General features: G+C 49.1%; 1 protein-coding gene across 1 annotated transcript; it reads right to left on the bottom strand.

Moving 5' to 3' along the window:
• Positions 1 to 31,644: 31,644 nt before the first annotated feature.
• HSPA12A (heat shock protein family A (Hsp70) member 12A) lies at positions 31,645 to 124,183 on the bottom strand. Its single transcript, XM_077257908.1, has 12 exons — positions 124,066 to 124,183; positions 104,022 to 104,110; positions 94,461 to 94,594; positions 82,847 to 83,033; positions 82,355 to 82,459; positions 82,135 to 82,251; positions 50,956 to 51,106; positions 49,653 to 49,739; positions 48,851 to 48,955; positions 46,985 to 47,243; positions 45,929 to 46,032; positions 31,645 to 33,315 (listed from the first exon to the last, which is right to left on the bottom strand). The coding sequence occupies exons 1-12, from the start codon at positions 124,091 to 124,093 to the stop codon at positions 32,681 to 32,683; spliced, it is 2,001 nt and encodes a 666-aa protein (XP_077114023.1). The 5' UTR covers positions 124,094 to 124,183; the 3' UTR covers positions 31,645 to 32,680.
• Between the last annotated feature and the right edge of the window lie 19,996 nt (positions 124,184 to 144,179).

Below are 144,179 nucleotides of genomic sequence, written 5' to 3'. Positions count from 1 at the left end.
GCGTTTATAAAGATCCCATAGTCTGTTCCAGTAGCTCCACGATCATGGGGAAGACTGCTGACCTGACAGATGTCCAGAAGGCATCACTGACACACTCCACAAGGAGGGGAAGCCACAAAAGGTCATTGCTAAAGAAGCCGGCTGTTCACACAGTGCTGTATCCAAGAATATTAATGGAAAGTGGAGTGGAAGAAAAAAGTGTGGTAGAAAAAGGTGCACAAGCAACCGGGATAACCGCAGCCTGGAAAGGATTGTTAAGAAAAGGCCATTCAATAATGGGGAGATTCACAAGGAGCGGACTGCTGCTGGCGTCATTGCTTCACCACACACAGACGTGTCCAGGACATGAGCTACAAGTGTCACATTCCTTGTGTCAGCCACTCATCATGACCAATAGACAACGCCAGAAGCGTCTTACCTGGGCCAAGGAGAAAAAGAACTGGACTGTTGCTCAGTGGTCCAGGGTGTTGTGTTCAGTTGAAAATAAATTCTGCATTTCATTTGGAAATCAAGGTCCCAGAGTCTGGAGGAAGAGTGGAGGCCACAATCCAAGCTGCTGGAGGTCTGGTGTGAAGTTTCTACAATCAGTGATGGTTTGGGGAGCCATGTCATCTGCTGGTGTAGGTCCACTGGGTTTTATCAAGACCAAAGTCAGCGCAGCCGTCTACCAGGAAATGTTAGAGCACTTCATGCTTCCCTCTGCCGACAAGCTTTTTGGAGATGGAAATGTCATTCTCCAGCAGGACTTGACCCCCTGTCCACACTTCCAAAAGTACCAATACCATTATACTGGAAGGAGAAATAAATTGAATGGAGCATTATATGGGGCCCATCATACTGCATGGAGGACTATGTGAGGCCCATAATACTGTATGCAGGCCTATGGGAGGCCCATAATACTGTATGAACAACCATATGCTGCCCATTATACTGTAAGGAGAATTATATCGTATGGAGCATTATATGGGGCCCATCATACTGTATCGAGGACTATGTAAAGCCCATAATACTGTATGGAGGACCATGGGAGGCCCATAATGTATGAACAACTATATGGGGCCCATTATACTGTAAATATCATCAGTCCCAGGCCGGGGATACACATATAAACCACCTTCCATCACTGCCAGGATTCCCCAATAACACCAGAACGCTATGCTGCCACCAGTTCCTTGTTAGATAGGAGACTGGTCCATTACCCAGCCTATATCGGGTTAGAAACCAACCCCAAGTAGTGTGAATTGGCATGGAGTATGTTTTGGTTCGATCACAGAGCAACTGAACGAAGCTAGCAAATTTATAAGTTTACTACAGAAAAATTGGCAGTGTTTACAAAAATACAAAAGATATTACAAAAGAGACAAAATACAAATATGCACAAACAGTTATAAAATGAAAGGGATAAAGGTACAAAACTTACTAAATATCAGTCACAGGCATGACGTGTCGATAAAGGGGAGGAGAGTTCCCAAAAGGATGATTCAGCACCCCAGCATGGTGTTAGCTGTTGTCTCTCCGGCTCTGAATGCCTCACAAAATGGGCACTCCTGTTTTATGGTTTGGCCATGAACTTAGGGACTCCCACTTTGGCTGGACTCACATGTAGGCTGTTTTCTGAGAGGTATACCTATTTTGGAAAGTTATCAAAAACTCCTTTTTTCAATATCTCTGGCCTGGAAGCTCACAGGCCAATGATATTGGCATTATTTTCCCCCTGTAATTTTACCATTCCTTAGAGTCCAAACACGGTATGTCTATGATTTGCTGGTGGGTAGAAATTCATTTCCCAGGTTTCTGATGGCCCTAAATGCCGCAAAACGCTGCCATGCGTAACCCCAAGTGCCCAGATCCTGGAAATCCAATTTTCATGTTTCTGGGGTTAATGTGTATTACTAAATTAGACTTTGAGTGTTTGGCTTATAAGACAAATAGGTTTTTGGAGGGAAAGAACATTCAGCTCTGTTAGTATTAGAAGGTAATAAAACTCACATTCCAGAGCTGACCATCTGCCTGAATTGAGGAGGGTTGGAAATTCACGGGCAGGGGGGTTTGGGGGGAGGGATTGCATGAAGGATTTGGTCTTAAGGCCCCGTCTCACATAGCGATTTACCAACGATCACGACCAGCGATACGACCTGGCCGCGATCGTTGGTAAGTCGTTGTGTGGTCGCTGGGGAGCTGTCACACAGACAGCTCTCTCCAGCGACCAACGATCAGGGGAACGACTTCGGCATCGTTGAAACTGTCTTCAACGATGCCGAAGTCCCCCTGCAGCACCCGGGTAACCAGGGTAAACATCGGGTTACTAAGTGCAGGGCCGCGCTTAGTAACCCGATGTTTACCCTGGTTACCAAAAAAAACAAACAGTACATACTCGCCTTTCGGTGTCCCTTGCCGTCTGCTTCCTGCTCTGACTGAGCCGCCGTACAGTGAGAGCAGAGCGCAGCGGTGACGTCACTGCTGTGATCTGCTCTCACTTTCCGGCCGGCAGTCAGGCAGAGCAGGAAGCAGACGCCGGGGGACCTGACGGACATCAGATGGTAAGTATGTACTGTTTGTTTTTTTTTACATTTACGCTGGTAACCAGGGTGTAAACATCGGGTTACTAAGCGCGGCCCTGCGCTCAGTAACCCGATGTTTACCCTGGTTACCAGTGAAGACATCGCTGGATCGGTGTCACAAACACACACACCGATTCAGCGATGTCAGCGGGACCTCAACGACCAAAAAAAGGTCCAGGCCATTCCGACACGACCAGCGATCTCACAGCAGGGGCCTGATCGCTGGTACGTGTCACACATAGCGAGATCGCTACTGAGGTCGCTGTTGCGTCACAAAACTAGTGACTCAGCAGCGATCTCGCTAGCGATCTCGCTATGTGAGACGGGGCCTTTAGAGAAACCAGTGGTGGGAGGAGTAGTTGGCCAGCTCTGCTTGTTTCACCAGAACAATGGAAAATAATTCATTTCTTCCTGACAGAGGACTATGTGAGGCCCATAATACAGTATGAACGACTACATGGGGCCCATTATATTGAAAGGGGCATTATATTGCATGGAGCATTATATGGAGGATATTATACTGTATGGAGGACTTTGTGGTGCCTATTATTGTCATGAGGATGTCACATCCTCCTGGAAGACATGGAGTTAGACGGTCAAGTCGGGTAATGAATTGCAGGTCTTCTTTAGAGATAAAGTGCTTTGTGTCCCATATTAGTTGGATTTAGTTTCTTCTGGTGCTGAAGAGGTTAACAACCCATTGTATGCTGGTCAGAAACATGCAGTTCCATTTCAGATGCTTCTGATCTAGTCATTGCCTCTTCTTATAGAAACTGATCAAACCTTCTTCTACCTGCCTGTGAAAGATTCGTATTACTGTGCTGAGTGCTAAAGCTAAGTAGTTGGAGTAGAGTTGTTGCAGTAGTGATCTGTAAGTTGCTGTTGTACGTGTGTGTTTATCTCCTGGTCTCTGTCCCCATTTAGTTTATTCCTCCCTGTCCCTATCCTCCTCCCTATGGTTGGATACTGCTTTTGTATGATACAGGTTTTCTGTTATCCCTGTTTTGTCTTTGTGTTTTGTTTACCTTTCATTTCTGTCCCCAGCCTCATGGGGTGAGAGATAGGACAGATTAGGGTTTAACAAGAGCATAGTAAAGTTGGAGGCTCGAGCCTCTCTACCTTCAAGAGTACCCCTGGGACAGTTAGGGTCCCAGTTACAGGGACAGTCTGAGGCCCTCCTTCCTTATTGAAGCCCGTCACAGCGTGACATTTTCACTGGCCTCACATTTTGGATCTTGCTATGGATCCCGTTGCAGTCCTTGCCAAAGAATTGCAGGGTCCGTTGCTTGATCTGTCAGATCTGCAATGTATGGTTTCATAGCAGCAGGCTGTTGGTCTGGTGGGCTGTCAGACTGAATGGGAACCTAAAGTGGTCCTCTCAGAGGTTTTTGGAGGATGGGATAAATTTGTTGTGCTCCGTGAAGCCTGCAGGATTTATTTTAGGTTTCGTCCTTGTTCATCTGGGAGTGAGGAGCCATGGGTTGAGATAGTTATTTTTCTCCTTTAAGGAGATTCTCAATCCTAGGCCTTTTAACTTCCGCCAGACTCATTGTCTCTCTGGTTGGTTGATATTTTTTTTGAGGCTCTAAAGGTACCGTCACACTCAGCAACTTTGCAAAGAGAACGACAACAATCCGTGACGTTGCAGCGTCCTGGATAGCGATCTCGTTGTGTTTGACACGCAGCAGCGATCTGGATCCCGCTGTGCCATCGCTGGTCGGAGCTAGAAGTCCAGAACTTTATTTCGTCGCCAGGTCGGCGTGTATCGTCATGTTTGACATCAAAAGCAACGACGCCAGCAACGAGCATAGGGGGCGTCGCAGCGTCTCCATCTAGCCAGGTAGGCGTGTTACATTACAAAAGGAGACGCCCTCAACCACGACGACCTGAGAGGGAATTTGCAGCAGGAACAATGGCGTTTCTGGACAGGACGCTCTCGGGAGAAGAGGATCGTAGCTGGCGGAGGGTCGTTCCGGACAGGACGCTGGAAAGGCAGAACGTGAAGACGCAGCTCGCAAAAAATATGGAAAGACTGAATCGCTGTAGAGTCGTGGTTTATATTCCGGGACGTCACATCCTGGGTGTCTCCCTGTGGAGAAACAAGCCTATCTGGCTACGCTGCAACGCCCCTAGATGTGTGTCGGGTCGGTACACTCCGGCTGTTTGACATGGAGCTATCAACCAGCGAGAATGAGAAGTGAGTCGCCGTTACGTCACTGGATCGCTCCTGCATCGTTCTGGAGTTGCTGTGTTTGACGTCTCTGACGACCTAAACAGCGACGCTCGAGCGATCAAGTTTAGGTCGGCTTGTTGTCTATATTGCCGCAGCGTCGCTGAGTGTGACGGTACCTTAAGCCTCGTGTATAATGATCCAAGCCATGTCTTCCTTGCTGAGTTTAAACTACATAAGCTCCAGCAGGGAGACCGGCCAACATGTAAGCTCCAGTGGGGAGATGGGCCAACACATAAGCTCCAGCAGGGAGATGGGCCGAAACGTAAGCTCCAGTGGGGAGATGGGCCAACACATAAGCTCCAGCAGGGAGATGGGCCGAAACGTAAGCTCCAGCAGGGAGACCGGCCAACATGTAAGCTCCAGCAGGGAGACCGGCCAACAAGTAAGCTCCAGCAGGGAGACCGGCCAACAAGTAAGCTCCAGCAGGGAGACCGGCCAACACATAAGCTCCAGCAGGGAGACGGGCCGACACATAAGCTCCAGAAGGGAGACCGGCCAACACTTAAGCTCCAGCAGGGAGACCGGCCAACACGTAAGCTCCAGCAGGGAGACCGGCCAACACATAAGCTCCAGCAGGGAGACAGGCACCGGTATGTAAGCTCCAGCAGGGTGGTGGGCTGACACATAAGCTCCAGCGGGGAGACCAGCCAGCACGCAAGCTCCAGCAGGGAGACCGGTTGACACGTATGCTCCAGTGGAGAGGCTAGCTGGCATATAAGCTCCAGCAGGGAGGCTGGCTGGCAGGGGAATTTTACGTAAGTTCCGTAGATGGGCCATTGACACCCTGTGGAACAATCCTGCTCTTAGGAGTCAGTTTTGTCAGGGCCTGTCTGAAATATTAAAAGCGCTTTACGAGACTTCTGCTTCGTTGGAGGTGGCCATAACTCTGGTCCATACACATTGATAGATGCCTCGGGGTAAGACCTATTGTGAGTCCGCCCCCATGGTGCTCCTTAAAACTGAGGTTCAACCTGTGTGCCCTGAAGAACCAATGTAGTTGGAGGGGCCTCCCCTCGGCATGAGTCTGTTGGATTGTGTTTTTTCTGTGGTCAAAAGGGCATTTCATTGGGGTTGGCATTCTTTATTAAGGCACAAAAAGCCATCAGAAAACTTCTCACCTCAGGTTGTGTGGAGCATAACCACCTGGGTGTATATGTCTCCTCCACATGTGTGGCTCAGTTTTTCTTACCCACAGAAGTGGTTATTGGTAGGGTTGAGCGACTTTCATTTTTTTAAGATCGAGTCGGGTTTTGTGAACCCCGACTTTGTCCAGAGTCGAGTCGAGTGCAGTCGGCCGATTATCGCTAAAAGTCGGGGATCGACCGAAACACGAAACCCAATGCAAGTCAATGGGGAAGCATAGTCGGCAGTGAGTGGAGGCCAGGAAAACACCTACAGTGCCCATTTTAATGCCAAAAACATCCATTCTTGTTTCTGAAGCTTGTCAATCTTAATTAACTTTATAATAATAGTTGTTCAATGGAACTTGGGGGTCATTTGGCAAATTTGTGGGGGGTAGGGCTGGTTCAAGGCTTTAGTGGGCCTAGGAATCGTGGACTACGTCACGGCGGTGGAGCAGGGAGAGGAAAGTATTTCAACGTTGCAAGTGCTGTGATCCTGAGCAAGCAGGGGGGCACACTTGTTCGCATTGGCACTGGCACAGGGCCCCTCAAAGTACAGCGGTGTGTTTGCACGGCGGGGGCGCCTCCCACCAGCAGCGACACTTTTGCGTACTCTGAGGGGCCCTGTGCCAGTGACGTCGCCAACGACTATGCCCCCCCCCCACCTGATGAAGGAACCTGCACTTTCATCTGCACCTTCCTCTTTGTCCCTGTGTAAGGTGGTATAACATGCGGGAAGGGGAACCTTACTTTCAGCAGGGTCAGATTCTGGCTGTGTAGAGTGCAAGGGGAATGTAGTGGTCTAGGTCAATGTACCTGCAGACTCATCTAGCAGTGGCTGGGCAATGGGCAGGATGAGGAGGAAACAGATATAGGGCCAAAGAATAAAGTAGGCTAAATGCAGTTCAAAATTGGTAACAGGACTAAACAGGCGGCATTGCTTTGTTTAGTGGAGTAGCAAACCCAGGAGCAGCAGACACGGTTTTAAGGGCCCAACCATACTAGTAGGCCAAATGCAGTTTAATATCTGATACTATAGGCCCAAAGCCAGAAGGTTGAAGCTCAGCTTTATTCAGTTGAGGGCAAACACCAGGGAGGGGCAGACACCGTTAGTAGGCCGTAACCAAAGTTGAAGGCCAAATGCAGTTTAATATCTGATACTATAGGCCCAAAGCCAGAAGGTTGAAGCTCAGCTTTATTCAGTTGAGGACAAACACCAGGGAGGGGCAGACTGTTGTGAATTTGCTTTTTGCTCCCTCTAGTGGTTACTAGTTTTTTGACTCTGGTTTTTCTGTCATTCCTTTTATCCGCACCTGGGTCGTTAGTTAGGGGTGTTGCTATATAAGCTCCCTGGACCTTCAGTTCAATGCCTGGCAACGTAGTTATCAGAGCTAGTCTGCTGTGCTCTTGTCTACTGATCCTGGTTCCAGTTATATCAGCTAAGTCTGCCTTTTGCTTTTTGCTATTTGTTTTGGTTTTGTATTTTTGTCCAGCTTGTTCCAAATCTATATCCTGACCTTTGCTGGAAGCTCTAGGGGGCTGGTGTTCTCCCCCCGGACCGTTAGACGGTTCGGGGGTTCTTGAATTTCCAGTGTGGATTTTGATAGGGTTTTTGTTGACCATATAAGTTACCTTTCTTTATTCTGCTATCAGTAAGCGGGCCTCTCTGTGCTAAACCTGGTTCATTTCTGTGTTTGTCATTTCCTCTTACCTCACCGTCATTATTTGTGGGGGGCTTCTATCCAGCTTTGGGGTCCCCTTCTCTGGAGGCAAGAAAGGTCTTTGTTTTCCTCTACTAGGGGTAGCTAGATTCTCCGGCTGGCGCGTGTCATCTAGAATCAACGTAGGAATGATCCCCGGCTACTTCTAGTGTTGGCGTTAGGAGTAGATATATGGTCAACCCAGTTACCACTGCCCTATGAGCTGGATTTTTGTATTCTGCAGACTTCCACGTTCCTCTGAGACCCTCGCCATTGGGGTCATAACAGTTTGCCAGGCCAGTATTAAATGTTTAATGCATTGCAGAAGAGGGATTATAAGAAAGAAGATTCTGAGTTTTTTTTTTTCTCTCCTTCCCCTTTACCTCAGAGTGGCTATGCTTGCTGCAGACATGAATGTCCAGACCTTGATTACAAGTGTGGACCAGCTGGCTACTCGTGTGCAGGGCATACAAGACTATGTTATCAGAAATCCTAGGTCAGAACCTAAAATACCGATTCCTGAACTGTTTTCCGGAGACAGGTTTAAGTTTAGGAATTTCGTGAATAATTGTAAATTGTTTTTGTCCCTGAGACCCTGTTCATCAGGAGATTCTGCTCAGCAAGTAAAAATTGTTATTTCGTTCTTACGGGGCGACCCTCAGGATTGGGCTTTTTCGCTGGCGCCAGGAGATCCGGCATTGGCTGATCTTGATGCGTTTTTTCTGGCGCTCGGTTTACTTTATGAGGAACCCAATCTTGAGATTCAGGCAGAAAAGGCCTTGCTGGCTATGTCTCAGGGGCAGGACGAGGCTGAAGTGTATTGCCAAAAATTTCGGAAATGGTCCGTGCTGACACATTGGAACGAGTGTGCACTGGCCGCTAATTTTAGAAATGGCCTTTCTGAAGCCATTAAGAATGTTATGGTGGGTTTTCCCATTCCCACAGGTCTGAATGATACTATGGCACTGGCTATTCAAATTGACCGGCGGTTGCGGGAGCGCAAAACCGCAAATTCCCTCATGGTGTTGTCTGAACAGACACCTGATTTAATGCAATGTGATAGAATCCTGACTAGAAATGAGCGGAAAATTCATAGACGCCGGAATGGCTTGTGCTACTACTGTGGTGATTCTACACATGTTATCTCAGCATGCTCTAAACGTATAGCTAAGGTTGTTAGTCCTGTCACCGTTGGTAATTTGCAACCTAAATTTATTCTGTCTGTAACTTTGATTTGCTCACTGTCATCATATCCTGTCATGGCGTTTGTAGATTCAGGTGCTGCCCTGAGTCTCATGGATCTCTCATTTGCTAAGCGCTGTGGATTTACTCTTGAACCATTAGAAAATCCTATTCCTCTTAGGGGTATTGATGCTACACCATTGGCAGCAAATAAACCGCAGTATTGGACTCAGGTTACCATGTGCATGACTCCTGAACACCGCGAGGTGATACGCTTCCTGGTTTTACATAAAATGCATGATTTGGTCGTTTTAGGGCTGCCATGGTTACAGACCCATAATCCAGTCCTGGACTGGAAGGCTATGTCAGTCTCAAGTTGGGGCTGTCGTGGTATTCATGAGGATTCCCTGCCTGTGTCTATTGCTTCTTCTACGCCTTCGGAAGTTCCGGAGTATTTGTCTGATTATCAGGATGTCTTCAGTGAGTCTGAGTCCAGTGCACTGCCTCCTCATAGGGACTGTGACTGCGCTATAGATTTGATCCCAGGCAGTAAATTTCCTAAGGGAAGACTGTTTAATCTGTCGGTACCTGAACATACCGCTATGCGTTCATATATCAAGGAGTCTCTGGAGAAAGGACATATTCGTCCGTCTTCTTCCCCTCTTGGTGCGGGATTCTTTTTTGTGGCAAAAAAGGACGGATCTTTGAGACCTTGTATTGATTATCGGCTTTTAAATAAGATCACTGTCAAATTTCAGTATCCTTTACCGCTGTTGTCTGACTTGTTTGCCCGGATTAAGGGTGCCAAGTGGTTCACCAAGATAGACCTTCGTGGTGCGTACAACCTTGTGCGCATTAAGCAAGGTGATGAATGGAAAACCGCATTCAATACGCCCGAAGGTCATTTTGAGTACTTGGTGATGCCTTTTGGGCTCTCCAATGCGCCTTCAGTTTTTCAGTCCTTTATGCATGACATTTTCCGGAAGTATCTGGATAAATTTTTGATTGTTTATCTGGATGATATTTTGGTTTTTTCTGATGATTGGGATTCGCATGTGGAGCAGGTCAGGTTGGTCTTTAAAATTTTGCGTGAAAATTCTTTGTTTGTCAAGGGCTCAAAGTGTCTCTTTGGTGTACAGAAGGTTCCCTTTTTGGGGTTCATTTTTCCCCTTCTGCTGTGGAGATGGACCCAGTCAAGGTCCGAGCTATTCTTGATTGGACTCAGCCCTCGTCAGTTAAGAGTCTTCAGAAGTTCTTGGGCTTCGCTAACTTCTACCGTCGTTTTATCGCTAATTTTTCTAGCATTGTGAAACCTTTGACGGATATGACCAAGAAGGGCTCCGATGTAGCTAACTGGGCTCCTGCTGCCGTGGAGGCTTTCCAGGAGTTGAAACGCCGGTTTACTTCGGCGCCTGTTTTGTGCCAGCCTGACGTCTCACTTCCCTTTCAGGTTGAGGTGGATGCTTCGGAGATTGGGGCAGGGGCCGTTTTGTCGCAGAGAGGCCCTGGTTGCTCTGTTATGAAACCTTGTGCCTTTTTCTCTAGGAAGTTTTCGCCTGCCGAGCGAAATTATGATGTGGGCAATCGGGAGTTGTTGGCCATGAAATGGGCATTTGAGGAGTGGCGTCATTGGCTCGAGGGTGCTAAGCATCGTGTGGTGGTCTTGACTGATCACAAAAATCTGATGTATCTCGAGTCTGCTAAACGCCTTAATCCGAGACAGGCCCGCTGGTCATTGTTTTTCTCCCGCTTTGATTTTGTTGTCTCGTATTTACCAGGTTCAAAGAATGTGAAGGCCGATGCTCTTTCTAGGAGCTTTGTGCCTGATGCTCCTGGAGTCGCTGATCCTGTTGGTATTCTTAAAGATGGAGTTATCTTGTCAGCTATTTCTCCAGATCTGCGACGTGTGTTGCAGAGATTTCAGGCTGATAGGCCTGAGTCTTGTCCACCTGACAGACTGTTTGTCCCGGATAAGTGGACCAGCAGAGTCATTTCCGAGGTTCATTCCTCGGTGTTGGCAGGTCACCCGGGAATTTTTGGCACCAGAGATCTGGTGGCCAGGTCCTTTTGGTGGCCTTCCTTGTCAAGGGATGTGCGGTCATTTGTGCAGTCCTGTGGGACTTGTGCTCGAGCTAAGCCTTGCTGTTCTCGTGCCAGCGGTTTGCTCTCGCCCTTGCCTGTCCCGAAGAGACCTTGGACACATATCTCCATGGATTTCATTTCTGATCTTCCGCTATCTCAGGGCATGTCCGTTATCTGGGTGATATGTGATCGCTTCTCCAAGATGGTCCATTTGGTTCCTTTGCCTAAGCTGCCTTCCTCTTCCGATCTGGTTCCTGTGTTTTTCCAGAACGTGGTTCGTTTGCACGGCATCCCTGAGAATATTGTGTCAGACAGAGGATCCCAGTTCGTTTCCAGGTTCTGGCGATCCTTTTGTAGTAGGATGGGCATTGATTTGTCGTTTTCGTCTGCTTTCCATCCTCAGACTAATGGACAGACGGAGCGAACCAATCAGACTTTGGAGGCTTATTTGAGGTGTTTTGTCTCTGCTGATCAGGACGATTGGGTGACATTCTTGCCGTTGGCTGAGTTTGCCCTTAATAATCGGGCTAGTTCCGCCACCTTGGTTTCGCCTTTTTTCTGCAACTCTGGTTTCCATCCTCGCTTTTCTTCGGGTCATGTGGAGCCTTCTGACTGTCCTGGGGTGGATTCTGTGGTGGATAGGTTGCAGCGGATCTGGAATCATGTGGTGGACAACTTGAAGTTGTCACAGGAGAAGGCTCAGCGCTTTGCCAACCGCCGCCGCGGTGTGGGTCCCCGACTACGCGTTGGGGATTTGGTGTGGCTTTCTTCCCGCTTTGTTCCTATGAAGGTCTCCTCTCCCAAATTTAAACCTCGTTTTATTGGGCCTTACAAGATATTGGAAATCCTTAATCCTGTATCTTTTCGTCTGGATCTTCCTGTGTCGTTTGCTATTCACAATGTATTTCATAGGTCCTTGTTGCGGCGGTACATTGTGCCTGTAGTTCCTTCTGCTGAGCCTCCTGCTCCGGTGTTGGTTGAGGGCGAGTTGGAGTACGTGGTGGAGAAGATCTTGGATTCTCGCCTCTCCAGGCGGAGGCTTCAGTACCTGGTCAAGTGGAAGGGCTATGGTCAGGAGGATAATTCCTGGGTGGTCGCCTCTGATGTTCATGCGGCCGATTTAGTTCGTGCCTTTCATGCCGCTCATCCTGATCGCCCTGGTGGTCGTGGTGAGGGTTCGGTGACCCCTCACTAAGGGGGGGGTACTGTTGTGAATTTGCTTTTTGCTCCCTCTAGTGGTTACTAGTTTTTTGACTCTGGTTTTTCTGTCATTCCTTTTATCCGCACCTGGGTCGTTAGTTAGGGGTGTTGCTATATAAGCTCCCTGGACCTTCAGTTCAATGCCTGGCAACGTAGTTATCAGAGCTAGTCTGCTGTGCTCTTGTCTACTGATCCTGGTTCCAGTTATATCAGCTAAGTCTGCCTTTTGCTTTTTGCTATTTGTTTTGGTTTTGTATTTTTGTCCAGCTTGTTCCAAATCTATATCCTGACCTTTGCTGGAAGCTCTAGGGGGCTGGTGTTCTCCCCCCGGACCGTTAGACGGTTCGGGGGTTCTTGAATTTCCAGTGTGGATTTTGATAGGGTTTTTGTTGACCATATAAGTTACCTTTCTTTATTCTTCTATCAGTAAGCGGGCCTCTCTGTGCTAAACCTGGTTCATTTCTGTGTTTGTCATTTCCTCTTACCTCACCGTCATTATTTGTGGGGGGCTTCTATCCAGCTTTGGGGTCCCCTTCTCTGGAGGCAAGAAAGGTCTTTGTTTTCCTCTACTAGGGGTAGCTAGATTCTCCGGCTGGCGCGTGTCATCTAGAATCAACGTAGGAATGATCCCCGGCTACTTCTAGTGTTGGCGTTAGGAGTAGATATATGGTCAACCCAGTTACCACTGCCCTATGAGCTGGATTTTTGTATTCTGCAGACTTCCATGTTCCTCTGAGACCCTCGCCATTGGGGTCATAACAGCAGACACCGTTAGTAGGCCGTAACATAAGTTGAAGGCCAAATGCAGTTTAATATCTGATACTATAGGTCGAAAGCCAGAAGGTTCAAGCTCAGCTTTATTCAGTTGAGGGCAAACACCAGGGAGGGGCAGACACTGTTAGTAGGCAGTAACCAAAGTTGAAGGCCAAATGCAGTTTAATATCTGATACTATAGGCCGAAAGCCAGAAGGTTGAAGCTCAGCTTTATTCAGTTGAGGGCAAACACCAGGGAGGGGCAGACACCCCTTCAGATGGATTTACCTCGTGGGACGTGACAGTTCATCAGAGGGTATGTATATTGTTGGTTTATTATTTTTCCAAGCGAGGGTCTTCAGGTGGATTGAGAGAGCAATAAAATATGAAAACAACCTGTGTGTTTATTTCATTAAAATACTTTGCAATATTGTGTGTGTTTTTTTTAACCCTTTCATACAATTGGATTAATAATGGATAGGTGTCATAATTGACGCCTCTCCATTATTAATCTGGCTTAATGTCACCTTACAATAGCAAGGTGGCATTAACCCTTCATTACCCCATATCCCACCACTACAGGGAGTGGGAAGAGAGTGGCCAAGTGCCAGAATAGGCGCATCTTCCAGATGTGCCTTTTCTGGGGTGGCTGGGGGCAGATGTTTGTAGCCAGGGGGGGCCAATAACCATGGACCCTCTCCTGGCTATTAATATCTGCCCTCAGTCACTGGCTTTACCACTCTGGCGGAGAAAATTGCGCGGGAGCCCACGCCAATTTTTTCCGTGATTTAACCCTTAAATTTAATAGCTACAGCATCGAAATTTTGCACCTACTAACATTAGTAGTGTGGAATATGCAAAAAAAATGGGGATATGAGATGGTTTACTGTATGTAATCATGTCTCATATCATGTCGGGTTTAGGCAGGAGAAATGAAAAGCCGGCAATTGAATTACCAGCTTTTCAACATTATCGCGCTGAAGCAAATATTAAAAAAGTATGCTTCCCCATTGAATTGCATTGGGTTTCGTGTTTTGGCCGATCCCCGACCACGACTTTTCAATAAGATCGGCCGATTTCACTCGGCCCGACTTTTGAGAAAGTCGGGTTTCGTGAAACCCGACTCGATCTCAAAAAATGAAAAGTCGCTCAACCCTAGTTCTTAGATTTGGGGGCTGCCTAAAACACAGTAGTGGGGGGTCTGGAGGATTGTAATCGGGCATCTTTTTGCAGTAAAGGTTGCAATTTCCGTGCAGCTCCCCTTAGCACCTCCAGATTTGGATTGTAGGTGACTACTAGAGTTACACGGTTATTTTCTTCTTTAGTTTTGTAATGTAGCAGGTGATTCCTTGATATTCTGGTGGCTCTTGTGATCTGGTTTTCAATTGTTCTTGGATGATAGCCCTGATTCGAAAAGGTCTTTCTGAGGCGACCAAGGTGTTCATCCCTGTCCATTGGGTTGGAACATATACGATTGTATCTGATGGCTTGGCTGTAGACAATGGAGTTTTTTATGTGTTTTGGATGGGAACTGTCCCATTTAAGGTATGTTGGACGGTCGATTGGCTTCTGATACAGGGATGTCTCTATTTTATTGTTCTGCAGCTTAATGATGGTGTCCAGAAAGTTAATTTCAGTGCAGGAGTAGTTGAGTGTTAAGTTGATGGTGGGATGAAATTGATTAAACTGTTCATGGAACGTCTTTAGCTGTGGCTCAGACTCCGTCCAGATGATTAAAATGTCATCAATGTAGCGGTAGTACGCCAGAGGCCTGGTGGGACATAAGGACAAAAAGTCGCTCTCAAGCTTGGCCATGAAGAGATTTGCATACTGTGGGGCCATTTTACTTCCCATTGCTGTGCCAGTCTCCTGTAGATAGATCTTCTTGTCAAATTCAAAGTAATTGCAGGTGAGGATGAATTTTATAAGTTTCACCACAGAATCCGCATCAGTCCCTGTGTTTTCCATGAAGAATTTGCAGGCATTTAATCCATCCTGGTGTGGGATATTGGAGTACAAAGATTCCACATCCATGGTGGCCAGGATGGTTCCTTCTGGTAGAGGACCTATTGCTGATAGTTTATTCAATAGGTCAGTTGTGTCCTGAATGAAGCTGGGTGTGTCCTTTACCAGGGGTTTAAGAATACCCTCTATCCATCCAGATACCTGCTCAGTAAGGGTGCCCACACATGAAATAATTGGTCTTCCTGGGTTTCCAGATTTGTGGATTTTGGGAGCATGTAGAATGTCCCTGTTCTTGGACTTTCTGGTATCAGGTTATTGGCTCTTATGGATACGTCGGGCAGACAAGATACCAACTTGTTTAGTTCCTTGTAATAGTCCTGTGTAGGATCCGACTCCGATTTTTTTGTAGTAGCGTGTGTCCATAAGTTGTCTGTTTGCTTCCTTCATGTAGTCTGATGTGTTCATCATGACTATTGCACCTCCCTTGTCAGCAGGTTTGATGATCATTTCTTTGTTGGTTTTCAGAGACTGTGTGACCTTTCTCTCCTGGGCACTGATGTTGGACGCTTGTCTCCTGTTAATTTCTATGATGGTGGATTTTGTCACATGTCTGAAGGAGTCTATATATTTATCCAAATGAGGGTTGCGTCCCGGTGGAGGTGTCCAGTCTGACCTCTTCTTGGTTGTTAGGATCCCTTTTCCTTCAGTCCAGGTGGGTTCTGAATCTTCTGTATCATTGAAATATTCCCTCAGGCGCAGTCTCCTGAAATAATGCTCCATATCCCTGCAGAGTTCAGTTTTATCCAGGGCCTTAGTAGGACAAAATGAGAGTCCTCTGGAAAGCACGGCCAGCTCCACTTTGTTGGGTTTATAATCTTGGGAGAGGCCAAGACATTTTTTCTACTTATGTTTTTATTTCACTCATTGTGCCCTCCATAAAGTCATGAATGACCTCTGAGGGGACACTTAAACATTTTTAAATACTTTATTTTGTTATTGCCACCTTTCTCTGTAACGGGTTGGTAAATTAACTCAAGTTACAGTGGAAATTCCACCTCTTGGCTGCACAGCTTAGCTGACTGCATCTCCTGAGTCAAAGCTGCTCCTGCTGTCTCAATCACTGACTGCTGGGGCTGAGGGGGCTTCTTGTTCTGTGTACTCTATGATTGTTTAGTTTGGATATGTAGCGATAAGGCAGAGACGGTGATGAACAGTCTGTACCTTCTCTACGGAGAACCAATACCAAAAACTTGAGATGAATAAACAAAGGATTGAGCGAAGAAGAGATCCATGAGAAAAAAAGATTTTTATTAAATCACAAATGATTAAAACCAGTAACAGAACAAGCAAAATGTCATATAGGAGACGCTGAAGTTATCAACCCAATCCTGGACCCTAATCATATTTTCTCCATAAGGTAAAACTGCACACAGCACATTCTTACAATAAATACAAGTGCTTCTCACTAAATTAGAATATCATCAAAAAGTGAATTTATTTCAGTTCTTCAATACAAAAAATGAATCTCCTATATTCTATAGAGTCATTACCCACAGAGGGATCTATTTCACATGTTTATATCTGTTAATATTGTTGATTATGGCTTACAGCCAATGAAAACCCAAACGTCATTATCTCAGTAAATTAGAATAATTAACAATAATCACCTGTAAAGGCTCCTAAGCGTTTATAAAGATCCCATAGTCTGTTCCAGTAGCTCCACGATCATGGGGAAGACTGCTGACCTGACAGATGTCCAGAAGGCATCACTGACACACTCCACAAGGAGGGGAAGCCACAAAAGGTCATTGCTAAAGAAGCCGGCTGTTCACACAGTGCTGTATCCAAGAATATTAATGGAAAGTGGAGTGGAAGAAAAAAGTGTGGTAGAAAAAGGTGCACAAGCAACCGGGATAACCGCAGCCTGGAAAGGATTGTTAAGAAAAGGCCATTCAATAATGGGGAGATTCACAAGGAGCGGACTGCTGCTGGCGTCATTGCTTCACCACACACAGACGTGTCCAGGACATGAGCTACAAGTGTCACATTCCTTGTGTCAGCCACTCATCATGACCAATAGACAACGCCAGAAGCGTCTTACCTGGGCCAAGGAGAAAAAGAACTGGACTGTTGCTCAGTGGTCCAGGGTGTTGTGTTCAGTTGAAAATAAATTCTGCATTTCATTTGGAAATCAAGGTCCCAGAGTCTGGAGGAAGAGTGGAGGCCACAATCCAAGCTGCTGGAGGTCTGGTGTGAAGTTTCTACAATCAGTGATGGTTTGGGGAGCCATGTCATCTGCTGGTGTAGGTCCACTGGGTTTTATCAAGACCAAAGTCAGCGCAGCCGTCTACCAGGAAATGTTAGAGCACTTCATGCTTCCCTCTGCAGACAAGCTTTTTGGAGATGGAAATGTCATTCTCCAGCAGGACTTGACCCCCTGTCCACACTTCCAAAAGTACCAATACCATTATACTGGAAGGAGAAATAAATTGAATGGAGCATTATATGGGGCCCATCATACTGCATGGAGGACTATGTGAGACCCATAATACTGTATGCAGGCCTATGGGAGGCCCATAATACTGTATGAACAACCATATGCTGCCCATTATACTGTAAGGAGAATTATATCGTATGGAGCATTATATGGGGCCCATCATACTGTATCGAGGACTATGCAAAGCCCATAATACTGTATGGAGGACCATGGGAGGCCCATAATGTATGAACAACTATATGGGGCCCATTATTCTGTAAATATCATCAGTCCCAGGCCAGGGATACACATATAAACCACCTTCCATCACTGCCAGGATTCCCCAATAACACCAGAACGCTATGCTGCCACCAGTTCCTTGTTAGATAGGAGCCTGGTCCATTACTCAGCCTATATCGGGTCAGAAACCAACCCCAAGTAGTGTGAATTGGCATGGAGTATGTTTTGGTTCGATCACAGAGCAACTGAACGAAGCTAGCAAATTTATAAGTTTACTACAGAAAAATTGGCAGTGTTTACAAAAATACAAAATATATTACAAAAGAGACAAAATACAAATATGCACAAACAGTTATAAAATGAAAGGGATAAAGGTACAAAACTTACTAAATATCAGTCACAGGCATGACGTGTCGATAAAGGGGAGGAGAGTTCCCAAAAGGATGATTCAGCACCCCAGCATGGTGTTAGCTGTTGTCTCTCCGGCTCTGAATGCCTCACAAAATGGGCACTCCTGTTTTATGGTTTGGCCATGAACTTAGGGACTCCCACTTTGGCTGGACTCACATGTAGGCTGTTTTCTGAGAGGTATACCTATTTTGGAAAGTTATCAAAAACTCCTTTTTTCAATATCTCTGGCCTGGAAGCTCACAGGCCAACGATATTGGCATTATTTTCCCCCTGTAATTTTACCATTCCTTAGAGTCCAAACACGGTATGTCTATGATTTGCTGGTGGGTAGAAATTCATTTCCCAGGTTTCTGATGGCCCTAAATGCCGCAAAACGCTGCCATGCGTAACCCCAAGTGCCCAGATCCTGGAAATCCAATTTTTATGTTTCTGGGGTTAATGTGTATTACTAAATTAGACTTTGAGTGTTTGGCTTATAAGACAAATAGGTTTTTGGAGGGAAAGAACATTCAGCTCTGTTAGTATTAGAAGGTAATAAAACTCACATTCCAGAGCTGACCATCTGCCTGAATTGAGGAGGGTTGGAAATTCACGGGCAGGGGGGTTTGGGGGAAGGGATTGCATGAAGGATTTGGTCTTAGGGTACAGTGCAATTTTGATCGCTACGACGGCACGATCCGTGACGTCGCAGCGTCGTATGATTATCGCTCCAGCGTCGTAGACTGCGGTCACACGTTGCAATCACGGCGCTGGAGCGATGCCGAAGTCCACGGGTAACCAGGGTAAACATCGGGTTACTAAGCGCAGGGCCGCGCTTAGTAACCCGATGTTTACCCTGGTTACCAGCGTAAACGTAAAAAAAACAAACAGTACATACTTACATTCCGGTGTCTGTCCTCCGGCGTCTCAGCTTCTCTCCACTGTGTAAGCCATAGCCGGAAAGCACAGCGGTGACGTCACCGCGTCACCGCTGTGCTCGCTTTCCTGCCGGCAGGCGCTCACAGTGCAGAGAAGCTGAGACGCCGGAGGACAGACACCGGAATGTGAGTATGTACTGTTTGTTTTTTTTACGTTTACGCTGGTAACCAGGGTAAACATCGGGTTACTAAGCGCGGCCCTGCGCTTAGTTACCCGATGTTTACCCTGGTTACAAGCGAACACATCGCTGGATCGGTGTCACACACAACGATCCAGCGATGTCAGCGGGTGATCAAGCGACGAAAGAAAGTTCCATACGATCTGCTACGACGTACGATTCTCAGCAGGGTCCCTGATCGCTGCTGCGTGTCAGACACTGCGATATCGTAACGATATCGCTAGAACGTCACGAATCGTATGGTCGTAGCGATCACAATTGCACTGTGTGACAGTACCCTTAGAGAAACCAGTGGTGGGAGGAGTAGTTGGCCAGCTCTGCTTGTTTCACCAGAACAATGGAAAATAATTCATTTCTTCCTGACAGAGGACTATGTGAGGCCCATAATACAGTATGAACGACTACATGGGGCCCATTATATTGAAAGGGTCATTATATTGCATGGAGCATTATATGGAGGATATTATACTGTATGGAGGACTTTGTGCTGCCTATTATGGTCGTGAGGATGTCACATTCTCCTGGAAGACATGGAGTTAGACGGTCAAGTCAGGTAATGAATTGCAGGTCTTCTTTAGAGATGAAGTGCTTTGTGTCCCATATTAGTTGGATTTAGTTTCTTCTGGTGCTGAAGAGGTTAACAACCCATTGTATGCTGGTCAGAAACATGCAGTTCCATTTCAGATGCTTCTGATCTAGTCATTGCCTCTTCTTATAGAAACTGATCAAACCTTCTTCTACCTGCCTGTGAAAGATTCGTATTACTGTGCTGAGTGCTAAAGCTAAGTAGTTGGAGTAGAGTTGTTGCAGTAGTGATCTGTAAGTTGCTGTTGTACGTGTGTGTTTATCTCCTGGTCTCTGTCCCCATTTAGTTTATTCCTCCCTGTCCCTATCCTCCTCCCTATGGTTGGATACTGCTTTTGTATGATACAGGTTTTCTGTTATCCCTGTTTTGTCTTTGTGTTTTGTTTACCTTTCATTTCTGTCCCCAGCCTCATGGGGTGAGAGATAGGACAGATTAGGGTTTAACAAGAGCATAGTAAAGTTGGAGGCTCGAGCCTCTCTACCTTCAAGAGTACCCCTGGGACAGTTAGGGTCCCAGTTACAGGGACAGTCTGAGGCCCTCCTTCCTTATTGAAGCCCGTCACAGCGTGACATTTTCACTGGCCCCACATTTTGGATCTTGCTATGGATCCCGTTGCAGTCCTTGCCAAAGAATTGCAGGGTCCGTTGCTTGATCTGTCAGATCTGCAATGTATGGTTTCATAGCAGCAGGCTGTTGGTCTGGTGGGCTGTCAGACTGAACGGGAACCTAAAGTGGTCCTCTCAGAGGTTTTTGGAGGATGGGATAAATTTGTTGTGCTCCGTGAAGCCTGCAGGATTTATTTTAGGTTTCGTCCTTGTTCATCTGGGAGTGAGGAGCCATGGGTTGAGATAGTTATTTTTCTCCTTTAAGGAGATTCTCAATCCTAGGCCTTTTAACTTCCGCCAGACTCATTGTCTCTCTGGTTGGTTGATATTTTTTTTGAGGCTCTAAAGGTACCGTCACACTCAGCAACTTTGCAAAGAGAACGACAACAATCCGTGACGTTGCAGCGTCCTGGATAGCGATCTCGTTGTGTTTGACACGCAGCAGCGATCTGGATCCCGCTGTGCCATCGCTGGTCGGAGCTAGAAGTCCAGAACTTTATTTCGTCGCCAGGTCGGCGTGTATCGTCATGTTTGACATCAAAAGCAACGACGCCAGCAACGAGCATAGGGGGCGTCGCAGCGTCTCCATCTAGCCAGGTAGGCGTGTTACATTACAAAAGGAGACGCCCTCAACCACGACGACCTGAGAGGGAATTTGCAGCAGGAACAATGGCGTTTCTGGACAGGACGCTCTCGGGAGAAGAGGATCGTAGCTGGCGGAGGGTCGTTCCGGACAGGACGCTGGAAAGGCAGAACGTGAAGACGCAGCTCGCAAAAAATATGGAAAGACTGAATCGCTGTAGAGTCGCGGTTTATATTCCGGGACGCCACATCCTGGGTGTCTCCCTGTGGAGAAACACGCCTATCTGGCTACGCTGCAACGCCCCTAGATGTGTGTCGGGTCGGTACACTCCGGCTGTTTGACATGGAGCTATCAACCAGCGAGAATGAGAAGTGAGTTGCCGTTACGTCACTGGATCGCTCCTGCATCGTTCTGGAGTTGCTGTGTTTGACGTCTCTGACGACCTAAACAGCGACGCTCCAGCGATCAAGTTTAGGTCGGCTTGTTGTCTATATTGCTGCAGCGTCGCTGAGTGTGACGGTACCTTAAGCCTCGTGTATAATGATCCAAGCCGTGTCTTCCTTGCTGAGTTTAAACTACATAAGCTCCAGCAGGGAGACCGGCCAACATGTAAGCTCCAGTGGGGAGATGGGCCAACACATAAGCTCCAGCAGGGAGATGGGCCAAAACGTAAGCTCCAATGGGGAGATGGGCCAACACATAAGCTCCAGCAGGGAGATGGGCCGAAATGTAAGCTCCAGCAGGGAGACCGGCCAACATGTAAGCTCCAGCAGGGAGACCGGCCAACAAGTAAGCTCCAGCAGGGAGACCGGCCAACAAGTAAGCTCCAGCAGGGAGACCGGCCAATACATAAGCTCCAGCAGGGAGACGGGCCGACACATAAGCTCCAGAAGGGAGACCAGCCAACACGTAAGCTCCAGCAGGGAGACCGGCCAACACGTAAGCTCCAGCAGGGAGACCGGCCAACACATAAGCTCCAGCAGGGAGACAGGCACCGGTATGTAAGCTCCAGAAGGGAGGTGGGCTGACACATAAGCTCCAGCGGGCAGACCAGCCAGCACGCAAGCTGACACGTATGCTCCAGTGGGGAGGCTAGCTGGCATATAAGCTCCAGCAGGGAGGCTGGCTGGCAGGGGAATTTTACGTAAGTTCCGTAGATGGGTCATTGACACCCTGTGGAACAATCCTGCTCTTAGGAGTCAGTTTTGTCAGGGCCTGTCTGAAGTATTAAAAGCGCTTTACGAGACTTCTGATTCGTTGGAGGTGGCCATAACTCTGGTCCATACACATTGATAGATGCCTCGGGGTAAGACCTATTGTGAGTCCGCCCCCATGGTGCTCCTTAAAACAGGTTCAACCTGTGTGCCCTGAAGAACCAATGTAGTTGGAGGGGCCTCCCCTCGGCATGAGTCTGTTGGATGGTGTTTTTTCTGTGGTCAACAGGGCATTTCATTGGGGTTGGCATTCTTTATTAAGGCACAAAAAGCCATCAGAACACTTCTCACCTCAGGTTGTGTGGAGGATAACCACCTGGGTGTATAAGTCTCCTCCACATGTGTGGCTCAGTTTTTCTTACCCACAGAAGTGGTTATTGGTACTAAAACTGAGAAAATATCCATGTTCTTGGATAGCGGGGCGGGAGCCAATATGGTGGATGCTCAGGACCTTGGGATTCTCTGTAGTATTCTGGCGAAGTCCATCCCCATATTTGTGATTGACTCTTGGTCAGAGAAATTTTACTCCAGTGGTGCATAATGTGAACCTGCACATAGGGTTCTTCACAGGGAGCTCTTCTCTTGTTATATCTTGGAAGTATCTCTTCTTCTATTGTGCTGGGTCTTCCCTAACGGAGAATAATTCGGTTATTGACTGGCCGGCCAAAGAAATAGTAAAATATCTGCAAAATAATTGCCTGGGTGCTATCATTTCTACTGTTTCCACTAAACCATACCCTTTTTCTGCCTGATTTTGTGCATGTGTTCTCAGAAAAGGGGGAACTGCCTCCCCACTGTGTAGGATTGCCCTGCAATCCTGCACCCTGGAGCGACACTACCCAAGACCAGATTATACAATCTGTCTGGTCCTGATGAGGTCCGTGCAATTCTGGAATGGATTCTGCCAGAAAATCTGAAAGCATTACAATGCTTTTTTGGGGTTTGCTAACTGCTATCATGTTTATCAGAAACTTCTCGTCTATTGTCAAACCCCTTCACTGACATGACAAAGCTACGGACTTCTCGAGGTGGTCCGACCGTGGCTGCCAGGTATTTTCTTTATGAAGAAATATTTTCCACTGCTCCTGAACTCATTCAACCGATGTTTCCCAACCTTATATTGTTGAAGTTGATGCCTCTGAGGTGAGGTCGGGGTTGTGTTGTCTCTCGTCCCCTGGTCAGTGCCATCCATGTCGCCTTTTCTAAAAAATTATCATTGGCCGAAAGGAACTATGTTGTGGCCAATAGGGAACTTTTGGCCATCATGTTGGCTTTTGAGGAGCAGCGTCACTTTTTGGAGGGGACAGTCCACCATGTCACTGTCATTACTGATCATCTGTTGTACCTCTTTATGTTAGGTTGAACAATAAGAAATGTTCACTCTAGTTGCCTACTCCTGGCCTAATGGATATTGATCAGGTGCGCACTAAAGAAATACACCAGACACACACAGTCGGATGTAAACTCTCCTTGATCAATCTATGGCTCAGCTCCAAGGACCTTTATTTAATTAGAACACAGGTTTATATATCCCCTGTAAGGGGGCTCGTTAACTCTGAGATGGGAGTGATCTTATGTATTCCATTGGTTAGTGGGTTGGGCAATGATCAAGTCCGTGGTCGTATCCATGAGGTCATCAAGGTGGGCGTCACTGTGGGTGGATCCATGAGGTTATCAGGGTGGGCGTTATCTTGGATATCAGCACATGGTCTGCTGATACAGGAAATGGCAGCCATCTTTAGGGTCTCATTGATCATCTTGGATATCAGCACATGGTGTACTGATAGAGGAAATTGCAGCCATCTTTAGTGTCTAACTTTGATCTGAGAAAGCTTAAGTAAGGTTAAACAATACATGTTATGGGTCACTTCTCTCAATCTCTTATGTCTTGAGGTTAATTATTTGATCTTATGGCTCTCCTCAACATTAACCCCAGACAAGATAGATGATCTTTGTTTTTCACCAGACCAGAATTTTATTGTCACTTACCGTCCTGAGACTAAGAACATGAAAGCTGATGCTTTGTCTCGGAGTCTCCCTGGTCTGGCTGTTCAGATGACTGTCCCTATTTTAGAGGACGGGGTGATTATCTCCACCAGGGGATTGAAGCTGGAGGGAGAGGTATTGAAGGCTCAGGGGGATGCCCTGCTTGTCCTTCAGGGAAATTATTTGTACTATTGCATCTGTGTCTCAAAGTTTTAGGACCAATCATAGCTCGGCCCTTGCTGGTCATCCAGGAAGGTGACCTTGGACCTCCTTTCATGTAATTTTTGGTGACCAAGGTTGCATCGAGATGTAGTCAACTGTCTTCCTGTAATGTCTGTGCGCATTCTATGTGCGTATTCTATAAGCATACTCATCCGTCTGGGGCTCTTCTACCATTATACATACCTAGGGCCGGTTTTAGATAAAGTGGGGCCCTGAGCAAAATTTTAAATTGGGGCCCCAAATGCTGACATGTTGCACCATCACACAGAAACATTTCAGTTGTATTTACATGCGCTGAGTTCAGGCCCTTAAATGAGCAATCGACAATATTGAAGTTGTTCAGTTCTTGTTTCCCGGCCTCTTTACACCGACTGAGGAACAATGACGGGGACAGAATGGTCATTAGGAGATAAATCTGTCCACATACAGTATTTTTTCAGCAGCACATCTGCAGCTTACACTGGAGATGTGCTGCCGAGAACAATGATTTATGTTCCAGCATAAAGAATCCAATCACTCGATGAATTGGCAACATTTTGCTTGTTTAGTATAATACACCCCATAGCCCTTCACATAGTATAATACAGCGCCCATAGTCCTACATATGGTACAATGCATTCCCCATGGTCCTTGATATAGTATCATGCAAACCTCATAGTCCTCAATAGAGTATAATGCGTCCATTTGGAGTTTCAGGTCCAGGAATTATGGATTCTCGTATACAGTACCTGGTACATGGGAAGGGGTAGGGTTAGGAGAGGATGTGGGTGCCGGCATCTGAGATTAATGCCAGTGAACTAATTCAGTCCTTTCATGTGGCCCATCCGGATAAGCCCAGCCCCGAGGGCCTGGAAGACCTGGAGATAGATGGTCACGTTGGTTAATGGCCCATTGTATCCTGGTCAGAAACATGCAGCTTTATTCCAGCTCTTACCTCTTCTTAGTCTAGTCAGACCTTCTTGTCCCTGCCCGTGGGAGATTCGTCTTCCTGTGCAGTGTACTAAAGTTAAGTGGTTGGAGTTGTGGTATTCTGTGGTTTTCTATGTTATGGGTGTTTTTCTCCTGGTCCCTGTTCCCATTTAGTTTATTCCTCTCTGTCCCTATCCTCCTCCCTATTGTTGGTTACTGCTTTTGTATGATAGAGGTTTTCTGTTATCACTGTTTTGTCTTTGTGTTTGGTTTACCTTTAGTTTATGTCCCAGCCTCATGGGGTAGGGACAAATAAGGGTTTAACAGGAGCATAGTGAGGTCAAAGACAGGGATAGTCAGGGTCACTTCCTTACAAAAGACCGTCACAGTGTGACAACTATACTGTATTGAGGATTATGTGGTGCCCAGAGGCGTAGCTAGGGTGAAGGGGGGGGGGGGCGAAACTTCTGAGTGGGCCCCTAACCAGGTAACATTGATTACAACTTGGTGACGCACCCTAATAGTGCAAGAGAACCTCAGCAGATGACTGCGCTATTACTGAAAATAATCTCTATATAAAGAGCAGCATGGATACTACCGCCATATGGTCAGTGGTAGATACCAGTCCTACAGAACATGTAAGAGATCACAGCAGTTACAGATGGTGACTTACCGCTGACGTTCTTTCTGATGGAGTCGTCACTTTTCACGTCTTTTCCATCTGGCCCAGACCGACACAACAACTTCTCCAGCCAGGACTCAGTTGCAGAGATTACAACAAAGACACGTTTCATATTCCAGCCCCTTCACCATCTATTCCCAACCTGCACAACCTCCTCATCCTGCTTATACCACAATACTGAGCTGCTGCTGCCGTATGTGACCCTGTTACTGCTCCTGCTGTGAGGTTCTGTGTGCCTCTAGATGGTAAAACAAACCTCTACAATATAGTAATGCCGGGTGCAAGTGCCCTAGAAAACAGTGCCCAGAAAGTAATATTGTGCTTTGTGTGCCCCTTTGACAGTCACAGCAACCAGAGTTCCCCTATAACAATAAGTGCCCACTTTACATTGAATAATGTCCCCAGTCTTCCCTCCTGTACAGCTCCCCTATGCACAGTATAATGACCCCTTACTGTATTGTACCACCCACACAGTATACTGACCACTTAGTAGCCACCAAACTGTTTGATGGCTCCAACACGGTATGATGGCTGCCTCACTGTAATCTCCACACTATATGATATCTGCCTAGATAGCCTCTACATAGTAAAATACACCATAGTCCTCAATATAGTATAATGCACTCCCCATATGCCTCCATATAGTATAATGCACTCCCATAGGCAAACTTTATATAGTATAATGGACCCCCATAGGCTGACTCTATATAGCATAATGCACCCCCAATAGATAGACTCGATAAAGTATAATGCATTCTCCATATAGTATAATGCACTCCCCCATAAGCAGACTTTATATAGTATAATGCACCCCCCTTAGGCAGACTATATATAGTATAATGGCCCCCATAGGCAGACTCTAAATAGTATAATGCACACTCCATATGCCTCCATAAAGTATCATGCACCCTCATAGGCAAACTTTATATAGTATGATGCAGCCCAATAGGCAGACTCTATAGAGTATAAGGCACCGCCATAGGCAGAATCTCTATAGTATAATACACCCTCCATATAGTCTAATGCACCCCCATTGGCAGACTCTATACACTAGTATAATGCACCCTCCATAAGCAGATTCTATATAATAAAAGCATCTCCAATAGGCAGACTCTATATAGTATAATGGCCCCCCATAGGCAGACTCTTTATAGTATAATGCACCCCCCATAAGCAGACTCTATAGTATAATGCACCGCTATAGGCAGACACTATATATTATAATGTACCCCATAGGCAGACTTTATATAGTATAATGGCCCCCCATAGGCAGACTATATATAGTATAATGCACCCCACAGGCAGACTCTATATACACTGCTCAAAAAAATAAAGGGAACACTTAAACAACAGAATATAACTTCAAGTAAATCAAACTTCTGTGACATCAAACTGTCCACTTAGGAAGCAACACTGATTAACAATCAATTTCACATGCTGTTGTACAAATGGACTAGACAACAGATGGAAATTATTGGAAATTATCAAGACCCCCTCAATAAAGGAGAGGTTCTGCAGGTGGGGACCACAGACCACATCTCTGTTCCAATGTTTTGGTCACTTTTGAATGTTGGTTGTGCTTTCACACTCAGGTAGGATGAGATGGACTCTACAACCCACACAAGTGGCTCAGGTAGTGCAGCTCATCCAGGATGGCACAGCAATGCGAGCTGTAGCAAGAAGGCTTGCTGTCTGTCAGCGTAGTGTCCAGAGGCTGGAGGCGCTACCAGGAGACAGGCCAGTACATTAGGAGACGTGGAGTGGGCCGTAGGAGGACAACAACCCAGCAGCAGGACCGCTACCTCAGCCTTTGTGCAAGGAGGAACAGGAGGAGCACTGCCAGAGCCCTGCAAAATGACCTCCAGCAGGCCACAAATATGCATGTGTCTGCACAGTTAGAAACTGACTCCATGTGGATGGTCTGAGGGCCCAACGTCCACAGATGGGGGTTGTGCTCACAGCCCAACACCATGCAGGACGCTTGGCATTTGTCACAGAACACCAGGATTGGCAAATTCGCCACTCGCGCCCTGTGCTCTTCACAGATGAAAGCAGGTTCACACTGAGCACATGTGACAGACGTGACAGAGTCTGGAGATGCCGTGGAGAGCGATCTGCTGCCTGGAACATCATTCAGCATGACCGGTTTGGCAGTGTGTCAGTAATGGTGTGGGGTGGCATTTCTTTGGAGGGCCGCACAGCCCCCCATGTGCTCGCCAGAGGTAGCCTGACTGCCATTAGGTATCGAGATGAGATCCTCAGACCCCTTGTGAGACCATATGCTGGTGCGGTTGGCCCTGGGTTCATCCTAATGCAGGACAGAAGGCATTGAAGCTGTGGACTGGCCTGCCGGTTCCCCAGACCTGAATCCAATTGAGCACATCTGGGACATCATGTCTCGCACCATCCACCAACGTCACGTTGCACCACAGACTGTCCAGGAGTTGGTGGATGCTTTAGTCCAGGTCTGGGAGGAGATCCCTCAGGAGATCGTCAGCCGCCTCATCAGGAGCATGCCCAGGCATGGAGGCCACACACACTACTGAGCATCATTTCCTTGTCTTAAGGCATTTCCACTGAAGTTGGATCAGCCTGTAACTTCATTTTCCACTTTGATTTTGAGCATCATTCCAACTCCAGACCTCCGTGGGATATTAGTTCTAATTTACATTGATCATTTTTAGGTTTTATTGTTCTCAATACATTCCACTATGCAATGAATAAAGATTTACAACTGGAATATTTCATTCAGTGATATCTAGGATGTGGGATTTTAGTGTTGTAGTATAATGCACCCCCCATAGGCAGACTCTATATAATATAATGCACCCCCTACACTACTGGTGGTGCCCATTATACTGTATGGAGGACCATGTGGTGGCCATAATAATCTATGGAGGACTATGAGGTGCCTACAATGCAGTATGGACACGCACTGTGTGGGCCGGTGGTCAGTGTCGTGGTTGACTCTCACTGGGTGTGTTGCCGCCATTACAGAGCACAGACACCAGGTTTCGTTCTGCGGGTTTATTGTTGCGGCTGGCGGAGTATAAACCTTCGGGGTTTCGCGCAGGAGGATTTTCCACTGCTTCGTTATCTGACGCTTCAATCGTCTCCGGAAACAAAAGGATTCAGTGGAAGTTTCTAAGCAAGAGAGAGAATATTGTGGCCTTGACACCCGAGAGGGCGAGTCAGGGGCGACAGCAGAACAACTAGGGCGACGGCCCCACAATCGGCCGCCCAGGAAACACTACAGGAGGGATTTTTCTTGCATAATTCTACAATTTTGTATCAGAATTAAAAAAACATCAGCAAAATATAAATTACAGCAAAATCCAGAGCAAAGTACAGAAAGCGCGATCTGTACAATATGTATAAATATACAAAACCATAGAGCGCCCGCGCCAGGACACAGCCAGAACTGAGAAGGGTACAAGACCCAGGGAGCAAATCACCGTCCAGAAGCCGAGACGTCTGGGAGAATGTGCAAATCTCCAGGCAACGCAAAGAAGCGCGGAAATCCTCTACTGGTCCTGTACTGCTCAGACACTTTAATCAACTTATCCTCCAGAGCTGCACTCACTATTCTGCTGTTACATCGCATCTTATCCTCCAGAGCTGCACTCACTATTCTGCTGTTACATCGCATCTTATCTTCCGGAGCTGCACTCACTATTCTGCTATTACATCGCATCTTATCCTCCAGAGCTGCACTCACTATTCTGCTATTACATCGCATCTTATCCTCCAGAGCTGCACTCACTATTCTGCTGTTACATCGCATCTTATCCTCCAGAGCTGCACTCACTATTCTGCTATTACATCGCATCTTATCCTCCAGAGCTGCACTCACTATTCTGCCATTTCATTGTGTCTTATCCTCCAGTCACCTCCAGAGCTGCAGTCACTATTCGGCTGTTACATCGTGTCTTATCCTCCAGTCACCTCCAGAGCAGCAGTCACTACTCTGCTGTTACATCAAGTCTTATCCTCCAGAGCTGCACTCACTATTCTGATGTTTCATTGTCTTATCCTCCAGTCACCTCCAGAGCTGCACTCAATATTCTGCTGTTCCATTGTGTCTTATCCTCCAGAGCTGCCGTTATTATTGCTTCTTATAGTAGACACCGCTATTACAGGTCACCTGAGCTCCCACAATGACTTGCACTGCATTTCGGCCTATAGTAACATATCTGGTACAAACACTCCGTCTCCCACAATGCACTATGGCAGAGCAGGCATTTTCCGTGTGATGTTCTGCAGACCAGAGCTGTCAGGATAATTGTTGCAGCTTTGGATGGGACTGGAGTACAAGAGGATGTGATTTAGGATCAGTACAGGAGAAGTAAAGGATTTACAAAAAAAACAAAAAGATAAAAACAAAACCTGTCACATTAAGGCAGGACGACGAGACAATGAGACCGGGGATGGGATGAGACCGGGGATGAGATGAGACTGGGGATGGGACCGGTGGGCGTGCTGATTGGACTGGGGACGACACCAGGCGAAAGGATGAGACCGGGGGACGGGACAGGGCCCGAGGATGGAACCGGGCGAGGGATGGTGCCGGGATGAGACCAGGGGATGGGACAAGGACCAGGGATGGGACTGGGTGCGGAGAATGGGAACAGGAATGGGACGGGGGCGGGGATGGAAACGGGAATGGGACAGGGGGCAGGAATGGGACAGGGAGCGGGGATGGGACGGGGAATGGGACAGGGAGCGGGGATGGGACGGGGAATGGGACAGGGAGCGGGGATGGAAATGGGGAATGGGGTGGGAATGGGACAGGGATGGAAATGGGACAGGGGGCGGGAATGGGACAGGGGGCGGGGATGGGACAGGGGACGGAAACGGGGAATGGGACAGGGAGCGGGGATGGGAACGGGGAATGGGACAGGGAGCGGGGATGGGAACGGGGAATGGGACAGGGGGTGGGGATGGGAACGGGAAATGGGACAGGGAGCGGGGATGGAAATGGGGAATGGGGTGGGAATGGGACAGGGGGCGGGCATGGGAATGGGACAGGGGGCGGGAATGGGACAGGGGGCGGGGATGGGACAGGGGACGGAAACGGGGAATGGGACAGGGAGCGGGGATGGAAACGGGGAATGGGACAGGGAGCGGGGATGGGAACGGGGAATGGGACAGGGAGCGGGGATGGAAATGGGGAATGGGGTGGGAATGGGACAGGGGGCGGGCATGGGAATGGGACAGGGATGGGACAGGGGGCGGGGATGGGACAGGGGATGGAAACGGGGAATGGGACAGGGAGCGGGGATGGAAACGGGGAATGGGACAGGGAGCGGGGATGGGAACGGGGAATGGGACAGGGGGCGGGCATGGGACAGGGGGCGGGAATGGGACAGGGGGCGGGGATGGGACAGGGGGCGGAAACGGGGAATGGGACAGGGAGCGGGGATGGAAACGGGGAATGGGACAGGGGGTGGGGATGGAAATGGGGAGGGAATGGGACAGGGGGCGGGGATGGAAACGGGGAATGGGACAGGGAGCGGGGATGGAAACGGGGAATGGGACAGGGGGTGGGGATGGGAACGGGGAATGGGACAGGGGGCGGGAATGGGACAGGGGGCGGAAACGGGGAATGGGACAGGGAGCGGGGATGGAAACGGGGAATGGGACAGGGAGCGGGGATGGAAACGGGGAATGGGACAGGGAGCGGGGATGGAAATGGGGAATGGGGTGGGAATGGGACAGGGGGCGGGAATGGGACAGGGGGCGGGGATGGGACAGGGGACGGAAACGGGGAATGGGACAGGGAGCGGGGATGGGAACGGGGAATGGGACAGGGAGCGGGGATGGAAATGGGACAGGGGGCGGGAATGGGACAGGGGGCGGGGATGGGACAGGGGGCGGGGATGGGACAGGGGACGGAAACGGGGAATGGGACAGGGAGCGGGGATGGAAACGGGGAATGGGACAGGGGGAGGATGGGACGGGGGCGGAGATGGGAAAGGGGTATGGGGCGGGGATGGGAATGGGGTATGGGACAGGGGGCGGGGATGGAAACGGGGAATGGTACAGGAATGGAAACAGGGAATGGGACAGGGTGTGGGGATGGGAACAGGGAATGGGACAGGGGGCGGGGATGAGACAGGGCCCAAGGATTGGACAAGTCATGGTGATGGGACTGGGATGGCATCAGGAGAGGGATGGTGCCAGGCACGGGGATGCGAACAGATGCGGGGATGAGGCCGGGGTATGTGACTGGGCTTGGGTTGTTAGGGTGACCGGGTCCCTTTAATTTACTTTTCCGATCCTATCAGTGGCCAGAACATGTTCTCTCGGTGGCCGGGGCGCAGGGAAGGAGCTGCGGCTTTGGGGAGGCTGCGCAGTGAGAAGCAGGAGTCCATACACAATGAGGAGCTAGGCCGCAGCGTGGGAGGAGGCACCATGCTACATCACCACGGCTGGAGCCAGGACATGCTCGGAGCCGGCACACACCAGATCCACTCTATCTGCCGAGGTGTCAGCGTGTACATGGGCCGCTCGGATTCTGGTGTGATGGCGGTGCCGGTGGGTCGCTGGCAGCAGCCGGAATTCTAGGAATGTGGTTTTGTCCTTGACAGGGCGGATTCGGCCCCATACAAGCTGATGGCTGAGCGATGTCGGTGTGGACCTGGCGGTGACGTCTTCACTGCTGGCGCTTTTGGCCACATTCCAGTAAAGATGGCGTCTCCGTTGGACGGCGCAGTAGATAAGGCAGGTGGTACGGTAAGACCACCACGTCCGGAGCAGGTCCCATCGCTCACCTCGAGCAGAGGCGCTGGTAGTGAAGAGCTCCTCTAAGGACAGAGCCGGACTCCGTGCTGGAGGACAGGGGCAGGAAGGCGGAGGACAAGGGGGTGGAGTCTAATTTAAGAAATCAATGTTGACTTTGACACTTTTAGTGGTGGCAACGTCAATGGCGGTGGCCTTGATCTCAGTGTCCCCAAACTGCAGGATGGTCTGAATCTCCCTGCGGTTCAGGACGGGTGACCCCTCCACCCCTGTCAGGTCGAGCCTCAGCGTGCCGCACTTGCGCACCCCGGGGTCACTGATGAAGCTGGCGCCTTCCATCTCGGAGCTGTAGATGTTGATGATGATCAGGAGCTGGGTGGGCTTGGCCGGGGTGTAGCTCCGCTTCACCGTCTCCCCCAGAGCTACAGACTGGTCGACGAGGATGAACTTATCGAAGATGTCGGTGCACCACCGCGTGCCGTCCTTCACCAGGAGCTTCTCTGCCGGATGCTTACCCTCCACGTACCGGTTCAACACCCCAACACCGTACGTCATTGGAGAGCGGCGAACTTTAATGACCGCCGGATCCAGACCGAACAAGACGGCCCCCTTTAGGATGGTTAATCCCACATCATGGGGGATGATGACACGACACTTGTCTCCAAAGGCTTTCTGTACGGCCTGCTGCAACAAGGGGGACTCGGCGAAGCCCCCGACCAAGAAGAGGAACTTCACTCCACTCAACTCCGGCTTCTGAAAGAGGTCCGCTGCAGGCGAGACACGGAGAGGGACGATCAGAGGGACGGTGACTCACGGGAACAGAGTCAAAACAAAAGAAAGTCAAAGCCGCACCATTTTATATAACGACTGAAGGTCTCAGCGGACACAAGGGCGCACGTCCAAAACCAGGGAGCCCATCCCGGACAGTACCAAGACCACAAAAAACAAAGAGACAGCGCCACAATGGATGGTGAAAAAATAGGAGCTTCCATTCATTCTGCCTCCTGTAGCGACGTTTCGGCCAACAGACCTTTATCCAGCTCAGTATACAGCGTTCTAACCACCATTATATACACATCACCCCACCCACTAATTAGCCCAGCACCAATAGGGGGTCAATACAAAAGTGAAAACAACATTACAACCTTAACACACATACAAAAACATTAAAACCAGTCCCATAGAGTCATTCCCACAGAGGCCCTTCATATACTCGGCAGTTACATAGCTCTGACCCAGCGCACAGCACCCACCAGTGTGAACCCGCCATGTCCAGACCCTAGCAATCACACACTGATAGGTGAGATCCATGTAGCTGTGGATCATGAGTTCCTCCATGTGTGTAGTTGGATCAATCCTCTGGTGAACACACAGCGGCCAAACTGCGCACGTCCAAGATAACCCCGGCTCGCGGCTCTCCGGTGCAGATATTGTGCAAGTCATCCGGAGTCCTTCTCAGTCCGTGATGTCCAAGTACCGAACCCATCTTCTCCACATCACCCCCGCAGCGGTGCAGCTACAGGACCGAGCATGTGCTCAGGGTGCATAAATAATAATATTATACATATTCCCAAAAGGGGGGAGCCATATATGCCGCCATAAATGTGGATCAATTGTTAGCACACTTCCATCTCCATACAGAAGACTGAGCATTGTGCCGGTGCCGGATGGTGAGTGCTGAGGCAGGGAGCAGTCAGGGAGACGGGTGTGTGGTCAGTCTGTTATCCTCCACTTGGGTCTGATGTTGAATTTACATTTATTGTGTAGAATGAACTGATATAAAACCCAAAATATATTTATTATAAATGTCTAAAAATGCCACCAACCTGTGGCTACACCAAAAATAAACAACAAAACACACCGTGAAAAAACTGGTGTCGGGGGGAAGAATAGTCCCTAGATAGGCAGCCATCAGTATAGATACTATCAGTGGGGGTTGGCGCCCTAGGGGGAACGTTGCGGCGCCCCCACTCTACGACGGCTTGCCCTGGGGTCCCTGTAGAGCCCTATTACCGCCAATGGGTCCCTCTACCCACACATTTGATACACTGAAGGTACCCCTGATGTACTAAACAGAGATAATCCTAAACATAGGGAATCCTAAACCCCCTCACCGTGAATATAAAAACACATGAGAACACGTGGTGGGCTTATGACGGACATGAATATTGTCTGGTCACTCTAGTTTGGACCAGGAACTGATCACTGTGATCCAGAAGCACCTAGACAGTGGGTCACAAACAGCACAATATCCTATGGATTGATGGATAAGTCCAGACCCGGGCAACCTGCCCAATAAATAATATCTTGTAGTACATAGATAAATACCACTGCTGTGAGCAAAGAAAGGGAACCCCCTCTCAAGCTTCCGTAATTATATACGTCTGTATGATTGATACTCATCGTTAGGTGCCACTCCGTCAGCCCACTATCATAAATCGCGTTTCGCCCCTCTGGCTCAACAGGAGGCCCGATAATCCTTATCATGTGTCTCGATGGTAAAAGATGGAGGTGAATTATGATATCCATTACCTCAATTTAAATCAAATCCCGCCGGAAATACCGTACGTGTAAGTACTTCCTATTCACAGCCCAGAAGTAGTCATCATGACGGGCTGGTGGAGTATGGTCCACTGCGTCTGCGCATGGTGGCACGCATAGGAATGCCCTGCTGTCGCACATTGCGTGTCACCTATAAGCTCTGCAACTGGGCCTCCCCTGCGCCTGCGCACAGCGGTACGCAGAGGCCCCTCCTCCTAACGCCAACTCCGTGTCACATATACTCGCTGTATCTAGGTAGCTATGGTTGCCCAGTGGGTCACAGCGCATGCGCTAAGCGCATCACCGATTTCCCATGCACCCATAGGTTATAGCGCAGTCCAAGCAGCGGCGCATGCGTGTGATGAAGCGCATAGAATTTCGTTCCTGCCTCAGATTGCGTGTCACAGATGCTCACCATGACTAGGTAACACTGACTGCAGCGCTCGCGAGGCACCTCACCAATTCTAATATTCAGTATATCACCAGACAAGTAAGATATATGTCTGTAAATTATATGCAGTGACTAATTCAGATCTTCCCCTACTTCCACCATCTCTACAACACACAAGCAACTCACATGGCTGGGTAGACCACGTGATGCCTTCGCTTGCCATCGCCATGCAGCAGCATTACCTGCTACCTTTAGAGCTGACGCTCGCGCAGAACTCAAGTTATTATCAGTATAACAGATCTATGTTCTGCATATATTGCATATACATCTGATAATGGACACACTATTCGAGCATTGTTATGTGTCATATTGATATGTGCATTGCATGCGTCCCTTTTATCCCAGTTCATTTATATCACTTTCTCAATATTTACTATGTTAGACCCCTATAAGACCTTGCTCCATCTGGAGCCTGATAATCCACTAGAATGTATATAGAGGGTCACAAAATACGCATACTTGCTGGTCTTATGCGAGCAGACCTTTTACTCAGCGGGTTCTTTGAATTGAGGAATTTTTATTCTTCAAGATTTCAAACACACAGATCTGTGTAGATTCCCCCTAACCAAGAAGGGATAAACAAAACCGAAGCAGCAAGCCAGCTATCTTGTTTTATGGTCACATATAAATTATGAATCGAACCTGATTTCCCACATGGAAATAGTTCACCTGGGCAGAGTACTTTTGGGGGTACTTCAACTAAAGAAAACACGTGAATGATTGTTGCTCATTTAAGCCCTTTGGGGTCATTGAGTCCATTCTAAAAGTCCACTCGCATTGTCTTTGAAGGATGGCTTTATCAACGTTGCCTCCCCTTGGGTTGGGTTTCACAACTTCAATCACTGTGAAGCTTAAATCTGTTGGATTATCGGGGTGTTGTGATCTCATATGTCTGGCCAGTGTGGTGTCTCTATTATGTCTGTCCCCTAAATGTTCCCCAACTCGCCTACGAACCTCTCTTATTGTTTTCCCAATGTACAGTTAGGTCCATATATATTTGGACAGAGACAACATTTTTCTCATTTTGGTTACAGACATTACCACAATAAATTTTAAACAAAACGATTCAGATGCAGTTGAAGTTCAGACTTTCAGCTTTCATTTGAGGGGATCCGCATTAAAATTGGATGAAGGGTTTAGGAGTTTCAGCTCCTTAACATGTGCCACCCTGTTTTTAAAGGGACCAAAAGTAATTGGACAGATTCAATAATTTTAAATAAAATGTTCATTTTTAGTACTTGGTTGAAAACCCTTTGTTGGCAATGACTGCCTGAAGTCTTAAACTCATGGACATCACCAGACGCTGTGTTTCCCCCTTTTTGATGCTCTGCCAGGCCTTCACTGCGGTGGTTTTCAGTTGCTGGTTGTTTGTGGCCTTTCTGTCTGAAGTTTAGTCTTTAACAAGTGAAATGCTGCTCAATTGGGTTGAGATCAGGTGACTGACTTGGCCATTCAGGAATATTCCACTTCTTTGCTTTAATAAACTCCTGGTTGCTTTGGCTTCATGTTTTGGGTCATTGTCCATCTGTAGTATGAAACGACGACCAATCAGTTTGCTGCATTTGGCTGGATCTGAGCACACAGTATGGCGGCTCTGAAGACCTCAGAATTCATTCCTGTGTCACATCATCCATAAACACTAGTGACCCAGTGCTACTGGCAGCCATACATGCCCAAGCCATCACACTGCCTCCGCCGTGTTTTACAGATGATGTGGTATGCTTTGGGTCATGAGCTGTACCAAGCCTTCGCCATACTTTTCTCTTTCCATCATTCTGGTAGAGGATGATCTTGGGTTCATCTGTCCATAGAATGTTCTTCCAGAACTGTGCTGGCTTTTTTAGATGTTTTTAGCCTTTTTCTTCTTGATGCTTATGAGTGACTGCACCGTGCAGTGAACCCTCTGTAGTTACTCTCATGCAGTCTTCTCTTTATGGTAGATTTGGATATTGATACGCCGACCTCCTGGAGAGTGCTGGTCACTTGGTGGCTGTTGTGAAGGGGTTTCTCTTCACCATGGAGATTATTCTGCGATCATCCACCACTGTTGTCTTCCGTGGGCCCAGGTCTTTTTGCATTGATGAGTTCACCAGTGCTTTCTTTCCTTCTCAGGATCTACCAAACTGTAGATTTTGCCACTCCTAATATTGTAGCAATTTCTCGGATGGGTTTTTTCTCTGTTTTCGCAGCTTAAGGATGGCTTGTTTCACCTTCATGGAGAGCTCCTTTACCGCATGTTTACTTCATAGGAAAACCTTCCAAATGCAAGCACCACACCTCAAATCAACTCCAGGCCTTTTATCTGCTTAGTTGAGAATGACATAATGAAGGGATTGCCCACACCTGTCCATGAAATAGCCTTGGAGTCAATTGTCCAATTACTTTTGGTCCCTTTAAAAAACAGGGTGGCACATGTTAAGGAGCTGAAACTCCTAAACCCTTCATCCAATTTTAATATGGATACCCTCAAATGAAAGCTGAAAGTCTGAACTTCAACTGCATCTGAATTATTTTGTTTAAAATTAAATTGTGGTAATGTCTGTAACCAAAATGAGAAAAATGTTGTCTCTGTCCAAATATATATGGACCTAACTGTAATCTTTGGGACAGGGGCAAGACGCCAGATACACAACCCCTGTTGATTTACAATTAGAAAACTCACGTTGAAAAAATATCTTCCCAGTGGAAGAACTAGTGAAGGATTTATTGGGTTTCATCCATCTACACAGTTGGCAGCCACCACATCTGAAAAATCCACACGGCCTCCTTTCAAGCCACGTACCGCTTGCTTTCGGTTTCATATAGTGGCTATGCACTAAAGAATCCTTAAGAGACCTTCCTTTTCTAAATGTAATATCGGGACGTGCCCCAAGCAAATCCCAAAGATCTGGGTCCATCTTGAGTACATCCCAGTGTTTATTTATTACTTCCCTGACTCTATGATGTTGAGAGTCGAAGGTCCCAATGATCCTAATTGTCTCATCCTCTGTTTTGATCTTATTCTTGTGCAGTAGCTGTTGTCCATCTGCATTCGCCGCAGTATTGTAGGCTGAGTTCAGAATGTGGGGCGGATAATTTTTTTCCCTGAATCTATTAAACATGTCCCCTGCCTGGCTGAGGAACATCCTTATGTCAGAGCAATTTCGCCTAAGTCTTAAGAACTGGCCTTTTGGGATTCCCTTCTTGAGAGGGGTAGGGTGATGGCTGTTATGACCTGGTGGTTAAGAGGCCACACTGATATGACCTGGTGGCTAAAACGCAACATGGAGCGAGCTCTGAGAAGGTGGTATCTCTACTGACCGCAGTCCCTAATCCTAACAACAACACTAGTAATAGCCGTGGGATGTTCCTGACTCTCCCTAGACACCTCTTCACAGCCTAAGAACTAACTACCCCTAAAGAAGGAAATAGAAAGCTATCTTGCCTCAGAGAAAACCCCAAAAGGAAAGACAGCCCCCCACAAATATTGACTGTGAGTGGAGAGGGAAATGACGTACACAGAAATGAAATCAGATTTCAGCAAAGGAGGCCAATACTAAACTTGATAGACAGAGAGAAAAGGATACTGTGCGGTCAGTATTAAAAACTACAAAATCCACGCAGAGTTTACAAAAAATGAACTCCACACCGACTCACGGTGTGGAGGGGCAAATCTGCTTTCCCAGAGCTTCCAGCTAGCCTGGATATGACATAGTGACAAGCTGGACAAAAAGAGACATATTTGCAGAGCAATAGAGTCCAAGCAAATGGACAAACAAAAACTAGCAAAAACTTATCTTTTGCTGACAAGGACAGGCCATGTGAGAAATCCAAGGAGAGAACCAAATCCAACCAAGAACATTGACAGCTGGCATGAACTAAAGCCCAGAGCAGGTTTAAATAACAAACCCAGGCAAGGCGATTAGTGAAGGCAGCTGCTACAGCTACCTAAAGGAGCAGCAGTTCCACTCGAAACCACCAGAGGGAGCCCAAGGGCAGAACTCACAAAAATACCATTAGCAACCACAGGAGGGAGCTCCAGAACGGAATTCACAACAGATGGCTATGCCAATTAAGTAGGCTATTTGTACTTGTGGGTTTCCGGTAGATGCTTGTGGTGAGACCCCCATTAGATGTCTTTCTTACCATCACGTCCAAAAAAGCCAGTTCTTCTGCCTGAATTTCTGAGGTGAATTTTAGGCTAATGTCATTAATATTGAGCTCTGCAATAAAGATTTTGAACTGTTCCATAGTACCCGTCCAGATGACAAAGACGTCATCAATAAATCTGAGCCATATGGCTACAAATTCATTCCACCAGCTGGTGTCTCTCCCAAACACTACTGTCTCCTCCCACCAGCCCAGGAACAAGTTTGCATACGATGGGGCACAGGGACACCCCATCGCAGTGCTCCTGAGCTGGTGCTAGTGCCTACCGTTGAATTTGAACGAATTGTGGGTAAGTATGAAATCCAGTAGAGATACAATGAAAGTTATGGTCTCTGCAGGCGACTGATCTTTGTTTAAGATAGTGGTGTATACCCTTAATCCCCGCCTCATGCGGTATACTGCTATAGAGGGCCTCAACGTCAATCGATGCTAACAAGGAACCATTGTCCAGTTGTAGGCCCTCTATTTTCTGCAATAAATCTGTAGTATCCCTTAGATATGACGGGATGGAGACCACAAATGGCCGGAGGATTTCCTCAACATACAGACCGCAGTTTTGTGTAAGGGAATCCACCCCAGATACAATGGGTCGTCCCTTTAAAGGGTTTAGACCGTTATGTATCTTGGGTAGCGTATAGAAGGTGGCCTGCAAGGGAAAATTAGGGAGCAAGAAATCATATTCAGATTTAGATAGAAGCCCCCTAGAGAAGGCCTCATCCAAGATTACTTTGAGTTGAGTTTTGTACATTTCTGAGGGGTCGGAGCTCAGGATTTCATAGGTGTTCTTATCCTGCAATATGTTAGTACACATATCACAGTATGTCTTGTGATCCATAATGACCAGATTTCCACCCTTGTCGGATGCCTTGATGATTAACTGGTCATTTCTTTTCAATGTCTCTAATGCCTCTCTCTCCTTATCACTGAGATTATAGCTCGTACTATCATCCACATGTTTGATCTTTCTAAGATCTTTCTACAAGTTGTAGAAAGATGACGATGTTTTCCGTATCTCCCTGAGGTGGCATTTTGACGCTTTTGTTTTTGAGACTCGTAAACGGACCCCTACCTACCTCCATCCTCTGCTCATTCTCCCCTAAAAGTCCAACCAAGGCTTCAAAGCAGTTGCAGAGCTTATAGGTGACACGCAATGCGCGACAGCAGGGCATTCCTATGCGTGCCACCATGCGCAGACGCAGTGGACCATACTCCACCAGCCCGTCATGATGACTACTTCCGGGCTGTGAATAGGAAGTACTTACACGTACGGTATTTCCGGTGGGATTTGATTTAAATTGAGGTAATGGATATCATAATTCACCTCCATCTTTTACCATCGAGACACATGATAAGGATTATCGGGCCTCCTGATGAGCCAGAGGGGCGAAACGCGATTTATGATAGTGGGCTGACGGAGTGGCACCTAACGATGAGTATCAATCATACAGACGTATATAATTACGGAAGCTTGGGAGGGGGTTCCCTTTCTTTGCTCACAGCAGTGGTGTTTATCTATGTACTGCAAGATATTATTTATTGGGCAGGTTGCCGGGGTCTGGACTTATCCATCAATCCATAGGATATTGTGCTGTTTGTGACCCACTGTCTAGGTGCTTCTGGATCACAGTGATCAGTTCCTGGTCCAAACTAGAGTGACCAGACAATATTCATGTCCGTCATAAGCCCACCACGTGTTCTCATGTGTTTTTATATTCACGGTGAGGGGGTTTAGGATTCCCTATGTTTAGGATTATCTCTGTTTAGTACCTCAGGGGTACCTTCAGTGTATCAAATGTGTGGGTAGAGGGACCCATTGGCGGTAATAGGGCTCTACAGGGACCCCAGGGCAAGCCGTCGTAGAGTGGGGGCGCCGCAACGTTCCCCCTAGGGCGCCAACCCCCACTGATAGTATCTATACTGATGGCTGCCTATCTAGGGACTATTCTTCCCCCCGACACCAGTTTTTTCACGGTGTGTTTTGTTGTTTATTTTTGGTGTAGCCACAGGTTGGTGGCATTTTTAGACATTTATAATAAATATATTCTGAGAAGGACTCCGGATGACAGGCACAATATCTGCACCGGAGAGCCGCGAGCCGGGGTTATCTTGGACGTGCGCAGTTTGGCCGCTGTGTGTTCACCAGAGGACGGATCCAACTACACACATGGAGGAACTCATGATCCACAGCTCCATGGATCTCACCTATCAGTGTGTGATTGCTAGGGTCTGGACATTGCGGGTTCACACTGGTGGGTGCTGTGCGCTGGGTCAGAGCTATGTAACTGCCGAGTATATGAAGGGCCTCTGTGGGAATGACTATGGGACTGGTTTTAATGTTTTTGTATGTGTGTTAAGGTTGTAATGTTGTTTTCACTTTTGTATTGACCCCCTATTGGTGCTGGGCTAATTAGTGGGAGGGGTGATTGTATATAATGGTGGTTAGAACGCTGTGTACTGGGCTGGATAAAGGTCGCTACAGGAGGCAGAATGAATGGAAGCTCCTATTTGTTCACCATCCATTGTGGCACTGTCTCTGTGGTCACAGGAACAGAGGTCTACACAGATTACAGAGCAGGGGGCTCACCAGCAAAGGCCAGCGGTGCCCCCGACAGCCCCCGACACAGGACTGCGCCAAACGCTCAGCTGTTCTCAGTGGCGTAAGGGGAATGAGTCACTAATGGACATTCCCTCCCTCCTCTGTCCTCCTCCCTCCAGACCTCCAGACTCCTCTGTCCTCCTCCCTCCAGACTCCTCTGTCCTCCTCCTCCTCCTCCCTCCAGACTCCTCTGTCCTCCTCCTCCTCCTCCCTCCAGACTCCTGTCCTCCTCCTCCTCCCCCCTCCAGACTCCTCTGTCCTCCTCCTCCCCCCTCCAGACTCCTCTGTCCTCCTCCTCCCCCCTCCAGACTCCTCTGTCCTCCTCCTCCCCCCTCCAGACTCCTCTGTCCTCCTCCTCCCTCCAGACTCCTCTGTCCTCCTCCCTCCAGACTCCTCTGTCCTCCTCCTCCCTCCAGACTCCTGTCCTCCTCCTCCTCCTCCCTCCAGACTCCTCTGTCCTCCTCCTCCTCCTCCAGACTCCTCTGTCCTCCTCCTCCCCCCTCCAGACTCCTCTGTCCTCCTCCTCCCCCCTCCAGACTCCTCTGTCCTCCTCCTCCCTCCAGACTCCTCTGTCCTCCTCCTCCCTCCAGACTCCTGTCCTCCTCCTCCTCCCTCCAGACTCCTCTCCTCCTCCTCCTCCCCCCTCCAGACTCCTCTGTCCTCCTCCTCCCTCCAGACTCCTCTGTCCTCCTCCCCCCTCCAGACTCCTCTGTCCTCCTCCCTCCAGACTCCTCTGTCCTCCTCCTCCTCCTCCCTCCAGACTCCTGTCATCCTCCTCCTTCTCCTCTCTACAGACTCCTCTGTCCTCCTCACTCCAGACTCCCCTGTCCTCCTCCTCCCTCCTCTATCCTCCTCCCTCCAGACTCCTCTGTCCTCCTCCTCCAGACTCCTCTGTCCTCCTCCTCCTCCTCCAGACTCCTCTGTCCTCCTCCTCCCCCCTCCAGACTCCTCTGTCCTCCTCCTCCCCCCTCCAGACTCCTCTGTCCTCCTCCTCCCTCCAGACTCCTCTGTCCTCCTCCTCCCTCCAGACTCCTGTCCTCCTCCTCCTCCCTCCAGACTCCTCTCCTCCTCCTCCTCCCCCCTCCAGACTCCTCTGTCCTCCTCCTCCCTCCAGACTCCTCTGTCCTCCTCCCCCCTCCAGACTCCTCTGTCCTCCTCCCTCCAGACTCCTCTGTCCTCCTCCTCCTCCTCCCTCCAGACTCCTGTCATCCTCCTCCTTCTCCTCTCTACAGACTCCTCTGTCCTCCTCACTCCAGACTCCCCTGTCCTCCTCCTCCCTCCTCTATCCTCCTCCCTCCAGACTCCTCTGTCCTCCTCCTCCAGACTCCTCTGTCCTCCTCCTCCTCCCTCCAGACTCCTCTGTCCTCCTCCTCCAGACTCCTCTGTCCTCCTCCTCCTCCCTCCAGACTCCTGTCCTCCTCCTCCTCCCTCCAGACTCCTCTGTCCTCCTCCCTCCAGACTCCTGTCCTCCTCCTCCCTCCTCTATCCTCCTCCCTCCAGACTCCTCTGTCCTCCTCCTCCCTCCAGACTCCTCTGTCCTCCTCCTCCTCCCTCCAGACTCCTCTGTCCTCCTCCCTCCAGACTCCTCTATCCTCCTCCTCCCTCCAGACTCCTCTGTCCTCCTCCTCCTCTCTACAGACTCCTCTGTCCTCCTCCCTCCAGACTCCTGTCCTCCTCCCTCCAGACTCCTCTATCCTCCTCCTCCCTCCAGACTCCTCTATCCTCCTCCTCCCTCCAGACTCCTCTATCCTCCTCCTCCCTCCAGACTCCTCTGTCCTCCTCCTCCCTCCAGACTCCTCTATCCTCCTCCTCCCTCCAGACTCCTCTGTCCTCCTCCTCCCTCCAGACTCCTCTGTCCTCCTTCTCCCTCCAGACTCCTGACTCCTCCTCCCTCCAGACTCCTCTATCCTCCTCCTCCCTCCAGACTCCTCTGTCCTCCTCCTCCCTCCAGACTCCTCTATCCTCCTCCTCCCTCCAGACTCCTCTGTCCTCCTCCTCCCTCCAGACTCCTCTGTCCTCCTCCTCCAGACTCCTCTGTCCTCCTCCTCCTCCCTCCAGACTCCTCTGTCCTCCTCCTCCAGACTCCTCTGTCCTCCTCCTCCAGACTCCTCTGTCCTCCTCCTCCTCCCTCCAGACTCCTGTCCTCCTCCTCCTCCCTCCAGACTCCTCTGTCCTCCTCCCTCCAGACTCCTGTCCTCCTCCTCCCTCCTCTATCCTCCTCCCTCCAGACTCCTCTGTCCTCCTCCTCCCTCCAGACTCCTCTGTCCTCCTCCTCCTCCCTCCAGACTCCTCTGTCCTCCTCCCTCCAGACTCCTCTATCCTCCTCCTCCCTCCAGACTCCTCTGTCCTCCTCCTCCTCTCTACAGACTCCTCTGTCCTCCTCCCTCCAGACTCCTGTCCTCCTCCCTCCAGACTCCTCTATCCTCCTCCTCCCTCCAGACTCCTCTATCCTCCTCCTCCCTCCAGACTCCTCTATCCTCCTCCTCCCTCCAGACTCCTCTATCCTCCTCCTCCCTCCAGACTCCTCTATCCTCCTCCTCCCTCCAGACTCCTCTGTCCTCCTCCTCCCTCCAGACTCCTCTATCCTCCTACTCCCTCCATACTCCTCTGTCCTCCTCCTCCCTCCAGACTCCTCTGTCCTCCTTCTCCCTCCAGACTCCTGACTCCTCCTCCCTCCAGACTCCTCTATCCTCCTCCTCCCTCCAGACTCCTCTGTCCTCCTCCTCCCTCCAGACTCCTCTGTCCTCCTCCTCCCTCCAGACTCCTCTGTCCTCCTCCTCCCTCCAGACTCCTCTGTCCTCCTCCTCCCTCCAGACTCCTGACTCCTCCTCCCTCCAGACTCCTCTATCCTCCTCCTCCCTCCAGACTCCTCTGTCCTCCTCCTCCCTCCAGACTCCTCTATCCTCCTCCTCCCTCCAGACTCCTCTATCCTCCTCCTCCCTCCAGACTCCTCTATCCTCCTCCTCCCTCCAGACTCCTCTATCCTCCTCCTCCCTCCAGACTCCTCTGTCCTCCTTCTCCCTCCAGACTCCTGACTCCTCCTCCCTCCAGACTCCTCTATCCTCCTCCTCCCTCCAGACTCCTCTGTCCTCCTCCTCCCTCCAGACTCCTCTGTCCTCCTTCTCCCTCCAGACTCCTGACTCCTCCTCCCTCCAGACTCCTCTATCCTCCTCCTCCCTCCAGACTCCTCTGTCCTCCTCCTCCCTCCAGACTCCTCTATCCTCCTCCTCCCTCCAGACTCCTCTATCCTCCTCCTCCCTCCAGACTCCTCTATCCTCCTCCTCCCTCCAGACTCCTCTATCCTCCTCCTCCCTCCAGACTCCTGTCCTCCTCCCTCCAGACTCCTCTATCCTCCTCCTCCCTCCAGACTCCTCTATCCTCCTCCTCCCTCCAGACTCCTCTGTCCTCCTCCTCCCTCCAGACTCCTCTGTCCTCCTTCTCCCTCCAGACTCCTGACTCCTCCTCCCTCCAGACTCCTCTATCCTCCTCCCTGTGCGGTCATATAATCAGTGCAGTGGATACTGCTGTGTGACTGATATCAGCCGCGCTCTTATTACGCTCCAGCGATGGCCGCCGTGCTCTGGAGCGGACGCTGGATTCGTGATGAGACCGATCGCTGGATCTCTGTTCCTCTCGGACTTACACAAGTGCTGGATTATGTGGTCCACGGTGGGCTTGAAGAGAGCGTTCATGGCGTCAGGGTTCATCCGGAGCATCCCCTGAGAAGACCACTTCACAAAGTCCACACTGCAGAGGAAGAGACGAGGGTGAGAGACTGCAGACACAGTGTACTACTACTCCCATCATCCCCGACCCCAGAGCTCACAATCTAATCTCCTATCACACAGTGTACTACTACTCCCATCATCCCCGACCCCAGAGCTCACAATCTAATCTCCTATCACACAGTGTACTACTACTCCCATCATCCCTGACCCCAGAGCTCACAATCTAATCTCCTATCACACAGTGTATCACTACTCCCATCATCCCTGACCCCAGAGCTCACAATCTAATCTCCTATCACACAGTGTATCACTACTCCCATCATCCCTGACCTCAGAGCTCACAATCTAATCTCCTATCACACAGTGTATCACTACTCCCATCATCCCTGACCCCAGAGCTCACAATCTAATCTCCTATCACACAGTGTATCACTACTCCCATCATCCCTGACCCCAGAGCTCACAATCTAATCTCCTATCACACAGTGTATCACTACTCCCATCATCCCTGACCTCAGAGCTCACAATCTAATCTCCTATCACACAGTGTATCACTACTCCCATCATCCCCGACCCCAGAGCTCACAATCTAATCTCCTATCACACAATGTATCACTACTCCCATCATCCCTGACCCCGGAGCTCACAATCTAATCTCCTATCACACAGTGTATCACTACTCCCATCATCCCTGACCCCGGAGCTCACAGTCTAATCTCCTATCACACAATGTATCACTACTCCCATCATCCCCGACCCCAGAGCTCACAATCTAATCTCCTATCACACAATGTATCACTACTCCCATCATCCCTGACCCCAGAGCTCACAATCTAATCTCCTATCACACAATGTATCACTACTCCCATCATCCCTGACCCCAGAGCTCACAATCTAATCTCCTATCACACAATGTATCACTACTCCCATCATCCCTCCGGTGCCGGATTAGCGGACGCTGGCGGACTCACTTGCTCTTGCGCAGGGCGTGCTCCACGCTGTGACCTCTGAACTTCTTGTAGTAGTCGATGAAGGAGAAGGGCAGGGTGATGTTCAGGGGGTTGGTCCTGTCAGGCGCCGCTGCTCTTTTCCGCGACTCGAAGGCGATCATGAGGTCGACCCAGGCGGCCGGACGCTTCACCTTAAACTGCTCGATGAAATCATCTCCAAAGATTTTACACAGAAGTTTCTCAAATTCAAAGTCCACCCCGAGAGAACCGTAGGGGCCGCCTGTGAACGGACAGAGGAGAGTCCGATCATCCGGAACAATCTAGAGAGCGGAATCAGACATGGAGCGGCCCAGACACGGCTACAATGTGTCACACGGGAGCTCGGAGGCAGCACAGCCCCATTATAGTCTACGGTGCTGCTGACAGAGGACGAGGGACAACACACGTGTGTGGGGGTCCGGGAAAGACACGGGCAGCGCACGGAGAGCAGCAGTACAGGGTATGTGCCGTCCGTGTAATGTCCGTGTAATGCCGTCCGTGTAATGTCCGTGTAATGCCGTCCGTGTAATGTCTGTGTAATGCCGTCCGTGTAATGTCCGTGTAATGCCGTCCGTGTAATGTCCATGTAATGTCCGTGTGCCGTCCGTGTAATGTCCGTGTGCCGTCCATGTAATGCCCGTGTAATGTCCGTGTAATGCCGTCCATGTAATGTCCGTGTGCCGTCCATGTAATGCCCGTGTAATGTCCGTGTGCCGTCCGTGTAATGCCGTCCGTGTAATATCCGTGTAATGCCATCCGTGTAATGTCCGTGTAATGCCGTCCGTGTAATGTCTGTGTAATGCCATCCGTGTAATGCCGTCCGTGTAATGTCCGTGTAATGCCGTCCGTGTAATGCCCATGTAATGTCCGTGTGCCGTCCGTGTAATGTCCGTGTAATGTCCGTGTGCCGTCCATGTAATGCCCGTGTAATGTCCGTGTGCCGTCCGTGTAATGTCCGTGTAATGCCGTCCGTGTAATGTCTGTGTAATGCCGTCCGTGTAATGCCGTCCGTGTAATGTCCATGTAATGTCCGTGTGCCGTCCGTGTAATGTCCGTGTGCCGTCCATGTAATGCCCGTGTAATGTCCGTGTAATGCCGTCCGTGTAATGTCCGTGTAATGCCGTCCGTGTAATGTCCGTGTAATGCCGTCCGTGTAATGCCATCCGTGTAATGTCCGTGTAATGCCGTCCGTGTAATGTCTGTGTAATGCCATCCGTGTAATGCCGTCCGTGTAATGTCCGTGTAATGCCGTCCGTGTAATGCCCATGTAATGTCCGTGTGCCGTCCGTGTAATGTCTGTGTGCCGTCCATGTAATGCCCGTGTAATGTTCGTGTGCCATCCGTGTAATGTCCGTGTAATGCCGCCCGTGTACTGTCGGTGTAATGTCCATGTAATGTCCATGTGCCGTCCGTGTGCCGTCCGTGTAATGTCCGTGTGCCGTCCGTGTAATGTCCGTGTATGTAATGCCGTCCGTGTAATGCCGTCCGTGCTTAACAGTATGAAGTAAAGGAGAAGCTCTGTCATTTATTTATTTATTTATCCATCTGTGAAAAATATCAGTGACTGATGGTAAAAACGGACACCCCCCGGACGCACCGAGACGGCCCCCGGACGCACCGAGACGGCCCCCGGACGCACCGAGACGGCCCCCGGAGGCACCGAGACGGCCCCCGGAGGCACCGAGACCGCCCCCGGAGGCACCGAGACCGCCCCCGGAGGCACCGAGACCGCCCCCGGAGGCACCGAGACCGCCCCCGGACGCACCGAGACCGCCCCCGGACGCACCGAGACCGCCCCCGGACGCACCGAGACCGCCCCCGGACGCACCGAGACCCCAAACTACGTACCTGACGCCTTGTACAGCTCCTTCAGGTGACCTTCCGGTAAGCGGATCTGGTGGACGGTCAGGTCTACGGTGCCTCCTCCACAGTCCACCACCACGTAGCGATCCCCTGCCAAACACAGGACACGTGAGCGGACCCCCGGGGTGTGTGACTGACAGACACAGGACAGGAGGGAGCAGACTCCGGGGGTAACAGATAGATATGGGACACGTGAGCGGACCCCAGGTGTAACTGATTGAGCGGACCCCCGAGGTGTATGACTGACAGACACAGGACACTTGAGCGGAGGGAGCAGACCCCGGGGGTAACTGATGGATACAAGACACGTGAGCGGAGGGAGCGGACCCCGGGGGTAACAGATAGATATGGGACACGTGAGCGGAGGGAGCGGACCCCGGGGGTAACTGATGGATACAAGACACGTGAGCGGAGGGAGCGGACCCCGGGGGTATCTGATGGATACAAGACACGTGAGCGGAGGGAGCGGACCCCGGGGGTAACAGATAGATATGTGACACGTGAGCGGAGGGAGCGGACCCCGGGGGTAACAGATAGATATGGGACACGTGAGCGGAGGGAGCGGACCCCGGGGGTAACTGATGGATACAAGACACGTGAGCGGACCCCCGGGTGACTGACAGACAACACGCGAGTGGACGGACAGGGATCATTCAGGGGATTTTGCTCTTTTTTGCCCTTCTGTTGTCTTCCACAGAGACACCAGATTGGGTTTGTGCGGTTTCCAGGGGGATCCTGTGTATTCGACTGTGCAGTAACAGAGAAGACCCCCAATGCTCGCCCCTACCTTCCTCCAGCTCCGCCCACAACTCTCCAATTACGTTTTCCACCATGAAGATCCGGCTTTGCCGGTTCCGACGTCCATGGTCCTTGGCTGAAAGTAAAGAGAATCATCAATGTCTGCGGAGATGAAAACTTATGAGACAGAAATCCCGGTAATCCGGCGTCTGGTAGTGCGGAGAGACCCTCCAATGGGGTGCTGGTCCACAAGTCACTAATCTCTGAGCAACAGTGACACTTAACCACTGAGTACCAGAGACTGGAGGATGTAACGACCTCACACTGGAGAACCGGACAATAAACCACTGAGCAACAGAGACTGGGACACTTAACCACTGAGTACCAGAGATTGGAGGATGTAACCACCTGACACTGGAGAACTGTACACTAAATCACTGAGCAACAGAGACTGGGACACTTAACCACTGAGTACCAGAGATTGGAGGATGTAACCACCTGACACTGGAGAACTGTACACTAAATCACTGAGCAACAGAGACTGGGACACTTAACCACTGAGTACCTGAGATTGGAGGATGTAACCACCTCACACTGGAGAACTGGACACTAAACCACTGAGCAACAGAGACTGGGACACTTAACCACTGAGTACCAGAGACTGGAGGATGTAACCACCTCACACTGGAGAACCGGACACTAAACCACTGAGCAACAGAGACTGGGACACTTAACCACTGAGTACCAGAGATTGGAGGATGTAACCACCTCACACTGGAGAACTGTACACTAAATCACTGAGCAACAGAGACTGGGACACTTAACCACTGAGTACCAGAGATTGGAGGATGTAACCACCTCACACTGGAGAACTGTACACTAAATCACTGAGCAACAGAGACTGGGACACTTAACCACTGAGTACCAGAGATTGGAGGATGTAACCACCTCACACTGGAGAACTGTACACTAAATCACTGAGCAACAGAGACTGGGACACTTAACCACTGAGTACCTGAGATTGGAGGATGTAACCACCTCACACTGGAGAACTGGACACTAAACCACTGAGCAACAGAGACTGGGACACTTAACCACTGAGTACCAGAGACTGGAGGATGTAACCACCTCACACTGGAGAACCGGACACTAAACCACTGAGCAACAGAGACTGGGACACTTAACCACTGAGTACCAGAGACTGGAGGATGTAACCACCTCACACTGGAGAACTGGACACTAAATCACTGAGCAACAGAGACTGGGACACTTAGCCACCGAGCATTACCAGGGCCCGGGGCAGGATACACGGCTCTGCTACATCCCCTTCCGGGGTGGAATAGCAACTGCACCTGGGTCGGTGGGGCTGATCCCGTTGATGGCGGCCTTGCTGCTGAGGTCGATCATCTGGTGGAGTCGCAGTTTGCGGCAGTAGATGGACGCTCCCTCGGGTTCCAGAGCGATGATCAGCTGCTCGGGGTTCTCTGGAGACACCATCCCGGCCTGCGAGACACCACAACCATTACACGGTGTACAGTACAGGGCCGGCAACCACAGTAACTTAAAGGGGTGATGCAGAATGGGAAACATGGCGGCTTTCCTCCATAATCCGTGCCCTCCAGTCCCAGGCTGGGTCTGGTGTTACAGTGCAGACTCACAAGCAGCTGGACACCTGGACTGGAGCGGCACTGATTCTGCAGGAAAGGTTTTGATCCACCAGCTGAATATTAACGCTGCGTCTGAACGGAGTCATCGCTGTCAGAAACCGTGTGGATTACGAGCTCCGGAGCAGCAGAGACATACGATCTGCATCCGGGACCTTTAGTGGCATCGCTCACCCACGCAGCTCTGGTGGGACTATGATGGCCGCCTCTCTGAGAATGCGCTACAGCCAAGAGTGCGGGGAGCGCGAGCCGTTTACCAACACGGAATGAAGCGTCTCCATCGATACTGGGACTCTACGATGAAAGGATCCCGAGATAACCCTGCCACAGAGCGTCGCAGAGCACCACCGCCATCGTCCGGACACCTGTGCCATCATCAGGGCAGCACCCATGGATCCCAGATCATCGATCGGCCAAGGCCTGGGGCTCTGGAGGTAAGTGATCACCTCGATCCTCAGACCATCACCTGTTGAAGGAGCTGCCATTATGGAATCCACTGCCGCCAAAAGGGGCGCTGGACAACCTTAGGTGGGTGCTGCAGGTCTACTTCACATGATGCCCACGCCACCACATAACGTCGGCTCAGGCCACCGCACAACGATGCTCCTGCCATCATCTTCCCCAAGGCCCAGCTCTGATGGTCAGGTGGTGGTGACAGAGGTCAGCATGGGTGGGAGGACCCCGACTGTGGGTGCAAGACCCCAACCACAACATGCTCACTGTATATATACAGGAGCTTCTCACAACATTAGAATATCACCAAAAAGTGAATTTATTTCCATTCTTCAATACAAATAATTAATCTCCTATATTCTATAGAGTCATTACACACAGAGTGATCTATTTCATGTGTTTATTTCTGTTAATGTTGATGATTATGGCTTACAGCCAATGACAGCCCAAAAGTCATTATCTCAGTAAATTAGAATAATTAACAATAATCACCTGTAAAGGTTTGCTAAGTGTTTATAAAGGTCCCCTAGTCTGTTCCAGTAGCTCCACAATCATGGGGAAGACTGCTGACCTGACATGTCCAGAAGGCGTCACTGACACACTCCACAAGGAGGGGAAGCCACAAAAGGTCATTGCTAAATAAGCCGGCTGTTCACACAGTGCTGTATCCAAGAATATTAATGGAAAGTGGAGTGAAAGAAAAAGTGTGGTAGAAAAAGGTGCACAAACAACCGGGATAACTGCAGCCTGGAAAGGATTGTTAAGAAAAGGCCATTCAGTAATGTGGAGGAGATTCACAAGGAGAGGACTGCTGCTGGAGTCATTGCTTCACCACACACAGACGTGTCCAGGACATGGGCTACAAGTGTCACATTCCTTGTGTCAGCCACTCATCATGACCAATAGACAACGCCAGAACCGTCTTACCTGGGCCAAGGAGAACAAGAACTGGACTGTTGTCAGTGGTCCAAGGTGTTGTGTTCAGATGAAAGTAAATTTTGCATTTAATTTGGAAATCAAGGTCCCAGAGTCTGGAGGAAGAGTGGAGAGGCCACAATCCGAGCTGCTGGAGGTCTAGTGTGAAGTCTCCACCATCAGTGATGGTTTGGGGAGCCATGTCATCTGCTGGTGTAGGTCCACTGTGTTTTATCAAGACCAAAGTCAGCGCAGCCGTCTACCAGGACATTTTAGAGCACTTCATGCTTCCCTCTGCTGACAAGCTTTCTGGAGATGGAAATGTCATTCTCCAGCAGGACTTGACCCCTGTCCACACGGCCAAAAGTACCAACACCTGGTGTAAAAACAACAGTATCACTGAGCTTGATTGGCAGCAAACTCGCCTGACCTTAACCACATAGAGAATCTATAGAGTATTGTCAAGAGGAAGATGAGACACCAGACCCAACAATGCAGATGAGCTGAAGGCTGCTATCAAAGCAACCTGGGCTTCCATAACCCCTCAGCAGTGCCACAGGCTGATCGCCTCCATGCCACGCCGCATTGATGCAGTAATTGATGCAAAAGGAGCCCGACCAAGTATTGAGTGCATTTACTGAACATACATTTCAGATTTTACAATCATTTTTCAAACTGGTGTTATAAAGTATTCTAATTTACTGAGATAATGACGTTTTCATTGGCTGTAAGCCATAACCATCAACATTAACAGAAATAAACATGTGGAAAAAACCAACCACCTAAAGCCAGGAAACCAATCCCAGAAAAAGGAAAACAAAGCAGGGAATATGTATAATTATATATAAATCTTTATTGATGGTGATACAAATAATTTAAAAAGTGCACATGTTGGATAAAATAATTAAAGTAAAATTCCCAAACAATTATATATAATAGCCAATAGGCCTACGGTGTACCATAAGTAATAAAACAATTGTATAGTAATATCATATATATGTCTCCCAAATTGTACGTATAAATCGTGAAAATGAATAAAATTAAAAATGATATATATTAACCCATAATAGGGTAAGAAGGAGAAAGTGCCAATAGTGAAAAAAGTGCAATCGTGCAATATAAATCACTCGCAAATCTATCAAGTGCACTACACAAAAAAAGCAATAAAGTGGCCAGTATGAAATGTGGAGGACATATACCTTATGGAGTCACCGTATCCAACAAAGCGCACCCCGACGCGCGTTTCGGATACACGATCCTTCGTCAGTTACCCCCTGACGAAGGATCGTGTATCCGAAACGCGCGTCGGGGTGCGCTTTGTTGGATACGGTGACTCCATAAGGTATATGTCCTCCACATTTCATACTGGCCACTTTATTGCTTTTTTTGTGTAGTGCACTTGATAGATTTGCGAGTGATTTATATTGCACGATTGCACTTTTTTCACTATTGGCACTTTCTCCTTCTTACCCTATTATGGGTTAATATATATCATTTTTAATTTTATTCATTTTCACGATTTATACGTACAATTTGGGAGACATATATATGATATTACTATACAATTGTTTTATTACTTATGGTACACCGTAGGCCTATTGGCTATTATATATAATTGTTTGGGAATTTTACTTTAATTATTTTATCCAACATGTGCACTTTTTAAATTATTTGTATCACCATCAATAAAGATTTATATATAATTATACATATTCCCTGCTTTGTTTTCCTTTTTCTGGGATTGGTTTCCTGGCTTTAGGTGGTTGGTTTTTTCCTCATGGCATGAGTGGTTTCCACTCACTTTTTTTGTTGTTATCACTGGGGTCATTATAAATTATTAATAATTAAGTCTATATTATTATTTTTCTTTTACCCCCGTTGTGGTTGCAATTTTCTTAAGAAATAAACATGTAAAGGAGATCACTCTGTGTGTAATGACTCTATAGAATGTAGGAGATTCGCTTTTTGTATTGAAGAACTGAAATAAATTCACTTTTTGAAGATATTCTAATTTGGTTAGAATCGTCTGTAGTCTGTATAGACACACACTATATGGAGAAAGTATGTGCCCCCCACATCCACCTCCGGGGGCTTCTCTGTCCTCCTCTACATCCATAGACATTAATATGGAGAAAGTATGTGCCCCCCACATCCTCCTCCGGGGGCTTCTCTGTCCTCCTCTACATCCATAGACATTAATATGGAGAAAGTATGTGCCCCCCACATCCACCTCCGGGGGCTTCTCTGTCCTCATCTACATCTATAGACATTAATATGGAGAAAGTATGTGCCCCCCACATCCACCTCCGGGGGCTTCTCTGTCCTCATCTACATCTATAGACATTAATATGGAGAAAGTATGTGCCCCCCGCACCCTCCTCCGGGGGCTTCTCTGTCCTCATCTACATCCATAGACATTAATATGGAGAAAGTATGTGCCCCCCACATCCACCTCCGGGGGCTTCTCTGTCCTCATCTACATCCATAGACATTAATATGGAGAAAGTATGTGCCCCCCACATCCTCCTCCGGGGGCTTCTCTGTCCTCCTCTACATCCATAGACATTAATATGGAGAAAGTATGTGCCCCCCACATCCACCTCCGGGGGCTTCTCTGTCCTCATCTACATCTATAGACATTAATATGGAGAAAGTATGTGCCCCCCACATCCACCTCCGGGGGCTTCTCTGTCCTCATCTACATCTATAGACATTAATATGGAGAAAGTATGTGCCCCCCACATCCACCTCCGGGGGCTTCTCTGTCCTCATCTACATCCATAGACATTAATATGGAGAAAGTATGTGCCCCCCACATCCTCCCCCGGGGGCTTCTCTGTCCTCATCTACATCCATAGACATTAATATGGAGAAAGTATGTGCCCCCCACATCCTCCTCCGGGGGCTTCTCTGCCCTCAACTACATCCATAGACATTAATATGGAGAAAGTATGTGCCCCCCACATCCTCCTCCGGGGGCTTCTCTGTCCTCATTTACATCCATAGACATTAATATGGAGGAAAGTATGTGCCCCCCACATCCTCCTCCGGGGGCTTCTCTGTCCTCATCTACATCCATAGACATTAATATGGAGAAAGTATGTGCCCCCCGCACCCTCCTCCGGGGGCTTCTCTGTCCTCATCTACATCCATAGACATTAATATGGAGAAAGTATGTGCCCCCCACATCCTCCTCCGGGGGCTTCTCTGTCCTCATCTACATCTATAGACATTAATATGGAGAAAGTATGTGCCCCCCGCACCCTCCTCCGGGGGCTTCTCTGTCCTCATCTACATCCATAGACATTAATATGGAGAAAGTATGTGCCCCCCACATCCACCTCCGGGGGCTTCTCTGTCCTCATCTACATCCATAGACATTAATATGGAGAAAGTATGTGCCCCCCACATCCACCTCCGGGGGCTTCTCTCTCCTCATCTACATCCATAGACATTAATATGGAGAAAGTATGTGCCCCCCACATCCTCCTCCGGGGGCTTCTCTGTCCTCTACATCCATAGACATTTGTATGGAAAAAGTATGTGCCCCCCACATCCACCTCCGGGGGCTTCTCTGTCCTCATCTACATCCATAGACATTAATATGGAGAAAGTATGTGCCCCCCACATCCTCCTCCGGGGGCTTCTCTGTCCTCATCTACATCCATAGACATTAATATGGAGAAAGTATGTGCCCCCCACATCCACCTCCGGGGGCTTCTCTGCCCTCATCTACATCTATAGACATTAATATGGAGAAAGTATGTGCCCCCCACATCCACCTCCGGGGGCTTCTCTGTCATCTACATCCATAGACATTAATATGGAGAAAGTATGTGCCCCCCACATCCTCCTCCGGGGGCTTCTCTGTCCTCCTCTACATCCATAGACATTAATATGGAGAAAGTATGTGCCCCCCACATCCACCTCCGGGGGCTTCTCTGTCCTCATCTACATCTATAGACATTAATATGGGGAAAGTATGTGCCCCCCACATCCACCTCCGGGGGCTTCTCTGTCCTCATCTACATCCATAGACATTAATATGGAGAAAGTATGTGCCCCCCACATCCACCTCCGGGGGCTTCTCTGCCCTCAACTACATCCATAGACATTAATATGGAGAAAGTATGTGCCCCCCACATCCACCTCCGGGGGCTTCTCTGTCCTCATCTACATCCATAGACATTAATATGGAGAAAGTATGTGCCCCCCACATCCACCTCCGGGGGCTTCTCTGCCCTCAACTACATCCATAGACATTAATATGGAGAAAGTATGTGCCCCCCACATCCTCCTCCGGGGGCTTCTCTGTCCTCATCTACATCCATAGACATTAATATGGAGAAAGTATGTGCCCCCCACATCCACCTCCGGGGGCTTCTCTGCCCTCAACTACATCCATAGACATTAATATGGAGAAAGTATGTGCCCCCCACATCCTCCTCCGGGGGCTTCTCTGTCCTCATCTACATCCATAGACATTAATATGGAGAAAGTATGTGCCCCCCACATCCACCTCCGGGGGCTTCTCTGTCCTCATCTACATCCATAGACATTAATATGGAGAAAGTATGTGCCCCCCACATCCACCTCCGGGGGCTTCTCTGTCCTCATCTACATCCATAGACATTAATATGGAGAAAGTATGTGCCCCCCACATCCACCTCCGGGGGCTTCTCTGTCCTCATCTACATCCATAGACATTAATATGGAGAAAGTATGTGCCCCCCACATCCACCTCCGGGGGCTTCTCTCTCCTCATCCACATCCATAGACATTAATATGGAGAAAGTATGTGCCCCCCACATCCTCCTCCGGGGGCTTCTCTGTCCTCTACATCCATAGACATTTGTATGGAAAAAGTATGTGCCCCCCACATCCACCTCCGGGGGCTTCTCTGTCCTCATCTACATCCATAGACATTAATATGGAGAAAGTATGTGCCCCCCACATCCACCTCCGGGGGCTTCTCTGTCCTCATCTACATCCATAGACATTAATATGGAGAAAGTATGTGCCCCCCACATCCACCTCCGGGGGCTTCTCTGTCCTCATCTACATCCATAGACATTAATATGGAGAAAGTATGTGCCCCCCCCACATCCACCTCCGGGGGCTTCTCTGTCCTCATCTACATCCATAGACATTAATATGGAGAAAGTATGTGCCCCCCACATCCACCTCCGGGGGCCTCTCTGTCCTCATCTACATCCATAGACATTAATATGGAGAAAGTATGTGCCCCCCACATCCTCCTCCGGGGGCCTCTCTGTCCTCATCTACATCCATAGACATTAATATGGAGAAAGTATGTGCCCCCCACATCCTCCTCCGGGGGCTTCTCTGTCCTCATCTACATCCATAGACATTAATATGGAGAAAGTATGTGCCCCCCACATCCTCCGGGGGCTTCTCTGTCCTCATCTACATCCATAGACATTAATATGGAGAAAGTATGTGCCCCCCCCACATCCACTTCCGGGGGCTTCTCTGTCCTCATCTACATCCATAGACATTAATATGGAGAAAAGTATGTGCCCCCCACATCCACCTCCGGGGGCTTCTCTGTCCTCATCTACATCCATAGACATTAATATGGAGAAAGTATGTGCCCCCCACATCCTCCTCCGGGGGCCTCTCTGTCCTCATCTACATCCATAGACATTAATATGGAGAAAGTATGTGCCCCCCACATCCACCTCCGGGGGCCTCTCTGTCCTCATCTACATCCATAGACATTAATATGGAGAAAGTATGTGCCCCCCACATCCACCTCCGGGGGCCTCTCTGTCCTCATCTACATCCATAGACATTAATATGGAGAAAGTATGTGCCCCCCACATCCACCTCCGGGGGCTTCTCTGTCTTCATCCACATCCATAGACATTAATATGGAGAAAGTATGTGCCCCCCACATCCACCTCCGGGGGCTTCTGTGTCCTCATCCACATCCATAGACATTAATATGGAGAAAGTATGTGCCCCCCACATCCACCTCCGGGGGCTTCTCTGTCCTCATCTACATCCATAGACATTAATATGGAGAAAGTATGTGCCCCCCACATCCTCCTCCGGGGGCTTCTCTGTCCTCATCTACATCCATAGACATTAATATGGAGAAAGTATGTGCCCCCCACATCCACCTCCGGGGGCTTCTCTGTCCTCATCTACATCCATAGACATTAATATGGAGAAAGTATGTGCCCCCCACATCCACCTCCGGGGGCTTCTGTGTCCTCATCCACATCCATAGACATTAATATGAAGGAAGTATGTGCCCCCCACATCCACCTCCGGGGGCTTCTCTGCCCTCAACTACATCCATAGACATTAATATGGAGAAAGTATGTGCCCCCCACATCCACCTCCGGGGGCTTCTCTGCCCTCAACTACATCCATAGACATTAATATGGAGAAAGTATGTGCCCCCCACATCCACCTCCGGGGGCTTCTGTGTCCTCATCCACATCCATAGACATTAATATGGAGAAAGTATGTGCCCCCCACATCCTCCTCCGGGGGCTTCTCTGCCCTCAACTACATCCATAGACATTAATATGGAGAAAGTATGTGCCCCCCACATCCTCCTCCGGGGGCTTCTCTGCCCTCAACTACATCCATAGACATTAATATGGAGAAAGTATGTGCCCCCCACATCCACCTCCGGGGGCTTCTGTGTCCTCATCCACATCCATAGACATTAATATGGAGAAAGTATGTGCCCCCCACATCCTCCTCCGGGGGCTTCTCTGTCCTCCTCTACATCCATAGACATTAATATGGAGAAAGTATGTGCCCCCCACATCCTCCTCCGGGGGCTTCTCTGTCCTCCTCTACATCCATAGACATTAATATGGAGAAAGTATGTGCCCCCCACATCCACCTCCGGGGGCTTCTCTGTCCTCATCTACATCTATAGACATTAATATGGAGAAAGTATGTGCCCCCCACATCCACCTCCGGGGGCTTCTCTGTCCTCATCTACATCTATAGACATTAATATGGAGAAAGTATGTGCCCCCCGCACCCTCCTCCGGGGGCTTCTCTGTCCTCATCTACATCCATAGACATTAATATGGAGAAAGTATGTGCCCCCCACATCCACCTCCGGGGGCTTCTCTGTCCTCATCTACATCCATAGACATTAATATGGAGAAAGTATGTGCCCCCCACATCCTCCTCCGGGGGCTTCTCTGTCCTCCTCTACATCCATAGACATTAATATGGAGAAAGTATGTGCCCCCCACATCCACCTCCGGGGGCTTCTCTGTCCTCATCTACATCTATAGACATTAATATGGAGAAAGTATGTGCCCCCCACATCCACCTCCGGGGGCTTCTCTGTCCTCATCTACATCTATAGACATTAATATGGAGAAAGTATGTGCCCCCCACATCCACCTCCGGGGGCTTCTCTGTCCTCATCTACATCCATAGACATTAATATGGAGAAAGTATGTGCCCCCCACATCCTCCCCCGGGGGCTTCTCTGTCCTCATCTACATCCATAGACATTAATATGGAGAAAGTATGTGCCCCCCACATCCTCCTCCGGGGGCTTCTCTGCCCTCAACTACATCCATAGACATTAATATGGAGAAAGTATGTGCCCCCCACATCCTCCTCCGGGGGCTTCTCTGTCCTCATTTACATCCATAGACATTAATATGGAGGAAAGTATGTGCCCCCCACATCCTCCTCCGGGGGCTTCTCTGTCCTCATCTACATCCATAGACATTAATATGGAGAAAGTATGTGCCCCCCGCACCCTCCTCCGGGGGCTTCTCTGTCCTCATCTACATCCATAGACATTAATATGGAGAAAGTATGTGCCCCCCACATCCTCCTCCGGGGGCTTCTCTGTCCTCATCTACATCTATAGACATTAATATGGAGAAAGTATGTGCCCCCCGCACCCTCCTCCGGGGGCTTCTCTGTCCTCATCTACATCCATAGACATTAATATGGAGAAAGTATGTGCCCCCCACATCCACCTCCGGGGGCTTCTCTGTCCTCATCTACATCCATAGACATTAATATGGAGAAAGTATGTGCCCCCCACATCCACCTCCGGGGGCTTCTCTCTCCTCATCTACATCCATAGACATTAATATGGAGAAAGTATGTGCCCCCCACATCCTCCTCCGGGGGCTTCTCTGTCCTCTACATCCATAGACATTTGTATGGAAAAAGTATGTGCCCCCCACATCCACCTCCGGGGGCTTCTCTGTCCTCATCTACATCCATAGACATTAATATGGAGAAAGTATGTGCCCCCCACATCCTCCTCCGGGGGCTTCTCTGTCCTCATCTACATCCATAGACATTAATATGGAGAAAGTATGTGCCCCCCACATCCACCTCCGGGGGCTTCTCTGCCCTCATCTACATCTATAGACATTAATATGGAGAAAGTATGTGCCCCCCACATCCACCTCCGTGGGCTTCTCTGTCATCTACATCCATAGACATTAATATGGAGAAAGTATGTGCCCCCCACATCCTCCTCCGGGGGCTTCTCTGTCCTCCTCTACATCCATAGACATTAATATGGAGAAAGTATGTGCCCCCCACATCCACCTCCGGGGGCTTCTCTGTCCTCATCTACATCTATAGACATTAATATGGGGAAAGTATGTGCCCCCCACATCCACCTCCGGGGGCTTCTCTGTCCTCATCTACATCCATAGACATTAATATGGAGAAAGTATGTGCCCCCCACATCCACCTCCGGGGGCTTCTCTGCCCTCAACTACATCCATAGACATTAATATGGAGAAAGTATGTGCCCCCCACATCCACCTCCGGGGGCTTCTCTGTCCTCATCTACATCCATAGACATTAATATGGAGAAAGTATGTGCCCCCCACATCCACCTCCGGGGGCTTCTCTGCCCTCAACTACATCCATAGACATTAATATGGAGAAAGTATGTGCCCCCCACATCCTCCTCCGGGGGCTTCTCTGTCCTCATCTACATCCATAGACATTAATATGGAGAAAGTATGTGCCCCCCACATCCACCTCCGGGGGCTTCTCTGCCCTCAACTACATCCATAGACATTAATATGGAGAAAGTATGTGCCCCCCACATCCTCCTCCGGGGGCTTCTCTGTCCTCATCTACATCCATAGACATTAATATGGAGAAAGTATGTGCCCCCCACATCCACCTCCGGGGGCTTCTCTGTCCTCATCTACATCCATAGACATTAATATGGAGAAAGTATGTGCCCCCCACATCCACCTCCGGGGGCTTCTCTGTCCTCATCTACATCCATAGACATTAATATGGAGAAAGTATGTGCCCCCCACATCCACCTCCGGGGGCTTCTCTGTCCTCATCTACATCCATAGACATTAATATGGAGAAAGTATGTGCCCCCCACATCCACCTCCGGGGGCTTCTCTCTCCTCATCCACATCCATAGACATTAATATGGAGAAAGTATGTGCCCCCCACATCCTCCTCCGGGGGCTTCTCTGTCCTCTACATCCATAGACATTTGTATGGAAAAAGTATGTGCCCCCCACATCCACCTCCGGGGGCTTCTCTGTCCTCATCTACATCCATAGACATTAATATGGAGAAAGTATGTGCCCCCCACATCCACCTCCGGGGGCTTCTCTGTCCTCATCTACATCCATAGACATTAATATGGAGAAAGTATGTGCCCCCCACATCCACCTCCGGGGGCTTCTCTGTCCTCATCTACATCCATAGACATTAATATGGAGAAAGTATGTGCCCCCCCCACATCCACCTCCGGGGGCTTCTCTGTCCTCATCTACATCCATAGACATTAATATGGAGAAAAGTATTTGCCCCCCACATCCACCTCCGGGGGCCTCTCTGTCCTCATCTACATCCATAGACATTAATATGGAGAAAGTATGTGCCCCCCACATCCTCCTCCGGGGGCCTCTCTGTCCTCATCTACATCCATAGACATTAATATGGAGAAAGTATGTGCCCCCCACATCCTCCTCCGGGGGCTTCTCTGTCCTCATCTACATCCATAGACATTAATATGGAGAAAGTATGTGCCCCCCACATCCTCCGGGGGCTTCTCTGTCCTCATCTACATCCATAGACATTAATATGGAGAAAGTATGTGCCCCCCCCACATCCACTTCCGGGGGCTTCTCTGTCCTCATCTACATCCATAGACATTAATATGGAGAAAAGTATGTGCCCCCCACATCCACCTCCGGGGGCTTCTCTGTCCTCATCTACATCCATAGACATTAATATGGAGAAAGTATGTGCCCCCCACATCCTCCTCCGGGGGCCTCTCTGTCCTCATCTACATCCATAGACATTAATATGGAGAAAGTATGTGCCCCCCACATCCACCTCCGGGGGCCTCTCTGTCCTCATCTACATCCATAGACATTAATATGGAGAAAGTATGTGCCCCCCACATCCACCTCCGGGGGCCTCTCTGTCCTCATCTACATCCATAGACATTAATATGGAGAAAGTATGTGCCCCCCACATCCACCTCCGGGGGCTTCTCTGTCTTCATCCACATCCATAGACATTAATATGGAGAAAGTATGTGCCCCCCACATCCACCTCCGGGGGCTTCTGTGTCCTCATCCACATCCATAGACATTAATATGGAGAAAGTATGTGCCCCCCACATCCACCTCCGGGGGCTTCTCTGTCCTCATCTACATCCATAGACATTAATATGGAGAAAGTATGTGCCCCCCACATCCTCCTCCGGGGGCTTCTCTGTCCTCATCTACATCCATAGACATTAATATGGAGAAAGTATGTGCCCCCCACATCCACCTCCGGGGGCTTCTCTGTCCTCATCTACATCCATAGACATTAATATGGAGAAAGTATGTGCCCCCCACATCCACCTCCGGGGGCTTCTGTGTCCTCATCCACATCCATAGACATTAATATGAAGGAAGTATGTGCCCCCCACATCCACCTCCGGGGGCTTCTCTGCCCTCAACTACATCCATAGACATTAATATGGAGAAAGTATGTGCCCCCCACATCCACCTCCGGGGGCTTCTCTGCCCTCAACTACATCCATAGACATTAATATGGAGAAAGTATGTGCCCCCCACATCCACCTCCGGGGGCTTCTGTGTCCTCATCCACATCCATAGACATTAATATGGAGAAAGTATGTGCCCCCCACATCCTCCTCCGGGGGCTTCTCTGCCCTCAACTACATCCATAGACATTAATATGGAGAAAGTATGTGCCCCCCACATCCTCCTCCGGGGGCTTCTCTGCCCTCAACTACATCCATAGACATTAATATGGAGAAAGTATGTGCCCCCCACATCCACCTCCGGGGGCTTCTGTGTCCTCATCCACATCCATAGACATTAATATGGAGAAAGTATGTGCCCCCCACATCCACCTCCGGGGGCTTCTCTGTCCTCATCTACATCCATAGACATTAATATGGAGAAAGTATGTGCCCCCCACATCCACCTCCGGGGGCTTCTCTGTCCTCATCTACATCCATAGACATTAATATGGAGAAAAGTATGTGCCCCCCACATCCTCCTCCGGGGGCTTCTCTGTCCTCATCTACATCCATAGACATTAATATGGAGAAAGTATGTGCCCCCCACATCCACCTCCGGGGGCTTCTCTGTCCTCATCTACATCCATAGACATTAATATGGAGAAAGTATGTGCCCCCCACATCCTCCTCCGGGGGCTTCTCTGTCCTCATCTACATCCATAGACATTAATATGGAGAAAAGTATGTGCCCCCCACATCCACCTCTGGGGGCTTCTCTGTCCTCATCTACATCCATAGACATTAATATGGAGAAAGTATGTGCCCCCCACATCCACCTCCGGGGGCTTCTCTGTCCTCATCTACATCCATAGACATTAATATGGAGAAAGTATGTGCCCCCCCCACATCCTCCTCCGGGGGCTTCTCTGTCCTCATCTACATTCATAGACATTAATATGGAGAAAGTATGTGCCCCCCACATCCACCTCCGGGGGCTTCTCTGTCCTCATCTACATCCATAGACATTAATATGGAGAAAGTATGTGCCCCCCCCACATCCTCCTCCGGGGGCTTCTCTGTCCTCATCTACATTCATAGACATTAATATGGAGAAAAGTATGTGCCCCCCACATCCTCCTCCGGGGGCTTCTCTGTCCTCATCTACATCCATAGACATTAATATGGAGAAAAGTATGTGCCCCCCACATCCTCCTCCGGGGGCTTCTCTGTCCTCATCTACATCCATAGACATTAATATGGAGAAAAGTATGTGCCCCCCACATCCACCTCTGGGGGCTTCTCTGTCCTCATCTACATCCATAGACATTAATATGGAGAAAGTATGTGCCCCCCACATCCACCTCCGGGGGCTTCTCTGTCCTCATCTACATCCATAGACATTAATATGGAGAAAGTATGTGCCCCCCCCACATCCTCCTCCGGGGGCTTCTCTGTCCTCATCTACATTCATAGACATTAATATGGAGAAAGTATGTGCCCCCCACATCCACCTCCGGGGGCTTCTCTGTCCTCATCTACATCCATAGACATTAATATGGAGAAAGTATGTGCCCCCCCCACATCCTCCTCCGGGGGCTTCTCTGTCCTCATCTACATCCATAGACATTAATATGGAGAAAAGTATGTGCCCCCCACATCCTCCTCCGGGGGCTTCTCTGTCCTCATCTACATCCATAGACATTAATATGGAGAAAAGTATGTGCCCCCCACATCCACCTCTGGGGGCTTCTCTGTCCTCATCTACATCCATAGACATTAATATGGAGAAAGTATGTGCCCCCCACATCCTCCTCCGGGGGCTTCTCTGTCCTCATCTACATCCATAGACATTAATATGGGGAAAGTATGTGCCCCCCACATCCAGCTCCGGGGGCTTCTCTGTCCTCATCTACATCTATAGACATTAATATGGAGAAAGTATGTGCCCCCCACATCCTCCTCCGGGGGCTTCTCTGTCCTCATCTACATCCATAGACATTAATATGGAGAAAGTATGTGCCCCCCCCACATCCTCCTCCGGGGGCTTCTCTGTCCTCATCTACATTCATAGACATTAATATGGAGAAAGTATGTGCCCCCCACATCCACCTCCGGGGGCTTCTCTGTCCTCATCTACATCCATAGACATTAATATGGAGAAAAGTATGTGCCCCCCACATCCTCCTCCGGGGGCTTCTCTGTCCTCATCTACATCCATAGACATTAATATGGAGAAAAGTATGTGCCCCCCACATCCACCTCTGGGGGCTTCTCTGTCCTCATCTACATCCATAGACATTAATATGGAGAAAGTATGTGCCCCCCACATCCACCTCCGGGGGCTTCTCTGTCCTCATCTACATCCATAGACATTAATATGGAGAAAGTATGTGCCCCCCCCACATCCTCCTCCGGGGGCTTCTCTGTCCTCATCTACATTCATAGACATTAATATGGAGAAAGTATGTGCCCCCCACATCCTCCTCCGGGGGCTTCTCTGTCATCTACATCCATAGACATTAATATGGAGAAAGTATGTGCCCCCCCACATCCTCCTCCGGGGGCTTCTCTGTCCTCATCTACATTCATAGACATTAATATGGAGAAAGTATGTGCCCCCCACATCCTCCTCCGGGGGCTTCTCTGTCCTCATCTACATCCATACACATTAATATGGAGAAAGTATGTGCCCCCCACATCCTCCTCCGGGGGCTTCTCTGTCATCTACATCCATAGACATTAATATGGAGAAAGTATGTGCCCCCCACATCCTCCTCCGGGGGCTTCTCTGTCCTCATCTACATCCATAGACATTAATATGGAGAAAGTATGTGCCCCCACATCCTCCTCCGGGGGCTTCTCTGTCCTCATCTACATCCATAGACATTAATATGGAGAAAGTATGTGCCCCCCACATCCACCTCCGGGGGCTGCTCTGTCCTTATCTATATCCATAGACATTAATATGGAGAAAGTATGTGCCCCCCACATCCTCCTCCGGGGGCTTCTCTGTCCTCATCTACATCCATAGACATTAATATGGAGAAAGTATGTGCCCCCCACATCCACCTCCGGGGGCTTCTGTGTCCTCATCTACATCCATAGACATTAATATGGAGAAAGTATGTGCCCCCCACATCCACCTCCGGGGGCTTCTCTGTCCTCATCTACATCTATAGACATTAATATGGAGAAAGTATGTGCCCCCCACATCCACCTCCGGGGGCTTCTCTGTCCTCATCTACATCCATAGACATTAATATGGAGAAAGTATGTGCCCCCCACATCCACCTCCGGGGGCTTCTCTGTCCTCATCTACATCCATAGACATTAATATGGAGAAAGTATGTGCCCCCCACATCCTCCTCTGGGGGCTTCTCTGTCCTCACTATATCCATAGACATTAATATGGAGAAAGTATGTGCCCCCCACATCCACCTCCGGGGGCTTCTCTGTCCTCATCTACATCCATAGACCTTAATATGGAGAAAGTATGTGCCCCTCACATCCACCTCCGGGGGCTTCTCTGTCCTCATCTACATCCATAGACATTAATATGGAGAAAGTATGTGCCCCCCACATCCTCCTCCGGGGGCTTCTCTGTCCTCATCTACATCCATAGACATTAATATGGAGAAAGTATGTGCCCCCCACATCCTCCTCCGGGGGCTTCTGTGTCCTCATCTACATCCATAGACATTAATATGGAGAAAGTATGTGCCCCCCACATCCTCCTCCGGGGGCTTCTCTGTCCTCATCTACATCCATAGACATTAATATGGAGAAAGTATGTGCCCCCCACATCCTCCTCCGGGGGCTTCTGTGTCCTCATCTACATCCATAGACATTAATATGGAGAAAGTATGTGCCCCCCACATCCTCCTCCGGGGGCTTCTCTGTCCTCATCTACATCCATAGACATTAATATGGAGAAAGTATGTGCCCCCCACATCCTCCTCCGGGGACTTCTGTGTCCTCATCTACATCCATAGACATTAATATGGAGAAAGTATGTGCCCCCCACATCCACCTCCGGGGGCTTCTGTGTCCTCATCTACATCCATAGACATTAATATGGAGAAAGTATGTGCCCCCCACATCCACCTCCGGGGGCTTCTCTGTCCTCATCTACATCTATAGACATTAATATGGAGAAAGTATGTGCCCCCCACATCCACCTCCGGGGGCTTCTCTGTCCTCATCTACATCCATAGACCTTAATATGGAGAAAGTATGTGCCCCCCACATCCTCCTCCGGGGACTTCTGTGTCCTCATCTACATCCATAGACATTAATATGGAGGAAGTATGTGCCCCCCACATCCACCTCCGGGGGCTTCTCTGTCCTCATCTACATCTATAGACATTAATATGGAGAAAGTATGTGCCCCCCACATCCTCCTCCGGGGGCTTCTCTGTCCTCATCTACATCCATAGACATTAATATGGAGAAAAGTATGTGCCCCCCACATCCTCCTCCGGGGGCTTCTCTGTCCTCATCTACATCCATAGACATTAATATGGAGAAAAGTATGTGCCCCCCACATCCACCTCCGGGGGCTTCTCTGTCCTCATCTACATCCATAGACATTAATATGGAGAAAGTATGTGCCCCCCACATCCTCCTCCGGGGGCTTCTGTGTCCTCATCTACATCCATAGAAATTAATATGGAGAAAGTATGTGCCCCCCACATCCTCTTCCGGGGGCTTCTCTGTCCTCATCTACATCCATAGACATTAATATGGAGAAAGTATGTGCCCCCCACATCCTCCTCCGGGGGCTTCTCTGTCCTCATCTACATCTATAGACATTAATATGGAGAAAGTATGTGCCCCCCACATCCTCCTCCGGGGGCTTCTCTGTCCTCATCTACATCCATAGACATTAATATGGAGAAAGTATGTGCCCCCCACATCCACCTCCGGGGGCTTCTCTGTCTTCATCTACATCCATAGACATTAATATGGAGAAAGTATGTGCCCCCCACATCCTCCTCCGGGGGCTTCTCTGTCCTCATCTACATCTATAGACATTAATATGGAGAAAGTATGTGCCCCCCACATCCACCTCCGGGGGCTTCTCTGTCCTCATCTACATCCATAGACATTAATATGGAGAAAGTATGTGCCCCCCACATCCACCTCCGGGGGCTTCTCTGTCCTCATCTACATCCATAGACATTAATATGGAGAAAGTATGTGCCCCCCACATCCTCCTCCGGGGGCTTCTCTGTCCTCATCTACATCCATAGACATTAATTTGGAGAAAGTATGTGCCCCTCACATCCTCCTCCGGGGGCTTCTCTGTCCTCATCTACATCCATAGACATTAATATGGAGAAAGTATGTGCCCCCCACATCCTCCTCCGGGGGCTTCTCTGTCCTCATCTACATCTATAGACATTAATATGGAGAAAGTATGTGCCCCCCACATCCACCTCCGGGGGCTTCTCTGTCCTCATCTACATCCATAGACATTAATATGGAGAAAGTATGTGCCCCCCACATCCTCCTCCGGGGGCTTCTCTGTCCTCATCTACATCCATAGACATTAATTTGGAGAAAGTATGTGCCCCTCACATCCTCCTCCGGGGGCTTCTCTGTCCTCATCTACATCCATAGACATTAATATGGAGAAAGTATGTGCCCCCCACATCCTCCTCCGGGGGCTTCTGTGTCCTCATCTACATCCATAGAAATTAATATGGAGAAAGTATGTGCCCCCCACATCCTCTTCCGGGGGCTTCTCTGTCCTCATCTACATCCATAGACATTAATATGGAGAAAGTATGTGCCCCCCACATCCACCTCCAGGGGCTTCTCTGTCGTCATCTACATCCATAGACATTAATATGGAGAAAGTATGTGCCCCCCACATCCTCCTCCGGGGGCTTCTCTGTCCTCATCTACATCCATAGACATTAATATGGAGAAAAGTATGTGCCCCCCACATCCTCCTCCGGGGGCTTCTCTGTCCTCATCTACATCCATAGACATTAATATGGAGAAAGTATGTGCCCCCCACATCCACCTCCGGGGGCTTCTCTGTCCTCATCTACATCCATAGACATTAATATGGAGAAAGTATGTGCCCCCCACATCCTCCTCCGGGGGCTTCTCTGTCCTCATCTACATCCATAGACATTAATATGGAGAAAGTATGTGCCCCCCCACATCCACCTCCGGGGGCTTCTCTGTCCTCATCTACATCCATAGACATTAATATGGAGAAAGTATGTGCCCCCACATCCACCTCCGGGGGCTTCTCTGTCCTCATCTACATCCATAGACATTAATATGGAGAAAGTATTTGCCCCCCACATCCACCTCCGGGGGCTTCTCTGTCCTCATCTACATCCATAGACATTAATATGGAGAAAGTATGTGCCCCCCACATCCTCCTCCGGGGGCTTCTCTGTGCTCATCTACATCCATAGACATTAATATGGAGAAAGTATGTGCCCCCACATCCACCTCCGGGGGCTTCTCTGTCCTCATCTACATCCATAGACATTAATATGGAGAAAGTATTTGCCCCCCACATCCACCTCCGGGGGCTTCTCTGTCCTCATCTACATCCATAGACATTAATATGGAGAAAGTATGTGCCCCCCACATCCTCCTCCGGGGGCTTCTCTGTCCTCATCTACATCCATAGACATTAATATGGAGAAAGTATGTGCCCCCCACATCCTCCTCCGGGGGCTTCTCTGTCCTCATCTACATCCATAGACATTAATATGGAGACAGTATGTGCCCCCCACATCCACCTCCGGGGGCTTCTGTCCTCATCTACATCCATAGACATTAATATGGAGAAAGTATGTGCCCCCCACATCCTCCTCCGGGGGCTTCTCTGTCCTCATCTACATCCATAGACATTAATATGGAGGAAGTATGTGCCCCCCACATCCTCCTCCGGGGGCTTCTCTGTCCTCATCTACATCCATAGACATTAATATGGAGAAAGTATGTGCCCCCCACATCCACCTCCGGGGGCTTCTCTGTCCTCATCTACATCCATAGACATTAATATGGAGAAAGTATGTGCCCCCCACATCCTCCTCCGGGGGCTTCTCTGTCCTCATCTACATCCATAGACATTAATATGAAGAAAGTATGTGCCCCCCACATCCTCGTCCGGGGGCTTCTCTGTCCTCATCTACATCCATAGACATTAATATGGAGAAAGTATGTGCCCCCCCCACATCCACCTCCGGGGGCTTCTCTGTCCTCATCTACATCCATAGACATTAATATGGAGAAAGTATGTGCCCCCCACATCCACCTCCGGGGGCCTCTCTGTCCTCATCTACATCTATAGACATTAATATGGAGAAAGTATGTGCCCCCCACATCCTCCTCCGGGGGCTTCTCTGTCCTCATCTACATCCATAGACATTAATATGGAGAAAGTATGTGCCCCCCACATCCTCCTCCGGGGGCTTCTGTGTCCTCATCTACATCTATAGACATTAATATGGAGAAAGTATGTGCCCCCCACATCCACCTCCGGGGGCTTCTCTGTCCTCCTCTACATCCATAGACATTAATATGGAGAAAGTATGTGCCCCCCACATCCACCTCCGGGGGCTTCTCTGTCCTCATCTACATCCATAGACATTAATATGGAGAAAGTATGTGCCCCCCACATCCACCACCGGGGGCTTCTCTGTCCTCATCTACATCCATAGACATTAATATGGAGAAAGTATGTGCCCCCCACATCCTCCTCCGGGGGCTTCTCTGTCCTCATCTACATCCATAGACATTAATATGGAGAAAGTATGTGCCCCCCACATCCACCTCCGGGGTCTTCTCTGTCCTCATCTACATCTATAGACATTAATATGGAGAAAGTATGTGCCCCCACATCCTCCTCCGGGGTCTTCTCTGTCCTCATCTACATCTATAGACATTAATATGGAGAAAGTATGTGCCCCCCACATCCTCCTCCGGGGGCTTCTCTGTCCTCATCTACATCCATAGACATTAATATGGAGAAAGTATGTGCCCCCCACATCCTCCTCCGGGGGCTTCTCTGTCCTCATCTACATCCATAGACATTAATATGGAGAAAGTATGTGCCCCCCACATCCTCCTCCGGGGGCTTCTCTGTCCTCATCTACATCCATAGACATTAATATGGAGAAAGTATGTGCCCCCCACATCCTCCTCCGGGGGCTTCTCTGTCCTCATCTACATCCATAGACATTAATATGGAGAAAGTATGTGCCCCCCACATCCTCCTCCGGGGGCTTCTCTGTCCTCATCTACATCCATAGACATTAATATGGAGAAAGTATGTGCTCCCCACATCCTCCTCCGGGGGCTTCTCTGTCCTCATCTACATCCATAGACATTAATATGGAGGAAAGTATGTGCCCCCCACATCCACCTCCGGGGGCTTCTCTCTCCTCATCTACATCCATAGACATTAATATGGAGGAAGTATGTGCCCCCCACATCCTCCTCCGGGGGCTTCTCTGTCCTCATCTACATCCATAGACATTAATATGGAGAAAGTATGTGCCCCCCACATCCTCCTCCGGGGGCTTCTCTGTCCTCATCTACATCCATAGACATTAATATGGAGAAAGTATGTGCCCCCCACATCCTCCTCCGGGGGCTTCTCTGTCCTCATCTACATCCATAGACATTAATATGGAGAAAGTATGTGCCCCCCACATCCTCCTCCGGGGGCTTCTCTGTCCTCATCTACATCCATAGACATTAATATGGAGAAAGTATGTGCCCCCCACATCCTCCTCCGGGGGCTTCTCTGTCCTCATCTACATCCATAGACATTAATATGGAGAAAGTATGTGCTCCCCACATCCTCCTCCGGGGGCTTCTCTGTCCTCATCTACATCCATAGACATTAATATGGAGGAAAGTATGTGCCCCCCACATCCACCTCCGGGGGCTTCTCTCTCCTCATCTACATCCATAGACATTAATATGGAGTTTCTCGTCTGCAGATATTATGGCTCTTGCTCTTCTGGCATTTCCATGAGATTTTGGAGGCATGTTTGGGAATGTTTGTCTTTTCATCCAGAAGATCATTTGTGGGGTCAGACCCTGATGTTGGAGAGAGGCCGAGCTCACAATCTCCGTGGTGTTGGATTGGGTGGGTTGGGGTCCGGGCTCTGTGCGGCCCCTCATGTTCTCCCCTCCATGTCTGTATGGCCCTAGTGCACTGGGTGCTGACATGGGAGGCAGATAAGGGTCTTACCCAAACTGTTCCCACAAAGCTGAAGCTACAATTGTCCACAATCTCTTGTGGTGAAGATGAAGATTCCCCATCACTGGAGCTGGGGGTCCGAGGCCGCCCCCTGATAACAGCATAAGGCATTATCCCCCTCCACCATCAGGGGGAAACGTCCTCCTGGAATCACCAAACCTAGACTCCTTCATACGCAGACAGAGAATTGCGATCCATCAATCCACAGAGTCCAGTGGTGGCGGCTTTACACCACTCCATCAGACGCTCGGCATTGTGCTGGGTGATGTACGTCAGCATACAGCTGCTTGGCCATGAAGCTCCCACCGGTCGCACAGTGTTTGTGGCGATACCAGAGGAGGTCTGGATTCAGCAGTCATGGGGTTAGCAGAGCGGTGGTCACTTTACTGTCCTCTGCTCCTCAGGACTCACCCCCATGCTGTTTAACATTATGGGGTCTCCACTTCATGGCAGAGTGGCTGCGGTCCCTTTCACTTCTCAGTAATATCACTCACAGGTGAAGGGGGAGATCCAGGAGGAAGAAATGTCATGGATGGACTTGTTCCCCTGGTGGCTCCTATTACAGGACCGTGCTGGTATCAGTGAGTTCTGCACCATCGGCCATTCTGTCACAAGCTGATGTGAGGACAGTGGACTTTAGTAGCTGGACGTCCGGCTCATAGCCCAATGTTGGGCTGATGCCTCCTGATGGGTTGTGTGGATGCTGCTGACTGTACTCGGTCTGTGATGTCACTTGTAGCACAGGACAGATCACTATGTGCCTGTCACGGATTTACTGTGACAGAGTGTCCAGAAGACTGCGGGGTCTGATTTCAAGTACTCCTGCGCTGATTAGAAGCCATTCACCATCATATTAAGCAGTGCAGGTTTATGCTAGCAGTACAGGGGTTAATCTGTTCAGTTGTAGCTTTTCTGCTATGGTTGTCTCAGCTGTTCAGTGTTGGCCACTCCACTCTGCTATATATACTTGCCTATAGCAATCAGGGATTGTCAGTGTTAGTTTCATACTGCCTGGTTCTGGAGGTGTTGGTTGTTAGGAGACATTTGGAGTGTTGTTCTAAACACTGTTGCTTGATGATTTGTCTGTGTACTCATCCTCTCCTATTTTGTTCTTCCTTTCCTTCCTCAGGTAGTTTGTGGTTTACATCTACAGGTAGGGGCCATGCACTCAGAATGCTCAGAATGTATTGCCTATTGTGAAGAAACCAGATTGTATCTTAATTTCCCAGACAACCACGTTTTGCAAAAACAAAAGAACTGGCTTTTTATCTGTATATTGGCTTGTGAATTTAAGTGTTTATGTCTGGTGGTTCAAGAATACAGACTTGCCCACTGATATACTATCTAACATACTGTGTAAAGGTACCTTCACACAACGATTTTGTTAACGATATCGATGCAACGTCACGCTTTTTTGTGACGTAGCAACGATCCCGCTAACGATCTCGTTATGTGTGACAGCGACCAACGATCAGGCCCCTGCTGGGAGATCGTTGGTCGTAGAGAATGATCAGGACCTTTTTTTGGTCGCTGATCACCCGCTGTCATCGCTGGATCGGCGTGTGTGACGCCGATCCAGCGATGTGTTCACTTGTAACCAGGGTAAACATCGGGTTACTAAGCGCAGGGCCGCGCTTAGTAACCCGATATTTACCCTGGTTACCATTGTAAAAGTTAAAAAAATCAAAAAACACTACATACTGACATTCCGAGGTCTGTCACGTCCCCCGCCGTCAGCTTCCCGCACTGACTGTCAGTGCCGGCCGTAAAGAAGAGCACAGCGGTGACGTCACCGCTGTGCTCTGCTTTACGGCCGGCGCTGACACAATCAGTGCGGGAAGCTGACGGCGGGGGACGTGACAGACATCGGAATGTCAGTATGTAGTGTTTGTTTTTGTTTGTTTTTTTAACTTTTACAATGGTAACCAGGGTAAATATCGGGTTACTAAGCGCGGCCCTGCGCTTAGTAACCCGATGTTTACCCTGGTTACCCGGGTGCTGCAGGGGGACTTCGGCATCGTTGAAGACAGTTTCAACGATGCCGAAGTCGTTCCCCTGATCGTTGGTCGCTGGAGAGAGCGGTCTGTGTGACAGCTCCCCAGCGACCACACAGCGACTTACCAACGATCACGGCCAGGTCGTATCGCTGGTCGTGATCGTTGGTAAGTCGTTTAGTGTAACGGTACCGTAAGTCTGTAATAGTGAGTGTACATTGAGTGGGTTAAGCTTTGTTTATTGATGTGTGCTTATATGCTAACAGTGCTACTTAATCCCATCACCATTGTTTGCCTTATCTTGATGTTGGACTGGGAGACCCTGGGTGATTCTGGGAGTGGGTTACATGCCTTGGGCATATAAAAGACTCAGAGATCACATCCCGGAGTCAGAAGTAAAGGTACCTTCACACGAAGCGACGCTGCAGCGATAGCGACAACGATGTCGATCGCTGCAGCGTCGCTGTTTGGTCGCTGGAGAGCTGTCACACAGACCGCTCTCCAGCGATCAACTATGCCGAGGTCCCCTGGTAACCAGGGTAAACATCGGGTAACTAAGCGCAGGGCCGCGCTTAGTAACCCGATGTTTACCCTGGTTACCAGCGTAAAATCTAAAAAAAACAAACAGCACATACTTACATTCACGTCCCCCTGCGTCCACTTCCTGACTGACTGAGCGCCGTACAGTGAGAGCAGAGCGGTGACGTCACCGCTGTGCTGCTTTCACTTTCACTTTGCGGCGCTGAGTCAGAGGAGGAAGCAGACTGCAGGGGACGCAATGTGAGTATGTGCTGTTTGTTTTTTTTACATTTTACGCTAGTAACCAGGGTAAACATCGGGTAACTAAGCGCGGCCCTGCGCTTAGTAACCCGATGTTTACCCTGGTTACCAGTGTAAAATATCGCTGGTATCGTTGCTTTTGCTTTCAAACACAACGATACACAGCGATCGGACGACCAAATAAAGTTCTGGACTTTATTCAGCGACCAGCGACATCACAGCAGGATCCTGATCGCTGCTGCGTGTCAAACGAAACGATATCGCTAGCGAGGACGCTGCAACGTCACGGATTGCTAGCGATATCCTTATAATGTCGTTTCGTGTGAAGGTACCTTAACACAGAGCTACCAGCTGGACATTCTGCAAACCACCCAACAGACAAGAGAAAGGACTGCAGCCAATTCATCATGGCCCCATCACGAGGGACACTGATCTAGGATTCTATAGGATACAACCTAGGGGTTTTTGGCTCCGGTTGGAAGGACACAGATCTGATCCAGTGACCCTCTCTGAACCATGGATATGTTTGGAGAAAGCCAGGGTTGGGACCCGCTGGTCGCCTGGTTCCATGGAGATGGTCAGATAAGCCAGGTGGTGACTCTCGTGTCAACTGGCTTTGGACCTTGTATGGACTCTATGGACAGTTGTTGGTCATCTCCCTATGCTTGTCGTTACATCTTCTCTGTGCGTTCATCCACAGATGGAGTAGTGACCCTGGGAGCTCTGACATCGTGTCATACTGGAAATACATGGAGACGCAGTGATATTTTATATGCGCCCATGTGACCAAACCATTCCAGCCATGGTGAGATTGTTCTGTTTGCTATTGTGTGTTGTGGTTCAATAAAGTATTGCCACACTGTTTTACCTTAACCCTGTGTTGTCTGTGTAGTGTACTGCCCACGGGGAGATAGAGCGGGCGTTCAGTGTTATGAGCCGTGGGTCCATGCAGTCTTGCTAAAGACAGCCGAGCCAGCGGACAAGAGCACCCACTGACCCCGTTTCTCCACACCTATTATGTGCCAGAGGGTCGGCCCGCTCCTGTGGTTCTTCGACTACCCTGGCCTACAATGCATAATCTGGTGGTAGACGGGCAGACCAGAGAGGTGGCTAAGGGGAGTATTTGCAAAGACACTGCTTGGCCACTCGGCTAGCTAGGGTGGGTACCTAATCTCTGCCTCAATACCTGTCTGACTTTGGGGATGTTTTCAGAACAGGGGAATCAAGAACTTCCTTCCATCGTCTTTATGATTACCCAGTTAATTTTATAACTGGGGCCAAGCTGCCAAAGAGCAGGTAATGTAATATTTCTGGTCCAGAGAGGCAGGCCATGAAGGTCTACATTGCTGAAAGTTTGGCAAGGGGTCATATCAGGACTTCTTCATCTCTCGTTGCAGTGGAGTTTTTCTTTGTAATTGGGTCACGGTCCAGGATCCGTATCTGCTCCCTCTCATTCCGAACCTCTAATCAGATTGTGGGAGCCAAATGGTTTTCTAAACTGGAGCTCTGGGGGTAGGGGTTCTGCTAGCAGTGTAGGGTTAATCTGTTCAGTTGAGACCTAATGGAGCTTTCCGGCTTTGATGGTCTCGGCTGTTCAGTGTTGGTCACTCCCCTCAGCTACATATACTTATCTATGATAATCAGAATTGGCAGTGTTAGTTTCATACTGCCTGGTTCTGGAGTTGGAGGTGTTGTTCAGAAGACTGTTGCTTGGTGATTTGTCTGTGTGCATATCCTCATCTTTTCCTATTTTATTTTTCCTTCCTTTACCTCCTGATGTTCCACTCTGTTGTTTGCAAGTGCAGTATTTGTATGACTGGCATTTTTATTTATTCTTAATTCCCGGTCACTAAAAGCACGGTGTCACATTAATTTGTTGCGGACCCTGTGGTGCGGCCATTTCTCTAGTGTTCAGAATTCATTTCCCAGAAAGACAACATGAGGCCCCATGTTCCTCATCCTACTGTGAGCGCATGCACAGCCTAAATCTGCTCCCGTGGCTGCAGCGTCTCCGGACTTGTCTCCATCGAGCTCATCAGGGACGTCATTGGTCAGTGATTACAGAGGAGCAGCCGGCAGCGTGTCCGGCAGAACCTTTCTCAGATGACCATTAATTACCTCAGTTACAGGTCGGAGGTGCCAGGATTTGTGCATGAGGACAGAGGTGCCGGGATTTGTGCACGAGGACAGAGGTGCCGGGATTTGTGCAAGAGGTCAAAGGTGCCGGGAAGTCTCCACAAGGCCGGAGGTGCCGGGATTTGTGCACTAGGTCGGAGCCTCTGCAGGGCGGTCGTGGTGAGCGAGTCCAGTATGGCGGATGTGACAGTGATGGCCACACAGGAGCGACCTTCCCACTCCTGCAATAAGGAGTGACCGTGGATGTGGAGAAGTGACAGAAAACCCTGAGAAGCTAATGGAGGGGGATGGAGGCTGCTGGATACGATGGCGGACGCACACTACACATTATGGCTGATGATGCTCACCCCCCATATAACAGGGAGTCACCGCACAGATCAATAGAAAAGTCACACGAGACGCAACCGACATGAGGCAAAGCCAGAGAGCGCGGCCCGGAGCCCAGCTATAGGTACAAGGACTGTGGTTACGGGGACGGACATTGTGGCTACAGGTACGGGGACTGTGGCAACGGGGACGGACATTCTGGCTACAGGTACGGGGACTGTGGCTACGGAGACGGACATTCTGGCTACAGGTACGGGGACTGTGGCTACGGGGATGGATATTCTGGCTACAGGTACGGGGACTGTGGCTATGGGGACGGACATTCTGGCAACAGGTACGGGGACTGTGGCAACAGGGACGGACATTCTGGCTACAGGTACGGGGACTGTGGCTACGGAGACGGACATTCTGGCTACAGGTACGGGGACTGTGGCTATGGGGACGGACATTCTGGCTACAGGTACGGGGACTGTGGCTACGGGGACGGATATTCTGGCTACGGGTACAGGGATGGATATTCTGGCTACAGGTATGGGGACTGTGGCTACGGGGACGGATATTCTCGCTATGGGTACAAGGACTGTGGCTACGGGGACGGACATTCTGGCTATGGGGAATGGGATTATGGCTACGGGTTTGGGATTGTAGCTATGAGGATTGGGGCTCTGGCGATTGTGACTATGAGAAAAGGGGTTGTGGCTGTGGGGACTGTGGTACGAGTATTTTGGCTATGGGGATTGAGGCAACGGAGATTGGGGCTACTGGGACTATGGCTACGGGAACAGGGATTGTGACTACAGGGATGGAGACTCCGGCTACAGGGATTGGGATTGTGGCTACGGAGACTGACAACGGGGATTATAGATATGGGGACTGTCTGTGGCTACGGGGACTGTGGTTCTGATATTCATCACTGTTCTAGTTACTTCCTGCTGGTACTAACAATACTAGCCATTGAACCTGTTCTACGTGCGGGTGGCGAGCATTTATATTGGTATATGGTCTACATCCTGTCATGCTGCTCTCTTCCTGCGCCCCATCCTGTCATGTGCAATAAAGTCACTGGCTTGCTGCGCTGACGTATTATATATATATATTCAGTAGAAAGTGGCCGAATTGCTGCGCTGACGTATTATATACTGTATATAGATTCAGTATATAAAAATGGCACCGGAAAGTGCGGACTGCGCAGGCTCCGATTCCGGCGCCACAACCCTCCTGGGCCACAATCCTCATCCCCGGATGCGTAACTTACAAAATGGCGCCTGAAGTGCGCTATACGCATGCGTCATTTCCAACGGAGGGTTCAAGTCCCGGTCTCTGGCCCGAAGAGACCCAGCAGCAATACCGGATAGATACCGTGTATATTCGAGTATAAGCCGACCCGAGTATAAGCCGAGACCCCTAATTTTGCCACAAAAAAACTTAATGACTCGAGTATAAACCTAGGGTGGAAAATGCAGCAGCTACCGGTAAATTTCAAAAGTAAAACTAGATACCAATAAAAGTAAAATTACTTGAGACATCAGTAGGTTAAGTGTTTTTGAATATCCATATTGAATCGGGAGCCCCAGATAATGCTCCATAAAGTTTATGATGGCCCCATAAGTTGCTCCATAAAGGTTGATGGCCCCATATAATGCTACATAGCATAATACTGTATGCCCCATATGCTTCTGCGATAAAAAAAAAATGACATACTCACCTCTCATCGCTGGGGGTGGTGGAGAGGTGACGCGGGCCTGAGCAGGCGGGGACACCGGCGTGCTATGGGGGTCAGGTGCCAGTATCGCCGCTGGCTCAGGACACCGGCACTTGCGATATTCACCTGTCCCCGTTCCACTGCCGCTCCATCTTCCGGCTCCTCTCACTGTGATTGTTCAGGCAGAGGGCGGCACACACACTAACCACGTCATGGCGCCCTCTGACCTGAACGTCACAGCCAGAGGACCCGGAAGACACAGCGCGGCGGTGGAACGGGGACAGGTGAATATCGCATGGCTCACCCTCCCCGTCATACTCACCCCATCCTGGCATGTCCCTGCTCATCAGTCGTCCCGGGCCGGCAGCTCCTTCACATGGTACCGCTCATTAAAGTAATCAATATGCGCTCCGCCTATGGGAGTGGAGACGCCTACATATTCATTACTTTAATGAGCGGTACCACGTGACCACTGAACACAGGAAGAGCTGCGGGCACCTGAGAGATGGTGGTGTTCAGTGCTTACACACACCGCGATCTCCTGGGCTGCGTCACTCTGTGGGGTCCACACTGCGCAGGCTATAAAGGCTTTGGACAGAGTGACGCTCCCATATATATATTATAGATGTGCAGTATACAGTAGATATATTATATACACACACATGTGGCATCCAGTGCAGCTTGTTGGCTTGAAGCCCTTGTTTTAATTCGACATGTTATTAACCCATAGTACAACACCTGGTGCCGCATGTTCCTGTCACAGCTGAGAAGGGAGCGAGGCGAACCACAGCGACCGCGAGGCTGCACACGGGGCGTACGAGATAATGACCGAGACGGGTCACAATTCCCCCGATCAGCTCAGATGTAACGCAGAAACTGAAACTGTCAACTGTCACCTCAAAACGAGAACGTTCTTGGATTTCACAAAGTCAGGTGACAGAGGTGACCCCATGGCATTAGATGGCAGAGGTGACCCCATGGCATTAGACAGCAGAGGTAACCAGCGGCATAAGATGGCAGAGGTGACCCCGTGGCATAAGACGGCAGAGGTGACCCCGCAGCATTAGACGGCAGAGGTGACCCCGCGGCATTAGACGGCAGAGGTGACCCCGCGGCATTAGACAGCAGAGGTGACCCCGTGGCATTAGAAGGCAGAGGTGACACCGCGGCATTAGACGGCAGAGGTGACCCCGTGGCATTAGAAGGCAGAGGTGACCCCGCGGCATAAGACGGCAGAGGTGACCCCGTGGCATTAGAAGGCAGAGGTGACACCGCGGCATTAGACGGCAGAGGTGACCCCGCGGCATTAGAAGGCAGAGGTGACCCCGCGGCATTAGACGGCAGAGGTGACCCCGCGGCATTAGACGGCAGAGGTGACCCCGCGGCATAAGACGGCAGAGGTGACCCCGTGGCATTAGAAGGCAGAGGTGACCCCGCGGCATTAGACGGCAGAGGTGACCCCGCGGCATAAGACGGCAGAGGTGACCCCATGGCATTAGACGGCAGAGGTGACCCCGTGGCATTAGAAGGCAGAGGTGACCCCGCGGCATAAGACGGCAGAGGTGACCCCGTGGCATTAGAAGGCAGAGGTGACCCCGCGGCATTAGACGGCAGAGGTGACCCCGTGGCATAAGACGGCAGAGGTGACCCCATGGCATTAGACGGCAGAGGTGACCCCGTGGCATTAGAAGGCAGAGGTGACCCCGCGGCATAAGACGGCAGAGGTGACCCCGTGGCATTAGAAGGCAGAGGTGACCCCGCGGCATTAGACGGCAGAGGTGACCCCGCGGCATTAGAAGGCAGAGGTGACCCCGCGGCATTAGACGGCAGAGGTGACCCCTCGGCATTAGACGGCAGAGGTGACCCCATGGCATTAGACGGCAGAGGTGACCCCGTGGCATTAGACGGCAGAGGTGACCCCATGGCATTAGAAGGCAGAGGTGACCCCGTGGCATTAGAAGGCAGAGGTGACCCCACGGCATTAGACGGCAGAGGTGACCCCTCGGCATTAGACGGCAGAGGTGACCCCATGGCATTAGACGGCAGAGGTGACCCCGTGGCATTAGACGGCAGAGGTGACCCCATGGCATTAGAAGGCAGAGGTGACCCCGTGGCATTAGAAGGCAGAGGTGACCCCTCGGCATTAGACGGCAGAGGTGACCCCACGGCATTAGACGGCAGAGGTGACCCCTCGGCATTAGACGGCAGAGGTGACCCCATGGCATTAGACGGCAGAGGTGACCCCGTGGCATTAGACGGCAGAGGTGACCTGCTGGGTCACTTTCCTGGAGACACATTTGAGGACCCTCACCTTGTAGGCCGCCTGCCTCATGAACTGCTTTGCCGGCTGCTTCCAGATGGCAGGGACAGTGATGACCCATCTGACCTCACCATTCTCCATCTCTTCTCCGGCCTGGTCACTCAGCTCCTGAAATCCAAAGAACATGGGAGATGGATCGAATGACGGGGTCACATCACTCTCTCCCCATAGGTCTGGACCGCTCCCCCATATGTAGATGTGACCTCCTCACCTTCAGAGCTTGCTCCCGGAAGTATTGCAGAGCGAAGGCGAAGATCTCCAGCGCCTGCACTCTTTTTCCATTAGCTGCTACAAGATCAGTTTCCATCGTCAGGTCCTGAAAAGACGGAATAGAAATGATAATGTGTGAGACGCATATAATGTGTGATGTATGCACTGTATGTGTGATCTGTGTGATGAATGTGTGACGTATGTAATGTATGTGTGTGACGCATGCAGTGTCTGTGATGTATGTAATGTACGTGTGACGTGTGCAATGTATGTGGAATATGTCTGACGTGTGATATGTGACCTGTGATATATGCGATATGTGATGTCTGACATGTGATGTATGCGATACGTGATGTATATGACATGTGATGTATGCGATGCGATACGTGATGTCTGGCGTGCACACATTGCCTTCTTGTATGAAATCTGCGGTGTGTCTGGTACATTCCTCCCATCGCCCATCATCCGCCCGCACACGATGGTCACCGCTCACCGTGCTGCTGTGCAGCTTCATCTTGAATTTCTCGAAGTACAGCCATTGCTTGGACTCGCTGGGGTCCAGGTCGTGGTAAAAATCTCGGGCGGCAAATCCAAAACTGTGGAACTTCCTGTCTGGTGTAAGGAGCATGGTGGTCGGGGTCTTCTGGGTGGACACTCCGGGGTCTCCCCCTTCCCATCTCCTGCAGGACAATATCTGGTCATCACGAGTGATTGTGGGACGCCCACCTGATGGCCAATCTCTCACCGAGACCTCTGCTCGCTGTCCGTGACTAAGAACATTCGCTGCTTAAACCCAGAGGCCAAGTCCATAGAGTCACCGTTGTGTTAAATGTTTATTTCAGAATTTTTCACAGGAAAATAATAAAAGATTATAGTAGAGAAATCCGCTTCTTTCTCCTGGTGGCCGATCCATGAGGACATAGTTACATAGTTATTAAGGTTGAAGGAAGACTGTAAGTCCATCTAGTTCAACCCATAGCCTAACCTAGCATGCCCTAACATGTTGATCCAGGGGAAGGCAAAAAAAACCCATGTGGTAAGAGTAAGCTCCACCATGGGGAAAAAATTTCTTCCCGACTCCACATACGGCAATCAGACTAGTTCCCTGGATCAACGCCTTATCAAGGAATCTAGTGTATATACCCTGTAATATTATACTTTTCCAGAAAGGTATCCAGTCCCCTCTTAAATTTAATTAATGAATCACTCATTACAACATCATACGGCAGAGAGTTCCATAGTCTCACTGCTCTTACAGTAAAGAATCCGCGTCTGTTATTATGCTTAAACCTTCTTTCCTCCAGACGTAGAGGATGCCCCCTTGTCCCTGTCACCGGTCTATGATTAAAAAGATCAGCAGAAAGGTCTTTGTACTGTCCCCTCATATATTTATACATTAACATAAGATCACCCCTTAGCCTTCGTTTTTCCAAACTAAATAGCCCCAAGTGTAATAACCTATCTTGGTATTGCAGACCCCCCAGTCCTCTAATAACCTTGGTCGCTCTTCTCTGCACCCGCTCCAGTTCAGCTATGTCTTTCTTATACACCGGAGACCAGAACTGTGCACAGTATTCTAAGTGTGGTCGCACTAGTGACTTGTATAGAGGTAAAATTATGTTCTCCTCATGAGCATCTATGCCTCTTTTAATACATCCCATTATTTTATTTGCCTTTGTAGCAGCTGCCTGACACTGGCAGGACGGATTATAGGTTACTGAGATACAGTTGTGCTCAAAAGTTTACACACCCCGGCAGAATTTTTGCTTTCTTGGCCTCTTTTCTGAGAGTATGAATGATAACACAAAACTTTTCCTCCACTCATGGTCAGTGGTTGGGTGAAGCCATTTATTGTCAGACTACTGTGTTTTCTCTTTTTAAATCATAATGACAACCCAAAACATCCAAATGACCCTGATCAAAAGTTCACATCCCCTGGTGATTTTGACCAATAACATGCACAGGAGGTGACACAAATGGGTGTGAATGGCTACTAAAGGTAACATCCTCACCTGTGACCTGTTTGCTTGTAATCAGTGTGTGCATAAAAGCTGAGTGAGGTTCTGGGATCCAGACAGACTCTTGCATCTTTCATCCAGCCACTGACGTTTCTGGATTGTGAGTCATGGGGAAAACAAAATTGTCAATGGATCTACAGGAAAAGGTAGTGGAACTGTGTAAAACAGGAAAGGGATACAAAAAGATATCCAAGGAATTGATAATGCCAGTCAGCAGCGTTCAACCTGTGATTAACAAATGGAAAATCAGGGGCTCTGTAAAAACAAAACCACGGTCAGGTTGACCAACAAAAATGTCATCCACAACTGCCAGGAAAATTGTTCATGATGCAAAGAAAAACCCACAAATAACATCAGCTGAAATACAGAACTCTCGGAAAACTAGTGTTGTGGCTGTGTCAAGATGCACAATAAGGAGGCATGTGAAGAAAAATGGGCTGCATGGTCGAGTCACGGGAAGAAAGCCATTACTGCGCAAATGCCACAAAGTATCTCACCTACAATATGCAAAACAGCACAGGGACAAGCCTCAAAACTTCTGGAACAAGGTAATTTGGAGTGATGAGACCAAAACTGAACTTTTTGGCCACAACCATAAACATTACATTTGGAGAGAGGTCAGCAAGGCCTATGATGAAAGAAAAACCATTCCTACTGTAAAGCATGGAGGTGGATCGCTGATGTGAAGATGTGTGAGCTACAAAGGCACAGGAAACCTGGTCAAAGTTGAAGAAAAGATGAATGCAGCACATTATCAGCAAATACTGGAGGCAAATTTGCAATCATCAGCCCGGAAGCTGGACATGGGACGTACATGGACATTCCAACCTGACAACGATCCGAATCACAAGGCCAAGTCGACCTGTCATTGGCTACAGCAGAACAAAGTGAAGGTTCTGGAGTGGCCATCTCAGTCTCCTGACCTCAATACTATTGAGCCACTCTGGGGAGATCTCAAGCGCGCAGATCATGCTAGACAGCCCAGGAATTTACAGGAACTGGAGGCTTTTACCCAAGAAGAGTGGGCAGCTTTACTATGTGAGAAAATAAAGAACCTCATCCACAACTACCACAAAAGACTTCAAGCTGCCATTGATGTTACAGGGGGCAATACTAAGAAATATTAAGAAATGGGGGATGCGAACTTTTGATCAGGGTCATTTGGATGTTTTGGGCTGTCATTATGATATAAAAAGAGAAAACACAGTAGATTGACAATAAATGGCTTCACCCAACCACTGACCATGAGTGGAGGAAAAGTTTTGGTGTTATCATTTATATTCTCTGAAAAAAGGGCAAGAAAGCAAAAATTCTGGTATGTAAACTTTTCAGCACAACTCTAAGATCCGTGTAAAAAACAGGAGATGGGTGGGGAGGAGCTAGATGCCAAGCTCCACCCTCCTCCATAGAATCTCATCAGTAATTGGCTGTCATCTCCCACCAAGGAACAGGATGTGGAAGAGCTAGACGCCAAGCTCCACCCTCCTCCATAGAATCTCATCAGTAATTGGCTGTCATCTCCCATATAAGGAGCAGGATGGGGAGGAGCTAGACGCCAAGCTCCACCCTCCTCCATAGAATCTCATCAGCACCAGCTGTCATCTCCCATATAAGGAGCAGGATGGGGAGGAGCTAGACGCCAAGCTCCACCCTCCTCCATAGAATCTCATCAGCACCAGCTGTCATCTCCCATATAAGGAGCAGGTGTTTTTGCGGGACACTGCAAAAAACATGGCAATACAGCCCGTGAAGGGACAGTATCCATGGCCCCTTCCTAGGCTATTAATATCAGCCCACAGCTGTCTGCATAGCTTTTGCTGGTTGTTAATTATAGGGGGACCCCACGTCATTTTTTGGGGGGTCCCCCATTTTAATAGCCAGTAAAGGCTAATTAAACAGCTGTGATCTGATATTAATAGCCTGGGAAGCTCCATGGGTATTACTCCCTTCCCAGGCTATAAACATCGGCCCCCAGACGCTGGTTTTCCCTCTACTGGTTATGAAAATTGTGAGGGAGCCCACGCCATTTTTTTCCAAAAAATAATCTTGTATTAATTAAATACATGTACAGTAAGCTGCACTAATTGTATTTGTCTCTGACATCTATATATCTACCTATTCTATGTGTATTTACTGTATGTAATCCATCTCTTCTATCCTGTCGGCTCCTGCAGTGATTCTACAGAACACAGCAGATGACTTGCCGGTATATATATTCCTTTGACAACGATGTGTAAATGACAGAATTCCAGTCAGATTAAGACATATTTTCAGTTGTTTCACTCTTTTTTGTTAAGTATATAATTCCACATGTGTTACTTCATAGCTTTGATGCCTTCAGTGTGAATGTACAATGTTCATAGTCAGGAAAATACAGAAATATCTTTGAATGAGAAGGTGTGTCCAAACTTTTGTTCTGTACTGTACATCGGATGTTCGGTGTGAGAATCGCATTGTACTCGCGTTACTCTCGCAGGGAGACTGACAGATTTTCCCTACGTTTAGTGTGACTCCAGCAGTAATGTCTACCCTGCGTGTCTGTAACAAACCCTCAGCTGTAAGAAGTTACATCAGAAAAGGTTTTCACCACGATTCAACATATTGACAAGAAGCAGAGATCCTAAAAAAGGAAGGAAACGAGACCAGGTCGATGAGAAGCTGCGGGGCCCTTCATACCACATTTACTTATGGCACCTCCCTGGAGATTATAGCCGGAGATTATACCGCGGTGTCACTGCCGTAGGTCTGACGCGTCTCCTGCTGCCAGGACACACGGACCCGGACTCTGCGGCTCATGAGAAGATGGAGAAAGCTGCAATTAGAGATCAGTGCTGTCCCAAAGGTGATCAATGGAGGGGCGGGAGAATCAGCTACTGCCCCGTACACGTGACCCCTGCAGGCCATCGCTATGTACACGTGACCCCTGCAGGCCATCGCCCCATACACGACCCCTGCAGGCCATCACCCCATACACATGACCCCTGCAGGCCATCGCCCCATACACAACCCCTGCAGGCCATCACCCCATACACATGACCCCTGCAGGCCATCGCCCCATACACATGACTCCTGCAGGCCATCGCCCCATAAACGACCCCTGCAGGCCATCGCCCCATACACATGACCCCTGCAGGCCATCGCCCCATACACAACCCCTTCAGGCCATCGACCCATACACATGACCCCTGCAGGCCATCGCCCCATACACGACCCCTGCAGGCCATCGCCCCATAAACGACCCCTGCAGGCCATCGCCCCATACACAACCCCTGCAGGCCATCACCCCATACACATGACCCCTGCAGGCCATCGCCCCATACACATGACTCCTGCAGGCCATCGCCCCATAAACGACCCCTGCAGGCCATCGCCCCATACACATGACCCCTGCAGGCCATCGCCCCATACACAACCCCTTCAGGCCATCGACCCATACACGACCCCTGCAGGCCATCGCCCCATAAACGACCCCTGCAGGCCATCGCCCCATACATGACCCCTGCAGGCCATCGCCCCATACACGACCCCTGCAGGCCATCGCCCCATACACGACCCCTGCAGGCCATCGCCCCACACACGACCCCTGCAGGCCATCGCTGTTGTGGATTCTGTTTGTGGGCTCCCTCTGGTGGTTACTGCTGGTACTGGGTGACTTTGGTGGGTTGCGGCCTTTGGTTTCCACCTGTCCATCAGAGGCTGGGTGGTTCCTATTTTACCTGGCCTTTCTGTCATTCCCTTGCCGGCTATCAATGTATTCAGATGTGCTCTGTTTGGTTCCTGCCTACCTGCTCCCAGATCTTTCAGGATAAGCTAAGTGCTGATTTTCAGTTGTTTGGTTTTTTTGTCCAGCTTGCTTATTATGTCTCTATGCTAGCTGGTAGCTCTAGTGGACTGAGGTTCTCCCCATGTGCCATGAGTTGGCACATGGGTTCTTGTAATCTCAGGATGGTTTTTTTGACTAGGGTTTTTTGCTGACCGCTCAGACCCCTTTTGTATCGTTCTGCTTTCTAGTTTACAGCGGGCCTCAATTTGCTGAACCTATATATATCATCTCTATGTGTGTGCCTTCCTCTCATTTCACCGTCAATACATGTGGGGGGCAACTATACCTTTTGGGGTTCATTCCTCTGGAGGCAAGTGAGGTCTTTATTTTCTCTGCAGTACTAGTTAGCTCTTAGGCTGGTGCGTGGCGTCTAGAACCAACGTAGGCACGCTCCCTGGCTATCTCTAGTTGCGTTTGTCAGGTGTAGGGCAGCGGTCAGCCCAGGTTCCATCACCCTAGAGCTCGTCCGTAATATATTTGTACTTTGCTTGTCCCTTGCTATCCCTAGCCATTGGGATTCATGACAGTATAGCCGGCCCACAAAGTGTTAATTGTTTGGGCTGAAGCAGGAGAAAAAGAAGTGTTTAAGGGAAATTTTTTTTTTTTTTTTTCCCTTCGGAGTTTTGCTGCCTAGCCCTTAATTGCTGTCTAGCTGCTTCTTACCTCCTCTTAACCCTTGAATGGCTCTGATATTAGCTGTTTAACATGGATGTCCAGAGTTTGGCTTCCAGCCTGAGTAATCTCGCGGCAAAAGTTCAAAACATACAGGATTTTGTTGTTCACACTCCCATGTCTGAACCTAGAATTCCTATTCCAGAGTTCTTTTCTGGGGATAGATCTACCTTCCTGAATTTCAGGAACAATTGTAAATTGTTTCTTTCTTTAAAATCTCGCTCCTCTGGAGACCCTGCTCAACAGGTCAAGATTGTAATATCTTTCCTGCGAGGCGACCCTCAGAATTGGGCATTTGCATTGGCACCAGGGGATCCTGCATTGCTCAGTGTGGATGCGTTTTTTCTGGCATTGGGATTGCTCTATGAGGAACCCAACCTGGAGATTCAGGCTGAAAAGGCTTTATTAGCCCTCTCTCAGGGGCATGATGAAGCGGAAATATATTGTCAAAAATTTCGGAAATGGTCGGTGCTTACTCAGTGGAATGAGTGCGCCCTGGCTGCTAACTTCAGAAATGGTCTTTCCGAGGCCATTAAGGATATTATGGTGGGGTTCCCTACGCCTACAGGTCTGAATGAGTCTATGGCTATGGCCATTCAGATTGATCGGCGTTTACGGGAGCGCAAACCCGTGCACCAGTTGGCGGTGTCTTCTGAACAGGCACCTGAGACTATGCAATGTGATAGAATTCAGTCCAGAAGTGAACGGCAAAATTATAGGCGGAAAAATGGATTATGTTTTTATTGTGGTTATTCAGCTCATGTTATATCAGCATGCTCTAAACGCACAAAAAAGCTTGATAAATCTTTTGCCATTGGTACTCTGCAGCCTAAGTTCATTTTGTCTGTGACTCTGATTTTTTCACTGTCTTCCATTTCCGTCGATGCCTATGTGGATTCGGGCGCTGCCCTGAGTCTTATGGATTGGTCATTTGCTAAACGCTGCGGTTTTAGTCTGGAGCCTCTGGAAGTTCCTATTCCTCTGAAGGGAATTGACTCTACACCATTGGCTATGAATAAGCCGCAGTATTGGACACAAGTGACCATGCGCATGACTCCCGTTCATCAGGAGGTGATTCGCTTCCTTGTACTGTATAATTTACATGATGTACTAGTGCTTGGTCTGCCATGGTTACAAACTCATAATCCTGTCCTGGACTGGAAAACAATGTCTGTGCTAAGCTGGGGATGTCAGGGGGTTCATGATGATGCACCTCCGATTTCTATCGCTTCATCTACTCCTTCGGAGATCCCTGCGTTTTTGTCAGATTATAGGGATGTTTTTGAGGAGCCTAAGCTCAATTCGCTCCCTCCTCATAGAGAGTGTGACTGTGCTATAGAATTGATTCCTGGCAGTAAGTTCCCTAAGGGTCGTTTATTTAATCTGTCACTGCCAGAGCATACTGCTATGCGGAATTATATTAAGGAGTCATTGGAAAAGGGACATATTCGTCCATCTTCGTCCCCTCTGGGAGCAGGTTTTTTTTTCGTGGCACAAAAAGATGGTTCCCTGAGGCCTTGTATAGATTATCGCCTTCTGAATAAGATTACAGTCAAATATCAGTATCCATTGCCATTATTGACTGATTTGTTTGCTCGCATTAAGGGGGCTAGGTGGTTCACTAAGATAGATCTTCGCGGTGCGTATAATCTGGTGCGGATAAAACAGGGTGACGAGTGGAAAACTGCATTTAATACGCCTGAGGGCCATTTTGAGTATTTGGTAATGCCTTTTGGACTCTCCAATGCTCCGTCAGTCTTTCAGTCCTTTATGCACAATATTTTCCGTGAATATCTGGATAAGTTTATGATTGTGTATTTGGATGATATTTTGGTGTTTTCTGATGACTGGGAGTCTCATGTTTTACAGGTCAGGAAGGTGTTTCAGGTTCTGCGGGCCAATTCTCTGTTTGTGAAGGGCTCAAAGTGTCTCTTCGGAGTCCAGAAGATTTCTTTTTTGGGGTACATTTTTTCTCCTTCTACTATTGAGATGGATCCCGTCAAGGTTCAGGCGATTTGTGACTGGACACAACCTACATCTGTTAAGAGCCTTCAGAAGTTCTTGGGGTTTGCTAATTTTTATCGTCGGTTCATTGCTAATTTTTCCAGTATTGTTAAACCTTTGACTGATTTGACTAAAAAGGGTGCTGATGTTGCTGATTGGTCTCCTGCGGCCGTGGAGGCCTTTCGGGAACTTAAGCGCCGGTTTTCTTCTGCTCCTGTGTTGTGTCAACCAGATGTTTCACTTCCTTTTCAGGTTGAGGTTGATGCTTCCGAGATTGGAGCGGGGGCGGTTTTGTCACAGAGAAGTTCTAATGGCTCGGTGATGAAGCCATGTGCATTCTTCTCTAGAAAATTCTCGCCCGCCGAGCGCAATTATGATGTGGGTAATCGGGAGCTTTTGGCCATGAAGTGGGCATTTGAGGAGTGGCGTCATTGGCTTGAGGGTGCTAAACATCGTGTGGTGGTCTTGACTGATCACAAGAATCTCATTTACCTTGAGTCTGCCAGGCGTTTGAATCCTAGACAGGCTCGTTGGTCGTTGTTTTTTTCTCGTTTCAATTTCGTGGTTTCATACCTGCCAGGTTCAAAGAATGTGAAGGCAGATGCTCTTTCCAGGAGTTTTGTGCCTGACTCTCCTGGAGACTCTGGGCCTACTGGTATCCTTAGGGATGGGGTAATATTGTCCGCCGTATCCCCAGACTTGCGACGTGCATTGCAGGAGTTTCAGGTGGATAAACCGGATCGTTGTCCGCCAGAAAGACTGTTTGTTCCGGATGATTGGACCAGCAGAGTCATCTCCGAGGTCCATTCTTCTGTGTTGGCTGGTCATCCTGGAATATTTGGTACTAGAGACTTGGTGGCCAGGTCTTTTTGGTGGCCTTCCTTGTCTAGGGATGTGCGTACCTTTGTGCAGTCTTGTGAAGTGTGTGCTCGAGCTAAGCCTTGCTGTTCTCGGGCCAGTGGGTTGTTGTTATCCTTGCCCATCCCGAAGAGGCCTTGGACGCACATTTCCATGGATTTTATTTCTGATCTCCCGGTTTCACAGAGAATGTCCGTTATCTGGGTTGTGTGTGACCGCTTTTCTAAGATGGTTCATTTGGTGCCCTTGCCTAAGTTGCCTTCCTCCTCTGAGTTGGTCCCTTTATTTTTTCAGAACGTGGTTCGTTTGCATGGGATTCCGGAGAATATCGTTTCTGACAGGGGATCCCAGTTTGTGTCTAGATTTTGGCGGACGTTTTGTGCCAAGATGGGCATTGATTTGTCTTTCTCGTCTGCATTCCATCCTCAGACGAATGGCCAGACGGAGCGAACTAATCAGACCTTGGAAACTTATTTGAGGTGTTTTGTTTCTGCTGATCAAGATGACTGGGTTGCTTTTTTGCCACTGGCCGAATTTGCTCTTAATAATCGGGCTAGTTCTGCCACGTTGGTCTCTCCTTTTTTTTGTAATTCGGGGTTTCATCCTCGTTTTTCCTCTGGTCAGGTGGAGTCTTCGGATTGTCCTGGAGTGGACGTGGTGGTGGACAGGCTGCATCAGATTTGGAATCAGGTGGTGGACAATTTGAAGTTCTCAGGAGAAGACTCAGCAGTTTGCTAATCGCCGTCGCCGCGTGGGTCCCCGACTTCTTGTTGGGGATTTGGTGTGGTTGTCTTCTCGTTTTGTCCCTATGAAGGTCTCTTCTCCTAAGTTCAAGCCTCGGTTCATCGGTCCTTATAGGATCTCGGAGATTCTTAACCCTGTATCTTTTTGTTTGGATCTCCCAGCATCGTTTGCTATTCATAATGTGTTCCATCGGTCGTTGTTGCGGAGGTATGAGGTGCCCGTTGTTCCTTCGGTTGAGCCTCCTGCTCCGGTGCTGGTGGAGGGAGAATTGGAGTATGTTGTTGAGAAGATCTTGGATTCTCGTGTTTCCAGACGCAAACTCCAGTATTTGGTTAAGTGGAAGGGTTATGGTCAGGAGGATAATTCCTGGGTGGTCGCCTCCGATGTTCATGCGACTGATTTGGTCCGCGCCTTCCATAGAGCTCACCCTGATCGCCCTGGGGGTTCTCGTGAGGGTTCGGTGACCCCTCCTCAAGGGGGGGGTACTGTTGTGGATTCTGTTTGTGGGCTCCCTCTGGTGGTTACTGCTGGTACTGGGTGACTTTGGTGGGTTGCGGCCTTTGGTTTCCACCTGTCCATCAGAGGCTGGGTGTTTCCTATTTTACCTGGCCTTTCTGTCATTCCCTTGCCGGCTATCAATGTATTCAGATGTGCTCTGTTTGGTTCCTGCCTACCTGCTCCCAGATCTTTCAGGATAAGCTAAGTGCTGATTTTCAGTTGTTGGTTTTTTGTCCAGCTTGCTTATTATGTCTCTATGCTAGCTGGTAGCTCTAGTGGACTGAGGTTCTCCCCATGTGCCATTAGTTGGCACATGGGTTCTTGTAATCTCAGGATGGTTTTTTGATTAGGGTTTTTTGCTGACCGCTCAGACCCCTTTTGTATCGTTCTGCTTTCTAGTTTACAGCGGGCCTCAATTTGCTGAACCTATATATATCATCTCTATGTGTGTGCCTTCCTCTCATTTCACCGTCAATACATGTGGGGGGCAACTATACCTTTTGGGGTTCATTCCTCTGGAGGCAAGTGAGGTCTTTATTTTCTCTGCAGTACTAGTTAGCTCTTAGGCTGGTGCGTGGCGTCTAGAACCAACGTAGGCACGCTCCCTGGCTATCTCTAGTTGCGTTTGTCAGGCGTAGGGCAGCGGTCAGCCCAGGTTCCATCACCCTAGAGCTCGTCCGATATTTTGTATTACCTTGCTTGTCCCTTGCTATCCCTAGCCATTGGGATTCATGACACATCGCCCCATACAGGCCATCGCCCCATACACATGACCCCTGCAGGCCATCGCCCCATACACATGACCCCTGCAGGCCATCGCCCCATACACATGACCCCTGCAGGCCATCGCCCCATACACAACCCCTGCAGGCCATCACCCCATACACATGACCCCTGCAGGCCATCGCCCCATACACATGACTCCTGCAGGCCATCGCCCCATACATGACCCTTGCAGGCCATCGTCCCATACACACGACCCCTGCAGGCCATCGCCCCATACAGGCCATCGCCCCATACACATGACCCCTGCAGGCCATCGCCCCATACACGACCCCTGCAGGCCATCGCCCCATACACATGACCCCTGCAGGCCATCGCCCCATACACATGACCCCTGCAGGCCATCGACCCATACACATGACCCCTGCAGGCCATCGCTCCATACACGACCCCTGCAGGCCATCGCCGTATACACGACTCCTGCAGGCCATCGCCCCATACATGACCCCTGCAGGCCATTGCCCCATACACGACCCCTGCAGGCCATCTCCCCATACACACGACCCCTGCCGGCCATCAGTCTCACAGATAATATGAGCAAAGTGCAGATCTCTCCAGTAATAGCCGACAAATCCATCATTATCTGTCTGTTCTCATGGTGGACAGCGGCCATCTGTCCGGGCAGTGCGAGGCAGCAGATGGCCGCTCCCCGCTGGTGTCAGTGGTGTAGGGGGAGTAAATTATCAGCCCCCCGGGGATATTATTACCTCATGATGTGGATGCATTCCGGCTCTTTGGAGAAGGCAAACGCGTAACCGCTGGATGTGGTGCCAAAATCAATGGCAACGACTACCGAGAAGGCCTGCTCCTCCTCCGCCACCCCACCGCTCGCAGAGTCCTTCTGGAATAAGAGGGGACAAGGAACGGTTAACCCCTGTGTGACCGGAGGCTGCAAGCAATGGTCCTTATACAAGGAGAGAAGGGCTCTGTCAGTAGAGGCACCTCAGGGAAATGGTCAGGGGGCAAAGGTCAGAGGGTAAAGGTCAAGCTGCAGACACGTCATGCCTTATCCTCCAGTCCCCTCCAGAGCTGCGCTCACTATTCTGCTGTTACATCGTGTCTTATCCTCCAGTCACCTCCAGAGCTGCACTCACTATTCTGCTCTTACATCATGTCTTATCCTCCAGGTCTTTTATTAAATAAAATAAAATACTTTACATGACAATAACCAAGATACATTACAAATAAAACACCACAGAACAAAACATAAGAACAAAGCTCCAATCAGACGACAACAAACGACAAAAATCACAAAGAAATAAACCAGAAATGGAACCAAAATGGAGAAAGTTCATGACCTACAAATCAGGGACGAGAAAGAAAAATTCCAATAAAAATAAAGAAAGCAAAACTAAAAGACAACAAAATACTCATAACTACATGAATACCCCTGTAAAAAATATAAATATAAATAATAGTATAAAATCATATAAGACCCCCGGCCCAGCTTCATTCATACTACTATATACAACCCCAACTACATTCACACCGTCCTATATACAATATTATATACATATATACACTATAAACACATTATACTAAACCAAACACTATACAACACCGCAAACACAACAAAACCCTACTGGTCCCACTGCCTTACCTCACAGCCACCCCCTTACACCACCACATTCACCCCACAACAAACCTAAATACAATACAGTGTACAACATTAACATTTTTTATATATATATATATATATATATATATATATATATATATATATATATATATATATATATATATATATATATATATATATATATATATATATATACACACACACACACCTACTCTAACTATCCCGCCACCCCTGATCCAGCTCTGGCCACAAAGTTCAGGAATTATCCGAGCTAGGATCAGGCCCCAAAGTTTTTCCCCAGGCGGGGCCTGGGCCAGGCCAGATCAGTCTCTTATCACCGCCGTTGAACCCCCCAATCCCCCCACCCAACCTAACTAAGACCCTCTATTATACACACTATATGCAATATATACAATACACTATATACAATATATACATAAACCAACTTCACAGAACACAACCTACATACTCACCACCCAAGGCTCAAGTTCGATGCCTGCAAACCTTCTATTCAGGGAACAGAGATACAAAACAAAAATCTAGGGTGTAAAGATATCAGCCCACCACCAGGATATAGGAGCGCTAACGGACTAAGGCACCCCGAAGGAGAAACCCCTCCAGAGATGGGCCGCCCTCCGGGCACCCAGTCTTTCACACTCCAGAGAACGCACCTTCACCAGGGCACCTAGGATGCTGCTACAAACTTCATCTACACGGAGGATTTTACTCTGCGTCATAACTAAAACTCGTGCGTTCCACGTGAAGTACCTGACCACTGCGCTGACTAAGAATAAAGTGGCTCGGTCCCTTCTCCCGAGGTCTCTGAACGCTCCATAGGCCCACTCGGCATAGGACAGAGTGGCCAGTCGCGGCCAACCAATGGAAGCACCCACCCTGTTGTACACCTCTGTATTAAAGGGACAATGAAGCAGGAAGTGCTCCATGCTTTCCAGCATGGTAGCGCAAGCCTCACGGGGACAATTCCTGTCCACGGAGCTCCTGTGCTTCAAATTGTCCCTCACATACAACTTACCTTGGAAGCAGCGCCAAGTCAAGTCCCAATACTTCTTGGGGATCCTGCTAGAATTTAACAAACTTAACCCAACCTCTAGATCCCGACTCGGGCAGTCCTTGAGGACCAGTGGTCTCTGAAAATGCGAAAGCAAGACCCGCATGTCGAGGAGTTTCCTCGGGAGGGACCTCACTTCCCACATTCCCAGACCCCACCGGCGCATCATCTTCAGAACCGGGGTAACATAAGCCAGGAGATGCCCGTGCGGTGTGCGAAGATCCTTCAATCTTCCCCCTGTCTCCCATTCCTGGAAGAAAGGCTGAAACCATCCCTTGCAGGAGAATACCCACGGAGGAGCCCTCTCTTTCCAGAGGTTTGCCACGTTAACTTTCAAAAAGGTGTTCACTAGGAACACCACGGGGTTTACCATATTCAACCCCCCTAGTCTCCTCGTGAGATAAGTGACCTCCCGTTTGACTAGGTTTAGTCTATTCCCCCATAACATCTGGAAGAACAGACTGTAGACCCGTGTCCAGAGAGGCTCCGGCAAGACACAGACGCTGCCCAGGTAGATTAGCAAGGGGAGAAGGAAAGCTTTGCACAGGTCAACCCTTTCCCTCAGGGTCAAAGACCAACCCTTCCATTGGTCCACTCTTTGGGCTACACCTTTGATTCTGCCTTCCCAGTTTTTCGTGGGGTAATCACTTTGGCATGTTCTTGGGGTTCGGGGAGGGTGTCCGGAAGATCAAATGTGGGATCCCCGCCTCCCAGCCAGAGACTCTCACACTTGTCTTGGTTGACCTTGGACCCGGATGCCTCCGAGTAGCTCTCCACTTCTGACATCACCACCATCGCCTCCTCTTGCGAAGAAACAAAAACGGTAACGTCGTCCGCGTAGGCCCCTACCCTCAGGATAGCCTCTGGCGCCAAACCGCCCATGCCCACCCCCGCCAACGGTCCACAATCAACCCTTCTGAGGAAGGGATCGATCGCAAACGCGTAAAGCAAAGGGCTAAGAGGGCAGCCCTGGCGGACACCAGATCCCACCCCGAAAGGTTGTCCAATCCACCCATTTACCAGAGGGAAAGTCTCAGCCCCTGCGTACAAGGTCTTAAGCCAGTCCACAAACCCTCCAGGCAGACCATACCTCAAAAGAGTGGACCAGAGGTACTCGTGGTCGACCCGATCAAAGGCTTTTGCCTGACCCAGGGTCAGCAAGAACCCCTTCCAAAGACCCGCCCTGCCCCGCTCCACGGCCTCTCGGACACCCAGAACAGCACTGAAAGTGCTACGGCCAGGAATGCAACAGTGCTGGGCCTCCGAAAGGAGCCGTGGTGCAAACTTCACCAGCCTGTTGAAGAGTATCTTAGCCAAAACCTTCCTGTCCACATTGAGAAGTGATATGGGACGCCAATTCTCAATGCGTGACGGATCCTTACCCTTTGATAAAATGATCAAAGCCGACCTCCTTAATGATCTCGGCAGAGTGCCCGAGGAGAGACACTCATTAAACACCTGAGTCAAGAGGGGGACCAAGGAGTCCCTAAAGGTCTTTAAAGAACTCGGATGTTAAGCCATCCGGACCTGGCGATTTTTTGGGCCGGAGCCCATCGATCCCCAGTCTCACTTCCTCTTCTTTGATCGCTTCTGCCAAACCGCCAAGCGAGAGGTCAGCCCCTGGTTCAGGAACAGCTTCAGCCAGGAAAGCCGACATCCTGTCACGATCCAGTTCCTTCCTTCCCAAGAGGTGCGAGTAGTATGAACTGACGACCTCCAAGATCCCTGATCTGGACCTTCTCAGGGATCCCGTACTGTCCATCAGCCCTGTCACTATCTTACTATTCACTGACATCTTGCAGCTTCTGTAAGGGTCGGGCGAGTAGTACTTCCCGTAGTCCCTCTCAAAAACCAAAGATGCGTGTCTATCGTACTGACACCTCTTTAGCAAGGATTTCACACTGGAGATCGCCTCGCGGCTACCCCCAGTCGAGACAAGATGCTCGAGTTTCCTCCTCAGGCTCTGATACAGGCGATCCCTGTTCAGACTTCTGAGGTTCGAGAGTTGCCGGAAGAATCTCGCCACCCGATGTTTGAACATCTCCCACCACTCAGACTTAGTGTTACTTAGGCCCAGCAGCGGTACCTGGCTCTGAAGAAATTCCTCAAAGGACCGTCTTACAGCTTCTTCCTCAAGGAGTGACGAATTCAGCTTCCAATAACCTCTTCCCATCCGAGGAGTCTCTGTAACGCTCAGAGAAAACATAATCAAACAGTGATCGGAGAATTCCACCTCCACAACCGACAACGGCGAGGAAACGGCCTCCTCCTTCAAATAAAACCTGTCTAACCTAGACCTGCACTGACTACCTCTAAAAAAGGTGAACCCCGCGTGGCCTGTGTTGTGCCGGAGGTGGACATCCACCAGGCGTGCCTCACTTACTATCCTATTTAGCGCGACGCAATCGTAAGCCAGCCGGTCTCCGGAACCTCCTCTATCACAGGGTCTCGTGACGTTGTTGAAATCCCCTCCAAAGACCACCTGCCGACTCGAAAATAAGAAAGGTTTGATCTTCATGAAGAGACACTTGCGGTCCCACTTGGACTGGGGACCGTAGATGTTAATGAGCCGAAGCTCCTGTCCCCCAATGGAGACATCTAGGATCAAGCATCTCCCCATTTCTAACTCGATCAATCGTCTGCATTCAACCGCTGCGGTCTTAAAAAGGACCGCCACCCTGCTATACGGCTCGGCCACAAGAGACCAGTAGGAGGGCCCGTGCCTCCATTCCCGCTTTGCTTTATGCATGGTTGATAGGTCGATCAACCTGGTCTCCTGCAAAAACAAAATGTCGGCGTCAAGTTGGCCGAGAAAATGAAAGGCCGTGTACCTTGCCGCTTCTGACTTTATGCTGGCAACATTAATGGTTGCCAGCGTCAATGGGCTGGGTGCCGCCATCATTATTGATTGAGTTAGATAGCCTCTTTCTTCCCACCCCCAACAGTTTCACACTCTTCCTCTGACAATGATCAGTTTTTAGTGCGCTTAAGACAAACAGACTCATCCATTCTCTCCTTACATACACTCTGGCCCTTGTCTGGTGGTCCTGAGTTAGTCCCCCCCCCCAGAAGGCTTTGTATTTGCCCCCTGAGAAGAAGACCCAGCGACCTCCTGAGCCCCAACAACGTTGTCCGCAACCTCTGGCCCCGGGTCCCCATCGCCCCCCTCTGGAGGGGAGTCCTGGAGGGCCCGGAACCGGTTAGAGAGATCCACCAGAGGGGGGGCGGCTGGACCTTCCAATGGCACCTGGATCAGGGCTACAGAGTCAGAGGGGTCGCACTCCAAGGAAGAGGCTCGAGGCCCGGACCCCCTCTTATCCTTAGTTGTTTTCCTGTTACCCTTTTTCTTTTGCTGTGACCACTCCCCCTCTCCCTCATCCAGACTGTCACCGGATGAAGGTTCCTGGGCAGACATGGCGTCCTTTTGCTCCTCCCTTTCAAGTCTCTTGACTTCCTCGTTCAATTCGCCGTCTTTAGGATCCTCAGCTGCAAGTGAAGCACCCGGGTCAGAGTTTAGGGTCATTACTCCCTGCCCCCTTTTCCCATGGCGCTGCTCCTGCCGCCTGATATTGGATGGCGGCAGCCTGCTCCTCACTGGTTCCCTGCCTCCTCTGCCTCTGCTGGTCCCTTCACCGGCAAGATTAGTCCCAGCTTTCACCTGTCCCGCACTCGCCGCTTTCAAGACCGCATTGGCAAAGGAACGCGGACAGCGACTGAACGGGTGACCGAGGTCACCACACAAGTTACACCTAATCCTGCCACGGTAGCAGCAAGATGGCCGAGGTCCCCACACAGTGCGCATTTCTGGGTGGTACACTGCGCACTGAAGTGTGTGGGGCTGCCGCACCCGTGACAGACCTTAGGCTGCCCCCGGTAGAAAATCAAGATCCTGTCCCTCCCCAAAAATGTTGAGGAAGGGATATGGGTAACGGTGTTTCCTGAAACCTTCAATTTCACCATGAAGGTCCAGGCTCCTGACCAGATACCATGCTCGTTGAGGGTCTTTTCAGGAATACCGACGATGTCGCCGTATCGTCCAACCCAGGTGGAGATGTCGACACAGGAAAGTGACTCGTTACTGGTCAAAACGGTCACCTTCCTGACCGAGTTCTGGCGGGATATTGCTACAGTGTGGAAACCCTGCCATTCGGGGCGACCCCGAGCCAGCTCATGGCGAGACCAGAAAAGCTCAAGGCCCTCCGGCCTCACGAAGCTGACATCGAAGTAGGAGGTCCCATAGGGATGGATCAAGGCGAAGATGTCATATGCCGCGAAGCCCATCCCCAGCAGGAGCTCAGCAACCTTTGACCGATCAGGACAGGCATCCTTGCTTACCCACTGGAGACGGGCCACGTTCCTACGGTTGCTCCTCTGCCCTGGTGTTGGCAGAGACCAGACAGTCTCTGCCCCTCTATCTCGGAAGGCGGAAAGACCGTGTCTCTCTATCCAGAAAGACAGATCAACTTCCCTCCCCTCTACATTGATGGAACTCTCCCCTCTCCTCAGGGCGTCCAGGAAGCGCTGCTGCAAGTCACCATCCTCAGGGTCACCAGACAAAGGCGCACTACTACCCCCAGCAGTGACAGCTCCTGAATAGCTTGGGGCTGAAGACCCCGCCACCGCTGGGGGGGCTGCGGGACCACTACCTGCTTCCCCTCCACCAACACCCGTAATGCTCTCCTCATTCACTCCACCACTACTCCCATCATTTGTAACTTCACTACTCCCATCATTCACTCCACCACTACTCCCACCATTCACTCCACCACTACTACTCCCATCATTCATTCCACCACTACTCCCATCATTCACTCCACCACTACTCCCACCATTCACTCCACCACTACTACTCCCATCATTCATTCCACCACTACTCCCATCATTCACTCCACCACTACTCCCATCATTGGCAACGTCACTACTCCCATCATTCACTCCACCACTACTCCCATCATTCATTCCACCACTACTCCCATCATTGGCAACGTCACTACTCCCATCATTCACTCCACCACTACTCCCACCATTCACTCCACTACTACTCCCATCATTCCCCTCACCACTTCCCATCACTTTATTACCAGTATTGTCACCACCATTTGTCCCAGTGTTCTCTGCACCTTCCACAGTAACATCCATTCCTTCCTCACTTGTGTCTGGCTTCTCTGCACTCACACCTGCTGGACCGGGGGAGGGTTGCAGCACCACACCCGATTTCCCTTCATTGGTGTTTTGTTGTTTCTCTGGAGTGTCTTGCCCCCCTACTGCAGCAGTTTGTATTTTATTATTCTGGGCCCGCTGCATGTTGGGGGGCGCCGCCTGCCCCGCACCCACAGACTTCGGGGTCCTGGTGTCACATTTGGGTGCTGGAGCACTCTGTCCCCCTGTCGCAGCAGGGCACCCAGTGTTCCCTGCAGATGATGTTTCCTGCTTTTTTTGTCCTTTTTGGACCCGCTGCTCCCCTATCGCAGCTGCGTGCCTCTTCTCTGTTGAGGCGCACTGCGCCCCTGTCACAACAGTGCGCCCCCCTATCGCCGCACCAAGTTTCCCGGACCTGCCCCCCACAGCCCCGGCGTCGGCCGGCTCAGCCGTAGTGAGCAGGGATGGAGTCTGCCCACACCGTCCCCTTTTCGCAACGGCATGGACATCCCCCTCGCCCCCCTCAGCCCCGGTGATAACCGGCTTAGCCGCAGAGGGCAGGGAGGGAAACTCTTCGGGGTCCCCTATGTCCGGCGCCGTGAGTACCTCCACAGCCTCGCCCCCTGCACTGTTCCCCGCACAGACGGCAGCACCGCCGGACGTCCTCCTCCTCTCCCCACCTTGCCTATGCCCCGGACCCACTGCAGAGCCCGTGCGTTTAGGTTTGGTGGGGTTTACACAGGAGGTGGTAGGTGTAGCATCATCCATCAGTACATATCTGTAACTCACCACCTCCCGTGCGGTCTCCTTCGTTTTCTTCTTCCTCTTCTGGGTTTCCTCTGCTGGCTCGTCCTCACCAAAGGAGAAGCGGTCCAGGTTCACTGGAGACTCCAGCTCTCTGATCTCCTGTAGTAGACCGCCCTCCTCCTCTTCCTCCGCTGACACTGCAGCCTGTGCTGTCGGAGTCCTCTGCCGTGCCGGGAGGCCGCTCCCCTGTTGTCGGCTCTGCGACTCACTCTCCCGGCTGGTTCCAGCTTGTAGGACTCCAGTCACAGCCACGTCGTCGTCCTCCTCCTCCTCGTCGCTTAGGACGCCGGCTGGCGGCTCTCCTGAGGTATTTAACCCCTTCATTTCTGAGAACCGCCGCTGGTTCCTAAACCTCTCCAGGAAGGGACCTGCGCTTTTCTCAATCCCCTCCCGGAGGAGCACTAACCGGACCACCTCATCTCTGAGGGCTCTTAACCTCTGGGAGGTCACAGGTCTCTCCTTGCTAGAGGCTCGGGTGTTCAGGATTCGTGCCTCCCGCAGCTTCTCCTTCAGCCCGGTCAGTGCTTTGCCGGCGTCCTCGTACTCACGTAGCATGGCGACCACTCGGGAGGAGAAGGTACTCGTGGACTCGCCGGAGCTCCTCTCCCCCCAGGATGTTCCTGGGCTCTCCTTCCTGGGGCCTGGGGTGCCCCTGTCTCCCTCTCTGGGCGGACGATGAGCCGTCTCAGGGTTGGAGTAGGTGGGTATGTTTCTTCTCACCCGTCCCGACCTCCTCAGTCCCTCTTGGGCCGGTTGCTGCTGCTGCTCTCTGTCCCCCGCCGGCACAGACCGGGGAACAGAAGCCTGGGAAGCCATGTCGGCCTCCCAGGAAGCCTGCCTCTCCCTGGGGAGAAGAGAGGCCGACTCTGGGCCTCCTGCTGGAAGTGCTGGAGCTCACAAGGCAGGTGCTGCTCCCAGCAGGGTGTGACTGATTGTGGGCACCTGTCCTACAGTCACCTCCAGAGCTGCACTCACTATTCTGCTGTTACATCGTGTCTTATCCTCCAGTCACCTCCAGAGCTGCACTCACTATTCTGCTGTTACATCAGCAGTTTTCTACGCTCCTATAATGTACTGGTAATCAGGCTTCTGCAGGCAGCTCTGGTAGTGAGCGGAGCAGGACATGATGGAGCACACTGGGGCCATTACTGGGGTCTCCGGCAGAAGCTGTATGAGGGTCACACTACCATTCCCTAATGTGTGAGCGGTCAGATCTCCATGACGGGGGTCCGGCTACAAATCACATGAATTAGGAATCCGATTGCATTCGCACCAGTTTAATCCTTTGCTTCGGATCTCAATTGCGTTTTTTTCCTGCTTCTATTGGACAGCGATCCACAAAAAAAAAGAAATAAATAAAATGGCAGCATGCTGAATTTGGGTCGCACGCACCCATGTAAGTCTATGAGACGTGCGAAGCATCGCACTGCACTCAGATGTCACCCGAGTGCAGTGCGATTCCCAGCGATGCCGGCAGCAGATGGAGGAATGACAGCGGTGCGGTGAACACCTCATGGGTGACGCCAGGAGCACGAATGCAGCGGAGCCGGAGCTGTGCAGCGGAGCCGGAGCTGTGCAGCGGAGCCGGAGCTGTGCAGCGGAGCCGGAGCTGTGCAGCGGACGGGACTGCGGGGCCTCGTCCACCTCCACAATATGGAAGAAATCCTCACTTACTGCAATGATGTGTGACGGCGACAGCGGCGTTATCCCCGGATCCCCCAAACTTCGTGCTGGTGACGAGTAGGCGGAAGTGGAGACCCTCTCTGCAAGAAAGAAGAGCGAGCGTGAGCTGGAGACCCCGAGAAAACACACAAACACTACTGGAAGAAAAAACAAAACTCCTGTCATATCCAGCAATAATGAGACGGCAAAGGTCCAGGGCAAGAACAGCTGGCTGATAACAGAGAGCAATAGAGTGTGGGTCTGTTATTATGGAAAAACACTTCACGTGACACAACCACGATACATTACAAAATAAAACAGAACAAAAAAACTCCAGACGACAAAAAACGACACAAATCACAAAGAAATAAACCAGAAACAGAATGGAGAAAGTTCATGACCTATGTACAGCACCATGGAATTAATAATAAACCTACAAATCAGGGACAGGAAAGAAAAATTCTAATAAAACAAAGAAAAAACTAAAAAGGGAAAAAAACAAAACCCCATAAGTCCATGAATACCCCCATAAAATGTAATATATAATTGCCTAGAATACTACTTCCTGCAATTTGTGCCAACTTCCGTGGCTTTGTCCGGAGCTAATGTCCGGAGATAATGTCCGGAGCTAATGTCCGGAGCTAATGTCCGGAGCTAATGTCCGGAGATAAGTGACGTCACCAGTGTCCTACACCCAGGCAGAGCACAGGGGCCCCAGGCAGCATATGGGGCCCCATGCAGAGCACAGTGGCCCCAGGCAGAGCACAGGGGCCCCAGGCAGCATATGGGGCCCCAGGCAGAGCACAGTGGTCCCAGGCAGAGCACAGGGGCCCCAGGCAGCCTATGGGGCCCCAGGCAGAGCACAGTGGCCCCAGGCAGAGCACAGGGGCCCCAGGCAGCATATGGGGCCCCAGGCAGGGCACAGGGGCCCCAGGCAGCATATGGGGCCCCAGGCAGAGCACAGTGGCCCCAGGCAGAGCACAGGGGCCCCAGGCAGAACATGGGGCCCCAGGCAGAGCACAGGGGCCCCAGGCAGCATATGGGGCCCCAGGCAGAGCACAGGGGCTCCAGGCAGAGCACAGGGGCCCCAGGCAGCATATGGGGCCCCAGGCAGAGCACAGTGGTCCCAGGCAGCATATGGGGCCCCAGGCAGAGCACAGTGGCCCCAGGCAGAGCACAGGGGCCCCAGGCAGCCTATGGGGCCCCAGGCAGAGCACAGTGGCCCCAGGCAGAGCACAGGGGCCCCAGGCAGCATATGGGGCCCCAGGCAGGGCACAGGGGCCCCAGGCAGCATATGGGGCCCCAGGCAGAGCACAGTGGCCCCAGGCAGAGCACAGGGGCCCCAGGCAGAACATGGGGCCCCAGGCAGAGCACAGGGGCCCCAGGCAGCATATGGGGCCCCAGGCAGAGCACAGGGGCTCCAGGCAGAGCACAGGGGCCCCAGGCAGCATATGGGGCCCCAGGCAGAGCACAGGGGCCCCAGGCAGCATATGGGGCCCCAGGCAGAGCACAGCGATATTTTGGACCACTGTGCGGTGTTTCAGACCCCCTGTGTGATGTCTGGGGCCCTGTTCTTAAGTATATTAAAGATTAAAGTAACGTATATTAAAGTATATTATAGATCAAATTTGACACGTTTATGAGCACCATTGAGTGATATACTCAAGAATGACATAATTTTTCAACATTTTATGGTTTCAAACTGTAAACACTCAGAGTTTTTTTTACTTCAACCAGAAAACCTTAACGGTTCATAAAAAACTTGACTGTTCAGGATATGATAAAAGTCATAGTATTCTGAATCTTTAACTTATAAAGATACCTTTACATGGGGTGATTATTGGTTCCAGAGGCTTTCGGCCGATAATCGTACACATGGCTGGTGACAGGACAATACAATATAAACGTTCAAAGGTAAACACTGATAACATTAAAATCTAATATATAATTGCCTAGAATACTACTTCCGGCAATTTGTGCCAACTTCCGTGGCTTTGTCCGGAGATAATGTCCAGAGATAAGTGACGTCACCAGCGTCCTACACCCGCTCAGGGTGGACAAAGATATATGCCTTCGTGGTGCGCGGCACTTTTCTGATTGGTTGCCGCCTGCCGCTAGCGACCAATCAGAAATGTGCCGTACTGTCAAGAATTCTCAAGAGCTGGTGAGTGCAGCCATTTTTTGTTCTTTCTTACTATTATTTATTAATTGTATTATTCTTACATTTGAATAAATAAAGTATATATGGATTCTAGACTCCCGATTCTTTAGAATCGGGCTGCCATCTAGTAATAAATAATGAACAGTATAAAATCATGTAAGACCCCCGGCCCAGCGTCATTCACACTACTATATACAACCCCAGCTACATCCACTCCGTCCTATATACAATATTATACACAATATGAGGCCGGGGTCACGCTTGCGACACCATATATGTATGTGTATATATAGTTTTTGTACTTTGTCCACTATGGGACAATCCTGTTTTGCAGGCTGACCGCCCCTACAGCATGCAGAGGAAGCAGCATCGCCATGGAAGCTGCCAGCGCGGCACTGACAGGGACACTTCATGGTCATCACTGCACATTATCACTAAGTTTCTTCGCTCTGGTGACCTGAAAGTCGTCATGATAACATCCACTCACCATGGCAACGATCGAGACCACGCGTCACGCCGAGGGGTCTCCGATCCAAAGGCAGAGGGGCTGTCAGCCCTGTGTCACCTTCCGGAATGATGCCATCGCAGCATTTTGGGGGTTAAAGTGCCGGGAGCAGTCTGTGACAGCTCCTGTCATCTAGTGCTGGGCGTCAGATGTCAGAATCAGCTGACATGTGGCGGTGATCGCCCCCCCGTGATCACGGCCGATTGCTTGACGTAATAATCCGTCCATGGTCATGTTTGAAGTAGAAGCACAAGTTAACACAGGGAAGTGAGGTAATTACATATGGGAAAGTAGTGACAAAACTAATTAAAGTCCCTTTGAGGCCAGGGCTGCCTGATCAGTAAGGCAGGGTACCTATTGTGGTAAAGGACATGAAGTCTGGGGTTTGCTTCATTACAGGAGGAGCAGTAGGCTCTTCTCCAGGATGAGTTGCTACAATGAGAGACCGTCCCCCAGAGTTTGTGTCTGCAATGGGAAGTTATGAATATTGGGGTTGGTATAGATATTGATGGGACATACATTTTCAACTTTAGGACTGATCGGAGAAGAATATGCATATTGTTTCATAACTGTGACACCTGCCTATAAGTCCCAAATCAACAGTGGCCAGATGGCGGACCTCAACCATGCCACGTTTCACACATATGAAAAAAACCTGAATAAAAAATACAACGGCGATATCGAAGTCATGTGATTGTCAGGAGTGAAGATATTGTTAATGTTGGGAATATAATTTTCAGAAACTGAAGCCACATCCCATGACCAGCCCTGTTGTGAGTTAAAGGGAGGCGTGTGGGTGTAACGTAGGCCCGATAAAGGACGAGGCGAATTCTGACATATCAGTGTATGCATGATCCCTGTGTTATGTAATTGTATATGCTGGATTGTTTTATCCCCTTTGTAAAATCTTTTGTAAACACTGCCTATCGTTCTAACATGTAATAGCTCTTTTACTTTTGTTCTGTAAACCATGTCCCATGAGTAGTTTGATATCCCGGGGCTTCTTCTCTATCCCTAAAGCTATGGCCGCCCTAGCTATCCCTGCTCCCTGGATTACTTCTAATGGTGAAGATGCCGGGGACTCGTACCTTGCTGCGCCCCTGAATCAGCCCTTAACTGACCCCTCCCCATCCAGGAAATTTCAGGCTATGTGCACACATTGCGGATTTCCTGCGGATCTGCAGCTTTTTTTTTCCCGCGCAAAAACGCTCCAGATCTGCAAGTGATTTACAGTACAAAAAAAATGCTGTGTTAATGGTGCGGAAAATCTGCACGGAAAACGCAGCAAATTAAAACAAGGAGCATATCAATTCTTTGTGCAGATCTGCTGCGTTTCTGCACCTATTCCATAAAAGCAGGGGTAAAAAAAGGAAGAAATCTGCACAAAAATCTGCAACGTGTGCACGTACCAAAAAAAGGCGCAGATTCTGACCTGCATTTTCTGCCAAGAAATGCAGAATCTGTACAGAAAATTCCACAGTCAAATCTGCAACGTGTGCACATAGCCTCCAGAGTACGCAAAAATAAGACACTGCCGTCTTCTGGCCCCCGACTGGCACAGTAAACCCGTGACGAGAGAATATATCAATGATGATGTCATAATGGGTATATGGGCACGGGACTATGGGATGGAGGATATGTATGATGGGTATATGGGCACGGGACTATGGGATGGAGGATATGTATGATGGGTATATGGGCACGGGACTATGGGATGGAGGATATGTATGATGGGTATATGGGCACGGGACTATGGGATGGAGGATATGTATGATGGGTATATGGGCACAGGACTATGGGATGGAGGATATGCATGATGGGTATATGGGCACGGGACTATGGGATGGAGGATATGCATGATGGGTATATGGGCACGGGACTATGGGATGGAGGATATGCATGATGGGTATATGGGCACGGGACTATGGGATGGAGGATATGTATGATGGGTATATGAGCACGGGACTATGGGATGGAGAATAATCATTATAATTTCTTATAACCACAGTTAGTTACTATGCCCGAGCAACGCCGGCCTCTTCAGCTAGTGATATATATTTTCCATGTGTGGGAATCGGAGGTGTATATACCGTACGCTCACTGTGAGTTCTCCAATAATCGGCCTATTAGTGGAAACAGCCGCAAACTTCTCCGTTAATTGTCGTCCAATTGCATAATTGTCCCAAGAGCCGTTCGTGACAAACATAACAGCGGTGTGGGTTCATGGTGACCCCCCGAGCTGTGGCCAGGATATATATAACAGTGGCGTGGGGTCATGGTGACCCCCCGAGCTGTGGCCGGGATATAGCCTGCAGGTTTGCTCTAGACCCCTCCGTTGTCCTCCTTCATCACTATGTGACATGCCGGAATTCTTTACACTGTGGAGCTTCTTACAGACTTTGGATTCAGCTTCCTGAATTTGCAATTAACATTTCCCAGAATTGCTCAAGGTTCTGAGTCCCCCACAGCGCTCAGAAGGAGCAGCCCTCCACCCCCACAGCAACGGCAGACGGGAACGTGGGAGAAACAGACTTCAGAGTCTCAATATATCAACGTAAAGTGGGGAAGAAAGGAGGAAAATAAGAGGGGAACAGGAAAGATGAAGGGAAGAGGGAGAGCAGAGAAAAGGGGGGCAGGAACGACAAAGAGGGAGCAGGGAAGAGGAAGAGCGGGAGCAGGAACAACAAAGAGGGAGCAGGAAAGAGGAAGGGAAGAGGGTGAGCAGGAAAGATGGCGGGAAGAGGAAGGGAAGAGAGGGAGCAGGAAAGAAGAATGGAAGAGAGGGAGCAGAGAAGAGGAAGGGGGGCAGGAACGACAAAGAGGAAGCAGGAAAGAGCAAGGGAATAGGGGGAGCAGGAAAGAGGAAGAGAAGAGCAGGGAGAAGGAGCAAGGAAGGGAAGAGCAGAGGCAGGAAAGAGGAAGAGGGGCAGGAACGACATAGAGGGAGCAGGAAAGAGGAAGGGAAGAGAGGGAGCAGAGAAGAGGAAGAGAAGAGTGGGGAGAAGGAGAGAGGAAGGGAAGAGCGGGGGCAGGAAAGAGGAAGAGGGGGAGCAGGAAAGATTGGATCAGCAGAGTGAGTTGGTGAGTTCTCTTCTGCTAGGCTGGGAGATACGGACATAAACCTGTCGTCATTTGACTACAAAGCAAATTGGGTGAGAAATCACAAGAATTCATCCTTATTAATTCCACAAATCCGAAGTGTTAAAAGTCAAAACTCCAATTCCTTCCAGAATGTGCAGCGAGTGTCGCCTCTCACTGAGTTTTAGCCGTTTCATCCATGTGATGTCTGTTTCTCATCTGCAGCTTTATCAGAACATTTAGGACCTTCCCCGTCTGAGATGGATGATCGCCTGTTAGATCCATCACCTGTTCCATTACTAGCACAGCCCTCGATATACCGGCTCTGGCGGGGCGCTCACAGCGGTCGCTCTGCAGGGAGCGCCATCACTACATGGTACATTGGCGCACCGAGACCCTGGGTGACAGCCAGCACCGAGGAGGCTGTCCAGTTATTCCTGGTCACAATATAATAGTTCATCTATGTGGGGCCCGACGCCGCAGACCCCGGAGATTTTCTTCACCGACTCATCATTTATGAGCTCCACTACAAACAAATCTACAGAAACTATTTATGTATTCTGCTCTCCTGCCAACAGCTCTGCACCCCTCAGCTTCCGGGACCCCTGAGACACATAGGTGACAGGATCCTGCTTTTCCTGACATCACAGCTGAACTTTAAGATTCTGGGGGAGTTAGAGGTTGCACCATCTCCTGCATAGAAAGATCGGCAGTGTCAGGGTCTCGCAACGTTCAAACTGCTACATCAATACTTCCCCCTGTGCCAGACCCTGCACCACCTGTCAGACCCTATACCGCCCCTGCACCGCCTCTGCCAGACCCTGCACCGCCTCTGCCAGACCCTGTACTGCCCCACCTCTGCCAGACCCTGCACCACCTGTCAGACCCTGTACCACCCCCGCACCGCCTCTGCCAGACCCTGTACTGCCCCACCTCTGCCAGACCCTGCACCACCTGTCAGACCCTGTACCACCCCTGCACCGCCTCTGCCAGACCCTGTACTGCCCCACCTCTGCCAGACCCTGCACCAGCTCCTGCACAAGCTCTATCCTGCACCAATACTCTGCCAGCCTCTGGAGCAGCTCAATCCTGTCAGTGTCCGCACTGCCTATGCCCGACCTATGCCAGTCCCTGCACCAGCTACCTACGGTGCCAGTCCCTGCACTAGCTTTGCCTTCTGGGTCATTGGCGTTTTCTGAGCAGGACTCATCACTGCATACTCAAACATATCGGCAGATAACAGTGGGCAGCTTACGTTCCGCCCCAGGACACTCAGTCAGGGTGAGCTGATTTTCGGACAGGCCCAGATGCCGCAGGCTTGTCTCCTGCATATTGGGTACCGTGGTGACGGTTCGTTCTTTTGCTGATTATCCTGGTCTGGGGCCCTTATCCTCCGACATCCAGTTCCACCATTTCAGGCATTAGATCTGTGATCAGCCACAGCTGGAGGGACATCACCACCTTGCAAGGTCTCGGGGGAAGCATCCTCATGGGCAGAGGGGGAAGATGGCCACCAAAACGCGGTGCTGGATCGTGGCATTTAGGACTTGGGAGAGGCCACGATAAACTATGGCAAAAGAGCCACAGTGCCGTCCTGCTCGCATGGGGAAGGCTTCGATGTAGAACTACAAATCCCAGCACACACGTCAGTCCACTGTGCAGGCTGGTCACCGCTACATCCAGGACATTCTGCCCCGCACCAGAAGGCGACTGATGAGGGTCATAGTCCAGTTACGTCCCCGGAGAGAAGGTTCCAGTAATGTAAAAGCTCAGCGTCTCCAGGTCGTAATGGACGAGACGTGCGGATGGCGGCGGCGAGGCATCGACCTTCATGTCCAGGGAGAGGTCGCGAGTCCCCAGAGAACGAGGAGAGTATCGCATCCGGCCCGGATACACAGGCATCATGTGCAAGAATATCTGCAGTAGAAAGAAAAAGTCTACACGCCCTGGTAAATCCCAGGTGTTTAACATGGAAATCAAAAGTCCTGAAATTATTCTTCCTTTAATGTCATTATAATCATATAACATAAGTCTATCGAGAAATAAACTGACAACTTTTCAAAAAAGATAAAGAAGTAAAATAATGTGGTTGCATAAATCTGCACACCCGTACACTAATACTGAGTTGCAGTCCATGTGAATTTTCTAGCAGCGTTCAGTGTTTTTGGGTTGGGGTCGATCGCTCGGCACTTCCAGAACTGTCCATCTTTGCCGGCTCCTCCGTGCAGCAGCTCCACATCTGTCAGATAGCGGGGACATCTCCTGTGTACAGCGCCCTCTTCAGATCACCAAAGATTGCTGGGACATCTCCTGTGTACAGCGTCCTCTTCAGGTCACCACAGATTGCTGGGACATCTCCTGTGTACAGCGCCCTCTTCAGGTCACCACAGATTGCGGGGACATCTCCTGTGTACAGCGTCCTCTTCAGGTCACCACAGATTGCTGGGACATCTCCTGTGTACAGCGCCCTCTTCAGGTCACCACAGATAGCGGGGACATCTCCTGTGTACAGCGTCCTCTTCAGGTCACCACAGATTGCGGGGACATCTCCTGTGTACAGCGCCCTCTTCAGGTCACCACAGATTGTGGGGACATCTCCTGTGTACAGCGCCCTCTTCAGGTCACCACAGATAGCGGGGACATCTCTTGTGTACAGCGCCCTCTTCAGGTCACCACAGATTGTGGGGACATCTCCTGTGTACAGCGCCCTCTTCAGGTCACCACAGATAGCGGGGACATCTCTTGTGTACAGCGCCCTCTTCAGGTCACCACAGATTGCGGGGACATCTCCTGTGTACAGCGCCCTCTTCAGGTCACCACAGATTGCGGGGACATCTCCTGTGTACAGCGTCCTCTTCAGGTCACCACAGATTGCGGGGACATCTCCTGTGTACAGCGCCCTCTTCAGGTCACCACAGATTGCGGGGACATCTCCTGTGTACAGCGTCCTCTTCAGGTCACCACAGACTGCGGGGACATCTCCTGTGTACAGAGCCCTCTTCAGGTCACCACAGATTGTGGGGGCATCTCCTGTGTACAGCGCCCTCTTCAGGTCACCACAGATAGCGGGGACATCTCCTGTGTACAGCGTCCTCTTCAGGTCACCACAGATTGCGGGGACATCTCCTGTGTACAGCGCCCTCTTCAGGTCACCACAGATTGCGGGGACATCTCCTGTGTACAGCGCCCTCTTCAGGTCACCACAGATAGCGGGGACATCTCCTGTGTACAGCGTCCTCTTCAGGTCACCACAGATTGCGGGGGCATCTCCTGTGTACAGCGCCCTCTTCAGGTCACCACAGATTGCAGGGACATCTCCTGTGTACAGCGCCCTCTTCAGGTCACCACAGATTGCGGGGACATCTCCTGTGTACAGCGTCCTCTTCAGGTCACCACAGATTGCGGGGACATCTCCTGTGTACAGCGCCCTCTTCAGGTCACCACAGATTGCGGGGACATCTCCTGTGTACAGCGTCCTCTTCAGGTCACCACAGATTGCGGGGACATCTCCTGTGTACAGCGTCCTCTTCAGGTCACCACAGATTGCGGGGGCATCTCCTGTGTACAGCGCCCTCTTCAGGTCACCACAGATTGCAGGGACATCTCCTGTGTACAGCGCCCTCTTCAGGTCACCACAGATTGCGGGGCATCTCCTGTGTACAGCGTCCTCTTCAGGTCACCACAGATTGCGGGGACATCTCCTGTGTACAGCGCCCTCTTCAGGTCACCACAGATTGCGGGGACATCTCCTGTGTACAGCGTCCTCTTCAGGTCACCACAGATTGCGGGACATCTCCTGTGTACAGCGTCCTCTTCAGATCACCACAGATTGCGGGGGCATCTCCTGTGTACAGCGCCCTCTTCAGGTCACCACAGATTGCGGGACATCTCCTGTGTACAGCGTCCTCTTCAGGTCACCACAGATTGCGGGGACATCTCCTGTGTACAGCGCCCTCTTCAGGTCACCACAGATTGCGGGGACATCTCCTGTGTACAGCGTCCTCTTCAGGTCACCACAGATTGTGGGGACATCTCCTGTGTACAGCGCCCTCTTCAGGTCACCACAGATAGCGGGGACATCTCTTGTGTACAGCGCCCTCTTCAGGTCACCACAGATTGCGGGGACATCTCCTGTGTACAGCGTCCTCTTCAGGTCACCACAGATTGTGGGGACATCTCCTGTGTACAGCGCCCTCTTCAGGTCACCACAGATTGCGGGGACATCTCCTGTGTACAGTGTCCTCTTCAGGTCACCACAGATTGTGGGGACATCTCCTGTGTACAGCGCCCTCTTCAGGTCACCACAGATAGCGGGGACATCTCTTGTGTACAGCGCCCTCTTCAGATCACCAAAGATTGCTGGGACATCTCCTGTGTACGGCGTCCTCTTCAGATCACCACAGATAGCGGGGACATCTCCTGTGTACAGCGTCCTCTTCAGGTCACCACAGATTGCTGGGACATCTCCTGTGTACAGCGCCCTCTTCAGATCACCAAAGATTGCGGGGGCATCTCCTGTGTACAGCTCCCTCTTCAGGACACCACAGATTGCGGGGACATCTCCTGTATACAGCGCCCTCTTCAGGTCACCACAGATTGCGGGGACATCTCCTGTGTACAGCGCCCTCTTCAGGTCACCACAGATTGCGGGGACATCTCCTGTGTACAGCGCCCTCTTCAGGTCACCACAGATTGCGGGGACATCTCCTGTGTACAGCGCCCTCTTCAGGTCACCACAGATTGTGGGGACATCTCCTGTGTACAGCGTCCTCTTCAGGTCACCACAGATTGCGGGGACATCTCCTGTGTACAGCGCCCTCTTCAGGTCACCACAGATTGCGGGGACATCTCCTGTATACAGCGCCCTCTTCAGGTCACCACAGATTGCGGGGGCATCTCCTGTGTACAGCTCCCTCTTCAGGTCACCACAGATTGCGGGGACATCTCCTGTGTACAGCGCCCTCTTCAGGTCACCACAGATTGCGGGGACATCTCCTGTGTACAGCGTCCTCTTCAGGTCACCACAGATTGCGGGGACATCTCCTGTGTACAGCGCCCTCTTCAGGTCACCACAGATTGTGGGGGCATCTCCTGTGTACAGCGTCCTCTTCAGGTCACCACAGATTGCGGGGACATCTCCTGTGTACAGCGCCCTCCTCAGGTCACCACAGATTGCGGGGGCATCTCCTGTGTACAGCTCCCTCTTCAGGTCACCACAGATTGCGGGGACATCTCCTGTGTACAGCGCCCTCTTCAGGTCACCACAGATTGCGGGGGCATCTCCTGTGTACAGCTCCCTCTTCAGGTCACCACAGATTGCGGGGACATCTCCTGTGTACAGCGCCCTCTTCAGGTCACCACAGATTGCGGGGACATCTCCTGTGTACAGCGTCCTCTTCAGGTCACCACAGATTGCGGGGACATCTCCTGTGTACAGCGTCCTCTTCAGGTCACCACAGATTGCGGGGACATCTCCTGTGTACAGTGCCCTCTTCAGGTCACCACAGATTGCGGGGACATCTCCTGTGTACAGCGCCCTCTTCAGGTCACCACAGATTGCGGGGACATCTCCTGTGTACAGCGCCCTCTTCAGGTCACCACAGATTGTGGGGACATCTCCTGTGTACAGCGTCCTCTTCAGGTCACCACAGATTGCGGGGACATCTCCTGTGTACAGCGCCCTCTTCAGGTCACCACAGATTGCGGGGACATCTCCTGTATACAGCGCCCTCTTCAGGTCACCACAGATTGCGGGGGCATCTCCTGTGTACAGCTCCCTCTTCAGGTCACCACAGATTGCGGGGACATCTCCTGTGTACAGCGTCCTCTTCAGGTCACCACAGATTGCGGGGACATATCCTGTGTACAGCGTCCTCTTCAGGTCACCACAGATTGCGGGGACATCTCCTGTGTACAGCGCCCTCTTCAGGTCACCACAGATTGCGGGGACATCTCCTGTGTACAGCGTCCTCTTCAGGTCACCACAGATTGCGGGGACATCTCCTGTGTACAGAGCCCTCTTCAGGTCACCACAGATATCGGGGGCATCTCCTGTGTACAGCGTCCTCTTCAGGTCACCACAGATTGCGGGGACATCTCCTGTGTACAGCGCCCTCTTCAGGTCACCACAGATTGCGGGGACATCTCCTGTGTACAGCGCCCTCTTCAGGTCACCACAGATATCGGGGGCATCTCCTGTGTACAGCGTCCTCTTCAGGTCACCACAGATTGCGGGGACATCTCCTGTGTACAGCGCCCTCTTCAGGTCACCACAGATTGCGGGGACATCTCCTGTGTACAGCGTCCTCTTCAGGTCACCACAGATTGCGGGGCATCTCCTGTGTACAGCGTCCTCTTCAGGTCACCACAGATTGCGGGGACATCTCCTGTGTACAGCGCCCTCTTCAGGTCACCACAGATTGCGGGGACATCTCCTGTGTACGGCGCCCTCTTCAGGTCACCACAGATTGCGGGGGCATCTCCTGTGTACAGCGTCCTCTTCAGGTCACCACAGATTGCGGGGCATCTCCCGTGTACAGCGTCCTCTTCAGGTCACCACAGATTGCGGGGCATCTCCCGTGTACAGCGTCCTCTTCAGGTCACCACAGATTACGGGGCAACTCCTGTGTACAGCGCCCACAATCTGTGGTGACCTGAAGAGGGCGCCGTACACAGGAGACGCCCCTGCAAGATTCAGGTCACCACAGATTGCCCCTTGGTGCAGGTCTGGGCTCGGACGCTCCAGAACTTCCATATTCTTCTGATGAAGCCGTTCTCTTGGTGATTTGAAAGGAGAAATTTCTCCCTCATCTTCAGCTTTTTACAGAGGCCTTAAAGTTCTGATGTAAAATTGTCTAATATTTGTTCTGTCCATAATCCTCTTCCACTTGGCTAAAGCCCCAGATCCAGCCACCGAAAACTAGCCCCAGAGCACAATGCTGCCCCCACCATGCCTCACTGTGGGGATGGTGATCTTCTGGTGATGACTGTTGCCTGCAACCTTCTGTGTGTCACGGGTTAACCGCGACAGTGTGGAGCCAGAACACCGCAGCGTCTGATTGCTCCTATTCCGGTGCTGAGAAGAGGCACTTCATTTTAAATGTGTTTATTTCTTTTGGCAGGACAGGGGTTAATCGGCCATGTTGGAAATCCCTGTGCTCACAGCTGAGCTCTGTTAGCGACTCCTTTCCCCTTTATGATCAGGGCTCTGTTACAAATCCTTGTCAGAGCTAGCATTTGCTGCATGGCTAAGGTGGGAGAGGAGCACATATGAGAAGGAGAGTTGGAGGTGTTATTAGTGACGGTTGCTTGGTTTGAAGTGTGGTAATTCTCTTCTCTATTTTTGTTTATTCCCCATCCTGCACTCCCCGTTGCATTCCTCTGTTATATGTGAGTGAATATTTTGTGTGCCTGGAGTTTTCTGTTAAAGGGACTCTGTCACCTGAATTTGGAGGGAACAATTTTCAGTCATATGGGCGGGGTTTTCGGGTGTTTGATTCACCCTTTCCTTACCCGCTGGCTGCATGCTGGCTGCAATATTGGATTGAAGTTCATTCTCTGTCCTCCATAGTACACGCCAGCGCAAGGCAATATTACCTTGTGCAGGCATGTACTACGGAGGACAGAGCCAGCATGCAGCCAGCGGGTAAGGAAAGGGTGAATCAAACACCCGAAAACCCTGCCCATATGACTGAAAATTGTTCCCTCCAAATTCAGGTGACAGAGTCCCTTTAACCCTTGTTTGTCGGGTTGGTATATTACGGTGCAAAGTAGAGTGGGGGGAGAGAATAGATGGAGGGCTAACTCAGGCGATAAGGCAAGAGTGGAAGCCCCGGCATCTTCCTTCGCCATCTGAAGTATCCTGAGGAGCAGGGTGAGCTAGGTCCCCTCTAGTGTTAGGGACAGGGGAAGAGCCCCTGGTCCCGGTCACCTGACAGCTGTGTCGTGCCACTGGGATTATGGCTGCAGAGTTGCCCCTCAGTCTCATCAGCCAGGCACATATCTGGGCTTGGATAATTATCTGTCTTCTCCCAGACCCCACAGGCCGGACATATGAAGAAGAATACGTGAGATTGTGGTCACGTGAAGGACACAACCAGGACTGGCCAGAAGCTCCTGCAGCTCCTTTAATGTTACTGACACCCTCTTACAGCCTCCAGGGCCGATTTCCTTCTTGTCTTTTTCATCAGATTTTCAGGAATGTCCAGTTATCGCTTAAGTCACAGATTTCAACCCCTCCTTCATGATGCCCTCACAGTGTCCATGGTAGATTTGATGCCTGGGAAATGTTTTTGTCCCTTTTCCTGACTGACAACTTTCCACACTGAGATCCTCTGTTGAGTTGTCAGCTGTTTATGGACCAGAGAATGTCAGGAAAATCCTCCTACAGCTGCGACACTTTCTCTGGGGTTAATGAGAATCGCTGTAAATGACAGTGGCCGAGTGCGGATACGGTGTAACATGGGGAAATGTGACCAACAACCACATCCCAATTATAAGAGGGTGCTCACATTTATGCAACCACAATATTGTAGTTTTGTAAGGCTAGTTTCACATTTGCGTTTAAAAACGCAGCATTTAAAACGCAAACGCAGGTGGTGAAAAAAACGCATGTAAACGCGTGCAAACGCTGCGTTTTTTAGACGCATGCGTTTTCTCATGCGGTAAAAAAAAACGCTGCGTTTTGACGCATTTACATGCGTTTTTTCCTGCGTTTGCGTTTTTGAAACGCATGCTGAGAAGTGTGTGACAGCTGCCAATCATCAAAATCATCTAGAAAACCCACTATAAATAGAAATAGCTAGGGTTGGGGTTAGGGTTAGGGTTAGGATCCCTAGGGTTAGGGTTAGGATCCCTAGGGTTAGGGTTAGGATCCCTAGGGTTAGGGTTAGGGGTAGGGTTTGGATCCCTTTATCACCTTGATGGTGGGGGGTGGCTTATCATTGTGTATTCTTGTTTTTTTCTATGTAAACGCATGCGTTTAAAACGCAACCAAACGCATGTGCTTAAAAACGCATGCGTTTACATAGACAGCAATATGTTTTTTTGCGCCAAAAAAACACCTTTAGAAATTACTACATGTTGCATTTCTGCAACAAAACGCAAGTATAGAAACGACGCATGCATCGTCAAACGTGGCAAAACGCATGCAAAAAAAACGCATGCGTTTTTAATGTTAAATATAGGGAAAAAAACGCATGCTTTTTTTGCGCTAAAACGCAGCGGCAAAAAACGCAAATGTGAAACCAGCCTTATTTTTAATTCTATCTCAAAATGATTTTGCTTTGTCTCTCAATGGATTTGTACAGATTATGGGCGACATTAAAGGGGGAAAAGTCGTGAATTGATTCTTCTTCTTGGTAGAATTATTTACACAACAAAAACCTTGCTTTTACTGGGGCGTGTAAACTTATATATGCACCATAGATATGAAACTAGGGGTATTACGTCCTACCCCGATACATGTGGCAAAAAAAGGCTATCACACCCTGCCGGGATACCTAGGACAAAGGAGGAGGAAGCGTACCACATCCTGCCGGGATACCTAGGACAAAAGAGGAGGAAGCGTACCACATCCTGCCGGGATACCTAGGACAAAGGAGGAGGAAGCGTACCACATCCTACCGTGATACCTAGGACAAAGGAGGAGGAAGCGTACCACATCCTGCCGGGATACCTAGGACAAAAGAGGAGGAAGCGTACCACATCCTGCCGGGATACCTAGGACAAAGGAGGAGGAAGCGTACCACATCCTACCGTGATACCTAGGACAAAGGAGGAGGAAGCGTACCACATCCTGCCGGGATACCTAGGACAAAAGAGGAGGAAGCGTACCACATCCTGCCGGGATACCTAGGACAAAGGAGGAGGAAGCGTACCACATCCTGCCGGGATACCTAGGACAAAGGAGGAGGAAGCGTACCACATCCTACCGGGATACAAAGGAGGAGGAAGTGTACCACATCCTGCCAGGATACCTAGGACAAAGGAGGAGGAAGCGTACCACATCCTGCCGGGATACCTAGGACAAAGGAGGAGGAAGCGTACCACATCCTGTCGGAATACAAAGGAGAAGGAAGCGTACCACATCCTACCGGGATACAAAGGAGGAGGAAGTGTACCACATCCTGCCAGGATACCTAGGACAAAGGAGGAGGAAGCGTACCACATCCTGCCGGGATACCTAGGACAAAGGAGGAGGAAGCGTACCACATCCTACCGTGATACCTAGGACAAAGGAGGAGGAAGCGTACCACATCCTACCGGGATACAAAGGAGGAGGAAGTGTACCACATCCTGCCAGGATACCTAGGACAAAGGAGGAGGAAGCGTACCACATCCTGCTGGGATACCTAGGACAAAGGAGGAGGAAGCGTACCACATCCTACCAGGATACAAAGGAGGAGGAAGTGTACCACATCCTGCCAGGATACCTAGGACAAAAGGAGGAGGAAGCGTACCACATCCTGCCAGGATACCTAGGACAAAGACGAAGGAAGCGTACCACATCCTGCCAGGATACCTAGGACAAAGGAGGAGGAAGCGTACCACATCCTGCTGGGATACCTAGGACAAAGGAGGAGGAAGCGTACCACATCCTACCGGGATACAAAGGAGGAGGAAGTGTACCACATCCTGCCAGGATACCTAGGACAAAGGAGGAGGAAGCGTACCACATCCTGCCGGGATACCTAGGACAAAGGAGGAGGAAGCGTACCACATCCTACCGTGATACCTAGGACAAAGGAGGAGGAAGCGTACCACATCCTACCGGGATACAAAGGAGGAGGAAGTGTACCACATCCTGCCAGGATACCTAGGACAAAGGAGGAGGAAGCGTACCACATCCTGCTGGGATACCTAGGACAAAGGAGGAGGAAGCGTACCACATCCTACCAGGATACAAAGGAGGAGGAAGTGTACCACATCCTGCCAGGATACCTAGGACAAAAGGAGGAGGAAGCGTACCACATCCTGCCAGGATACCTAGGACAAAGACGAAGGAAGCGTACCACATCCTGCCAGGATACCTAGGACAAAAGGAGGAGGAAGCGTACCACATCCTGCCAGGATACCTAGGACAAAGATGAAGGAAGCGTACCACATCCTGCCAGGATACCTAGGACAAAAGGAGGAGGAAGCGTACCACATCCTGTCGGAATACAAAGGAGAAGGAAGCGTACCACATCCTGCCGGGATACAAAGGAGGAGGAAGCGTACCACATCCTGCCAGGATACCTAGGACAAAGATGAAGGAAGCGTACCACATCCTGCCAGGATACCTAGGACAAAAGGAGAAGGAAGCGTACCACATCCTGCCGGGATACCTAGGACAAAGACGGAGGAAGCGTACCACATCCTGCCAGGATACCTAGGACAAAAGGAGAAGGAAGCGCACCACATCCTGCCGGGATACCTAGGACAATGACGGAGGAAGCGTACCACATCCTGCCGGGATACCTAGGACAAAAGGAGGAGGAAGCGTACCACATCTGTCGGAATACAAAGGAGAAGGAAGCGTACCACATCCTGCAGGGATACAAAGGAGGAGGAAGCGTACCACATCCTGCCAGGATACCTAGGACAAAAGGAGGAGGAAGTGTACCACATCCTGCTGGGATACCTAGGACAAAGACGGAGGAAGCGTACCACATCCTGCCGGGATACCTAGGACAAAGACGGAGGAAGCGTACCACATCCTGCCGGGATACCTAGGACAATGACGGAGGAAGCGTACCACATCCTGCCGGGATACCTAGGACAAAGACGGAGGAAGCGTACCACATCCTGCCGGGATACCTAGGACAAAGACGGAGGAAGCGTACCACATCCTGCCGGGATACCTAGGACAATGACGGAGGAAGCGTACCACATCCTGCCGGGATACCTAGGACAAAGACGGAGGAAGTGTACCACATCCTGCCGGGATACCTAGGACAAAGAGGATCGCATACTGCCCGTATACATTGGACTGAGGATGGTAGCGTGTTCTACTCAGCTACACGAGTATAATTTCCTGCCTAGATACATAGGATAGAGAGGACGGATGACAAAAGTATCACAACCTGGTTGGAAACAAGGACAGAGGAGAAGAGCATCTCATCCGGCTTAGATACAGCTCAGTGTGTCACATCCTGCAGCAACCAGCTTCTATCACAGGCACATTATAGAGCTGTAAGGACCCGGGAAATGTTCTTACGCAGCGGCCCACTGTATACTGCATGATGGTGGAGGGGGGATATAATGTCCTGTATGGTGGTGGAGGGGGGATATACTGTCCTGTATGGTGGTGGAGGGGGGATATACTGTCCTGTATGGTGGTGGAGGGGGGATATACTGTCCTGTATGGTGGTGGAGGGGGGATATACTGTCCTGTATGGGGGGATATAATGTCCTGTATGGTGGAGGATATAATGTCCTGTATGGGGGGATATAATGTCCTGTATGGTGGAGGATATAATGTCCTGTATGGTGGAGGATATAATGTCCTGTATGGGGGGATATAATGTCCTGTATGGGGGGATATACTGTCCTGTATGGTGGAGGATATACTGTCCTGTATGGGGGGATATACTGTCCTGTATGGGGGGATATACTGTCCTGTATGGTGGAGGATATAATGTCCTGTATGGGGGGATATACTGTCCTGTATGGGGGGATATACTGTCCTGTATGGGGGATATAATGTCCTGTATGGTGGAGGATATAATGTCCTGTATGGGGGATATAATGTCCTGTATGGGTGATACAATGTCCTGTATGGGGGATATAATGTCCTGTATGGGGGATATAATGTCCTGTATGGGGGGGATATAATGTCCTGTATGGGGGGGATATAATGTCCTGTATGGGGGGATATACTGTCCTGTATGGGGGATATAATGTCCTGTATGGTGGAGGATATAATGTCCTGTATGGGGGATATAATGTCCTGTATGGGGGATATAATGTCCTGTATGGGGGGATATAATGTCCTGTATGGGGGGTATAATGTCCTGTATGGGGGATATAATGTCCTGTATGGGGGGGATATACTGTCCTGTATGGTGGATATAATGTCCTGTATGGGGGGATATACTGTCCTGTATGGGGGGATATACTGTCCTGTATGGTGGAGGATATAATGTCCTGTATGGGGGGATATAATGTCCTGTATGGGGGATATAATGTCCTGTATGGGGGATATAATGTCCTGTATGGGGGATATAATGTCCTGTATGGGGGATATAATGTCCTGTATGGGGGATATAATGTCCTGTATGGGGGATATAATGTCCTGTATGGGGGATATAATGTCCTGTATGGGGGATATAATGTCCTGTATGGGGGATATAATGTCCTGTATGGGGGATATAATGTCCTGTATGGGGGATATAATGTCCTGTATGGGGGATATAATGTCCTGTATGGGGGGATATAATGTCCTGTATGGGGGGGGATATAATGTCCTGTATGGGGGATATAATGTCCTGTATGGGGGGGGATATAATGTCCTGTATGGGGGATATACTGTCCTGTATGGGGGATATAATGTCCTGTATGGGGGATATAATGTCCTGTATGGGGGGATATACTGTCCTGTATGGGGGATATAATGTCCTGTATGGGGGATATAATGTCCTGTATGGGGGATATAATGTCCTGTATGGGGGATATAATGTCCTGTATGGGGGATATAATGTCCTGTATGGGGGATATAATGTCCTGTATGGGGGATATAATGTCCTGTATGGGGGGATATAATGTCCTGTATGGGGGGGGATATAATGTCCTGTATGGGGGATATAATGTCCTGTATGGGGGGGATATAATGTCCTGTATGGGGGGATATACTGTCCTGTATGGGGGGGATATAATGTCCTGTATGGGGGGGGATATAATGTCCTGTATGGGGGGGGATATAATGTCCTGTATGGGGGATATAATGTCCTGTATGGGGGATATAATGTCCTGTATGGGGGGGATAATGTCCTGTATGGGGGATATAATGTCCTGTATTGCTCCGGTCCCCCTCCCGGTGCAGGCTGTCCTCCTCCGCATTCGGCCGCGCCCCAGGACACCGGACAGGTAGGAGACACGTGCGGCCACTGACAGCGCAGATGACGGACGGCGGCGGCTGCTCGGTCCCGGGATGTGTGCACTCGGGGCGGACAGAGCGGAACACGCAGCCCCATCCCCGCACCGTTATCACTGCCCGTCCGGCCGCTGTGTCCGCGGTATCAACGGGACCGGACCCGAAGCGCTGCACACCCGGGCACAGGAGCGGACAGACCCGAGCACCGGCCCCGACATCCCCGGCGCCACCGTCCTACCTGCAGCCCGGACCTCCCGCACCGACATGATGAGCGACGTCCCTGCAGTGACTGCGGCTGAGGAGAGAGAAGGAGGCGGAGGGAGGAGGAGGAGGAGAGGACGGGGAGGAGGAGAGGACGGGGAGGAGGAGAGGACGGGGAGGAGGAGAGGACGGGGAGGAGGAGAGGACAGAGGGGACCGCACCGGCCGCTCCACCCCGAGCCCGGGACCACTGCGGCTGCCGGAGCGACCCCGACACCGCCCGGAGTATAATATATAGTGATAATATCACTGAGATCTGGGGAGCGGTGATGTCACTGCTGTATAATATAACTGATATCTGGAGAGCGGTGATGTCACCGCTGTATAATATCACTGAGATCTGGGGAGCGGTGATGTCACTGCTGTATAATATAACTGATATCTGGGGAGCGGTGATGTCACTGCTGTATAATATAACTGATATCTGGGGAGCGGTGATGTCACCGCTGTATAATATAACTGATATCTGGGGAGCGGTGATGTCACTGCTGTATAATATAACTGATATCTGGGGAGCGGTGATGTCACTGCTGTATAATATAACTGAGATCTGGGGAGCGGTGATGTCACTGCTGTATAATATAACTGATATCTGGGGAGCGGTGATGTCACTGCTGTATAATATAACTGATATCTGGAGAGCGGTGATGTCACCGCTGTATAATATAACTGATATCTGGGGAGCGGTGATGTCACTGCTGTATAATATAACTGATATCTGGGGAGCGGTGATGTCACTGCTGTATAATATAACTGATATCTGGAGAGCGGTGATGTCACTGCTGTATAATATAACTGATATCTGGGGAGCGGTGATGTCACTGCTGTATAATATAACTGATATCTGGGGAGCGGTGATGTCACTGCTGTATAATATAACTGATATCTGGGGAGCGGTGATGTCACTGCTGTATAATATAACTGATATCTGGAGAGCGGTGATGTCACTGCTGTATAATATAACTGATATCTGGGGAGCGGTGATGTCACCGCTGTATAATATAACTGATATCTGGGGAGCGGTGATGTCACTGCTGTATAATATAACTGATATCTGGGGAGCGGTGATGTCACTGCTGTATAATATAACTGAGATCTGGGGAGCGGTGATGTCACTGCTGTATAATATAACTGATATCTGGGGAGCGGTGATGTCACTGCTGTATAATATAACTGATATCTGGAGAGCGGTGATGTCACCGCTGTATAATATAACTGATATCTGGGGAGCGGTGATGTCAGTGCTGTATAATATAACTGATATCTGGGGAGCGGTGATGTCACCGCTGTATAATATAACTGATATCTGGGAGCGGTGATGTCACTGCTGTATAATATAACTGATATCTGGGGAGCGGTGATGTCACTGCTGTATAATATAACTGATATCTGGAGAGCGGTGATGTCACTGCTGTATAATATAACTGATATCTGGGGAGCGGTGATGTCACTGCTGTATAATATAACTGATATCTGGGGAGCGGTGATGTCACTGCTGTATAATATAACTGATATCTGGGGAGCGGTGATGTCACCGCTGTATAATATAACTGATATCTGGGGAGCGGTGATGTCACTGCTGTATAATATCACTGAGATCTGGGGAGCGGTGATGTCACCGCTGTATAATATAACTGATATCTGGGGAGCGGTGATGTCACCGCTGTATAATATAACTGATATCTGGGGAGCGGTGATGTCACCGCTGTATAATATAACTGATATCTGGGGAGCGGTGATGTTACTGCTGTATAATATAACTGATATCTGGGGAGCGGTGATGTCACTGCTGTATAATATAACTGATATCTGGGGAGCGGTGATGTCACTGCTGTATAATATAACTGATATCTGGGGAGCGGTGATGTCACTGCTGTATAATATAACTGATATCTGGGGAGCGGTGATGTCACCGCTGTATAATATAACTGATATCTGGGGAGCGGTGATGTCACCGCTGTATAATATAACTGATATCTGGGGAGCGGTGATGTCACTGCTGTATAATATAACTGATATCTGGGGAGCGGTGATGTCACTGCTGTATAATATAACTGATATCTGGGGAGCGGTGATGTCACTGCTGTATAATATAACTGATATCTGGGGAGCGGTGATGTCACCGCTGTATAATATAACTGATATCTGGGGAGCGGTGATGTCACTGCTGTATAATATAACTGATATCTGGGGAGCGGTGATGTCACTGCTGTATAATATAACTGATATCTGGGGAGCGGTGATGTCACTGCTGTATAATATAACTGATATCTGGGGAGCGGTGATGTCACCGCTGTATAATATAACTGATATCTGGGGAGCGGTGATGTCACCGCTGTATAATATAACTGATATCTGGGGAGCGGTGATGTCACTGCTGTATAATATAACTGATATCTGGGGAGCGGTGATGTCACTGCTGTATAATATAACTGATATCTGGGGAGCGGTGATGTCACTGCTGTATAATATAACTGATATCTGGGGAGCGGTGATGTCACTGCTGTATAATATAACTGATATCTGGGGAGCGGTGATGTCACCGCTGTATAATATAACTGATATCTGGGGAGCGGTGATGTCACTGCTGTATAATATCACTGAGATCTGGGGAGCGGTGATGTCACCGCTGTATAATATAACTGATATCTGGAGAGCGGTGATGTCACCGCTGTATAATATAACTGATATCTGGGGAGCGGTGATGTCACTGCTGTATAATATAACTGATATCTGGGGAGCGGTGATGTCACTGCTGTATAATATAACTGATATCTGGAGAGCGGTGATGTCACCGCTGTATAATATAACTGATATCTGGAGAGCGGTGATGTCACTGCTGTATAATATAACTGATATCTGGGGAGCGGTGATGTCACTGCTGTATAATATAACTGATATCTGCGGAGCGGTGATGTCACTGCTGTATAATATAACTGATATCTGGAGAGGGGTGATGTCACTGCTGTATAATATAACTGAGATCTGGGGAGCGGTGATGTCACTGCTGTATAATATAACTGATATCTGGGGAGCGGTGATGTCACTGCTGTATAATATAACTGATATCTGGGGAGCGGTGATGTCACTGCTGTATAATATAACTGATATCTGGGGAGCGGTGATGTCACCGCTGTATAATATAACTGATATCTGGGGAGCGGTGATGTCACTGCTGTATAATATAACTGATATCTGGGGAGCGGTGATGTCACTGCTGTATAATATAACTGATATCTGGGGAGCGGTGATGTCACCGCTGTATAATATAACTGATATCTGGGGAGCGGTGATGTCACCGCTGTATAATATAACTGATATCTGGGGAGCGGTGATGTCACCGCTGTATAATATAACTGATATCTGGGGAGCGGTGATGTCACTGCTGTATAATATAACTGATATCTGGGGAGCGGTGATGTCACCGCTGTATAATATAACTGATATCTGGGGAGCAGTGATGTCACTGCTGTATAATATAACTGATATCTGGGGAGCGGTGATGTCACTGCTGTATAATATAACTGATATCTGGGGAGCGGTGATGTCACCGCTGTATAATATAACTGATATCTGGGGAGCGGTGATGTCACTGCTGTATAATATAACTGATATCTGGGGAGCGGTGATGTCACTGCTGTATAATATAACTGATATCTGGGGAGCGGTGATGTCACCGCTGTATAATATAACTGATATCTGGGGAGCGGTGATGTCACTGCTGTATAATATAACTGATATCTGGGGAGCGGTGATGTCACCGCTGTATAATATAACTGATATCTGGGGAGCGGTGATGTCACCGCTGTATAATATAACTGATATCTGGGGAGCGGTGATGTCACCGCTGTATAATATAACTGATATCTGGGGAGCGGTGATGTCACTGCTGTATAATATAACTGATATCTGGGGAGCGGTGATGTCACTGCTGTATAATATAACTGATATCTGGGGAGCGGTGATGTCACCGCTGTATAATATAACTGATATCTGGGGAGCGGTGATGTCACTGCTGTATAATATAACTGATATCTGGGGAGCGGTGATGTCACTGCTGTATAATATAACTGATATCTGGGGAGCGGTGATGTCACCGCTGTATAATATAACTGATATCTGGGGAGCGGTGATGTCACCGCTGTATAATATAACTGATATCTGGGGAGCGGTGATGTCACCGCTGTATAATATAACTGATATCTGGGGAGCGGTGATGTCACCGCTGTATAATATAACTGATATCTGGGGAGCGGTGATGTCACTGCTGTATAATATAACTGATATCTGGGGAGCGGTGATGTCACTGCTGTATAATATAACTGATATCTGGGGAGCGGTGATGTCACCGCTGTATAATATAACTGATATCTGGGGAGTGGTGATGTCACTGCTGTATAATATAACTGATATCTGGGGAGCGGTGATGTCACTGCTGTATAATATAACTGATATCTGGAGAGCGGTGATGTCACCGCTGTATAATATAACTGATATCTGGGGAGCGGTGATGTCACCGCTGTATAATATAACTGATATCTGGGGAGCGGTGATGTCACTGCTGTATAATATAACTGATATCTGGGGAGCGGTGATGTCACTGCTGTATAATATAACTGATATCTGGGGAGCGGTGATGTCACTGCTGTATAATATAACTGATATCTGGGGAGCGGTGATGTCACTGCTGTATAATATAACTGATATCTGGGGAGCGGTGATGTCACTGCTGTATAATATAACTGATATCTGGGGAGCGGTGGTGTCACTGCTGTATAATATAACTGATATCTGGGGAGCGGTGATGTCACTGCTGTATAATATAACTGATATCTGGGGAGCGGTGATGTCACTGCTGTATAATATCACTGATATCTGGGGAGCGGTGATGTCACCGCTGTATAATATAACTGATATCTGGGGAGCGGTGATGTCACTGCTGTATAATATAACTGATATCTGGGGAGCGGTGATGTCACCGCTGTATAATATAACTGATATCTGGGGAGCGGTGATGTCACCGCTGTATAATATAACTGATATCTGGGGAGCGGTGATGTCACTGCTGTATAATATCACTGATATCTGGGGAGCGGTGATGTCACCGCTGTATAATATAACTGATATCTGGGGAGCGGTGATGTCACCGCTGTATAATATAACTGATATCTGGAGAGCGGTGATGTCACCGCTGTATAATATAACTGATATCTGGAGAGCGGTGATGTCACCGCTGTATAATATAACTGATATCTGGGGAGCGGTGATGTCACCGCTGTATAATATAACTGATATCTGGAGAGGGGTGATGTCACTGCTGTATAATATAACTGATATCTGGGGAGCGGTGATGTCACTGCTGTATAATATAACTGATATCTGGAGAGCGGTGATGTCACTGCTGTATAATATAACTGATATCTGGGGAGCGGTGATGTCACCGCTGTATAATATAACTGATATCTGGGGAGCGGTGATGTCACCGCTGTATAATATAACTGATATCTGGGGAGCGGTGATGTCACTGCTGTATAATATAACTGATATCTGGGGAGCGGTGATGTCACTGCTGTATAATATAACTGATATCTGGAGAGCGGTGATGTCACTGCTGTATAATATAACTGATATCTGGGGAGCGGTGATGTCACAGCTGTATAATATAACTGATATCTGGGGAGCGGTGATGTCACAGCTGTATAATATAACTGATATCTGGGGAGCGGTGATGTCACTGCTGTATAATATAACTGATATCTGGGGAGCGGTGATGTCACTGCTGTATAATATAACTGATATCTGGGGAGCGGTGATGTCACTGCTGTATAATATAACTGATATCTGGGGAGCGGTGATGTCACTGCTGTATAATATAACTGATATCTGGGGAGCGGTGATGTCACTGCTGTATAATATAACTGATATCTGGGGAGCGGTGATGTCACTGCTGTATAATATAACTGATATCTGGAGAGCGGTGATGTCACTGCTGTATAATATAACTGATATCTGGGGAGCGGTGATGTCACTGCTGTATAATATAACTGATATCTGGAGAGCGGTGATGTCACCGCTGTATAATATAACTGATATCTGGGGAGCGGTGATGTCACTGCTGTATAATATAACTGATATCTGGAGAGCGGTGATGTCACCGCTGTATAATATAACTGATATCTGGGGAGCGGTGATGTCACCGCTGTATAATATAACTGATATCTGGAGAGCGGTGATGTCACTGCTGTATAATATAACTGATATCTGGGGAGCGGTGATGTCACTGCTGTATAATATAACTGATATCTGGGGAGCGGTGATGTCACTGCTGTATAATATAACTGATATCTGGAGAGTGGTGATGTCACCGCTGTATAATATAACTGATATCTGGGGAGCGGTGATGTCACCGCTGTATAATATAACTGACATCTGGGGAGCGGTGATGTCACTGCTGTATAATATAACTGATATCTGGGGAGCGGTGATGTCACTGCTGTATAATATAACTGATATCTGGGGAGCGGTGATGTCACTGCTGTATAATATAACTGATATCTGGGGAGCGGTGATGTCACCGCTGTATAATATAACTGATATCTGGGGAGCGGTGATGTCACTGCTGTATAATATAACTGATATCTGGAGAGCGGTGATGTCACTGCTGTATAATATAACTGATATCTGGGGAGCGGTGATGTCACTGCTGTATAATATAACTGATATCTGGGGAGCGGTGATGTCACTGCTGTATAATATAACTGATATCTGGAGAGCGGTGATGTCACCGCTGTATAATATAACTGATATCTGGGGAGCGGTGATGTCACTGCTGTATAATATAACTGATATCTGGGGAGCGGTGATGTCACTGCTGTATAATATAACTGATATCTGGGGAGCGGTGATGTCACTGCTGTATAATATAACTGATATCTGGGGAGCGGTGATGTCACCGCTGTATAATATAACTGATATCTGGGGAGCGGTGATGTCACTGCTGTATAATATAACTGATATCTGGGGAGCGGTGATGTCACTGCTGTATAATATAACTGATATCTGGGGAGCGGTGATGTCACTGCTGTATAATATAACTGATATCTGGGGAGCGGTGATGTCACCGCTGTATAATATAACTGATATCTGGGGAGTGGTGATGTCACTGCTGTATAATATAACTGATATCTGGGGAGCGGTGATGTCACTGCTGTATAATATAACTGATATCTGGGGAGCGGTGATGTCACTGCTGTATAATATAACTGATATCTGGGGAGCGGTGATGTCACTGCTGTATAATATAACTGATATCTGGGGAGCGGTGATGTCACTGCTGTATAATATAACTGATATCTGGAGAGCGGTGATGTCACTGCTGTATAATATAACTGATATCTGGGGAGCGGTGATGTCACTGCTGTATAATATAACTGATATCTGGGGAGCGGTGATGTCACTGCTGTATAATATAACTGATATCTGGGGAGCTGTGATGTCACCGCTGTATAATATAACTGATATCTGGGGAGCGGTGATGTCACTGCTGTATAATATAACTGATATCTGGGGAGCGGTGATGTCACTGCTGTATAATATAACTGATATCTGGGGAGCGGTGATGTCACCGCTGTATAATATAACTGATATCTGGGGAGTGGTGATGTCACTGCTGTATAATATAACTGATATCTGGGGAGCGGTGATGTCACCGCTGTATAATATAACTGATATCTGGGGAGCGGTGATGTCACTGCTGTATAATATAACTGATATCTGGGGAGCGGTGATGTCACTGCTGTATAATATCACTGATATCTGGGGAGCGGTGATGTCACCGCTGTATAATATAACTGATATCTGGGGAAAGGTGATGTCACCGCTGTATAATATAACTGATATCTGGGGAGCGGTGATGTCACCGCTGTATAATATAACTGATATCTGGGGAGCGGTGATGTCACTGCTGTATAATATAACTGATATCTGGGGAGCGGTGATGTCACTGCTGTATAATATAACTGATATCTGGGGAGCGGTGATGTCACTGCTGTATAATATAACTGATATCTGGAGAGCGGTGATGTCACCGCTGTATAATATAACTGATATCTGGGGAGCGGTGATGTCACTGCTGTATAATATAACTGATATCTGGGGAGCGGTGATGTCACTGCTGTATAATATAACTGATATCTGGAGAGCGGTGATGTCACTGCTGTATAATATAACTGATATCTGGGGAGCGGTGATGTCACCGCTGTATAATATAACTGATATCTGGGGAGCGGTGATGTCACTGCTGTATAATATAACTGATATCTGGGGAGCGGTGATGTCACTGCTGTATAATATAACTGATATCTGGGGAGCGGTGATGTCACTGCTGTATAATATAACTGATATCTGGGGAGCGGTGATGTCACTGCTGTATAATATAACTGATATCTGGGGAGCGGTGATGTCACTGCTGTATAATATAACTGATATCTGGGGAGCGGTGATGTCACCGCTGTATAATATAACTGATATCTGGGGAGCGGTGATCATGGCTGTGACTAAGAATTTTGCGGCCCCATACTGGCAACATTCTTGGGGCCTCCTTGAAATTGCGCCAATGCTCCACCCTCGCCCCGCCTCCACCACCTTACTCCACGTCCTCACCAATCACACATTAGGGCCGGTGTCACACTCGGCGTAAGACAATACGGCCATAATACGGAGAAATGTTCCCAAAATACACTATGTTCCAAATTATTATGCAAATGACATTTTTCTCGGATTTTCCTAAATGGTCGGTGCAAATGACAGTCAGTCTAATAAAAGTCATCACCCGTTAGATTATACGTTGAATTTTATTGAAGAAACCTCCCAATGATAACAGTATAATCTCCACAATGAATAAAACCCCACAATGCACTGCTCCAAATTATTATGCACAGTAGAATTTCTAAACATTTGATATAAAGAACTGAAAAGTCTCATTTGTGGAATTTGCAGCATTAGGAGGTCACATTCACTGAACAAAAAACCTATTTATCTCCAGAACCTCCTAACAGGCCAAGTTACATGTTAACATAGGACCCTTCTTTGATGTCACCTTCACAATTCTTGCATCCACTGAACTTGTGAGTTTTTGGAGAGTTTCTCCTTGTATTTCTTCCCTCCCAGAGCTGCTGTTGTGATGTGATCGGCCTCCCACCCTCATAGATCTTTTGCTTGATGATACTCCAAAGGTTCTCTATAGGGTTGAGGTTAGGGGAAGATGGTGGCCACACCACGAGTTTATCTCCATTTATGCCCATAGCAGCCAATGACTCAGGTTCTTTGCAGCATGAGATGGGGCATTGTCAGCATGAAGATGATTTTGCTCCTGAAGGCACGTTTCTGCTTTTTATACCATGGAAGAAAGTTGTCAGTCAGAAACTCTATTTACTTTGCAGAGGTCATTTTCACACCTTCAGGAACCTTAAAGGGCCTTACCAGCTGGTTCCCCATGATTCCAGCCCAAAACACGACTCCTCCATCTCCTCGCTGATGTTGCAGCCTTGTTGGGACATGGTGGCCATCCACCAACCATCCACTACTCCATCCATCTGGACCATCCAGGGTTGCTCAACACTTATCAGTAAACAAGAGTTTTTGGAAATTAGTCTTCATGTATGTGTGAGCCCACTGCAACCGTTTCTGCTTGTGAACACTGTTTAGGAGTGGCCGAATAGTAGGTTTATGCACCACAGCAAGCCTTTGAAGGATCCTACACCTTGAGGTTCGAGGGACTCCAGAGGCATCAGCAGCTTCAAATATCTGTTTGCTGCTTTGTAATGGTATTTTGGCAGCTGCTCTCTTAATCCGATGAACTTGCCTGGCAGAAATCTTCCTCATTATGCCTTTATCAGCACAAACACATCTGTGCTCAGATACAGCCACAAATCTCTTAACACTACGATGATCACGCTTATGTTTTCGGGAAATTTCTAATGTTTTCATCCCTTGACCAAGGCATTGCACTATTTGATGCTTTTCAGCAGCAGAGAGATCCTTTTTCTTTCCCATATTGCTTGAAACCTGTGACCTGCATAATAATGTGGAACATCATTTTTGAGTAGTTTTCCTTTAACCCCTTCACCCCCAAGGGTGGTTTGCACGTTATGGACCGGGCCAATTTTTACAATTCTCACCACTGTCCCTTTATGAGGTTATAACTCTGGAACGCTTCAACGGATCCTGGTGATTCTGACATTGTTTTCTCGTGACATATTGTACTTCATGATAGTGGTAAAAATTCTGTGATAGTACCTGCGTTTATTTGTGAAAAAAACAGAAATTTGGCGAAAATTTTGAAAATTTCGCAATTTTCCAACTTTGAATTTCTATGCAATTAAATCACAGAGATGTGTCACACAAAATACTTAATAAGTAACATTTTCCACATGTCTACTTTACATCAGCACAATTTTGGAACCAACATTTTTTTTTGTTAGGGAGTTATAAGGGTTAAAAGTTGACCAGCAATTTCTCATTTTTACAACACCATTTTTTTTTAGGGACCACATCTCATTTGAAGTCATTTTGAGGGGTCTATATGATAGAAAATACCCAAGTGTGACACCATTCTAAAAACTGCACCCCTCAAGGTGCTCAAAACCATATTCAAGAAGTTTATTAACCCTTCTGGTGCTTCACAGGAATTTTTGGAATGTTTAAATAAAAATGAACATTTAACTTTTTTTCACAAAAAATTTACTTCAGCTCCAATTTGTTTTATTTTACCAAGGGTAACAGGAGAAAATGGACCCCAAAAGATGTTATACAATTTGTCCTGAGTACGCCGATACCCCATATGTGGGGGTAAACCATTGTTTGGGCGCATGACAGAGCTCGGAAGCGAAGGAACGCCATTTGACTTATCAATGCAAAATTGACTGGAATTGAGATGGGACGCCATGTTGCGTTTGGGGAGCCCCTGATGTGCCTAAACATTGAAACCCCCCACAAGTGACACCATTTTGGAAAGTAGACCCCCTAAGGAACTTATCTAGTGATGTGGTGAGCACTTTGACCCACCAAGTGCTTCACAGAAGTTTATAATGCAGAACCGTAAAAATAAAAAATCATATTTTTTCACAAAAATTATCTTTTCACCCCCAATTTTTTATTTTCCCAAGGGTAAGAGAAGAAATTGGACCCCAAAAGTTGTTGTACAATTTGTCCTGAGTACGCCGATACCCCATATGTGGGGGTATACCACTGTTTGGGCGCATGGGAGACCTCGGAAGGGAAGGAGCGCCGTTTGACTTTTCAATGCAAAATTGACAGGAATTGAGATGGGACGCCATGTTGCGTTTGGAGAGCCACTGATGTGCCTAAACATTGAAACTCCCTACAAGTGACACCATTTTGGAAATTAGACCCCCTAAGGAACTTATCTATATGTGTTTTGAGCGCTTTGACCCACCAAGGGCTTCACAGAAGTTTATAATGCAGAGCCGTAAAAATAAAACAAAAATTTTTTCCCACAAAAATTATTTTTTTAGCCCCCAGTTTTGTATTTTCCCGAGGGTAGCAGGAGAAAATGGACCCCAAAATTTGTTGTCCAAGTTGTCCTGAGTGCGATGATACACCATATGTGGGGAGAACCACTGTTTGGGCGCATGGGAGGGCTCGGAAAGGAAGGAGCGTCATTTGGAATGCAGACTTAGATGGAATGGTCTGCAGGTGTCACATTGCGTTTGCAGAGCCCCTAATGTACCTAAACAGTAGAAACCCCCCACAAGTGACACCATTTTGGAAAGTAGACCCCCTAAGGAACTTATCTAGATGTGTGGTGAGCGCTTTGACCCACCAAGGGCTTCACAGAAGTTTATAATGCAGAGCCGTAAAAATAAAACAAAAATTTTTTCCCACAAAAATTATTTTTTAGCCCCCAGTTTTGTATTTTCCCGAGGGTAACAGGAGAAATTGGACCTCAAAAGTTGTTGTCCAATTTGTCCTGAGTGCGCTGATACCCCATATGTGGGGGGGAACCACCGTTTGGACGCATGGAAGGGCTCGGAAGGGAAGGAGCGCCATTTGGAATGCAGACTTAGATGGAATGGTCTGCAGGCGTCATATTGCGTTTGCAGAGCCCCTAATGTACCTAAACAGTAGAAACCCCCCACAAGTGACACCATGTTGGAAAGTAGACCCCCTAAGGAACTTATCTAGATGTGTGGTGAGCGCTTTGACCCACCAAGGGCTTCACAGAAGTTTATAATGCAGAGCCGTAAAAATAAAACAAAAATTTTTTCCCACAAAAATTATTTTTTAGCCCCCAGTTTTGTATTTTCCCGAGGGTAACAGGAGAAATTGGACCCCAAAAGTTGTTGTCCAATTTGTCCTGAGTGCGCTGATACCCCATATGTGGGGGGGAACCACCGTTTGGACGCATGGAAGGGCTCGGAAGGGAAGGAGCGCCATTTGGAATGCAGACAGATGGAATGGTCTGCAGGCGTCACATTGCGTTTGCAGAGCCCCTAATGTACCTAAACAGTAGACGCCCCGCACAAGTGACCCCATTTTGGAAACTAGACCCCCTAAGGAACTTATCTAGATGTGTTGTAAGAACTTTGAACCCCCAAGTGTTTCACTACAGTTTATAACGCAGAGCCGTGAAAATAAAAAATCTTTTTTTTTCCCCCACAAAAATTATTTTTTAGCCCCGTTTTGTATTTTCCCAGGGGTAACAGGAGAAATTGGACCCCAAAGGTTGTTGTCCTATTTGTCCTGAGTACGCTGATACCCCATATGTTGGGGTAAACCCCTGTTTGGGCACACGGGAGAGCTCGGAAGGGAAGGAGCACTGTTTTACTTTTTCAACGCAGAATTGGCTGGAATTGAGATCGGACGCCATGTCGCGTTTGGAGAGCCCCTGATGTGCCGAAACAGTGGAAACCCCCCAATTATAACTGAAACCCTAACCCAAACACACCCCTAACCCTAATCCCAACGGTAACCCTAACCACACCCCTAACCCTGACACACCCCTAACCCTAATCCCAACCCTATTCCCAACCGTAAATGTAATCTAAACCCTAACCGTAACTTTAGCCCCAACCCTAACCCTAACTTTAGCCCCAACCCTAACTGTAGCCTTAACCCTAGCCCCAACCCTAGCCCTAACCCTAGCCCTAATGGGAAAATGGAAATAAATACTTTTTTTTATTTTTCCCTAACTAAGGGGGTGATGAAGGGGGGTTTGATTTACTTTTATAGCGGGTTTTTTAGCGGATTTTTATGATTGGCAGCCGTCACACACTGAAAGACGCTTTTTATTGCAAAAAATATTTTTTGCGTTACCACATTTTGAGAGCTATAAATTTTCCATATTTTGGTCCACAGAGTCATGTGAGGTCTTGTTTTTTGCGGGACGAGTTGACGTTTTTATTGGTAACATTTTTGGGCACGTCACATTTTTTGATCGCTTTTTATTCCGATTTTTGTGAGGCAGAATGACCAAAAACCAGCTATTCATGAATTTCTTTTGGGGGAGGCGTTTATACCGTTCCGCGTTTGGTAAAATTGATAAAGCAGTTTTATTCGTCGGGTCAGTACGATTACAGCGATACCTCATTTATATCATTTTTTATGTTTTGGCGCTTTTATACGATAAAAACTATTTTATGGAAAAAATAATTATTTTTGCATCGCTTTATTCTCAGGACTATAACTTTTTTATTTTTTTGCTGCTGATGCTGTATGGCGGCTCGTTATTTGCGGGACAAGATGACGCTTTCAGCGGTACCATGGTTATTTATATCTGTCTTTTTGATCGCGTTATTCCACTTTTTGTTCGGCGGTATGGTAATAAAGCGTTGTTTTTTAGCCTCGTTTTTTTTTTTCTTACGGTGTTTACTGAAGGGGTTAACTAGTGGGCAGTTTTATAGGTCGGGTCGTTACGGACACGGCGATACTAAATATGTGTACTTTTATTGTTTTTTTTTATTATTTAGATAAAGAAATGTATTTATGGGAATAATATATATATTTTTTTTCATTATTTTGGAATATTTTTTTTTTTACACATTTGGAAATTTTTTTTTTTACTTTTTTACTTTGCCCCAGGGGGGGACAATACAGATCCATGATCTGCCAGTTTGCATAGCACTCTGACAGATCACCGATCTGAGAGAAGTGCAGGCTGCTTCACAGTGCCTGCTCTGAGCAGGCTTCTGTGAAGCCACCTCCCTCCCTGCAGGACCCGGATCCGCGGCCATCTTGGATCCGGGTCTGGGAGCTGCAGGGAGGGAGGTAAGACCCTCGCAGCAACGCGATCACATCGCGTTGCTGCGGGGGGCTCATGGAAGCCTGCAGGGAGCCCCCTCCCTGCGCGATGCTTCCCTGCACCGCCGGCACATCGCGATCATGTTTGATCACGGTGTGCCGGGGGTTAATGTGCCGGGAGCGGTCCGTGACCGCTCCTGGCACATAGTGCCGGATGTCAGCTGCGATAGTCAGCTGACACCCGGCCGCGATCGGCCGCGCTCCCCCCATGAGCGCGGCCGATCGTGCTGGACGTACTATTCCGTCCTTGGGAAGTAGGGCCCACCCCACATGGATGGAATAGTACGTCTAATGACAGAAAGGGGTTAATTAGAATCATCTGGAAAACCAATTATCACATGTGTTTAAGATTGATTTCAGTGATCCATTGAGCCCTGAGACACAATATCTTCCATGAGTTTATTTGAAAAACAAAACAATTAAATCTTTATCACACTTAAATACAATATGCATAATAATTTGGAACACAGTGTAGTGATCCGTAGTCAGGGTGTTTCAGCGTATTTTGCGCATGGCATCCTCCGTATGTAATCCGTATGGCATCCGTACTGCGAGATTTTCTCGCAGGCTTGCAAAACCGACATCTAATGGATTTATGTGCTCAAATGTTCGGGAAAACATATATACAGTATATATATATATATATATATATATATATATATATATATATATATATATATATATATATATATATATGTCATTGAGACACATATATATATATATAGTCTGTATTTATATTTACTACAGCGCGATATCTGTGAACAGCCGGTAATTCAATTGCCGGCTTTTCATTTCTCCTGCACAAACCCGACAGGATATGAGACATGATTACATACAGTAAACCATCTCATATCCCCCTTTTTTTTGCATATTCCACACTACTAATGTTAGTAGTGTGTATGTGCAAAATTTGGGCGCTGTAGCTGCTAAAATAAAGGGTTAAATGGCGGAAAAAATTGGCGTGGGCTCCCGCGCAAATTTTCTCCGCCAGAGTGGTAAAGCCAGTGACTGAGGGCAGATATTAATAGCCAGGAGAGGGTCCATGGTTATTGGCCCCCCGTGGCTAAAAACATCTGCCCCCAGCCACCCCAGAAAAGGCACATCTGGAAGATGCGCCTATTCTGGCACTTGGCCACTCTCTTCCCACTCCCTGTAGCGGTGGGATATGGGGTAATGAAGGGTTAATGCCACCTTGCTATTATAAGGTGACATTAAGCCAGATTAATAATGGAGAGGCGTCAATTATGACACCTATTCATTATTAATCCAATTGTTGGAAAGGGTTAAAAAACACACACACACATGATTTAAAAGTATTTTAATGAAATAAACACAGCGGTTGTTTTAATAATTTATTGTTCTCTCAATCCATTTCCAGGCCCTCGCTTGGAAAAATAATAAACGCACAAGATACATACCCTCAGCTGAACCGTCACGTCCCACGAGGTAATCCATCTGAAGGGGTTAAAATAATTTACAGGCAGGAGCCCTGCTATAATGCAGCTGTGCTCATGCTTGTAATTCCCCGGCGAATGAAGGAAATGTAGGTCATTGACCTACATTTCCTTCAGTCGCGGTGATGCGCCCCCTGGTGGATGTCCTCATATGACCTGGAGCGTGGGAAAAAGTTCCCAGGCTGCAGTTCATGAGAACATCCAGCAGAGGCGCATCACCGCGACTGAAGGAAATGTAGGTCAATGACCTACATTTCCTTCATTCGCCGGGGAATTACAAGCACGAGCACAGCTGCATTAGCAGGGCTCCTGCCTGTAAATTATTTTAACCCCTTCAGATGGATTACCTCGTGGGACGTGACGGTTCAGCTGAGGGTATGTATCTTGTGCGTTTATTATTTTTCCAAGCGAGGGCCTGGAAATGGATTGAGAGAACAATAAATTATTACAACAACCGCTGTGTTTATTTCATTAAAATACTTTTAAATCATGTGTGTGTGTTTTTTAACCCTTTCCTACAATTGGATTAATAATGGATAGGTGACATAATTGACGCCTCTCCATTATTAATCTGGCTTAATGTCACCTTATAATAGCAAGGTGGCATTAACCCTTCATTACCCCATATCCCACCGCTACAGGGAGTGGGAAGAGAGTGGCCAAGTGCCAGAATAGGCGCATCTTCCAGATGTGCCTTTTCTGGGGTGGCTGGGGGCAGATGTTTGTAGCCACGGGGGGGCCAATAACCATGGACCCTCTCCTGGCTATTAATATCTGCCCTCAGTCACTGGCTTTACCACTCTGGCGGAGAAAATTGCGCGGGAGCCCACGCCAATTTTTTCTGCCATTTAACCCTTTATTTTAGCAGCTACAGCGCCCAAATTTTGCACATACACACTACTAACATTAGTAGTGTGGAATATGCAAAAAAAAGGGGGATATGAGATGGTTTACTGTATGTAATCATGTCTCATATCCTGTCGGGTTTGTGCAGGAGAAATGAAAAGCCGGCAATTGAATTACCGGCTTTTCACTAACACCGCTGCGTATTTCTCGCAGGTCACACTGCTGGTCCGTGTGGAATCCGTATTTTTCTCGCCCCCATAGACTTTCATTGGCGATTTTTTTGCGCAGTACGCTGACAAACGCAGCATGCTGCGATTTTGTACGGCCGTAGAAAGCCGTATAATACTGAACCGTAATATACGGCTAATAGGAGCAGCCCCATTGAGAATAATTGTGCCGTATGTTATGCGAGTTTTACGCACGTAGTTTCTGCGCTCTTACGTCCATAAAACTCGCCAGTGTGACGGCGGCCTAACAGTTCCCATCACCAGATCACACATAACCAGCAACTTTTGTTTTTGCCAAAAGATTTTTTTAATCCGCCACAGTAGACTCTTCTGGCCGATCCCTACTCTACTGTAATTTATAAAAACATACAATGCAATTTAGGTATATTTTGATTTATTTTTCAATTTTTAAAATTCCCAATAATTTTACACATACAAGGGACAAATATCACCGCACCATGACCGAATAATACAATACTGATCATTAATAAAAATAAATAAAAAAATAATAATACTAATGCCATTATACACAGGAGATGTATGCTTAGTTTACAGTGTCAGTGTACAGGTAATACAGGGATCACCAGTGACATTATACACAGGACCTCTGTATGTATATACAGTGTATAGTGTCAGTGTACAGGTAATACAGTAATCACCAGTGACATTATACACAGGAGCTCTGTATATAGTGTACAGGTAATACAGTGATCACTGGTGACTATACACAGGAGCTCTGTGTATAGTGTACAGGTAATACAGTGATCACTGGTGACATTATACACAGGAGCTCTGTATATAGTATACAGGTAATACAGTGATCACTGGTGACATTATACACAAGAGCTCTGTATATAGTGTACAGGTAATACAGTGATCACTGGTGACTATACACAGGAGCTCTGTATATAGTGTACAGGTAATACAGTGATCACTGGTGACATTATACACAAGAGCTCTGTATATAGTGTACAGGTAATACAGTGATCACTGGTGACTATACACAGGAGCTCTGTATATAGTGTACAGGTAATACAGTGATCACTGGTGACATTATACACAGGAGCTCTGTATATAGTGTACAGGTAATACAGTGATCACTGGTGACATTATACACAGGAGCTCTGTATATAGTGTACAGGTAATACAGTGATCACTGGTGACATTATACACAGGAGCTCTGTATATAGTGTACAGGTAATACAGTGATCACTGGTGACATTATACACAAGAGCTCTGTATATAGTGTACAGGTAATACAGTGATCACTGGTGACTATACACAGGAGCTCTGTATATAGTGTACAGGTAATACAGTGATCACTGGTGACATTATACACAAGAGCTCTGTATATAGTGTACAGGTAATACAGTGATCACTGGTGACTATACACAGGAGCTCTGTATATAGTGTACAGGTAATACAGTGATCACTGGTGACATTATACACAGGAGCTCTGTATATAGTGTACAGGTAATTGTCATGATCTCTGCAGGCAGAGATCATAGCAAGCCTATAGAGGGACAAGCTCTCGGAAGATGGAACTATACTGACCATGAACTAAGCCTGCCGCGCAACTAGAAATAGCCAGGTAGCATTTCCTATTTATCGCTAGATGCCCAGCTCTGGCCTAAGACCTAAATAGCTAGCAGAGGGAAATATAAGACCTGGCTCACCTCTAGAGAAATATTCCAAAGAAGACAGTAGCCCCCCACATATAATGACGGTGAGTTCAGATGAAACAACAAACGCAGCAGGAAAATAGTCTTAGCAAATTTGAGGTCCGCTTACTAGATAGCAGAAGACAGATAGTATACTTTCATGGTCAGCAGAAAAACACTAACAAAACACCATCCAGAGATTACCTTAAACTCTGGCATTAACTCATAACGCCAGAGTAGCAATCCCTGATCAACGAGAGCTTTCCAGACACAGTAACAAAACTTCAGCTGTGAACTGGAACAAATAGGCAAAACAAAACATGGACAAAAGTCCAACTTATCTAGTAGTAGTCTAGAAGCAGGAACAAGCACTGAGAGGCATCAGATAACATTGTTGACCGGCAAGAAACCACCAGAGAAATGAGCTTAAATAGCGACACCCACTACTGATGGAACCAGGTGAAACAGGAAAGAGGATGACAAGTCCAATTCCACAAGCGGCCACCGGGGGAGCCCAGAATCCAAATTCACAACAGTACCCCCCCCTCAAGGAGGGGGCACCGAACCCTCACCAGATCCACCAGGGCGACCAGGATGAGCCCTATGGAAGGCACGAACAAGATCAGAAGCATGAACATCAGATGCATTGACCCAAGAATTATCCTCCTGGCCGTAACCCTTCCAGTTGACCAGATACTGGAGTCTCCGTCTGGAAACACGAGAGTCCAAAATTTTCTCCACAACGTACTCCAACTCACCCTCAACCAACACCGGAGCAGGAGGCTCAACTGAAGGTACCACAGGTACCTCATACCTGCGCAATAACGACCGATGAAAAACGTTATGAATGGAAAAGGACGCAGGGAGGTCCAAACGGAAAGAAACAGGATTAAGAATCTCCAATATTCTATAAGGGCCGATGAACCGAGGTTTAAACTTAGGAGAAGAGACCCTCATAGGGACAAAACGAGAAGACAACCACACCAAATCTCCAACACAAAGCCGAGAACCAACACGACGATGACGGTTGGCAAAACGCTGAGTCTTCTCCTGGGACAACTTCAAATTGTCCATAACCTGCCCCCAGATGTGATGCAATCTCTCCACCACCGCATCCACTCCAGGACAATCCGAGGATTCCACCTGACCGGAGGAAAATCGAGGGTGAAACCCCGAATTACAGAAAAACGGGGACACCAAGGTGGAAGAGCTGGCCCGATTATTGAGGGCGAACTCTGCCAATGGCAAAAAAGCAACCCAATCATCCTGGTCAGCAGAGACAAAACACCTCAGATATGTCTCCAGGGTCTGATTAGTCCGCTCGGTCTGGCCATTAGTCTGAGGGTGAAAAGCAGATGAAAAAGACAAATCTATGCCCATCCTAGCACAGAATGCCCGCCAAAATCTAGACACAAATTGGGTACCTCTGTCAGAAACAATATTCTCAGGAATACCGTGCAATCGGACAACATTCTGAAAAAACAGAGGAACCAACTCAGAAGAAGAAGGCAACTTGGGCAGAGGAACCAAATGGACCATTTTAGAGAAACGGTCACAGACCACCCAGATGACAGACATCTTCTGG

Source organism: Ranitomeya variabilis, chromosome 4 (genome assembly GCF_051348905.1).
Source record: "Ranitomeya variabilis isolate aRanVar5 chromosome 4, aRanVar5.hap1, whole genome shotgun sequence".
Taxonomy (NCBI): Eukaryota; Metazoa; Chordata; class Amphibia; order Anura; family Dendrobatidae; genus Ranitomeya; species Ranitomeya variabilis.
The sequence above is the reverse complement of the archived record's forward strand: the minus strand, read 5'-3'. Positions and strand labels throughout refer to the sequence as shown.

Coding starts and splice junctions, on each gene's coding strand:
- HSPA12A (XM_077257908.1), bottom strand. CDS start 124,093: ATGTCGGTGCGGGAGGTCCGGGCTGCAG. Junction 82,460..82,846: donor TGAAGCTGCACAGCAGCACG/GTGAGCGGTGAC, acceptor CCGTCTTTTCAG/GACCTGACGATGGAAACTGA. Junction 47,244..48,850: donor GGAGCTGTACAAGGCGTCAG/GTACGTAGTTTG, acceptor GTCCGTTCACAG/GCGGCCCCTACGGTTCTCTC.